This window comes from Pagrus major, chromosome 8, assembly GCF_040436345.1.
Source record: "Pagrus major chromosome 8, Pma_NU_1.0".
Classification (NCBI taxonomy): Eukaryota; Metazoa; Chordata; class Actinopteri; order Spariformes; family Sparidae; genus Pagrus; species Pagrus major.
Genome location: NC_133222.1, coordinates 5287717 through 5431895, shown reverse-complemented (window position 1 = coordinate 5431895; position 144179 = coordinate 5287717). Strand labels below are relative to the sequence as shown.

Here is a 144179-nt window from a genome sequence, read left to right as displayed (position 1 = left end):
AAAAGGGTGAAAAAGAGATCCCTTATCTCAACTTCACCTTGTGGCTCACCAGGATATTTCTACTATCCAATATGTTTCTACTACCCAACAGGATTCTGTTTGTTGTGCTACCCTACCTATCCACTGGCCTCCACTCAGTCTCTACATGCCTGAAAACAGCAGCATTTGATAGATCAGTCCCTCCCTAACAAAGCCACTGTTGACCCTTGACTCATATTCATAACACGAAAAACCATCAAGCTGAATCCCTTCAAAAACACACACATGGCCACGTTCTTTCATGTTTGGTCACTGTGTGGAGGAGCAAGCCTGCACAATAAAACACATCAACCAGATCATTTGCAAGTGCATAACGTCTCTGAAAACCACGATACAGTCAAAATGAAAACACAATCAAAAAAGTATTCAAGTGTGTTGCCAAGCTGTCTCTCCATGACGTGGACAGATGGAAGCTGACTACAAGCTGCTGCTGTAAAATTGCAGTCCTTTGGGGCGACACTTCAGACCCGAACCATCTCAAGGCGTTTATTAAAAACTGAAAGTCTGTGTATCTCTTAAGGACAGCGTTTTGTAAGAGATCTTTTGTAAAGAAACTCTGTATTTAGATAAAGTAATATTTGTCTCTGGTTTTGAAAGAAATTAGAGGCATGTCTACATTATGTAATCTGAGTGTGACCTGTAACATACACATTAATAAACGGAGATTGTACTTTGAATACAAGTTGTAGCAGACACATCATGATTCAGAATACTGTGTCACTCCATGTGGATATTCCTTTACTTAATTATTGTACGAGGTGGTTCACAGTGTAGACAACCACAGACAAAAATCTCCCGGTGAGGCAACGGCAATGATAAAGTGGAACAGATGCCAGCGCCACAGTACAAAAGTTTGACAAAGCACAGAGAGAAGGAGCGAACACACTGCCTGTTAAGACTTCCTTCAAAATCTTCTCTCTCAGTTATGATTGTGTCACATTACATTTAGAAGCACACAAAGCCTCAAACACAATAGTCGGAAGAAGGGTCTTAGTCACGCAGCCTAATTAATCGCATGAAATGTGATTTCCCCTTATAGGCAGCGTGGAGCAGCTTCCTGTGGTCCCCGTCGATGTATGAATGAGTTTGTTAGTGAGAAGAGAGCCAGCTGTGTCCGTCACATGTCAGTTAGGCAGGTGTTCAGTAGAAAGTGAAGCTTACGTATTAATTGTCTCCTCCACATGTTTCAGGAGTAATCTATCAAACAGTCAGCTCGGTTTGACATATTTTTTTGTCTGTGAGGAAACAGAAATGTCCCTATGTTGCTATTCATCTCAAACAAGTCCATGAAAATGTCAGCTGTGATGAATTACAAAGAAGAACAAAGAAGAAATAATGTGACTCTGACCTTTCACCTCACCCCTGGGGTTCATGCTTTAAAACTCACAAATGGAAGCCTCAATGGCGATTTTTTTTTTTTTGTCTTCATACCCTCCCCCCATACTCCATGATGAAGTCAGACCACTTCATTGATATCAATCATGTTTGCTGTCAAGTTTTTTTTCAAAGCTTTAACTCGATCAAAGGAAAGACAGGGAGCTCAGATCAATAGGAGCCTTCCTCAAAACCAAAGGCTTCCTGGCGTTATTGTTGTTGCGTTAAGTACTCGCTAATAATTCCACTTGAACACACACGGACTCACACATTGACACACACCTCCCCCAGCCTCGTTGTGCTGCAGCGTTGTGAGCTTGGCTATAGGAAGACCAAATGGTTAGCTTCCAGGTACACAGATGGACCAGTCCTATCTGCTCGTATTAATTTCAAAGTGATGTGTGAAATACAGAGAATACATGCAAACGGCAGGCAAACAGTACACCACCAGTACACACTACCTCTGCCTTATTTCATCGCTGAGATACAAGCCGAATGAATTAGTCAAAACCCCAGAAATAAAACGCAGGAGAATTTGCATTACCATGTAATCCCATTCCCTAAGAGCGATGAGTGCTGCTAATTGAATTTTGCACCCTTTTCTCTCACTTTCATTATTTTTAGCACTGCTGAGAGAGAGAGAGAGAGAGAGAGAGAGAGAGAGAGAGGAAGCAGACGTCGGACGTCAGCGAGGTCGGATATTATTCTGTCATGATCCTCTCATTAGCGCTTCTCTCACCAAGTCAGAGACAGATGAGAGTGGGCTTGTGCGACCCAGTGATAGATGGAAATGAAAATGTATAGCAAAGAGTCATCAGCTACAACAGAAATGTTTAATTTAAAAGAGTTGGAAATAATGATATTTATAGCATTATTAAAATTCTCCCTGCTCTACATAATTTTATCTTTCATCAACTTTGTTCATGTCATGTTATCATGTCACATGAATGAATCCTCTTTGCCGAGAATTCAAAGATGTTAAGCTCTGTAACTTTGCAGCATCCATTGACTCGGGCACACACACACACACAGACACACACAGACACATTCGTTCAGTTTCTTCTGCGCAGTCTCTAATGGGATCATCTCATGAACTGGTTAATCTTGGCCAAGGGCTTAGTCAGATTAATTGCATTACAGGACCGTAAAGCCATGAAGAATTAATGAAGCTCTTAATAAAACAACACCAGGTGTCAACCGAACTGAAAGATGTTCAAATTCTCCCAAAGTATAACTCCACATTCACCCGTGCACTAAAGGAGTAAGAGAGGTTCCCTGATATTTTCTGCTGTTGTACTGTAAAAACATAACAAAGTGTAACTTTGACAGTGTGGATCCTTAAGTGACTGAAGCGAATAAACAGAAAAGTCTTATGCACAGATGTGTAAATGTGATGCCTAGTACTTACTTCATTTCTGTTGGAGTTGAGGTAAGTGCTATATACATCAAATCTCCAGCCTTTGGTATTTAAGAGCTAATCAGCACAAGAAATCGTTAGTAGGATCCCAACTGCTCCATCCAAAAATGTTGCCAGATGTCAGCAGATAAGGTCCCATGCAGGTACAGCCGGCGGCTGATAAACACCAGAGCTCTGCTGACAGCTAGCAGCTCTCAGCTGTCCACCGGCTCATCCAAAGCATCCAGAGAGGAGCGAGTCAACACAGCCCAGACGGCAGCCCCAGTCACAGCCACAGCAACCTGAATTGCCCCATCCTGATGTCTGCATACCCTCCTCAGCCCCCACCCCCTGACTCCACCACCACCACCACCACCACCCACAATCAGCTACACACCAACACACACACACACACACACACACACACACACACACACACACACACACACACACAGACACACATATCCAACAAATAAATAAATAACAAAAAAAGAAGAAATGGAGGGAGGAGTCAATATCTGGGCTTAAGAGTCAAATCCCTCAGGGACCCTCCATTCCCTGGATACAGTAATCCCCCCAGAGAGCACGCTCCCAGACTCATCCAGCGACATGGGAGATGAGCATGATGATGCCTTCTAATGGCACAATGCAGACAGTAGTGCTTTGTAGGCAGCTCTTTTTGCAGAGAGAGGAATAAACGACAAAAGGAATGACGATTTAATGTCCATAATGTTGCTGTTTGGGGCTTTGAGGTCAACCTGATGGACGACAGATGAGAGGTTAATGTTTGCTCCGACATATTATGTCACAGTGGTGACAAGAGCATACCAACATGAGGTTTACTCTCTACTCTGCTCTGTACTTACACAAGGCCGCTCGGCCAAATCGTTCGCTTTAAAGATTTAATAGATAATATTCTCAGTAAACCAAAAAATGTTCTGTTAAAAAAAAAAAAGATTCTGGTGAATTCAGGTCCGTGCATTCAAGTCACACACAATCCAACATATAAATTTAATTCCCACTATTCAATAAACTCCAAAGCCCTGAACTCCAAAGCCCAAATGACCAACGTGATTCATGTGAGGATGGTGTCACGCTGATTTCCCTCTAGTCTCCCAGCAGCATGGGACTTCACATCGTATTGAGCAGTATCACATTATTCTAATTAGGGAAATGTGTTGGAAAGCTATTTCCTCTTCAAACAAATGACCAACTGCACAACAAAAGCCAGAGGAATCCCATCTCCGTCGGCAAAGGTTGTGTCATGAGAAATCACTCATCCTAAATCCCTTGACATGTCATACTCATTCAAAGGGCCCACTCAGGGAAGAGGGAGCGTTTTTTCGGGATGGGAGCGAGAGAGTAGGACAGAGAAGAAGGGGTTACAGGGGGGGAGTAAAAGGGACACTAGGGGAGAAGGGGGTACTGGGGTCACACCAGCACCTCTCAGCCAAAAGAGGGGCCTTTTGAGGGGAAGGCAGAGGCAGCCATCCCTGCTCTTGGCTGGTACCATGTGAAGCTCTCTGCTTCCTCTCTCTTCCTTCTGAGGGGCTTTGTTTCACACGCAAACAGTGGCAGTGGCCCCAACTCGTCCGGCCAAGCGCTGTATCCAAACTGGCAGGGGCGAGAAAAGAAGGGAGGGGGGTTCAAATGGGAGGGGGTGTAAGGGTATAGCAAGGGGGGGAGGAGGGCAGTGGGCATGTCCAGAATGCCAGTTCTTTCAGGCCACTGATGTCATGCCTGTGCCCACCGTGGGAGAGCAGCGGAGGGACCAAGGCGCCCCTTTCTCTATCCCCCTCCACAGTCTCTTTTTCCAGGATGAATGAATCTTTCAGAAGCTGCAGCCCATTGTGTCCCATAATCGACGGCGATTATCCCGATTTTATGCTGCCTTCCCAGTGCGAGGAGGTTCCCTGAGTGCTGGTATTGAGAACCGCTGCGATGCAGCAAGGACCACGAGGGGTTGTCCTAGCAACACTCTGCTGCTTAGAGGGAAGGGGATGAAGGGGAAAGAGGAAGCTCACAGCCACACACACACACACACACACACACACACACACACACCCAGCATACAAACATTTAGCTGGCACACACACCACATAAAGATGGGCTTGAAAGATTTGAAAACGGATAAACACTTCATATGTTTACTTCCCCAAAGAAATTTTCACTTTTTTAAAACTTAAAAAAACAAAGAAGTAATCAAACTTTTGACAGGATTTTTTTTAAAAAGAGCCACTTTGGTGTCCATGCTGCATAATTAATGAGCTACTGTGACAAGCCATACAATGCCACCATTCAGGAGCTGTAATGATTGGTTGATAAGTTAGTTGTCCACTATTAATTTAGTCACCAACAATTTTGATAATCGATGAATCATTTTGAGTCTTTTATTTTTTTAGAAAAATGTACAAGTTCTCTGATTTTAGCTTCTCAAATGTGCAAACATTCTGATTTCTTTCCTCCTCTGTGACAGTAAACTGAATTTATTTGAGATGTGGACAAAACAAGACAATTTTTGAAACACTTATCGATATTATTCGCTATTTTCTGACATTTTATTGACCAAACAACTCATCAATTACTTGAGAAAATAACTGTCAGATAATTGATAATTGCAGCCCTACACTCTTACATAATAATCAACAAGTTTGCGTTGGTGACTGGTGACTGCATGGTTCTACTAATTCAGGTTGTTGTCCATGCAATAGCACAGAGGAAGATGTAAATGAGAATACAAGTTTCCCACTGGTCTCTGGAGGGGCCCGATGCCCATTCTCATGACTGGAGCATCACAATATACTGCAAGGTAAAGACAACTGGAGCCGGGCCAGGCTCCGGATATATCTGGCCCCTCTGGGCCTCACATCCACTTGCCATGCAGTGGGAAGAAATGGACTCACACATACTGGCTGCCTGGGAGCTGTGAAAAAGCCCCCCCCACTCCTGCCTTCCCTCCCCAAATGAAGCTCTTAGCAAACACTTCAGGTTGTGCTGTGCATAGGAAGTGGGAGATAAATTCCAGCATCTGAAGAAAGGGAAGCTTTGTCACCGTACGCCTCTCAATTATGTATCCCGAGATGGTTGTCGGGATGAATGCATGTAGTGATGGATAGTGACGGAGAGATGTGTGGACTGTCATGCAAGTCTTGATTATTCTGTCAGCGATGTAACCTGCTGTTCTTCAGCAGCTCAACAGCACACAGAAGACCCTCTGAGAGCGCTGCCTGCTGAAACAATGTCTCCTATAAGTAGAGGGACCCCGGAAAAAAAATTTTCCCTTCGGGTGGAAGTGTCCTCAAAACTTAACATAATCCCAAACACCAACAACACCACACCATACATTTCTCAACAACCGCTCAATTTAAAAGTGTGCATGTCCACTTTGTGCACATATTCGTGTATCTCAGCCGGTTCTCAGTATCCAAAGCACAACACACTTAGTCAGACCCTGGTGTTCCTATATCAAGCCAAACTTATACAGCCAAAACCCCTCACTTCTTGATTTGGTTAATTTAAGAGAGTGACCCCAGACTAATGTATGTGTGCAGAGTCACTCAGCTGTCCACTTGAAAGCTGTCTTGAACTGCTTCCAAGTGAACTCTGGAGTGAGAATAGTTTGATCAAAGAGTGGCAGAGAGCCAAAGAAGCTGCACGTCGAATGGGAAGTCAATTCAATTCTGTCACTCACTGATGCTATACTGAATAAAACTGCTAATCAAAGACTGGAGAGCAAATAACAGATTCTGCAATACCAAACAATGTGGCGATTTATGATTTGATTTTAGAAGAATAGATGAGTCAGTTTGTAGTTTTGTCTTGGTGCCAGTGTTGATCAGCAAAGGAAAAATTAGCAGTCGTAAAAGCTGTTAGTATTATTCTATGAGAAACAAAAGCGCTCTCTCTTGTGGCATGTATAAAGGGCCACTTAAAGTTGCTTTTACACAATCAAACCTGAGCTAATGAAAACGTAAATGCTTTAAGCATTTAATGCATGTTGTTGCAGGTGCAAACACTTTATAATCTACTAATAACCTTTTTTTAATAGCTCATCTTTTGAGTGATTATTAAATGCTACCTTGGCTGTGTTCTTAAAAGGTTAACCCTTCCAAATAGATGTGGAGTAGTAGGACAGGCGTTCAGTACCATGGTCAGTGACACAGCCTCAGACCTGCTCAGCTCATGCTGACATGAGCTGTAGCGCTGAATGAACTGCTTTAACCAACACTGTAAGGTTAGCACGCAGCATTCCAGCACTGAAGCTCAAACCTACCACTGTTGTCAAATGATGTAACACTGTTATGCAAGGAATTCACACATACCTACTGTACGCTGACCTCTGCAAGTAAATCTTCCTTATCAGGCAGATTTCTCTGCCAACAATTCTACTGGAGAAAACAAATCTATTTTTTACCACTCATCATGTGCAGCAATCTGCAAATTTGTTTCTGCATTGTATGTAACAGCTGTAACTCCTGTTTCAACACTTTCATCACATTTTCCAGTTTTACCATGTCTTCTATTTTACAAGCAGGGTGCATCAGCATCCTGGCAACGCATGACTGAACCATACTGTACGTGCCTGTCCCTCAGCATCCTCTAAGGTTTCCCTTTGTTTGGCACAACTCTTTGTGCCCATAATGAGGCAGTCATTAGAGGGAGCCTCTGGGAATCCTGAGGCTAGTGTTGTAGTCTGCATAGGTCTCTCAGATGTGACCAATCCCACTGTAATTATGTGCTAACAGCCTATTATGCCGTGGAGTGGCTGTTATAGGGATGAATTGGATGATTCCCATTCATCTGGATAAAATCTGCAGAGAGACTTAGTTTGGTGGCGTCTAATCCGAACACAACCCACAATTATAATTAAAAAAGCGCCCCTCCAACTCCACTTTTATGTCTCCTTTTCTCTTTCTTTGTGATGCATTCAAACTTCCAAACTCTCTAGCATTCATTGTGCATGTCTCAGCTGTTTTTACTCTCACTTTTTCCTCCCTAAGAGTCTTTCCTGTGATGCCATGTTTTCTAAAGCTGCAACCAAAAGGAATTTGTTACTCCCAGTCCACTATCCCTTTCCTAAAGCCGCACAGATGAAAGGTCAGCAGAGAAAAGAAGATCATCCGTAGTCATGTGAGATTTTCCCACTGCACCTCCTCACAACCTCCTCCATCAGATGAGGGGTCACGCACCTAGCTCAGACACAGACATCTCTCATCTCCATCCTCCTATAGCTGCTTCCACGTTCACGCCGGCTGCATATGAAGCGATGCTACCGTCATTAGCAAAGGCGCATCTGTTTAAGAGAGTCGGCTATATAGCAGCACGCAGTGTTTGATGGCTTCAGTCCGATCCCCATAGGAGCTCATTAAATCTGCCAGTGAGGCAGGACCACCCCACCCCCCACTACAACCACCGCTATGGTATACCCGCTACATTGGTGAGAGGGGGGGATGACAGATAAAGAGAGAGAGTAGACAGAGGGAATGGTGGGAGGGGTGAAACAGCAAGAAATGCAATATAAAGATAGATGTGTAACAATGTATGGGGGAAGGGTGGAGGGAAAAAAGGGGGGGAAGGGAGGAGGAAAGAAAGGGAAGGTGTGGCCGATGAAGGTATGGATGGAGACAAAGGGATGGAATGGGAAACAGATGAGACAATAAGTGAAGGTGGAGAGGAAGGGCTGGGCAAAGGTCGGATTAAAGCAATGAATTGAAGTGGAGAATGAGATGGAGCATGCCGCTGCATATACAGTAAATGAAGGGGCCCCTGTGTTATCTGGTTATCGTAGGATACATGAAGAGCTGACATCTGTGTCGGGCAGCTGGCCCTGCGAAATGGGATTAGTGCACAAATCACGTTTCATACATGAGTAGACTCACCTGCCACACTCTCAAAATTTTTAATATACATAGACGATACGTGCGCTTGGACTCACTGTCTAACCCCGACACTCTCACTCACATTTGTGTGAGTACATGTACATGGAAGCACACACACACACACACACACACACACACACACACACACAGAATATTGCACTATTATCTGTGGTCATAAATCTTTACTGGTCCAGTCCCGCGGTATTGGAGGCGGGGTGAGGGGGTTACAGTCTCACTCAGGATTTGCCAATAAGAGGACTAAGGAGGATGGATGTTTCTCTCACTAATTAAACACTGGAGTCTGTAGGGACTGAGCACAGCCTGCAGCGGCGGCCGTGCCTTGCTCTCCTCACACCACCCCGCAGTGTTGACAGAAAGGGCATTCCTACACACACACACACACACAAAACAGCTCATTACATCAGCCAGCTTGGCTGATGCAAACACACCCATACATACACATTTCTAGCATATGAGTCACCAGATCCAAAAGGTTTGTATTCAGTCTAAAATGTTCAAGTGCTTTCCATTTATCTTTTTATATTATATATATATACAGATACATACTTTATATTTTGTTACAGGCTTAATTGAAAATTTGAACAAAGGTTCGATCAATTGGAGAGTCACCATCATATCATTCATCTAAGTGTAATGCCACGAAATGGCTTGGCGACACCCAAAAATGTGAACACTGACGCTATTTTTATCCACTCGAATCATCTGATAATGGATTTTTTTTCCCTCTGATGCAATTTAAATGTGTTATATATGTTTTATTATTTGTATTTATTCTAGGATGCCCATTAACATCAGGCAAAGAGACTACCAATGAAAACTAGCCTGTCAGCTAACTCAGGTGCAAATAAGTATCTTTATTTCCTGAGCATATAATTCTACATATAATAATAAAAAGGCTTTTCCATGGGGTCATTTTAATTATTCATTCATTGAATTTACAGAAAATTTGCTATCATTATCTGGATATGAACTCTGCTATTAGATTTTAGTCATATTGCACAGCCTGAGTGCATGTTAGGGCATGTCTAAAACAAAATGAGTGAAGCACATGTCAATTAAATTAATTTAAAATGCAGTGATGAGCGAATTACCTTAAATTTTAGCCAACTAATTTGATGTGAAAGCCACATTTCAAAGTTTTCAGATGCATCTTCATCTTCATCTTTGGGCAAATGTGCTAACACTATAGTAGCTGTATCCTGTACTTGTATCCTGTACAGTTATATACAGTACTGCTTGGTTTGACTGACTCCTGTGCTTTGGGGATATGTACCATATGGTATATACTGGCTGGATGTGGTGCTATGCTTACAGAAGTTGAAAGACATACTGAACAGTATGCAGACATGACATATGGTGATGCTATATGAAGCTAAAAAGGTGTGATCATTATCTAGTAGGAAAGACATTTTTACCGCTCCCTGTTCGTCTTTCAATACAGACTGAGTTACACACATCACATCAAGGATGACCAGAATACAATGGGGAAGCATATCAGGAGAGCAGGGAAGTGTGACAGAGCTGTCAGTCCCTCGGTCACATTGCGTCTGTGTGTGTTATCTACGGTATGCATCTCTCGTCCTCATTACACTCTCTCTTTCACTGTCTCTACCTCCTTTTCTCTCTATGCTTTTCTTTCTCCTTCTCTTCACACACAACATATCACTGATATCACAACAGAAAGTATCAACTAAAAGAGTTCCTTCAGCTGCGTGTCTGACAGGCAACACGATTTCAGCAGAGGCAGATATCTGGAACCGTGCTCTTGTGTCTAACCAAAGCACAGAGGACACCAACAAACCGCTGGAGTATGAAAACTTATGTGTGAACCTACTGCAAGTGTTCGCTGACTCTTTTAGGAAAGCAAACAGAATTTTATTCAACAAATTTAATGATGCATGGAGGAAGATATCCTAAAACAATTATGCAAAGATACAAACTAAAAGGTCAGAGATCCATCAAATATGTTGGTTTGTCTTTAAACAGCTATTTTCTTTTTACTCTTTCACCCGAGCAAAATGTGAGTCTGTGCTGTACGTAAGCTGTATAAGAATGACTTCAGGGCCTCTGACTCTGCAAGCATGCTTTCCTTTCAGGACCACTTCACTGACACTGTTCTTTCAGAACCACATCTACACACATGAACCAGGAGGGATTTTCTCACATCCCTCAAACACTGTGAAAATAAGAGCTAAACGCTGCCTGTTACTGACACGTGAGAAGCCACAAAGGGACCCCCGCCGCTCCTCCTCACTTCATTGTTTTCCTTTCCACGTCAGTGTTCACCGCATAGTTTGTCAAACTATGTAAATATTTCTTCAGTCACATGCAGCACTGGAATGCCGTTGAGAGCGAACACGCTCGCTGAGGCTTTTTCCACCGCCTAATTATGACAGCCTGCCTATAGTCACACTCAATCACGATCAGAACCTCTGGGCAAAAAACATTTCCAGCACATTTCCACTCTACTCTGTGATCCCAGTCGCAGCCAAATCCCCAGAGAGCGCTCATCTTAGCCTGCTAAGAGGATGGTGAAACCCCCCTTCCGTCGAGATTTAAGGCATACAAGACAAATTCCCCGAAATCCTGGTTCACTGTAATCCTCGTACAATAAGAGGACCTTGGATTCCCGTTGATGTCAGGATCCATCTGGATACAACAGGATTCTGATTTTTTTTTTTTTACACTCAAAGCTTGGAGTTTTTGAATAAAGCTTTGAATGTCTGTCATCGTGTTTTATGTCATTACACACAGCAAAACATTTAAATCCTTGAACAAAACCCTCAGTTTGAATAAAGTGATTCATCTGCTTAAATGATGGGCCAAGCAAATACCGATGCACAATAGGATCTTTCTTTTTGCTAGACCGGCCCATTGTAAGGTGGAGTTCTGGAGTTCTGGAAGTGATTCTAGAGATAGATTGTTCGAGTGTCATTAGGTCATCAAGTACTGACCTTTTGTGTTGATGGTCAGAGCCAGTATCGGTATTTTACAACCTGGCATGATGACAGAGCATTCATGTGGTGTCGGAATAATCGGAAAAACGTATTTCCGACTGGAAAAACTCACATGAACGCCCGCTCAGGTCAGAGCATCAACTCAGACAGTTGCCAAGTTATATGACGCTGAGAGATGACGGACGAAAGTTATCACTGGGTTCATGGTCACATGTGTATTTGTGAAATATATTTTACGGCTTACAAGATTCGTTTCCTTGTCACTCAAATACGGGCAACAGCTGGGACCATCCGAGGAGCACATGAACGCAGCAGTACAACTGTTGAACTATTCGTTACAGCCCAAGAATAAAGTGAAATAAATCTAAATTAATTAAAGGGGCACTACGTACTTTAGGAGAAGAATCAGACCTTTTAATATTTACGATATTAATAATGTTTTTTTTTTTCCATTACTGCAAAAAAAAAAGCTGTTCTCAGAGGAAAATAAGGTCCCCAGAACAATGTTTGAAGCTAGAAATGTGGCAGGGTCCGCCACATATAAACAAAGCAAAACAGTATGAAACCTGTGTTGTCCTTTAAGGTCGGTTTGACCATCAGAGATCAACTATTACATAATAATCAGGTTCATGTATACTTTCTAGATAGATAGATAGATAGATAGATAGATAGATAGATAGATAGATAGATAGATAGATAGATAGATAGATAGATGCAGCCCCTAATTAACCAGTGCATAATGTGGTGAGCCAAAAACCATCCAACAAAACCCTCTCTGTGTTCATCAGCCATTGAGGCAAGCCGCTTTTGGAACACGCCACCCCTACTAGAATAATGGGCCACTTTACAGGCCTCCAAGTTAGTTCACAGAATCTGGAGCTGGGAAACCGCTAGCACAGGGTTCATGGGGAGGAGGGGCCATTTAATTGTTTCCTTCGTTTTTGTTTTTGTAACCCCCTCCCCTCACTCTCCCCCCTCTCTCTCCTCTTTTCGTTCTGAAAAGGGGGCTGACAAACATGCAATGAAGGGGATTGTTGTGTGTTCCGCTGGACAAGTGGGTGAGGTAAACAAAACTAGACTGTAGGGTCCATCGGCTCGGCTCGTCAGCGATGGGATAGGCCGAGCGGTGGGGAGCAGCACACATGCCGAGGGAGGATTGGTTTAGGGGATCTGCGGAGTAGGAGGGGTGAGTTTTTGGGGGGGGGGAGACGAGGAGAGAGGGGTGAGAGAGCAACAGGGTTTTTTTTTTTTTCCGGAAGAAGTGGGAGGTGGACATGGGTGCTGAGGTTACTCCTCCGAGTGTGGGCATTGTATTTGATGCTCAAGTTCTCATGCATGTCCCGTTTTGGCTCCCCAAAATGTCCGAAAGTGATGGAGCTCTCCACGATTAAGCGGACAAGTGGCAGCTCCGCTCCGCGCTCCCACAGCTCGGGCTATTTACATACTCAAGAGGAACATTAATGCCGGCCGATCCCCCAGAGCTGAACAAAGAAGCACACAAACCTGCCTCAGAGGCCCATTACGCACTTAATTGAGGATTTGTGGAATAGTAAAAAGGGGGCAAAGGAAGAGGAAGGTGGCTGAGCCGGGGAGGGGGGGCGGGTGAAGTGGGCAATGACACTAGTTTTACCTAAGTTTGAACTTTTTTTACATTATTTTTACTCACTTCTAATATGTTTTCTGGCTGTTGGCGTGAGGAGCAAACATGAAAATGATATGTCGCTGGGTCTTTGTCACCATATGGAAACTCTAAGCATCATCAAATCCTTTTTTCTCTTCATCCTCTGGCTGTTTATTCCCCATTCGCTGATCCTCCCATTATCCTCATTATAAACTGTCATAAAAGCTTTACTCTAAAAGAAGGATATGGGGACAGAAAAGCAGCTCGAGTAACTCCTCGGATAAAATGAATGTTTCAAAAAGCTCAAAACGATTCATATTCACATATTTTTTTTAAGCTATTTTGTTTCCGTGAGGTCACATGGTCCTTCATTTGAAACTGTCAAACTTGAATATCTCATCTTACAGCTTTATCGTTTCATATGAAGACATTATTCTGCGTGTTGAGGAATGCGCTGTGAATCTGTCAGCCTGCATCTTGTGACAAACTGCTCAGATGAGTCTCTTATTTGTTTTGAACGAATCACTTAATGTGCTTTAATTATGATTCTTTTGTCGCCGCACAATGCTGCCGATTGTTCTCAGTGGCATGGACTTTGGTGCCAAGAGAAGAGAAGAGGAAAAAAAAAAAGAAAAACGAGACCCCCCCTGTCCAACCCCCTCTTCCCCTTTACCAATCACACCCGGAGCAATGCCGTGACTCCCCCTGCTGACCTGAATTCCGATGTAGCAGGTGCCAATGGGATGTGGGTGGTTTGGGGGTTTTTTCAGGGATGAGCACGGTGGTGGTGGCGAAGGGGTGGGTGGGATGAGGCCTTCACTGTACCGTGGTAAACACTGACTCGATTCCTCTCTGGGGCCCCACACCATGTATGTAAATGATGTGACACATTCAATCTTTTGAAATATGGTAAATTGGAGAAAATATGAACAAGATGAAGTGAGTCCGCTTGCCAGAGGAACTTTACTTCATGTGGTGGCCTGACCCTCTTATCTAATCAACTTTGGTGGTCGGCCCTCCACTTGTGGACTTGTGGTCGGTGATGAGTACACGTGTGGGCTACTCTGACCATGACTTCTGACCCGTGTTGTTTAAACCAGATGAATCCAGCCAAAAAAGTTCCCACGTGCTCTTTGTACTGGCAGCAGAGAGGTTTGTGACCTCACATTTTTTGCTTCCTTTTTTCTGACAATACACTAAAAACTAAACTGTCAAATCTGACAAAGCGACCTCACTCCTCAAAAAATCAAGGAAACCAAATGACCTCGAAATAACCAAGTAAAGTAGACTAATAATTTTAAGTTGTTAAAACTTTTAAGCTCATACGACTTTAATTTCATAGTTGGTACCTCTGAGGTTATTAGTTTCCTGACTTTTTTTAAAAAGTAAAGTCAACATTTTAAGTTTACAGTGTACTGAAAAGTTCAATTACATCTAATTACAGTTTTATTTTATTTGGCTCAGGAATTTTATTCGCAATAAATCATGTAAATTAATCTGTTCGCAAAGAACAAATGTAATAAATCACAAAAGAAAACATTTAGTTTATGGCTCATTGTTTTTCTGATGCTCCATTTGAAATATCTTCTGTTGTGTTTGTATGTATTTATGTTTTAATGTGTCCTGTTTGAATGTTATATGTTGTCTTATTAATCCACCCTTTTCCTTACAAAGCAAAGACTAAGTTCTGCCTTTTGCACATAAATTCAGGGTATATTCTGAAACTTTAAGGTCTCTTACTTTCAACCTATTTTGTATTTATTAAAATATTTAAACAATTTTGTCATGTTTTATTCTTATGATTGTTTTTATTAGTATGCTGTGTTGTATGTTGATGTGTCTGCTCTACACCGAGGCAAGTTTCCACCAACATTTGCTGTAATAAAGTAAACTCAATCTAGTCTACATCTGTTTTCACTGTTTTTCTGCCACGTGACAGCTGACAGGTGGTTTTCTTTGGGAAATTGAATTTACACAGCATGATCATTCTCAGACCGAATACTAGTTTTATGAAACCGAAAATTGATTCATCTTTTCTACGTGCAAGGTTAACATTTGAGCAGCTACTTAAAGGCAAATCCCAAAAACCCTCTAACGATAAAAACACTTCACTTTGGGCGATCATGTTCCATCATTTACATGTCAACACAGATTATACGAGCAGTTTAATGATCGCTGCCGTCTCATAGCGAAACTGAAGAAAACGCCTCGACCATAGCCGGGCGGACATCTATCGTTTAGCCGCCCAGCAGCAGACCCGCTGGTGAATGCCTCTGTTTCTGTTCCTGTGCAGTCATACAGAAGTGAAGGGAGCCAGGCTCTTTGTTTGGTCAACCCATGGGAAAGGCCTCACTCTGTTCTGCTCTCTGAGAACCAAAACACTGATTCTATAGGCGAGAATACAAGAGCAGGGAAGAGGGGGACAAAAAAAAGGGAGGAAAGAGCATGAAACCTCACATATCAGGAAGATTCACATCAGGAATTACAGTGAGGAGGAGGATGCCTGAAAAGCAAAGAGGGGGAATCAAGTGCAGGAACAAATGAAATTGGATGATATTAAGGTTAATTAGGAAGGACTGAAATGAAAAGGAAGAAAAAAAGAGGAGTATTGAGGAAGTGAGAAAAAGAAAGACATAGATAGACGAGCATGAGGGTGGTAAAGAGTGAAAAGAGGAGCTTGTTGGCACTTTGGCAGCTCCAGCGTGTTCCCAGGAGGATTACTCAAGCACTAGATGCCACCGACTGCCAGCAAGACCCACAGAGACGCTCCTTGAATGAAGACGCACAACACGAGCACACATACACATCTCAGTGGACGTCTCCCCGCTGTATCCTGCTATCTATTTCACCTGTTTCCTCTTCCTCCCTCCTTTTTTTTCCTTGTCCAGTTCTACTGTCCTTTTCTCTCTTCCTCTACTTTTTTTCCCAGCTTGTTTCCCCGCCTCCCTTTTCTCACTCTCTATTTTTATCACTCTTTCTCTCTGCAGCCTTTTTTTCCAAGCAGCAGTGAGAGGAGAGGCCACAGACAGGTAGCATATGCTCCATCTTCATGCTGCTTCTTGTGCAGGCACTTTTACATCCTCACGCGTGGGGGACGGATATCCAGGAGGAGAAACAACCCCACCTTCCTCTACCCCTGCTCACTCGCTCACTTCCTCACTTCATGCTTCAGCCATTTGTCTCTTTTTCAGCTCAGAGGAAGAGTTCTATGTTTTACTGTCTGTCCTTTCTTCTTTCTGTCACTCCCACATATTAAAGCTCCTCTTCCCACTCTATCTCACACTTCTGGCAGTGTAAAATCTCAGTTTGTCTGGCAGAAGCTGAAGTGTTTCCACATTGTTCTCTGGTTTTATTGTTTTTTTTTCACAGGCGCCCAAACTGCACTGAAGTACATTACGGAGTACAGAAATATGAAGGCAGCAAAGAAAAAATAGGCCAGCGCTATCTGCTGCCTGTTTGCTTTTCCGAGGTGTCAGGCGTTATGTAAAACAAAAAAATATAACAACACGGGCATATTATTACATTCTATCCATTATGTGAACATAGGATTCAATTAATCTTCCAGCTCACTCTGCAGTGTCAATGCAATTTTCTTCTAATCAGTTCAGGGCTGCTTACTGGCGATGGCTCATTTGCCATCTGCTCCACCGTTCCCAGCCATCTATGTGCGTTCAAAACCCATCCAGTGGATTCCTCTCTTATTAATTCTCAAGCACAGCCGACTACTTTAATCAATCCATAAAAACTGTTGAGATTGATTGGGAAAAATGTAATTTCCACAGTGAGCGACAGCCAATGAAGAAGCTATCAGTTAGTCAGGATATTGATTTTTTACTTCCTTTTCCTTTCTGTATTATTTACCCCTGGCCTGCATACCTCCACAGCTACCCTCCCCCCTATGTGTGCGCCTCACAGCAGAACAGCCTGTATTAAACACAAAGGCACACACACACACAAACACACATGTTCATGTAAACATCTCCTCTTGCCCTGAGTACCCTGAGCGATGTCTACCCTAATTAAAGTCCTCACAGATGGTTATCATAACAGATTCTGAGAAAATGTGATTTGGACTCGTTTTTTACTTCCAGTGGGCGATCGGCGACGCTGCAGGGTTTTTGTCTGGTCGTGTGTGTGTGTGTGTGTGTGTGCCTCTGTATGTTGTGCGTGTGCCTGATTATTGGATGCATTTATGCTCAGAGGGGTTGACTGATGATTCCATGTTGGACGTAGGATCATTAACTTTGCTTTACAATCATCCAAAAAAAAAACTGCTATAAATATTTATATCACGCAATTAGCAGTAGTCATATAGAGGAGGTGTTTCCTCACAGGGGCACTGTGTAGTTTTTGAAGAAGAAATTCAAACTCAGAAACACTGTTTGAAGCAAGAAAAGGTGGCGGGGTCCGCCAAGAATAAACAAAAGTAAAACAGTATGAAATTGTGTTGTTCTTTAAGGTCACAGTTTGTTTATTCAGTCATGAAAACAAAGGCAGTTTATTCAATTTGTTTAGGCATAAAAAATCAGTTAATAAAGATCTTTCTGTTCCCGAAAACTACATAGTACACCTTTAAATTTAAATCTAAGAGACGGGTAAGTTATCCTGACAGAATTCTATAAAATGCTGCTTTTATTAATTATTAATCATTTATGAGCTGATAATAACATCAAATTTTTAAAAAAAGGAATGAATATATTTCCCTGAAAAGCATACAGCAAAACAAAAGCATCCTGGAAATCATTTGCTCTCTATTACTTTCTCACAAAGGCAGGTAAAGAGAATTAATGGAGCTCTGCCGGATAAAAAAAAAAGTTGCTGCATAAATCCCTTTACACTAATGATGCACTTCTCTGTAAACAAATGCTAAGTATGTGCATAATGCGCCCAAACAGTCTCCCATCCATTTGGGATGTGAGTTCTCATTTATGTGAATATGTTTCGCAGCATGAACCCCCCTCCCTCCCTCCCTCCCTCCCTCACATGATGACAAACATATACGCCCGTTTATCAAAAGAGAAAAAAAAAGATCCTCCCTCCTACAGATTCCAGCCATGCATTTATATACTAAATGACTCATTCTGCCTTTAAGCATGTGAAGCACGCCTTGAATGTCTGTCATGGTCATTCATGTAAGGCAGAAAAAATGCCACAGTACAGTAGTTTAAAGAGAGTCGCCTCTGGGAAAAGGACAAAACGCATTAGCTGCATGGACACTTTTCTTTTACAGATTCTCCCAGCGATTACACTGAGGGGGCCAAGGTCTCTTCAGCTCCCAGCCCCGCCACACACAATGCAACAATCATGATGCAGCCAGCTCCTCTCCCTCCTGGAACAACTACCTGCCCATTAATAAAAAATTTTAAAAAAAACAACAGCAACAAGAGAAGCCTCCTCACACCTGATTTGAATGCATCAACATGAGAGAAAGCATCCACAGACCCTTGTTTTCAAGTGACAAGCCAGGAGTAATGCTGACAGCGACCAACTGATGGTGCCAGGAGAGCTGGTTACCATGGTGACATTGATGGTGCCATTGGAAAACCGTGTGTCCGTGTGTGTGTGTGTGCGTGCCTCCATGCGTTTTAATATGAAAGAGGGGATGGGCTGCAACGATTGGTTCAAAAGGTGGGTGGTGATAGTAAGGTAATGAGCTTTTTTTTTTTTTTTTTTCCTCTCCTTCCAGGACGGTGTCTTATTGACGTTGGGAATGTCATGAACAACTCTGCTGCAAACACAACATGCTGCCAACATTTTCAAGGAATGGGGAAATAATTACAATGCAGGCGATTTTCTGTCTCAAGTCATAATACATGATTAATTAATGTGTTGGTCAGAGCAAGCCTGGAAACACATTTTACCAATTCCACACTGTCAGCTCAAGTTATAAAGTGTTCTTCATCCTCAAAATCACTGAACGAACCAACAGTCATTGTTGCGCAATTATCATCCAATCGCCTCTCAACAAAATGTAACTCGCTCATAAAGTTGCCCACAAATATGATGGTCTCATTGTGAGATGTGTTGACGCCTTTACTGTTTCTACTAAGTGGCTTCTGTTAAAAAACACTTTTGTTTTCTTTGGAATGATCCTGCGCCCAATCTGGTTGAGGAGGGAGACGTCGCGCGTTTGGCTGAGGCGATGGCAAAAGGGAAAAGGGAGACCCTTCGGTTTGGTTTGAGAGAAGGATTAGGCACGATTTAACGCACGGAGATTTAAAAAGAGAAAGAAAATAAATAAAGAGAGAGAAAGGTTTGTCCCACAGGTTGTACCCACGGCTCTGCCACCAAAGTGTTGCCAGCGGCTGCCGTCTCCACAAACGCGCAGAGACGCACTTTGATAGCTCCCTGTGATGTTAACTGACGGGGCATGAAGGTTCACTTAGATCACTGGGTTTTTTTATTTGATGCATGCGAGTCTTAGGCAGGGAAAGAGCTGTGAGTAGATGCAGCTCTTTTGTTCACCCGTGTAATGTGCGAGCGTATTGTTGACGGTCTGTCTGCGCTCCGGGACTTCTCACCGCAGCTTGTCACTTTTATGTCTTAATCTATGCCCATCTGTGGAATATGAATATTACGCAAAGAGCAGAACTCAATTTGTCAAATAAGGTTTATTTGCACACGTTTTTTCTTGTCTTTCTGTATAAAAAAATGTGCACCAGAAGAAGTCATTTCTCAATTAAAGCAATTAATTCAGTTAATCTGTGAATTGTTGTCACGATTAAAGAACAAATGCAGCTACAAGTCAGGATCAAGACGAGACGCGCGCATCCCCGTCGTCCCCACTACTGCGCGTTTATCGATCCTGTTTGCAAGCCTGAAATGAGAAAATAAAGCAAAACAGCATCTTACCTTTGTTGAAAACCACGATGAAAAAAGTTTTTGGTCTCGTCCCCTTGCAGGGTCTTGTCGCATCCGCTTCAGAGGGTAGTCAGCCACGGCGAGCTGCAGAGCGCACAGCAGTCCAGGACAAGGGGCGCTTCACAGACCGAACGGAGAGATTCTCTGTCAGTAAAATCCGAGGAGCTCCGCAGCTCAACGATCCCACTGAATGAGCTCTGCCTCACCTCACTCCTCGGCGCTTTACTCCCCCACCCGCCTCCGCCCGCTTCCCCCCTCTTTGTCTCCACTGCATGGGAATGCCAACTCCCGTTGGTTGAAGATGCAGCCTATACCGTCCTCATCATCTCTCCCTTCCTCTTCCCTGACCCTCTCTCACACTCCCTCTCTCTCACGCACAGCCTGATTTGCAAACACCGTCAAAGTTGATTTGTTCAGTTTAAAAGATTTGAAGTGCAGAGAGCTGTGCTTCCCACATTTAATGAAAAGCTGCCAAACACATCCTAACTACAGAAAGTGTGCTGATTAAACAGGGCATCAGGATCTCCTGCAGGTTCCCCACTGACCAGTCTTTGATGTTTCTCATGACCTTTATTTAGTTGCACTGGTTAGAAGGTAAAACTCATTAAATCCACTTCTATGGCGAGAATAGCATCCTGTTAGTGTCTCTCTAATCTTCTACGGTATATCAGGTATATGTCTAACCTATATGACTTCAACAGAAAAACATTTTAGTTACACAACATAAAGTGAAGGACACTTTGAGGATCAATGCATTTCATTTTAGCCTTTGTGGATCCCTATAAAACTGAATAAAAGCACAAATTTAATTATAAATCTCAGTCAAAGCCATTGATGGTATGGAAAGTTGGAGAGTTCTCAATTTATTTATACATTTTTTTTCTTTTTTTCAATCAGTTCCCCAAAAAAAACAAATTTTCATGTGATTTTTAAAATTTTTTATTATTGTTTCATTCCAAACACAATTTCTCTTTTTTCCCTGTGTGGAACCAATGAAAAAACTTTTTTTTTCATGAGGAAAAAAAAACTTTCAGTTCCAAACTTTCTTTCACTTGGCTCCACACAGGAAAAAACTAATTTCACTCCTCACTTTTTTTTTTATCATGCAATGATAGTTCTCTGATTTTTCTTTTCACTCAGTTCCACACAGAATTTTTTTTCACATTTTCTTTCCATGAGGAAAAAAGCATTTTTCACAATAAAGTTTTTTTTTCTGTAAGTGAATTTATTTTTTTCACGCAAATTTTTTTTCATTCGGTTCCACACATAAAAAAAAATCCTTGTGAAAATGTTTTTGTAAACTTGGGCCCAAAGAGGAAAAAACTAATTTCACTCAGCTCCATACACAGAATTTTCACGAATGGAACCAATGAAAAATATTTATTTTTTAAAAATCATTTTCCACAAGAAATTTTTTTTCTGTGAAAAACCAAGTGAATTTTGTTTGTCAGGAATTTTTATTTTTTACATCAGGTTTTTCACAGAATGTTTTTTCACTCAGTTCCACACAGAAAAAAAATGTCCTTATGAGTTTTTTTTTTAACCTGGTTCACTAAGCTCCAAACATGGAAGAATATTTACTTTTCATTCGGTTGTTGCATTTTTGATTTTTTTTTTCATGAAAACACTTTTCATGAGGAAAATTTGTTTTCTGTCAGAAGTCAGGTGACATTTTTTTTCACGAGAATTTTTTTTTCATTCAGTTTCTCCCAGAATTTTGTTTTTTCATTCAGTTCCACACAGCAAAAAAATTCCTTGTGAAATCTTTTTTTGGAAACTTGATTCCACAGAGGAAAAACCAAATTTCACTCAGCTCCATACACAGAATTTGCATGCGTGGAATGAAAAATAATTTTTAAAAGAAATAATTTTCCACAAGAATTTTCTTTTTAAATTTCACAAAAATTTCACAAGAAAAATAAAAATTTTCACGAGAAAAAAAGCATTTTTCATGAGGAAAAAAAAGCATTTTTCATGAGAAAAAACTTTTTCACAAGAAAAAAACTTTTTCACAAGAAAAAAACATTTTTCACAAGAAAAAAAACATTTTTCACAAGAAAAAAAACATTTTTCACAAGAAAAAAAACATTTTTCACAAGAAAAAAAACATTTTTCACGAGAATTTTTTTTCATTCAGTTTCTCACAGAATTTTGTTTTATTCAGAGAAAAAAAATCCTTGCGATTTTTTTTGTAAACTTGGTTCCACAGAGGAAAAAACAAATTTCACTCAGCTCCATACATGGACAATTTCTTTTCACTCGGTTCTTGCATTTTCCAAAAATTTCACTTTTCACGAGGAAAAAAAAAACATTTTTTCACGAGGAAAAAAAATCCTTGTGAAACCTTTTTTGGAAACTTGGTTCCACAGAGGAAAAATTTAATTTCTCTCAACTGAAAAATAATTTTAAAAAAGAAAAAGAAAAAGAAAAAACAAATCATGAGAAATTTTTTTTTCAAAAACAAAAAAATGCTATTTTTACTTCGTTCCACACATGGACAAATATTTATTTTCACACGGTTCTTGCATTTTCACTTTTTTTTTAATTTTCAAAAAACTTTCATGAGGAAAAAAAAATTTCACGAGGAAAAAAACGTTTTTCATGAGGAAAAAAAAATTCTGTCAGAAATCAGGTGAATTTTTTTCACAAGAATTTTTTCTTTCATTTGGTTTCTCACAGAATTTTGTTTTTTTCATTCAGTTCCACACAGCAAAAAAAATCCTTGTGAAATCTTTTTTTGGAAACTTGATTCCACAAATTTCACTCAGCTCCATACACAGAATTTGCATGCATGCAACCAATGAAAAATAATCTTAAAAAGAAATAATTTTCCACAAGAATTTTCTTTTTAAATTTCCAAAAAATGTCATGAGGAAAAAAAAAAGAAAAAAAAATTTCACAAGAAAAATAAAAATTTTCAGAGAAAAAAATATTTTTCACGAGAAAAAACATTTTTCACAAGAAAAAAAACATTTTTCACGAGAACTTTTTTTTTCATTCAGTTTTTCACAGAATTTTGTTTTTTCAGAGAAAAAAAATCCTTGCGAATTTTTTTGTAAACTTGGTTCCACAGAGGAAAAAACAAATTTCACTCAGCTCCATATACAGAATTTTCATGCGTGGAACCAATGAAAAATCTTAAAAAAAAAAAAAATCATTTTCAAAAACAAAAAAAATCCTCTTTACTTGGTTCCACACAGGAATAAACAATTTTCATTCAGCTCCATACATGGACAATTTCTTTTCACTCGGATCTTGCATTTTCAAAAAAATTCACTTTTCACGAGGAAAAAAAACATTTTTTCACGAGGAAAAAAAACATTTTTTCACAAGGAAAAAAAATCATTTTTTCACAAGGAAAAAAAATCATTTTTTCACAAGGAAAAAAAGTCCTTGTGAAACCTTTTTTGGAAACTTGGTTCCACAGAGGAAAAATTTAATTTCACTCAACTGAAAAATAATTAAAAAAAAAAAAAATGCTATTTTTAATTCGTTCCACACATGGACAAATATTTATTTTCACACGGTTCTTGCATTTTCACTTTTTTTTTTAATTTTCAAAAAAATTTCATAAGGAAAAAAAAAATTTCATAAGGAAAAAAAAAATTTCACGAGGAAAAAATCGTTTTTCATGAGGAAAAAAAAATTCTGTCAGAAATCAGGTGAATTTTTTTTCACAATAATTTTTTCTTTCATTTGGTTTCTCACAGAATTTTGTTTTTGCACTCAGTTCCACACAGAAAAAAAATCCTTGTGAATTTTTTTGTAAAAAAAAAAAAAAAAAAAATTTCACTCAGCTCCATACACAGAATTTTTTCACGAATGGAACCAATGAAAAATTTATTATTATTATTTATTAAAATTTAATTTATTTTTTTAAAATCATTTTCCACAAGAATTTTTTTTTCTGTGAAAAAACAAGTGAATTTTGTTTTTCACTCAGTTCCACGCAGAAAAAAAATGTCCTTATGATTTTTTTTTTTTTTAACCTGGTTCACTAAGCTCCACACATGGATGAATGTTTACTTTTCATTTGGTTGTTGCATTTTTTATTTTTTCAATTTTCAAAAAATTTCATTTGGAAAAAAAACACTTTTCATGAAGAAAATTTGTTTTCTGTCAGAAATCAGGTTCAGTTCCACACAGCAAAAAAATTCCTTGTGAAATCTTTTTTTGGAAACTTGATTCCACAGAGGAAAAACCAAATTTCACTCAGCTCCATACACAGAATTTGCATGCGTGGAATGAAAAATAATTTTTAAAAGAAATAATTTTCCACAAGAATTTTCTTTTTAAATTTCACAAAAATTTCACAAGAAAAATAAAAATTTTCATGAGAAAAAAAGCATTTTTCACAAGAAAAAAAACATTTTTCACAAGAAAAAAATTTTTCACGAGAATTTTTTTTCATTCAGTTTCTCACAGAATTTTGTTTTATTCGGAGAAAAAAATCCTTGCGAATTTTTGGTTCCACAGAGGAAAAAACAAATTTCACTCAGCTCCATACATGGACAATTTCTTTTCACTCGGTTCTTGCATTTTCAAAAAATTTCACTTTTCACGAGGAAAAAAAATCATTTTTTCACAAGGAAAAAAAATCATTTTTTCACGAGGAAAAAAAAATCCTTGTGAAACCTTTTTTTAAAAAAAGAAAAAAAAAGAAAAAACAAATCATGAGAATTCTTTTTTCAAAAACAAAAAAAAGCTATTTTTACTTCGTTCCACACATGGACAAATATTTATTTTCACACGGTTCTTGCATTTTCACTTTTTTTTTTAATTTTCAAAAAAATTTCATTTCATCTGTCAGAAATCAGGTGACTTTTTTTTTTCACGAGAATTTTTTTTTCATTCAGTTTCTCCCAGAATTTTGTTTTTTCATTCAGTTCCACACAGCAAAAAAAATCCTTGTGAAATCTTTTTTTGGAAACTTGATTCCACAGAGGAAAAAACAAATTTCACTCAGCTCCATACACAGAATTTGCATGCGTGGAATGAAAAATAATTTTTAAAAGAAATAATTTTCCACAAGAATTTTCTTTTTAAATTTCCCAAAAATTTCACAAGAAAAATAAAAATTTTCACGAGAAAAAAAGCATTTTTTTTCATTCAGTTTCTCACAGAATTTTGTTTTATTCAGAGAAAAAAAATTTTTTTTTTTAATTTTCAAAAAATTTCATGAGGAAAAAAAAAATTCATGAGGAAAAAAAATTTCATGAGGAAAAAATCGTTTTTCACAAGGAAAAAAAATTCTGTCAGAAATCTGGAGAATTTTTTTCACAAGAAATTTTTCTTTCATTCGGTTTCTCACAGAATTTTGTTTTTGCACTCAGTTCCACACAGAAAAAAAATCCTTGTGGATTTTTTGGTAAAAAAAAAAAAAAAAAATTTCACTCAGCTCCATACACAGAATTTTCATGTATGGAACCAATTTTTTAAAAACAATTTTGAAAAAAAAAAATTTCCACAAGACTTTTTTTTTTTCTGTGAGAAACCAAATGAATATTTTTTTTAATTAGGAAAAAAAAATATGTTTTTTTCACTCAGTTCCATGCAGAAAAAGAAAGTCCTTATGAAATTTCACTTAGCTCACACATGGACAAATATTTACTTTTCACCTGGTTCTTGCATTATTATTTTTTTCAATTTTCAAAAAATGTCATGAGGAAAAAAACCTTTTTCACAATGAAAATGTTTTTTTTCTGTCAGAAGAAAAATATTTAAATATATTTTAATTTTTTTTTTCACTCAGTTCATTTATTTTTATTTTTTTTGGAATTTTCAAAACATTTCATGAGACACAAAACAAAACACCAAGTGATTTTTTTTCTCGTGAAAAAAAATTCACTCTGTTTCACACATGAAAAAAAAATCTTTAGACCCCATACAGCCCCTATGGCACTACTTCTTTTTATTGATTAATAACTCAGAGTGACATAATGTGGCAGACATGTTGTTTGCGTTTTGTTGCGTGCATGCATGGTGTCAAGGGTGAGGTTGTGCAAAAAGAAGAAGTCAATAAGGAATAATCCAGGCAATAAAAAGGGGAAAACTTTGGAAAAATTACTGCAATATGTCTTTGATTCAAGTGTAGTGAAAAGAAATCATGTTAGGTTATGAATAATGAAGGCTTAGACATTCATTGTTATTAATAAGTAGAAAATCCTCACATTGGAAAAGGTGAAACCTTGTTATTTCAGTTTGAAAAAAATACTGAAACTATTCATTGATGAACAAAACAGTGGCTGATTAATTTTCTGTCGACAGAAATGTTTCTGAGGTGGTGAGAAAAGATTTTTTAAGTTACTAGAGACGCAAAGTTCAAAGTTCAGAAAATATAAAAACTGGAATTTAGATTCATACAAGCTTTTGGATAATTTCACAATGACTTTTCAAAGAGGAGTAAAGAAGGAAAGAGCAAAGGTGGGAGGGATGGCAGGCAATCAGGGCATCATGTTATCTTCAGTAGACATCTCTGCTGTACACACAGGCGTTATCTTTGACATAATGTCAACACCATCATTTCTTCACAATCTGTTGATTAGTTCATCGTTTTTAATGTTTTAACTAAAATTCTGGCTGTGTCTTATAAATCTTTAAGGGGTCAGTATGCTTCACCTTAAGTGCTTGTCAGGTTGTTGAGCAGTATCTGAAATCCCGCCCCTCCCATTACCTTTCACTGGCCCATGTGGGCAGAGCCGACGACACTGACTGGATTTGAACTGTTCTTTTGATTGAGTGCAAGATCATAAAGAGGATACAGTCCAAGGGCATGAGCTCTCGTTCTTATCTTAATGATTATCAGCCCTCGTTATGACAGAAGGCTTTTCACCTCTCCGTTGGGTGTGGCAATTCAGAAAAACCACAAAGACTTTGGCCTTACAAAAAGACGACACTTTATTCTTTCAACCTGATCCATTTTGATCATACACCAGCCTGTCAACCCAGTCACCCGAGCAAATGTTTGTATTGGCATACACTTCTGCAAACCACTATGTATTTCAATTTTATGTCGTGACAACACTGTGGTTAAGGTCTGGTTACATTTAGGCCCCAAAAACCACTTTGTTATGGTGAGTAAAACATGCCTTTGCCAAACGTGTTTGGCTCAAAATACCTTGTTTTTTTGACTCAAAGACAGCTACAAATGTCTTTACTGGTGAGCTGAAATTCTGCAGTGTATATGGTCTCAAACAGTGGCCGCCTTACTTAGGTGCCAAGCAAACAAACATTACCTCCTCCTGATATGAACATCAGCTCATATACACGCAATGAAATTTGATACACATTAATCAAACAATGCCAGCATTTTTTCCTGGTGACTGGACTGGGCCTGTAGCTTCATGTTGTTAACGATCAACAACATCTTACTGACAACAGGTCGGGGCGGACAGATTGATCGTCAAAATGTGGGATTTCGACATGGGAGACGACTTCGCATCCTGTTCCCTACAACGTGGTTGTCAGTCAACCTACCAAAATCTATAAGCTGACCGTGCGCTGAGAGGGAAAAACTTCCCCTGATGTCAATGTAGCAGCATTCAAGATCATTCTTATATCGCTTTACAGACTACTCGTGTGTGTGTAGGTAAACCAAATTGTTATTGCAATTATGTATGAGTCAGTGCCCTTGATGCCTTTAAAACTTATTGGGCAGCAAATGAGAGCACGGGGAGAAATTAGAGCAAAATCCCCAAACTGTTCCAGGAAATGGAGCCAGTGCCAGGCGCTGACTAAGCCGTGTGAGTGGCAGAGCACCTTTTCAGCTCCGTTGACGTTCCACTTCTGCACAGGTTAGTGCAAAGTCCGCATTTTTGAAATCTCAATAACAGACAAATCAAATCAATTCAATTTGATTCATATAGCCCAAAATCACAATCACATTGCCTCAGTGGGCTTTACATTCTGTACAGTGAACAATATCCTCTGTCCTTCGACCCTCGATTCGAGTGAGGAAAAACTTACCATGTTGAGAAAAAACCCTTTAAACAGGGGCAGAAAAAGAGAAAAAAAAAAGATGGAAGAAACCTCAGGCAGAGCCGCAGAGGAGGGATCCCTCTCTACAGACTGGATATGGGTCTCTTTGTGATTATCTTGTCTTTTGAGACAGGAAATTACTTAACCAAGTCAAACTATATGGCAGAATGTAGAAGTCAGGGCTTAAAACATGACCCGTCTTGTACAAATTTTTTTGTGTGCACCTGAAATTATGTACCAAAGAAGCATCAATCATTCTGTTGTCTATTTGTTTTTATTACCTTGCCCAAGGAGGTTATGTTTTCACCTGTGTCAGGTAGTGTCATATAGTTTAGCAACTTCTCAGCAACTGCCTTTTTAACCAAATTTAAAGCATTTGCCAGAAAGCTACAGCAGTGGCACCCAGAGTCTGGAGACACCAACCAGCATGACCGGTTTGGCTCGGGTTCAGTGATGGTTTTTTCGATTTGATTTGGAATCCAGCCGTCAATGGGTTGATGATTTTGATTTCCATTGACCAAATTATACAATGTACATCAGTAGAGATGATTTTCACCTTGAATAATTCATTCATCAAAATCTGACGTGTGACTAATGTGTTCCCCTTATATGTTTTGAGCAGTGTATTCATGAGCTTTACTGCTACAGGTTGTCCAGGAGCATGATAAAACCTGCTCCGATACTGTATAAAGGGTACATTTTGTTTCACAAGGGTGTGGTCCAACGGCTGAGGTTCTGACAGGAGAATGTGGGAAAGTGTCACAAGGATGTTCACAAGGATAAAACTTTTTTAGAGATGCGCTAGGGGAGGTGGGGAGGTTTCCTTTCGGGGAGGATGTTAATGCAAGTATCGACCTGTGTGCTCATCCTTGTATATCTGAAAGACTGGTTTCAGTACTGGTGAATGGTACAGATGTGCACAGCATCAGGCAAACTAAGAGAATGTTTATTGTCCCCACAAACAAAGGACCCACAACATGTACATACTGCATATTTTACACACACACACACACACACACAGACACACACACACACACACACACAGGAGTCAAACAGTCACAGCTGTAATAAATCATATTGCCACTCCTGGCTGTGAGATCCACTCACAGGCCTGCACATGGATGAAAACTCAGCCAGCGCTTTACATCAATACAGCAGAATTGCTTTGTGTGTTGAAACACGAGTGTGTTGTATACTTCTTCAGGGTGTATTAATGGCTTTCTTCCATTTTATACAGGCATATAGGGGAGGTAATGACCGAATAATACCCTACTCTGTTTAGGTTCATACCTTATGTATGTATTACAGGGCTGAAGGGGCTGGAATAGGAACGGGTCTGGGGGTAGCATGATGAGTTGCTGAGAATGTGACGGGTAGAAAATGGGGGTAGGGATCATTTCACAGGGCAGTAAACACAGTACTGCTCAAGGAATATGGCAAGCAATACTCACCAAATCCCACCAAAAGACGAAAAATCGACAATGAAATGATCCTTGAAACAATTACTGCCCATGTAACCAAAAGCCTTACATTCAGTATTTTATTCCTCACCCTATAAATCTCCATTAAAAACACATGCGCTGCACTGGGTGACAAATTACTTTCAGCGACGGTGGGCGCTGTAATGTATTTTGAGTCAATCCCAGATGCATCGTGCTAGTGCTGTAATTGCTCACTGGCGCAACAAATGTATATCACTCCGCAGCTGAAAGTAGTTCCAGATGAATGCACTATTTGATCCCGTATGAGTCGGGGTTCCTAAAAAAACACAGTCCCCAGCTTTACCTTAAACACTTGTGACCAATTTTGAAAGGGTTTTTCTGTCACAACAAGAGAAACAAATATATAGATCCCAGATTTGTTCTGTGTGCTGTGTGGCAGATATAGAAAATGAGTTCCATTTTGTTTACTGCTGCCGTTTTTATGGAGAACTGTGCAGAATTTTGTTTAGTAAGATAAAACAGATATTGACTTTGTACATGTGGATGCACAAAGATTGAGCCGGCTATTTACACATGAAACACTGAGATTATTTAGTTACCTGGACTAAATATGGGAGATGAGAGAAAAAAGCTATTTATCAAAATAAAATGAAGATGTGCACAATTGATTTGAAATGTGCAATTTCATATTTGTGTTGGGGTTTTTTTTTTTCCTGCAAGAAATTGGTGATAAAGTATTTTGTAATGTAATTTATTTTATTTTTGATGATATCTGTAAAACAGGAAGATCACATATGTTCTGTATTGCCATGGTGTCTTGTAGTCCCATGTGGGACGAGCCAGATATTGGCATGACAAAGAAATGAAAAATTAGCAGTCCCACACTATATCAGACCGGAATACTAACAACGGAGCTGCGTGTGAATCTTTAGTGCCAAAACGGTTTAGTTCAAAGGGTTCCTCTCCTCACACTGAGAACAAAGAGGGCCCATCAGCCCAACTGGGAAACTGGACTGATACCTAAACATTTTGTATAAGTCTGGTGTTAAGTATTTTGCCCCTCTGCCTCTCCAGTGTTAACTATGGAGTTCTCATGGTGGCATTTTCTCATCATTATCCAGGTACTTTGCTCAGGGATACATCTCTGTTCCCAGGACAGTCAGGACTTGGTTAAGTGTTGCCCATGTATGGAGGATGCCCTGTGAGCTAAGCAGGGCCTGTGAACAGACAGTCTCCCAGCCACTCTCGTTAGGGGAAGCATGGGATTGTTGTTCAACTTCAGTTAATGGGTGAAGGAAAGACAGAAAGTCTTTGATTTTGTTACAAAGGCACAGTAGCAGTTATGCATTTCAATTGTGACCTTATTAAAATGAAGTGTTGGACGGCTGGATGTTTTCAGAATAATAACGATAGAAGGAAGACGAAGACAAAGAAGAAGATTATTGTAAGGTACTTTTTGAAATAGATCTTACAACGTGCTTTTGAAAATAAAATGTAAAAATATGATGAAGAAGTGAGAGAAAATATGGTGATTGTGATATAAAAACAAATACAAATTTACAGAACCCCATTGTAAAAGTTTTTAAAAAAATAACTCCCAGGCATCTCTGGTAAGAAAATAAGACCCGGGAGGCAAAACTGCACCGAGGATCTCAAGCTCAGGCTCATAACGCTTTAGAAAACCTATTATATATTCTGGGCCACGTCCAAGTCCTGTAGAAATACATTTTTTAAATTGAGTAGAATATTTATGAAAGTGAAATACAGCCAAGACAGATGTTATGCGATTATCTTTTTGGCACATCTTTTCAAAAGTCTGGCAGCTCTGTCTTAGACCAGCTGGTAGGGCAGAAAAGGAAAGAATTTCAGTTAAAGAAACAAAAGTAGCAGACGGTGTGACCTTGCCACTGAAATACGAGAGTCAGATTTATAGATTTTATAGATTTTTATCTGAAGAAAGGGACATCGGGATACATAGCATTGATTTGCTTTAGACTTTATATTAGTTAGGACTATCCCCATATGATTCACCTGTAAATCGATAGTGTTGTCTATAATTTTATCAAGATTTTATAACAGACAACAGATGTCAAACTGTCTGGGTGCTCAAAATCCGAATGTAGTGGTGGTGAATTGAGAGGCAACGTCCTTGCCCTTCCCTTGGACCACCACGGGACCTTATTATGGAAAATATATACACAGTAGTTGACTGCAAGAGACAAATCATTTCTTTAGATCCTGTTTGAAATGGGCCATGAATCTAAGACAGAATCTTTGTCAATTTAAAAGATAATTTTGCAAATCAGAACAGGGAAAATACTGGAATAGACCACACACCCTGCTGTAAGTGACATTAAACCCCACAGCCATCAGACTGTTTAACTCAAACACTACCTGAACAATCACTTTCCACTCAATTGTTTTATTTTGTATTTAACTTTATGTGTATTTGTCTGACTCTTTTTCCTGTACTTGTTGCATCTTGAGCTGTTGAAACAACTGAATCTCCCCATTGTTGGATAAATATAGTCTATCTAATCTAATCTAATCTAAACACTCCCTTTAACCTTGTAGAGCCGGTCCTTCCTGCTAGCTCTCAGATAACGTAACCAACAGGCTCTGCTTAGTCACGGTGGTAACTCTCAACATGATAGGACTCTCTTTCATTAGTTTTTCATTCTTGAAAAAACAAGTTTAACTGTGGTGAGGTGGCGGCCATGTTGATGTTAATGAATGTATTGTTTGAGATGAGAGATGCAGTCCACTGAGTGGTCTCAAAACATTTGTGTAATTCATGTTACATCTCTAGTGGGATCAAACAATTATTTGTCACTCACCATTAACTACCAAACATATTACTTTCCATGGGGGACACCAGAAGGCTGCCATTTTGGCTGTCTGATCCTCAACATTCATCAACCACATTTCCAGCAGAAAGCTGTTATCAGTGAAAAAGATGGTCCACTCCTGCCTAGCACCGAATGACTGACAGCTAGCAACTAGCAGCTACTGATATACATACGTTTCTCTCAAGAGCTGGTGGGAACTAAAACTGACCTATAGAGAGAGCGGATATTAGACTTACATTTATCAGGTGCCAAGTGGCACGACGCCACATGAGTGATGATGTTGCTCCATGCCAGATAGATATGTAAATAGGCAACTGTTTGCTTACATGCTAACCTAACCAGTGTTGTCATTTTGCTACGCTGCCTCCAAATGAATGAAGGATAAATTAATGCAACAATCAGGTTTTACTCATCAAATTTAAGACACACATTTGGAACTTCCTGTATGAGGCTTGCAGACTTGCATCATCTTTTATATCACTTATCTTTAAAAAAAAAAAAAAAAAACTACCTTGGGTCTGTTTTAGTGTATTTTTACAGCTCATTTTATTGTAGGATGTCAAAATTGTATTCCATTTCTGTCCCTTTCATTTCCTGATATTAGCTATTTAATTGCTATGGTTTGTATTATTTCAACATTGATTCATCGTGTCACGCAGCTTGTAACTTAAATTATTATGAAATCACCAAATCAAGAGCCCAGCTCATCTCTTGCTGCTCTGAAACATAATGTATTCTTTATTGCCCCCTGTTGGAAGCCGATACAAGCTGCAGCTGCTCCTTCTATGTAAACTCACGTCTGAATAATGGAGGAAGGTCAGAATGGAAGTAATTGATTTAATTTGAGCACAGAACGAGGAATTGATCTGTGAATAACGTGCTCTGTTTATGGTTGTGAAAACGGTGCTGCTCTGACCTGGATTCATTTGCTTCACAGCACAACCCCACTGTGTGCTTCACAGAGCAAATATAAGGTGTTTCATTACACATCGTCTCAACGTAAAGGATTTAATTAAGTACAATATGTTTAAACGTGCACACATGCTGAAAAAATAATCACACCACTGACGAGCGTTACCACACCCACATTTTCTTTAATTAAAAACGTCATGATTTTTCAAACACAATATGTACATCTCTTTCGTCGTATGAATTGATAGAATAATTCAGTACGTTACAACATATATACATACCAATGAGTACAATTCAAACCATCGTGAAATGGTCTGTAACCTCAGCCTGAGGGACCTGAACACTGAAGTCTTCTGATGAAAGGTTGACGCCCAGCACATCTAATGTGTTAGCACCCCCTTCAGTTAGATCACTGTGTTGTCCAATGTTTACAGTGCTTCTGCATGGAGTAAGAAAATGCCCTTGTGCAATGAGACCAAGAAAGAAAAGATAGGGGAGAAGATTTTAAGATATGAAGACTTTTAAATATTTTAGAAGCATAGGTGAGTCAGACAGTAGGATTTTTTATTTCATATTGCTCTGTATCCAGTCTTTAAAGTTGGCTACATATGTGTAGACGGTGTAGAGATCAGGATTACACTCCCCTTGGTCATAGCCAAAGCTCACCAGTCCCAAGAGTCTCCACAACCCTTTATGCTTCTGGTTGTTGGGTGTTTGGTCCTCAGAGAGGGCAGGGAGGACAAGGATTCCCCCAGTGTCAGACGGACATATGTTCGAGGGTACATAGTCAGGCTTCTGGCTGGCACAGAGCATATTGTCTGTGACGCTGACTGGCACGCCGTTACGAGCATACTGCTGCTCACATGGGACCACGTCCGCAAGGTGAACGAGCCCGACCCTCGCCCTCTCATCGGGACTTAAAGTTGGATCAGGCAGTGGAGACCAGCCTGTCACAAGCCCTTGTCCTGAAGTTACCTCTTCTCCCTGGCTATCTGAGATGCAGAGGGGCGTCACTTTCTCCCCGATCCGTGCTTTGTCCAGCAACTTGACCACAGCGATGTCAGAGTCGAGAACATTGGGGTCATAGTTTGTATGAACAGATATGGAGGCCACCTAAAGGAGAAAGAGATGAATTTACTGTGCAGGTTTGATTAAAAAGGATCATGAGAAGACCATATCTCCAGTAGCTTACCCTCAGGTGTTGTAGACCTTTACTGTCCCTGTGGTCGTCACGGTAGTGCTTCCCCACCACCACCTTGATCTTGGCTGCATCCAGAGGATACACTTTCCCCAGTTCTGTCACACAGTGGGCTGCAACAACCACACTCCTTTGGTTCACCAGAGCCCCGCTGCACACCAACTGCCAGTCAGAAGCCTGATTGAGGTTGCCAGTTCCTGCTCCACTGTCCCTCTTCAGGGACCCTGCCTGGCTGTCTGCCTTGGTCACCTTTGTCTCGGCTCCGTTGGTGGAGCGACGGTAGATGGCTGCCAGCCAAGGCCAGTGAGCCTCCGCTGGCCTCTCTGGGTCAAAGGTGGGGTGCTTCCCACACACTGCCAAAGGGGAGGTGACAGGATGAGAGGACAGAGAGAGAGAGACTGTGTCAACACTTAGGGTTGTCTTTGATTCTCCTTTCCCATCAGACAGCTTTCATTTTAAATGTGCACATAAGCTTGCTGTTTTAAAGATTGTTTACCAAAATGCAAAGCAGTGGCATAGATGGGGGGACATATAAAATAGCCACACAGTCTTGTGAAATGTAAAGGAAATCTTTTTTTTATATTAAATATCAAATATCATATATTTCAATATATTATTTTATTATTTTTATGTAATAAGTGTTAGTTAATAGTTAATAATATCCTTAAAAGTCGCTTTAAGATGCTTATTAACATTAATAAGACTATATAAGTATAATAGTTGCATCATAAACACATTAATTGTTAGATTATAAGACATTTACAAGCACTTTTATATCACTTTACAACAGCCTATAGACTCTTAAGAAGGTTTTAAACAAAATGACGGATAAGATGGATGGATGGATGGAAAGAGACTCTACAATCAACTATCTTTTTGCAGAAAGTTACATAGTGTTGCTTTAACTATTAACTATTATGTTATTGTGAAAGCTAAGCGTTTTTGCTGCTTACTTCAAAAAGACAAATGTCTACGAACAATGATGGACACTATAAAAATGTTTATAAAATGCACCATGGGGGATTCAAACATCTGATTCCTGATGTCATAACCAAGTAATAATTAAACAGACTTAAAAGATAGTCTTTAGAAAAATGTGTTGTTAGACCTCGCTACTTTGTTTTACAATATTGTTAACTGCCTGAAAAATAAATCTACCTTCAGTGTTGTTGACATTGTTATTAATGTGGGCAGACCCCTTTTATTAAACTGAACACAGCTCACTGACCCAGTACTTTTCCAGGTGGGTATTAAGGCAGGCTGTCCGAGAAGTTTTTGTGATAGCTGCAAATAGTGATTAAAGTGGCAGGCAAACTGTGCACAGAGAGGAGAGTCTTTCATATGAATTGTGTTTTCAAGAAAGTGAAGAACTCTTTTAAAGATATTAAGCTTCAAAGTTCATCATCTGTGAGACATCTGTCACAATGTTAAAACTTTTGACATTCTCCAAACTAACTGCTTTTACTTCAAATGTTGTTGCTGCTGGTGATGAAGTTTGCGCAGCTGATTACAGCCTGGAGGAAGCCTTGTTTAATCAAAGACGCCGATCGTTTAAAGTCTCATTGCATCTATCTCATAGCTCAGCCGTAAATGTCAGCCATTAGCTTTTTATCTTAGTAGCTTTGGGGACTTTTACTATGTAGTAATGAGAGACAACGGCTGGCAGGACTGCAAAGGAGATGGGTAAAGAAGCTGACAACGTATTCCTCAATGTCATTAATTAGAGGCATTGATAATATTTTGTCAACATCGCTCCACTGCTGTCTGAGTGATGACATCATAATTTTGTATCACATACCATTGTTGATCTGTGGGTGTATCTCACCGTATAAAAATGTGTGTCAGTGTGTTTGCTCTGTGAGAGAGTTGTCAGACTAAAGACTGGTGATCCTCTGCTGCCCTCACCTGGTGAACAGGACACATGAAGCCCGCTCCATTTCCCGGTCTTCAAGCAAGTGCGACGAGAACTGCCAGAGTGTTGGTAGAACTGAGAGGCGCACTCGTACTCTATATGTGTGTAAAGCTGGTGGAAGCCCTGGGGCAGCTGGGAAAGCACTACAGGGGCTTTAGTGGGGCCGACAGACTGGAGCTGTTGGCCGCGCTGAGAGGAGTAGAACTTGTGCACAGGTGTCTTTCTGATGTGAGAAGCAGAAGCCAGATGTATGCAGACATTACCCCTCAGGTTGAGTGAGCAGAAAAATTTATGTACCACATGACATGCTATGTAACATAATGCATCGGTAAACATACCTGGACGGTGCCTGAGGGGGAAGGACTCTCTGTCTAACCAGCTCTGACACTTTGGGCTCCCGACATGCTGCAAATAAATACACACATATATGAACACACACATAACACATTAACAGCTGCAGTGATTTGAATGACGCTACTGTAGCTGGAACAGTGACTGTAATGTAACAGTTAAAGGAAGAATTCAATGTTTTCGCAAATACACTTATTTGCTTTCTTACCAAGAGTTGCACGAGTTAGATAAACTTCACTCTCATGTCTACATTAAACGTGAGCTGGTTAGCTTAGCTGAGCATAAAGACTGGAAGCAGTGGGCACCGGCTAGGCTAGGCTCTGTTTGAGGGTAAAACAAATCCATTTATCAGCACAGAATTCACAAAAAAAAAAAAAGAAACGTTAGAGGTTCAGGTGGATATTGTTACTTACAGACAGAGACTAGCTGTTTTGCCCCGGTTCACTCTTTATGTTAAGCTACACATAAGCTTATTGGCTGCTGGCTGTAGTTTCATATATGAGTGTGTGAGTCTTCTCATCTAACTCCCAGCAAGAAAGTGAGGTAGTATTACCTTAAGGAGTATTACCTAAAGAGTTTATTAACAGGACTAGAAAAAAAGAACATAATTTGGCTGCTGTATAACTAAAGATTTTTCTCTACCTGTTTAATTCATCAGATGAAGCCGAGCCCGAGGAAAGTTCGACCGCTGACCTCTTGGCAAAGAGCTGAAGAGCGTCCGGACCAAAATCCATCAAGAACTAATTAACATTTACAGCTCCAGACTGATAGATTATTGTACTGAAGGACTCCTCTGCCCACTAGCATTTAACTTTAGCATACTTATTTTATATTTACAAGTTTGATGTGCTGAGAGAAAGAGAGAAACCCATGATCCCTTATTAAATATTTACGCATTTTCTGATAAAACATTGAGTCTGCTGTATTGTGTTTGTACTTAAAAAACCCTTTCGATGGTAAAAATCATTAAAAAAATGCTCCACATGCATACCTTCCACTGACAACCAACTAGCATCAATATCAGCAATAAAAGGTCCAGTGTGTAGAATCATAATGATGTTTTCATTAGTGATTAATCACCTGAAACTAAGAATCGCTGTGTTTTCATTAACTTAGAATGAGCCTTTAATATTATAGAGTGAGTGGATCCTCTCCCATGTTTCTACAGTAGCCCGGAAGGAAAAAAATCAAACACTGGCTCTTGAGAGGGCCTTTCATGTTTGTGGCAGCCGCCGTGGGGCTTTAAATAATAAAAAAGAAAACAACAGTATCAAAACAGACGACGGTACCTCTGACACAGAGGGGCTGCTTGCCACTCCAGGTGCCATCTGGCTGGCAGGTACGTCGGGCATCGCCGCTGACAGCATAGGAGTGGTTACAGAAGAACTCCACTGTTTCAGGCTCCACCCCGGGCATCGGCTGGTGGTAGCCGTGGTAGAGGCGAGGGAGAGGCGGGCAGCTTTTCTCTGCAGGAGGGGAACAGACGGTAAGTGAGGGTGAACACGAAGGAGAAGGGGATAGTATTTGTTTTGATTTTTCTCAATGAGTCTCTTACCATCGAAGCTTTGGTTGACTTCTTTCTCCTTTTCTTTTTCTTTCTCCTCCCTCTCCCTCTCCAACTCCTCCTGTGTTTTCTCAGCAGAATCCTTGTCTGTCTCGTCCTCTGGAATTGTTGGTTTTTCCTTTGGCTTCCCGCTTTCCCCACCTCCCGCACTGTACATGGTGTACTGTGTAATATTGACTCTGGTGGGGATGATTTTCCTCCCAGCCTCTGGAGAATCTATGCTATTATTTTCTTTCTTTGTGTCTTTTGTATCATATATAACTGTGTCGTTCTTTGTCATTTCCTGTTCAAATATCTCCACTGTGTTGTCACCCTCAGTTATGACCGGTCTCAGCTTGGTGTCATTAGGGCCAACTTTATCTGGATCTCGTTTTCCATTCACCTGCTCCTCTTTTCTTTCCTTCTCTTCTTGTCCTTTGTCTTTTATCACAACTATTTCTGGTACATCTGTTATTCCTGTCTCCAAATTTGTGTCTTGGTTGCCTTCTTCTTTTTTCTCAGGTGGCTTTGCTACCTCAGGTTCTTTCTTTTCAACCGTATTCAGGCTGTTGTCTGGGCCTTGAGTATCCACTTTGTCTTTGCTGCCTCCACTGGGCTTCTCTGACCCAGTATTTCTTTCCTCTGGCTCTCCTTCGTTCCTGCCCTCAGACGTAGTTTTCTCTGGAATGGTATCAGTATATTTATCTTCTCTGTCGACTGCTGTTGTATTCTCCTGCCCGGTGTTTATATCTCCCCCTCCAACACTTTCTTTTTCTCCAGCTGTGTTCTCTTGACCTTTCTCTTTAGTTTTGCTGATATCTTTGTCTGTGTGTTTATCTGTTTCTGTCTCTTTTGCCTTGTCTTTGCCCTTTTCTGCCTCAGTGAGAGTATTATTCACTGTGGATAAACAACACAAAGAAAGATCATTACTGAATTGTCAGACAGAAGCTGATTGCAAATTATTTTTGTTCAAAGTTTGGCCCGTCATGCTGAATGGCTCTGGGCACAGACTAGTTTTCTGATCGATTATCTGTACAATAATAAAGTAAAATGAACTTTTTGCACTGACTGTGTGACAATGTGTCTGACCTTGGGTGCAAACAGGAGGAGTCCCACTCCAGGTGTTGTTAGGGAGGCAGGTTCTCTGAGAGTTCCCACTGAGTTCATAGGGCTGGTTGCACAGGTATTGTAAAGCAATGAGGACATCATTGGGTCCATAGACCAAGAAGTGGTCCCCATGTGTTGGCTTGGGTGGCAAACTACATACTCTTTCCACTGGCACTGGAAACAGGAAGAAAAATCAGGCTTTTAGAAGTTGCCGATCTGCCTTTCTCCACAATCTGCACCATCTCTGGGGCAGTCTGTATGGCATGTGGAGACAAGCAAATGACTTTTCCCAGTTCACATCATTATCTTACCACAGTTTGGGGCAGAAGCACTCCATGTGCCGTCACTCAGGCAGATGGCAGAAGAAAAGCCTCGCAGTTCAAAGCCAGGGTCACAACGGAAACTGATGCGTGCCCCCGAGTGATGGAACAAACCCTCTGTGGAACCATGGGTGGGCACTGGAGGCCTGTGGCATCCCACCACTGAGTGGAAATACAGGCACGCACATTTTATTCACGCACACATGTTGTGTTATTTTCCTGTTTCATAACTGACTGCTGGGCCGTCCAAATTTAGACGTAAAGAGGATTTTAGGAAGCATCTCCAGCATTCCTCAAACATCCGTTTATTGCACCTCCCTGCTGTAAAAGACCACACATACAGAGCTTCAGTGAGTTAATTGCCTTCTGCTGTTTGCAGGTCAGACAGGTAGCGAAATAAACAAACCTAAATCTCAGCTCTCAGACTCATTACTCTTGATTTAAAAATGCCCAGAGCTTTAAAAGCATAGCCTGCTACCGTAGAGGCTCATTAATGAATAATTTCACCCATCTTGGTGAAGTGTGAACAGTTCACAGCGAGACTTGAGCACGTGGCTTGTAAATAAGGAAGAAATAGATGCTGTAAAAGAGCTTTAGTGAAACTGTTCAATTTTCCAGTGTTGTAAAAGTGGATTTTATGAAGTGGGGAAGTAGAGAGTGGTAGTGGTGGAATACTGTGTGTAACCTTCTACAGAATAACAGTATCCATGTCATAAAGGGCACAATTATCGTGCAATTCATTTAGCATTCAGATGATCTATCTCTATCTTAAAGGCAAACTGCAAATGTGCACAGGAACGTTGCGGTGCAGGACCACAAGTGAGTTCAGAGAAACTCAAACACACATGTTAACACTAACGTTATCATACCATTACAGCACTCTCTGTGAGATGATCCCTCGGGAGGTTTTTTTTGTGGTGTTGACTTTAACTTAGGTCAGATCCATGAAATTCACTGTCTGTGGTTTTATAGCTCCAAACCAAGGAACCCTCCCTATAATCTGGGCGTTTTTGCCTTACGGCATTTTCAACCTTGAGTCCTCTAGGGGAAGAAGAATGCTGCAGGCCAACGCAAAAGTGGGAAAGTAAACTGTAGTTGACCTCCTTTGAATATGTTTTTTTTAAAACGGAAGCATCCTGAGGTGCTGCGGCTAACCTTTGTTGGTTTTTTTTGCCCTTAAATGATCCATCTGTCATGTCGGATTTTTTGGACAGATGTAACGAGATGAGTCTGGAGTTATTAGGCTGGAATGCTTACGTAATATACACAGCGACACATACTGTAAGTACATCATCATTCCTTTCATTAACGACTTGGAAACTATGTTGAACACAGCACTCCAAAACAGATTAGACTCAAGAATAGATTAAACTGTTCCAGACAGAGAAATGAGAAGGGAAGAGAGAAATAATTTTTCTCGAGTTTATACGATAACGTGTCAAGATTCTCTCCTACAGAATGAGTTTTAGCTCAGGCTTACAACAGATGACAGGTTGATTATTGGAGACCTAAAATATGGCTGATGTCAGGTTAATTCTTAAAATTCTCCGTCTGACTCTTGGGCAGAAATGTAGACTGTATTTCCTCCACAAAATGTCCTGACATTACTATTCCAGCTCTCTTCCATTAAAATTAACAGCTGAGGATTCCTCGTGGGAATACAAATGAATGCACACTGTGTGGAATGAAAACTCATGCCTTTTTTTTACAGGTCTCTCCTCCAATGGAAAAGCTGGCTCCTGTTACAGAAGCGAAATTGTTTCACCATTCGTTTTATAGACTCAAATTTAGCCCTGAAAAAGACACCATAACAAAAGAAGTGAGTGGGGTTCAGGAAGTCTGTTTTTGCAAGATCTTTAGGGAGGTGTATTGGGTATGAAAACACAAGTTGGGGTCCAGACACCTATAAATAAAAGACCTTTCAGGCCAACCACACCCTAATTGGGTCGTGCCACACATGACGAAGAGAGCAAAATGACCTCATTGGATTTCAGTTGGCAATTACTGGGTATCTCCCTGTCATTATACCCTTTAATTTCTTTGCTCAGTCAGTTCCTTCACCTTATTTATCTGTCCACAGCAGTATGATGTCATGCATTAGTTGGTTGGATGCTGCTTAATTTCATGCAAAAATATTTTATAGTTCCCAAAAAGTTGGTTGACCGAAACCATAGATGCACGGACGGGGAAGGCAGCTGGCCTGAACCAAGTCCAAACCACAAACTTCTCTCTTGTGACTGTGAATCATCGCCTGCCTTTGGGCAGCAACAACAGCAAAATAAGAAGGAAGAGTTCAATTCCCGATAAGTTTGTCATAACTAGGTGTGTCTGATTTCAGTTGAAAATGACTCAAATAACTCTGAGCTTTCGTAAGTGTCAATACAGTAATCCGCATGTCTTTCAGATGCTTGAGGGATGGAAAATTCAAGTCATGCATACAGTATGCTGTTAAGACTGATCAGAACCTGCAGGCATTTTTTCTTACTTTCATTTACCCCCCAAAACATAAACACCTTTCCAGCATGTTCTTGCTCAGTTATGTTGCGGACTCACCATTTTCACACCTCTTGCCTGTGTAGCCAGCCAGACAGGCGCAGTGGTATGTATAAGAACTGTCCAGGACACAAGTCCCATCATGCAGGCAGGGAGAGGAGCTGCAAGCTGTAAACATACAAGTGTGTGAAATTAGGTTACAAGAAGAAATGCTGTATTTATTAGCAGTATAATGATTCAATGTGTATGCCAAAAGGAATGGCTTTCCACAGCAGGCTACATCAAGGGATTCATATTCAAAGCTGGCACCATTTAAATGTCAATGTGACTTTCCATCTCTGAATGTGTGTTGGCATTTCTACACAGAGAGCCCCTGTTTACTTTTACTAGATCTGGCTTAGCCGCTGGCAACTTACGTGTGTCTATGTGTGTGTGTCTGCTTGAGGATGGCGACATTTCTGGAAAGTAGGACGTTTTGGTCCGGTCCTCACTTTCTCAACGGGCTGTTAGCAGGCTCAACAGCCTGATGAAGGCTTTTGCCGAAACATGTAGCTGTCGGTCATGCACTGTTAAAGGCTTTTTATTGCACACTGGACTCAGGGTGCTTTGGAAACTTCTCTCCTGTTTGCATTTGTTGAAGCCCTAAAGAGCCTCTTTGTTCATTGAGTGTGACTTTAGAAATGACTTTTTATATACTGTGTATAAAGCAAACAAACTCTAGTTTGGCTCTGGTATTGGACTAGGACTTGGTTTTGAGTTTAAAGATACAGTGTGTAACATTTTTATAGTACAACAATTTTTTTTTACATATTGTGCATTTAAGGTTCAAATTAGGATAAGGATTGGGATTTGGGGTAGGACATTCATTATTTCACCAAATAAAGAAGTAAATACATATAAATAGTAGTAGCAGCAGTGTTTCTGTTGTTGTTAAATGATACTGGTATTTGACCTGCCTGAGCTCTCCTGGAAAATCGCAAAGAATCCATCAAAATTCTTGTAACCATCAGACACGAAGAGTATGTGCAGACTGTTTCCAGAGCTCTGAACTGGGGCGGGTCTGTTGTTCCCACAGAATCGACCGATGACACGTGAGTTGATGCTGTCACCATCTCGGACCTCCACGTAGTCGTAACGACAGGAGGAGTGAAACTCCAGACTCATCATCATAAACCTGTTAGAGAAAAAAATGACAAACTAAATGGTGTTGAAACAGTTTGAAGTATTAAAAAAAAATGTCACAACATCAACTTTCCATCACTGGAAATTATTTGTAATGTTGCAAAGCTCTGACACACTTTATGGGTATGATGGTGTTTGAAGCAAACCGTTTTGTTTTTTTTTTTATGTAAAACTTTCCGTTGTGGTTCGGCTACGTTGGTGTTTTCCTGGACTGTGAGAGCACCTGTGTTCCCTGGCAGTGCCACACCAGCTGGCATCATGGTACCAATGCTTTAAAATCTTCAGCCAGCAAACAAGTCATGAACGGTAATGATTGCTACTGAATACATTAACAGCTGCTGAAGGTGATTTGCCCCACTATTATAATGCTTGCTCTTCTTAATGGTGTGTGAAATGTGTCTCATTTTAACCACCACAGCAGTTAAAGTTTTAGATTGATGTTGCTTTGTTTTTGTGTGTGCATAACAAAGAGTAGTGGGGGTTAAGCTGTGTGCAGCAGGAAAAAGATTAAAGGGAAAAACATCACCTGAGATCAAGGGTAAGACAGGTAAAGGCAAGTAAGACCACGTTATTTCTGTATGCAAATACTTTGCACCAATACAATACGAGTTCAGATGAAAAGTTGAGATGAAGCACAATAATTACTGATGCTTTGTGGCAACAATAAAACTGTCTGCACATTAAGAAACACAAAACAAACTGATACCTATCTTGGGCTTTGTGCCTATTCAGCAGTTTTAAGTGCACATATATATGCCATAACATTTATGTAATGGCAATAATTACTGCTGATAAACAGCATAACTCATCCCAGTCTAAATAAGCATCTCATTATTTCAGATCAGCAGCTGTTAAATGTCTATAAAACTACTTGAATTTATAGGTAATGTGTAAACATTTCCAAAACACGCTCGCTGTGTTTAAATATGGTCAGGGCATCCAGAAGGAGTTGCTTTAGGGCCCGTTTAAAGGTGAATTTAAATGTGTATGATAACTTTCGGGAGAAATTTACATTTGCTTTCAATTCTTGAGCTGTCTGGTTGAGTTGCAGGCAGAGTGTGACATTGAGACGACTGCCAGCTGGATTAGGAAAATCACAAAGGAGTCTCCTTTCCCCTTCCTGCCGATTTCAGATGTAATCTCCTTTGGCCTTACATTGGAACGGACATGAGGGACTGATGAACTTTATACAAGACACTGGCTTTCTCCCAAATCCTCTAATTTTACCCTTTATCACAGACCCCTTGAGTCACGGAGGCTTAGACTAATGAGATGTACAGTAATGCTAAATGTTAGCCTGCAGCAGCTCCCGACAATTAATGCCAGTTGTACGTGTGTTGGCTGTGATGCGAGTGTACTGCGAGTCACCGTAAAGACAGAAAATACAAGGAGGCCCCGGCAGTAATTTCACTCAGACCCAGACATATAACTTTCCATTAGTCTATGGTTGAGCACAGCAGCTCTTTTTCATTAAGGGATTTTGTTGGATTTGTGTCACAAAGGACGTAAAAATATGACATAAATATCCGTCATCTCTATATTGTCATTACAGAATGGAGTCAGTCGAGCAATCTATGCATTTCATAGTTCACGGTAGTTCAGTTTAATGCATAGCATAAAAAATACTTGGAATGATTAAATGTATTTTATGCACACAGTAAACCATTACCGTATGGACTGCATGCCGTCCCTATATCTAACTGTATGGAGCTTTTGTTGCTTCTTAAACCCTGTGCAAATGCTTGCCTGTAAAGTGCTGCATGTGTAATGGAGAAAACGACAGAAATAGAAAGTTATCACAGGACTGAAAAGTAATAACTTCCCCCCCAAAAAAGGGGATGTTGTGGTTTCCAAACTGTGCTGTAGACTTGCCATCCGCCCCTTGACATACATCTTGCAGAAATATCTGAACTGTCTGGAAATTTGACTGAAGCAGGCCAGCCATTAATAAGTATTACAGATGGACCATGAAAATCCCAAAAACGGATGCTTTGAAGGCCAGATGAAGCTGTGGCGATTTTAACATTATTGACACAAGGGTTTGCAATTTTCATCCGTTTCCAACAGGAACATACTGTATTTCAGCCCAGTCTCATCCCTTGAATACTGACATTTTGTCATACACCATGGTATCTCATACAGTAGTCCTAAAAAAGGTAAAGTTGTAGGTCACACGCAGGACGTTCACCCAGGAGACATCACCAACAAAGTAGTCTTCGTGCCTACACCTAACCAAACTGCAACCATTTCTCTGGAAGGAAGGCTTTGCACTATGAGATGCTGAGGAGAGTGACAAAGCAGCGTTGGTTTTTGACGACCTGGGATAAGAACGTGTAGTGTATCTTTGTAAGCTGTGGTCATAATATCTGCATCAGCTATTACGTGGTCACTTGTTGGTGATGCAACCAGGAGACTTCTCCATTGGTTGTATAATTGTAAGTAGCTCCAATGAAAACAGTGAAGTCTGTGATTATTCAGAATAACTTGGGCACTGTCTCTAAAAAGACACTTGGCTGTTGATTCTTTACGTGCGAGTTTTCGCCATGGCGGCATGATTCTGGGATGGAAATGTCCATTTGTCACCAATTTGATTCAGACCAAAAATATCTCAGAAACTACTGGAATCCTATGAAAGTTTGTGGGCCCCAATTTGATTCTTCAAATTCTTTGGAAGCTGCGACTGCTGAAGATGACAACAATCTGACCTGTGGTTTTACCCATCATGCTTCGTGATAGACAAGATTAATAACTATCAGTGAATATTAACACTAACCTTCCTGATGTGACTGGACCCACATTACCTCCAAAATTTGGCTCTGATGACATGAGAAACTGGTGAAGAACTACAGGAGCAGAATGTTTATGGTCTTACCTGAGGTCAATGGTGAAGGGACGGTCCACCTGTATGGTCCACTCACACCGAGCATTGTTGGGGTAACTCTCCAGCACCAAGTGGCCCTGCCGTTTGCGGATCACTCCCCCACACTCTAAATGACACACATGGGAATAATTTCTATTTTGGAAAGAAAGTGGCATGCTATTTAACTTTCAGAGGCTGTTAATTACAGCTTAATTGTTATTTTGAGGGTCGACATTTAGCTGCTTTGGTTACCATTCAAACCAGAAAGCAATTACATTTGAGTGTCCAAAGCCACTGCGTTGTGCTCAAAAACATAAAGGAGTATAAACATAATACGCACATGGGCAACAAAGGCACTCAGCAGCCTTTCCAGGTTCTGCTTTTAATTATATCTATGGGTGATGTACCCCTTGGCAGAAAATTTGCATATAGAGAAAGCTACAGTCTGTGTCCAAATGTTGCATATTAAATTAAATGTTATGGGATTGCCAAACGTTGACGCTGACTTGTCATTCAGCTCTTCATAGAAAACCTCCTAGGCATATGGCAGCCTTCCAAGCTGGCATAGTTTTCCCAGAAGAAGATAAATCAGCAGGGAAGGAAAGAACATATAGTATGGTATTCATTTCACTTAAAAGAAAAACAATCATTTATAGTAAAGCCATGTAGGATCCGCCTACTGGGAGAATAAAGAGACTTACTCATGCAATCTCCACCAGACCAGCCGGGCCGACACTCAGCGCAGTATTTTCCATTAATGAAGAAGTCATCCCTGGGGCCCCATGTCCCGTTGTTACAGCGCTTACAGTTCTCAAATATACTGCAACCTGAATGACAAAGAGTCGGAAACAAAAATAAAATTAGCTAAGTCCTTCAAAAGATCCTTTATTGTTGGTCAGAATTGGGAACCTAAACATCTGGAGCTGTGTCACCCCACTTCACCCTGCTATATTTTCCTTTATCTCAACTCTGCTAAACTCATTCAGCTCATCTTACACTACAACAGAATATAAAAACATATTGCTGCTTCCTGAAATAGAAATGCAGAGAAAACCCCTGAAATGGCTTCCTGGGAGGATGGATTTTCACTTAAGAGACTCTGCTCTGTCCATGGGAGGGCAACATCTGACCTGAGGACAGGTATGTAGTTAACAACAAGTGGGTGATTTACACGTGGGTATTTATGATTGTACACATCAGGGCTTGGAAAATGTTTCACTTTTTAACAGTAAAACGTGATGTACAACAGCTGTTTTTCCCCATAAAGGAAAACATGAGTACATTCAAGCTGTGAGGAAAACATGACATACCTGTATAGGTGGATGGCATGCAGGAAAAAAACAGAGAGAAAGCAAGAGTTTGGCTGTGTGAGCTGCAGCACACGTGACCATATTTTCACGTATATACAAGGCTGTACTGTGTCGGCCTGCAAACAAATTAGATCAGACACAAATTATCTCAGGCTTTCTGTTATACTGCTTGTAATGCTGCAATGCAAACAGATGTGTAGCTGATAGACAGCACTTGGTCTTGCACAAACTACAATGTACATATCAAACAAAGACTCGTTTCAAGGATAGAAAATGTATGGACTGACTAGAATCAACAGATGTATATTTTATAAAGAGAATGCCTGGTACTGCCAACTTTTTCTTTGTTCAAGGTAATGAAATCTGCAACACCTCATCAAATTGCACACAGACTCTACTCGGGCGGTCCGCCCAAGTATATTAACAGCTGCCCAAGTATATTTGGTGACCCATTTTAGCATTTGCTACTTTTTTTTTATTCATCCAAGAGTATGACACAGTCTGCAATCGACTTCTTAGTGGAACAACCTGCCCTGCAGAAAGAGAGACGCTCTCTGGTAAGAGAGTCCCTCCTGTAAACACTGATTGTGATGAGACCTCTCCTATTTAACGTAGGCCTACTTCTGCCGTTGTTTTTGTACAAAGTACTCCTGGTTGTTGCGATGTCGTCCGGTGCACTTTGCTTTTGATCGGTTATATAATTAACAAGCTTCCTCTACGTGCAGCTAAATGTGTAAAGGTGTGTTTTTTGGTCAACTTTATAAAACCTTCTGTTGATGAGGAAAGCTGAATGTAGCTGATAGAGATAAAACAGAAAAGATTGTTCCTGCAAACCACAGATACATTATATTTGAACGTTTCATACAGACCACTGTTTGAGACTGTGTTTCAACATTTCAAGTGCCAAACCACTTTAAACCTTTGTAACGAGATGTGAGGGCATTTTCCAGTTGTGTTAGTGGCAACAGAACCAGGTAATGCAAAACACGATCTTTTCCTAACAACAACCAAGCGATTTTGTGCCTAAACCTAACCAGACCATAAGCACAGCAGGGTCACAACATCAAACTGAATGTAAAGAAACATAAAGTTTCAGCATATCAACATTATTCTGACGATTGGGTTGAAGTTCTACCTGGATGGATGATGCAGGGGTCACACTCATTAATGGCGTTGCGGCAGCAGGGCACTGCGTAGCCCACTGGAGTCCCCTGCAGGGGGCATTTACAGCGGATCACGTCATATTCGCAGCAGCCTCTGCACATAACGTTCCACTCTGGGCCCGGGCAGTGGTTGTACAGATACCTATAATCTGAACAAAACAATATGTCATGGTCAGCAGTTCAGCAAAAATCACCCAAACAAGCAAGCAGGAAATATTATGTAACACTATCTCAGACGTGTACAAAAATAAAGCGGAAGATGAGTCAATCATGACCGGCCTTGTGGGAAAAAAAACAGCAGACATTGGTTATGGTCAGCAGAAGTCAGAGCGGCAGTGGAAGGATTTTGGTGAGTTCAATGTTTATCTGAACTGCTGCTCAGCACCGGCTCTCTGGTTATTTCCACTGCCATATGGTCGCAAGCTTTGCACGTCTCTCAATAGTTTATCTCCTCTGTATATTACATCAGACAACATGCCGCAACGGTAAAGTCATAGCGAAAACACATTACACAAACACATTAATCAGAAAGCAATTCAGAAGCAGAGCATAAACAGACCTATTTAGCAAATAAAGTCAATGTTTAATTGGACTGGAAATGCGTGACTCAAGGACCTTTGAGCCGGGGTTATAATTATGTAACAGTGCCGATTTAAAAGCTGAAACAGACAAGTGGAAATTCTCTAGTGGCAGACATGGACAGAGAACTAACAGAAGCTGCACTTTAAACTTGGCACAATGTCAGTGCAGCATTTTGTACATACCCTCCTTGCAGCCCTGCAATCATAATAAAGTCTCCCACCATTTATTCTTCCTGATACTTTCCCACCTAAAAAACACACAGACACACTTGCATGCTAGTTTTATTTGTAAGGCCATAGCTGCACACTAGGTTTGCTGTTTATATGAATTTTGTGAAACCTAGAATCAAAGACACAGACATACAAATGCTCCAGTACGCCGAAGCATAGATATCAATCTCTTAGTGGTTGTTTGCAGACAGTCAACTAGAGAGGAGAAGCACAGATGTCTTGGAATGCTGCGCGTTGTCCCTGTTGCCCTTCCACATTAATGATATCATAAATTGTATCTCAGTCCAGCTACAATCTGGCCTTCTCCTCAGCTATTTCTCCTAAAAGACGCAGTGAGGTATGGCACACACACTGATATTAATCAAACAGAAAGTAGGTTGTGCAGTGCCACTAGGTCAACGTCAGTGCAGGTTTAAGGACACAGTTTGTCCTTCATAAAGCTGTTGCAGAGCTGTTTTATGATTCCTGTCTGTTCCTGGGGTTATGTATTGTTTAATAACCTCAGCTCAGCTACATTTGTGTATTGGTCTTAAAGCATGTAAAGCAAGCCCGTTACATTGTGTGGTCCGCTGTCTTTGTGGCGATGCGTGGCGTGGCGTGGCGCGGTGCTGCGCCGCGTTCCGTTGCGTGCCGTAGCGTGCCGTGTCGTAGCGTAGCTTGGTATGCGCCGTGCGATAGATCTCGGGACTATGATTTAATGCCACCCAAACGTTTTTGGACCATGGCGCCCACACACGCCAGTCTCTTGCATAACGTCTCTTGCTGTTACACTCGCCGCCAGAAATGGTCTCTTGTGGTAAAAAAACTATGTAAACTTATGACTTCCAGCTTTGTTCTCAAATCAAAGCTGGTGTTCTTGCATTGTCTTCTTTTGTTTGGCTCTGTCTCCCTCCCAAAGAGAAGCTTGTAGTTTTGAATGAGACTGTCATTTTTGTGGACTTCTTTTGACCAAGTGTGATAACCACAAACATCCATGGCATGGGCATCGCCTGCATGGTTAGTGAAATGTCTGTTGAGACAAGAAGAAGACACTGTGCAGAGAGAGGGATTATGGGATTGTACTTTACTGTGAGTCAAATACAAATATGCATTATGGCAATGGCAGAGCGAGTAATAACTTGCTCTACAATGCAGTCTTAAACTGTTATTCTCATTTTAGAAAAATCTATTTGAAATATGTAAACAAGTCAAGCCCATGCTTTTAAAAGAGTACTCTACTGATCGTGCATTGCACATTCAAATTACAGATTTGAATGTGCTAGAGAAAAGTCTGACTGCACCAAATCTCACTCTGCAACACAAAACAAATGCTCTGACTTGTGTTTATTTCTTTAAACCAATTACAATTGTCTTGGTTTGTGCTGGCCAGGATGCAGCAGTGGTGCAAAATGCTGTCAGCGGGTTGATTTGTTTTGCACATGGGGAGGCGATCACTGGCATCAAAATGGCTAAACCCTCGTAACAGAAAAGATGACAATTGTTAGATTGTTCAAGATCGTACTGTTAGCAACCATGTAAGGGTTAAGGTAACTTGCCGTTTTTAGCGTGTAGGTTGCTAGCTCAAAGGTTGTTGTACGAGATAGCTAAAGGCTGATTGATATAGTTGGCCAATGGCAGGATTTACCTTTTACATCTGGTGAGACAGACTATGCTTGTAGTAGTAAATTTAGCCTCAAACACAGATGAGGAGGAACTACAGAGGTCTGGTAAGCTCATCTGTTTTAACTCCAAACCTCCAGTTATTTGTTTTAGTTTCATTTTCAAACTTGTAGTATTGACCTACACCCAAAACCCTACTTCATCCCAAACATCCCCAACTAGAATTGCCCCAACTACAATGGCTCTCAGTAGAGCGCATACCTCCGCCAATGCCAAACAGCCCCCCCCCTTTTGTAGTCGTTCATAGATACCAGCCACCTAAAGATGCCTGATTTTCTTAATCAGGAGACGTGTATTATTCGTTGAGAAATTAATGAAAATGTTAAAAAATGCAGCGTTACAGAAACTGCGAACAAAATTCCCGGATCTGTCCTTTTATCTGGCTCCACACAATAAGCTAATGGTGTCTATTCTTGGTCCATTTTTAGTCCTATCCTCCATCCAAATTTTGTGGAAATCTATTAAGTAGTAGTGGTGTTATCCTGCTGACAAACCAACCAACCAACCAACAAATGAACACAGGTGAAAACACAACCTTCTTGGCAGAGGTGAAAAATACTAGATGATTAAATGAATTACTGAAACTGCTAATGGCTTGATTACAGTAACCTGACTTTGCTCAGTGTTAGTACACCAGGAATCCATCTAAACTGTGTTCTGCTTTTACTCACATACATTAAAATGCAGTTGGAAGCAACCACATTTCAAACATCTATGACAGTTGTTATGACTGCAAGATCCCAAATGTCTTTTTTAAACAAGGAAGGATGGACTAAAGCCATTGGCAACTATTTCAGTAGCCAGTTTTTCTATTTAGTCTATAAACCATGACCATTAGTAGCCTTGGAAAGAACAGTGTTTGTGATTCCTGCCTCATGGGGATTGAGAGGTGCTGACACCATCTCTTCTCCTTATGGGTTAGCTTCCTCACTGAGGTACATAAAGGATGCTGTCCGGAGAGACTGTGAAACCTGATTTATTGGACATAAACATGAAAGGGTCAGAAGACTTTATGAGGTGGCCTGTTAATGTCATTACATGGATCACTGCTGTGTGTCTTGTCCTTAGATAGAGAAATGACATCCTGTGGCCGTAACTGCCCTTAGTATCCTTATAGAGAAGACCCTCATTTACAGTAGAATAGATCTTTATTTTTGAAACCAGGGATGGAAATTCATCCACGTCACCTCCGACAGTGACATAAAATGAGCAAGACTCCCACAGGCTGTTTTCTTAATGCTCCTCTTTGAGGTAAATAAACTCAGGCAGCAATGTTTTCACTGTTTATTCACTGTGAACGGATTCAGTTTGCTGGCCTCCAGCTCTGTTGATAAGACTGTTATGTTTTTCTCCGAAGCATGACTGCAAGGTTTCTCCCCCAGTGCTGGACGCATGCTGGAATGTATCTGTGTTTTTCTGGACAGCTCTTCCCTCCCTTTAATAAGTGTTTACTGATTTACAACACTGAAGTCCATTTTTACATAACTGTGCCTTGGCTTGCACCCCAGCGATTTGAATTGATTCATTTTAGTAATAAAGCTTGCGTTGTTGTAAAAACACATCCGTAAGGCTTCCAGGTCAACACCTGCAGGTAACTACAGACTGGACTGTAACAATTTCATGTGGGGTTTTACAGCAGTTCAGGAAGGTCTGAACAGGTGTGGAAGTGCACATGTACAGGAGTAAACCTGGAAGTGGCCGTTTCTCAAAGCATTAGCACCCACCTGCATGACTTCACCTTCAGTGTTTGAGCTTTCAAGCTATCAAAAAAATATATCATGTCTTTTGAGATTGTCTTTTGAGACTAAACACAGTGCTGTATTTTTGCAACCTTACTCATTGTTGGCACTGTTGACAATGGCATCAACATTCAAATTTAGCTCCATTTATCATTATATGGTGTTACTCAGACCTATAATTTAACCCAAGCTTGTTGCTGTGTGCCCCTGGCTAATGTGAATTTAAACACAGACTGGAAGTGTTGACAGTTGATAGTAACTAGGAAGACACTCATCAGATAACAAAGTTTGCTTCCTCATTGGGCCTCATGGCTGTCTAGCATCCCCTCCATCCAAACTGTCTGATAATTATGTGTTGTGGTATGTGGAATGGTGTCCTCACATTTCCCCCAAACTAGAATCGTGTCTGTTTGTGTGGGAAGGTGCTGGCACCAAGCCACAGAAACACAATTTTACAGCAGATAACATGTTTTTTCCCCTCAGTCCAGCAGCTAAGCATGCAGATTTTTGTGTGGGTTGTTTGACTTTTCTGGTCTTATGTAAGCGTTATCTGCTTTGTTCCATTCCAGATGTTGAGCTCTTAAATGTTCTTCTCAACATGCATGTCAAGAAGCCATAGAAATGAAAATAGCGGTGACACAGGCATCATAACAGACGCCCCGTCGCCTGGTGGCAACCTCCATGTGTTATAAAGCACCCACACCCATTCAGAAGCTCTACAGGCCCAGGTTGTGAGCCGACATGGCTCAACCGCACATCTTTGATGTGGATCCAGAGACTGACATCACTATTACCAAAGGCAGAGGAGTGGTGACGGAAATTCATGCAAGTCCTCTGACCCTCAATGCATTACTGGCCCATAAACCTGTAGGACAGCAACATAACATTTTCATGTTATTGTCCAGGTTTTAAAGCAGACATATTATGCTTATTTTCAGGTCCATAATTCTGTTTTGGGTTACTACTAAAATAGGTTTACATGCTTTAGTGCTCAAAAAAAGCATGTTTTCTCATACAACAGCACTGTATTCCCCCTCTGTCTGAGACGCTTGTTGTTGCTCCTGTCACTTTAAGGCCTTCGTCCCAAATACGCAGTCTACTCTGATTGGTCAGCTCACACACACCTGAGCCAGCACTGCTAATCAGTCGGCTGTCGTGTTTTCAGCATGCAGTTTTAACAACTTCTACTGTGAATATAGGCATAAATTATGCAAATTTGTGACATGGTGATGTATTGTGATGTGAAGAAGTGAAGAAGGCGGGACTACTGACGAGGCGTTCAGAATCAGTGTTTTCTGTGGGAGAGAGGAGCTCCAGTTGGCGTGGTCTTTGGGCTTTTTAATTTCAAGACCTTTTAGATGCACAAGAACCTATTTAACACAAAATTAATAGATCTCATTTTAAAGAAAATTCTCACATTAAAATGTATTTTGTGCAAATATAATGCTCACAGATACACACAACTGCTCCACAAGCCCTGAAAAAACAGCTTTATTGATTAACGGACACACTGCATTCAAATTTGCTGCAGGTGCTGAATTTGACCTCAGGAGTGACTCATTCGCTGCATCAGCGCTGAAACTGTGCCATCATTTTCTGGAAGCAACTTTCTCTGTGCTCAGCTAGGAATAAAATCCAAGGTCAGCTATTGCCTTGTTATTTGTTGTCATTTTGCATCAGCATCAACTTTTACTCCAGTTCACATTAATCGCCAGGAGTCGCCTCCAGAGTCTCAGATAACTTGTGTAATTAAGCTCTAATTTGATACCCCGATGTTATCAGAATTGTAGCTGCACTCACTGCTCTGTTCAGATCAATTATTGTCTAGTTTGTCTTTTTCTTGCTCACTGCTCAGAAACTACATCTTATCAGCGTGTCTTGCTACACACCGCTAAGCTATTTTTATCTGGAAACAAAGCAAAAGAGCACAATGCTGCGAAGGTTTGAGCAGAGCCCAGTGAGAAGTTTAAACAACTCAAACACAGCACAAACACAGGTGGCTAAGTCACCTACCATATGTCAGACATGTAGTCTCTCATGTCTCCCAAGTTACCTTATGGTTCAACATTTTGGAAAATACGTGTATTCACTTTCTTGGCAAGAGTTAGATGAGAAGATTGATACTATCTCATGTCTTTATGGTAAATATGACACTACCATCAGTTTTTGATTAGTTTATCTTAGCTTAGCACAAGTACTGAAAACAGCTAGCCTGGTTCGGACACATAAAAAACTGAAGTAAAAATAGACAGTCACTTCCTTGTCACCTGTAGACAGAGCCAGACTAACTGTTGTCCTCCGTTTCCAGTCTGCTAAACTAAGCTGACTGGCATTTCTTATTTAAAGATACAATATGTAACTTTTCTGCATTAAAATGTCTGAAAACGATCTTTGTTCTAGATTTTATTGAGTTGTGTATCCTTAATGTTTCCAATGTTCAAACCGAGAGAAATCCATAATTTTGGTCAAAGTAATGATGCGTTCAACTTAACAAGAATAATTCTTTAAAACATTAACTCGTCTGTGAAAATTCCCGCATGAGTCACTTAGATAGATTTCCATCAGTAATGGTGGTTGTTTAACGACAAAAACAACAAATTCCATGATCCCGCGCTACTTGCTCTTTTGTTTTGTTTGGACTGAGAGACCTCTTACAGCAGAAATTACATGCTGCGTGTTCAACAGACAGACATGAGAGTGGTATCAAACTTCTTATCTAACACTCAGCAAGAAAGCAAACAGTCCTATTTTCCAAAATGTCAAACTATTGCTCTAAAGTTCAGTTCCCCTGAATTACAAAAAACATATTTCCTTAGTAGTATGTAGCAATGCAGACAGTGTCAGTTTTATTTGACCATGCTGTTTTGCATATTCAACATCAGCAACACCACAACATCACTGAGTCATACTTGTCCCATGCCATAATTGAGTGAGAACTCCCGTCAGAAAGAGTTCACTGTGAAGATGATAATGAATCCACTACCGGACAAATAGCTTCCTCTAGACAAAATGGTGCTTATTTCATGCTGATGTATCATGGAAAAACTGTTTGTTTTTTTTTCAGCAGCTGAGAGTGCACGTGCTGTGCATGTATGTGCGAGTGTATAATTCCTTTCGCCTACTGCCCACAGCAGCTGTCTGGTATTTTGAGGTTGGAGTGATTTTGCTGTCATGGAACAGGGGAACTCCCACAGGAGCTCTGTGGGGACTACATATCTGACTGTGGATGTAGTCCGATCCCAAGTGCTGATCCCTGTGGTCATCCTGGTAGATTGCTTTAAATAAACTTCCCCCTGCTAGAGAACCACAAACCTGATGAAATACCCTGTAGGTCTATTATCCACTTTGGTGACACCAATATGTAGGTCAAATAGGAGTCTGAGATGTGCACATTTGTTTTCAGCATTTAACTCGGAATGAACTCTCTGATATGACACGCTATTTTTCCGAATCAGAGTCCATGTTTTCTTTCTTGTAGCTACGGTCTGTGCCAGGATTTCACTCTCTCCAATGAAAAATCTTTATTCCTTATAGCTCACTACCCAGTAGCCCTAAAAACTTCCCCGTGGACTTTAGTCAAACAAACTATATGGAAAGTGTGTCTGAAGAACAGGACATCTGAGGATTCAGGTGGGTGGAGGATCCTGAACAGGAAGCCTTGCAGGGATCAAAAATGCCTCAGGGACACCAAAACATGCCAAATGGGACATAAACACAGGCGCAGACTCACATGCGTAAACAGACATGAAGTCAGGATTTGCATATAAACACGTCTGCTCTGCTTTAAAAAAAAAAGAAGAAAACTTTTAGGTTGCTCAATAGAAAGCATCTTTCATCAGCTGATTAGACACGATTATGAAACAAGCCAAGCTTAGAAATAGTGACTCAGCTGAAAACAACAGCAGTAGGTAAATCTGCCAGAGGGAACTCTCTTAACACACACAGCTGTGCTGCGCTCTGCCCAGCCCTTTGCCACACTCACCAACATTACAAATTGGAGGTATTATTTTACTGTGTGGTAATCGTTGAGGAGGACTCACACTGAGGGCAGAGGTTTGGTTAGGAGTCTTGGAGACGGTGTATGGTAAATACATTACCACAGTCAAGCGTGATTGACTCGAACGTGAGTCATGTATTCCAGCAGCAGTTCAAGCGGTCACCAAGGGTAAACAGGCAGAGACAATCTCAATCTCAGGGAGAACTCACCCTGAGTCACACTTCTAGCGATTAAAGAGAAGCTCTCGCACAAAAGGGGATGAGTGCCAAGGCTCAACAGCCCTATTAGGACTCCAACCGCCTTAGTTTACCTCCAGGAATGTGAGACCACATCCATCTGTTGCTGCTTCTATGTTTTAGAGCGCAAAAACAATCTCACTTTTATTTCACAAAAAGAACAACAGCAATGAGTAAAGAGGTGTATGAAGATCTCAGAGCCCTTTTTAATGGGACAATAAACCAACCAACACAAGTCAGTGCCTCAGCAAGAGCAGTAAAGACAAAGATTGTACAAACTTGTCAGTGCTGTTTGCTTTGCTGCGTCCGTAAAAGGCTGGATTTTACATCACTGTCTCTCTGTGGGTCTTCTTTTACAAGCCTTGCTGAATGCTGCCGTGCTCTTAAAGGATAGAGGGGAAGAGGGGATGGAGAGAGCGCTGATGCCGGCTTTTTGAGAACAAAGAACATAAACCAAGAGGCTGAGCCAAACATAGAGGCAGAGAGAAGAGTAGTGGAGGTAAAGCCTTTGCCAGTCTCTTACCGTAGGGCCAGGCTGTCCCATGGGGTAAGGAGATAAGGATGAAGAGGGAGATGAAGAGGAGCCAGCCCTCCTTGCCCGAGATAATGGTGTTGGTCCAGGGGATTGTGTTGGTGCCCCCGTGGGTTTGCCCCAGCTGCAGTCCCCGTCCCGCAGACAGCATGCTGCAGTCTGGAACTCTGTTTACTTTCTGAACTCAGCTGACATCACCTTCTCTCGGCCCTTCAGTCCTTCCCTCCCCCTCCCTCCATTTCTCTCTCTCTCTCTTTCTCTCTCCCTCAATTTCGTCCTCTCTCAGTTTCTCTCTCTCTCACTTCTCTTTGGCTTCAGGTTACAGACCAGCCTCGCAAGGAGTTCCACTTGCAGTGGTCTCCCAAAAACTCCCCTCGCTCCGCTCACAGGACGACGTCACTGCTCGTGAATGAACGCTCCAGTGTTTTGTGCTTAACTCATTATGGTGTCACACACACACACACACACACACACAATGAGGGGAAGCTCATAACAACCAGTTTATGTTCGACACTCTGTGCTTGCCACACTGTCAGAACCAATCATGCGGTGATCGATTTAATGTCTGCTTCACTGCTAATGTGTTTGTGTCTACAAAAATCTTGAGGTCAGCGTTATTCAAGTTCATACCTTGCTGAGCTTTAAAGCAGAAAAGCAGTGTGTGTTTAGCAACAGCATTCAGTCAGTCATCATAATGATACCAAAGGAAAATAGTCTGATATCTTACAGCAAAATACACTTAATGGCTTTCCTGCAGAGAGTTAGATGAGAAGATACCACTCTCACATCAGTACACTAAATACAAAGCTACAGACAGGAGACTAGTTCCTTCCAACACCGTAACAACAATAATTTGATGTTTTATGGAGGTTTATGCGCCAAACTATTTCTTGGATGGGAATAGGGATTTTCTTACCTTTGGACAGAGCCATGAGAGCTGTTTCTCCCTGTTCTTGGTCTTTATGCTAAACTTAACTGAACCGGTTCCAGCTCTTGCTACATCTTTAGTGTACAGACATTAAAGTGTTGTCAATCCTCTCACCTAGTTCTAACACTAAAGCACATAAGTGTATTTCCCCAAACTTTCAAATGATTCCCATTACAGATGTACACAAATATACATAAACAGAGTGAAATTACATAATCAAAGTTCTTATAACACTGATATGTGGTTGATGTTATTCTGCAGATTAACTGGCAGGGAAAATGAACTGAAGTAGTTTTCCCCTCGACTTCAACCTGTTTTCCAACTTGAAGAATTTAACAACAGAGAGGGAGCCAGAGAAAAGAAACAGTTGTTGTTTTTGATGATCTCTCTTGGGTGTGTTTTATTTGAGCTGGACACAGCCCTGAAATTAATTCAATTGTTGTTCTTCGCTCACTTGGACTCCAAGCTGCATGTTAGAGCTCACGGCGAATTTTGGATCAAACGACTCAGAGAAGGAGAATCAAATATCCCGAGCAGTTTCCTGAAACAGCAGGATTCAGACCATGGAAGGAACGCATGAGCCGTGTTCCAGTCTGTGTATGTGTTTGGTAGGGAAACTGAAAAAAAGAGTTTATGAAGAAAGTAGTGGAATAAAGACTGGGGGATAAACAGACAGAGAAGGCAGGAAAAAAAGGGAAAATCACGGAAGAAACAGAGGGGGGGAGAGGAAATATTGTCTGCCTCGCTGTGCTTTCTTCCCACCTTTCACCACCTCTCTACTGTTTGTCCAGATGCCTAATGGTTTATTATGTGAAACTCAAGGCTTCAGGTTAATGTGGACATTAGTTTTGTTTCCAGAGAGACCACAGCTGCAGTCTGTCAGAAGAATACAGAGTAGATCGTATATACTTTTTTTTTTTTACCTAAATAGTGGAAGTGTACAACTTTCCATATATTTTTAATCTGTAATAAATTGGGTTATTAAACTTTAAGAAGTAGGCTCATTTTCTCAACCCACAACGGGATACTTGCAGAGCTTTCACACCAAAACTGCAATATGCTGAACTGCAGAGCATCCAATGCAGTTCTGCCATTAACAGGAATTGCATTGGATAAGCAGGACAGCGATAATTTCATTGTAGAGAGGATAATAGGAACGCTAATGCATCTCGGAAGTTCCACTGTTATGTTATTTCACACTGCAGAGAAAAATCAAAGAGAGGTCAAGATACGAGTTTAGAAAATTAAAGGTACCTTATACATGTGTGGATGACACATGTATAAAGGCACACATAAAATTCCTCTAAGGTGTGTCAGTCATGTTTTTTGTTAAGTTTAGCTGCTGGACACAAGATGTCTCCTACTTCACTGTAAAGTCCTCCCCTTCAAGTTTCCACACCACACTTACGTATGTATGCTGACTACTGGGCCAGGATTGGCTTCCAAACTATTTGTGTTGCCTACAGACCGCCTCTTAAAATCAATTTTTTAATGAGCACAGATAAAATTTACACTTTCAGTAATGACTCAGAAAACAGCCTTCCTCTGTCAACTCTGCACTTACATCATTTTACACAGTGAAGCTCAAACATTTACTGTAGCGGGAAAAGGACATTTTTCACAGGAAGGGGACTTTAATAATGTTTTGGTTTACACTGTGTTGTGTTAGCTGGTTTGTAACATCACATGACGATTTTTCTTTTGCCCTCGACCTCGTGCGAACTATCGTTTCTTGCATGTTTTGTCTCAAACTGCAAAACATTGTTTTTCTGAAAAAAATTAAAATGACCAAAATTGGAGATACATGGTTTTTATCAACAAAATAAAGTCTGACAATTGATGCCGCAGAGTAGATTCATCACAAAACTCAGTAGTACAAGGATGTGCAGTTCTACATAGTGTCCTGTTGTTGATAACAAAGTTGTTATTAGTATCCGTTTTGCCCACTTGACTACACTCATCATTTTGGTCACCTCGCCAGAGCCCTGCTGAGACCTTCATTCATCATTACTGCAGAAGAGACATTCTCCTGAACGAGGAACATTTTCTCATGACCCAAAGATCATGCTCATCCTGGGCTGCATTATCAAAGCTTCCCAGTTGGCACCACAGTGACTGCGGTTGGTCAAAGAGAATGGGCCCCCTGCCCACAGCGCACAGTAAAATCTCATTACCAAGTACATGAAGGCAGGAATTACCTGGGAGTCATTACACTTAATGGCATCCATTGTTTACTACACATTTGTTACTGAGTGTTTTTCAGAGGCTATTTTAAAAAAGTAAGTGCAGTCCAACGTGTCTGATCCGTTCATTATTAATGGACTTAACTTGTTAGTGTAGCGTTTGAGGTCTCACGGGTTCAGACAAAATAAAAGGTGTCTCACTATGGAGCCATGTGGTTTTAATATGAAGGAATCTAATCATGGCATCACATTCATCGCATTTCTATGGTTACACAGCAGACACAGAGTAAACAGGAGCAACTTTTTTTTTCCCAACAGTTAACGGTCTCACTTTATCATGGCACGACCTGCCGTCTCCACTGGACGTGGCGGATGGAAACTAGGCCGTCTCCTTCACAGGTAAGATCGATGCCTGCAGCTGCTTTTTAGCAAAGCCCGTGACAACTGTTGCCAGGAGCACAGTGCCATGACGAGGTGCAGTTTAGTAACTTAATCACGCAGGCCAGCGTCAAACTGGTCTGCAAATATGCTCTCATTTATGTGCTGCACACTAAAGGGAACACCCTGCTTAAGAAGACAGCCTGTTTTTATGAACTCCTTCAAGGTTAGCTATTCTCTCTCTGTACAGCCACTGTGTTTATGCATGATTATCTGTCCCTAAAGATGAGCAGGGCCCTGTCTGACCTCACCAGTTTTTCTTCCTTTATTATACACATGCAGTTAAGGAGGAGGAGGAGACAAAAAGAGGTAAGATAGATGGTGAAAAAGATATGATATTCAGTGATACAACGTGAAAGAGAAAATTAGCCTCAATACACTGGAAGAAGAAATATATAGCACACATGTGAGTGTCCTTTAGGATATGTGCCTGGACTTAGTGACCCAGTTTACATGAAGCCCATTCCTCAACATGCTTATAATCCTCATTTTGACATTTTCATATATGCCTATAGGTATGTCATGCTAGATTAAGCTAGATACAGTGCCTCAAGAATTACATTTCACATTATCGCCGCTGCCCAACCACTTCCACATACTTCAAAGCATTTCTCAGTGCCTTAAACACACACTATGTTCAAGTAATCTAGCCAGAAACATCTAACAGAGTTTTGGCTCACATGTAAATTCTCCACTCAAAGTTGTTCCTGCCTGGCTCAGATTTACCTCAATATATAAGTCAGGTCAAACACATTAACAGGTCACTTTGTTACTTTGAAGACCTAAATCTGTCCTCCTGAGTCTCCGCCCAGGAAAGCTATGCAGCTATGGCTTGAAATGACAAAGACTTGGATTTCAAATCCCATTGCACCATGTTAATCCCACAGCAAAAGGTCCATCTGCAAAAGATCGCAGCTGCAGGGAACCACATAAAAGATTATCATAGCACCCACAAGGGCGTCTATAGATAGGATGATAAAGATACAGTGAGCATATCTGAGCGTACGTACATGCATGTGTGACCTGCTGAGCTCCACCCATATGAGATCCAACATGCAGTATGAACTCTTCCATATGTACCTCTAGGAACATGCAGTCGAGTCAGCCTCTTTAATGTAAACCTTCTGACAACCTGTAATCAGGAACCTTTAAGTGAAAAGGAGGGATTTTCTCTACATCAGAACATGACTGATCCGTACATGAAAAATATGTTTTAATAGGAAACAACTTTTTTTAATAGGAAGCAACGTTTTTTAATAGGAAACAACTTTTTTTTAATAGGAACCACCTTCATCCAAATGACAGCATGTGCAAAATATCCGCATACATCAGCTTTCTGTGCAAATCCACGCACAGCCAAACGCAAAAACAGCCAGCACTTGCAAACTTTGGAAAACATTTTTAGAGTTATTCTTTCTAGCTTTAACTGTTAAAATCAAGATCTAACAACTTGAACCCAGAGACCTTGGTTATTTATTTTGAATATTTTCCAATAAAATGAAGCCTCTACCCTTGAAAATAAATCGGAGACTGTCTACACTTCAACAAGGGCAAACCTTTCTTTCAATACTGTGAGTGGGATTTGTCTGAGAATAGTCTCACGCCATCATCCAGACAGCTCTCAAGATCATAAATCTTGTCGAGGCCATCAAAGTTTATAGAGAGACTGCAGGACTCCGGCTCTGGGGTCTAAAACAAGGTCTTATGAGTACAGAAACTCTGAAAATCAAATTGTTGAAGGGGGAAGAACGACTGGAGCTGGTCACAGTAGCACTGGAAGCTCCTTGAGTAATTGCCGATCAAGATCCCTGCTGGAAGACAGAATCACGCTGGGATAACAAAATATATCACTCTTATAATCGAAAGCTCAGAAGGACATGGAGGGAGACGGAGAGGGGAAAGTGCGGTATGCAGGAGGAATGAGGAGACTTTCCATCTGCTCTGGGACTCAGGAGGTCCCTGACATGAGACACAGTGTCCTTCAGACCTGCCACGCTTTTGTTTATGAGACAATTGCATTTCCTTCCCTTGATACGTGTTAATCTCAAAGTGACCCTTGTTGTGTTATTAGTACTGAAGAATAGCCACGCGGACAATGACCTAGACAACTGTCTCACACGAGAGTTTGTTTTGTGCACCATGGCAACTAGGTTTCTGTTTTGGTCATCCGCTTCCTGTCACCATTTGCGGTGGAACGCCAAGGCTGTGCCATTGTGGTGGAAATAATTTGGTCAGAGGGAGAAAAAGTCAGTCCGAGTGAGGTCAGTGTGAAAGACCAGAATTGGAGCCACTTAGTTACTTTAGGGTGGAAAACAGCCACCAAAAGCCCATTAACAGAAACCCAACATTTTACAGCATATCACCTCTGCGCTCTAATTCTCCTTCTCCTCTCCAACTTTGCTGCTTTGAGAGCAGTTTCTCCTTTCTGAACTCTGTTTTGTTATTCGTTTCTCTTGGTTATAGCTCTTGAGGAGTCTCCAGACGGGAGCTCAGTGATCTCAGCGTGTTCTCGGTGACATAAGTGTCGTTTTGTGTGAGGCATGGAACACTTGACAGGAAGAATTCACCGTTTTATAGAACAGAGCCACTTAATGAGGCTGAACGTGGCAAACAAACAGGAGAGAGAAGGTGCTCATAGTGCAGCGTGTTCAGATGTGGGGTGTGGAAGTGGAGCTGCACCCTCTCGATACTTGATCTGTTGTGTATTTATAGTCACATTAATTTTGGATTTAGTTTTATGGGAGGCTTTGTTGCTGCGCAGCCATAATAATAACAGTGGATTCAGGTTGGCATTCTTTTCAACCGTGTCGAGCATTAAGCCTGATCACGAAGTATGCCTCAGTGCAACTAAATGGGATGTGGTGGAAGGATAAAATGTTGCATATGCATTAGTTAATCAAATTGTTACTAAGTTGTTTTAAGTTTCTGAGCTACATCATGTAAATAAAACACCACAAAACTATCCGGGATAAGCTCAACGATAGTTATGAGAAACATAAACATAAATATTGGTGTCATTGTAACATTCACAGGAAAATTACACATGTGTTGACTTTCACTTTGTGCACTGACTTAGTCCATGTGGGAATATTCAGAGAATTACATTACCTGACTCGCAACAAAAGAACTTGTTTTTTTTTAGCTGTTTCAGGAGTTAAAATGATGACACTACCTACCCCCTTACTTCTGTTTGATGATATAAATCCAACTATAACTTAAAATGGTGGAAACGTGGGATATTGCTCTAACAAAGAGATCCTTTCTGTAATGTTGGCAGACGCTCAGAATAAGAATCTGAGCATTTCAAAACTTTTAGTGGACGTATACTTGACAGTTGAAGAGCCATTGCAGCCCGTGTGCAGCTGCCAGTTGAGGCGATCGACTAGACTGACTCCAAATGTTTTTGTACCTGTTGGTCATTTACACACCAAAATATGTAAACGCAGGGCCCAGGTTTAACAATAACAGATTTTCCCTTTAAATTAGAAACTTTAATACACTTTTACACACTGTTTTATGACTATCTCTGACCTGTAATCATTTAATTCTTTTTAATCTAATGCATTTTATTTCTGTTATGTATCATTATGTATAGCGCTTCTGATCAACAGCGTTGTGTTTAAGTGCCTAATAAATTCAGTCAGCATACTAAAAAAAGGATACTGTAATAGATACTAAAAGACAACACCCACCCCAGCCACAGTCTGTCCACCCTGCTGGCAAAAGATACATAAGTATCCGTTGACATACTGCCAGACTGTGGAGCAGATTCTTTCCTGATAAGACTCCTAAATTCATCCTCGGAGGTAAATTCAGTGTCGTTTTACAACCCCGTTGATGTAAAATGACAGATAAATGAACCTTTACCCTTTATTTTTACATTTTAAGTGTATAATATAAATATACAGTAGAATGCAAAAGGACAAATTCACTGTCGATGCCTTTCTTTTTCCTCTTTCTTGCTTCCTGTATTCCTTTGCATCAGTTTGTCCTGCCCTCTTTAGTCAGATTATAGTTCAAGGAAAAAAAGCACAAACAGCAGACTACAATAAACAACGAAAAGCACACTGTTCTTAAAGCCAAATTCTAAAAGAGGGACAATATGCACACAGCAGCCTCTTGTGGTTAAACATGGAAAAGCACAAATGTTTTGGGAAATGGGCAAAGGTCGTGACTGCACATGAAACCACTTAGCAATCAGGTATGTAAAGGCAGTCTCAGTAAATAGGAGGTTTAAGGCATGCAAGACCTCCTGGATTTATTTGTGGTGGAGTCATTCTTTGTGACACACATTTTCTTTTATTATGTACCAGCAGAGACCCTCCAAGCAACCCCTTTAGATATTACATTTTACAGCATGTCACACCACTCTGAAACTGCTAAATTTGGGATTCATTTCCACAGAAGAGACATTATGTGTGAAGACATTTTGCACAGCAGTATGTATGAATTCAGTGTAAATTAAAATCTATACATGTGAAAAAAAAACATACAGTTGTTCCATGTTATGTACAGTTGGTGACCCTGTTCTGAAATAGGCGCATACAGAGTTTCTGGATTTGTAACAGAATTTAAATTATTGAAGGCGAGAGGCGTTGGGTGTATGTGTTTTGTGTGTTTAAGAGACAGATATAGAAAGAACAAGCGAGGAATTAACATAAAATAACACCAGAAAATTAAACTAAACAAGAACAGAGAGAATGGAAGCTCTTTTGAATTGTTAAAAATGTCTGAAAAATTAAAATGCACTCCCACTATCAACATTGTGGCTCTGCTCTTGTAATTTTCGTGGCCATTTCACTACGTCCTCAAGATAAAGTTAATTTCAAAAACCCTTTTGATCCTCTTCACAGATTTCATTGCTCTCGATTTGAACTTTCAAGAGTAAAAGCCACGATGTTGAAAGGCCTGGCCTCAATTTGTAGAATGTCAAAGAGAGGATCACTTATCTCGGATTAATCATCAAGTTACATAAGAAAAAAATTGGTTCAAAAATCAAAACATGTTATTTCAAGATGCTTCAGACATTAATCAGAAAAAGCAGCATGATCTGAAGCAGCTGATAAATCCTTCTGATGGCTGAGGATGTTTGTGTCTGTAATAAATGTATCCTTACAGAACTGTTACATCATGCACTGCTCATACTGATGTCTAACCTCCTACAATGTAGGCAGCTGAATATAGAACACAACTCAGTTTGAAGCATCGACCGAGGTGTAACCGTGGAGAGATTTGCCTTTAGATGTATACCACCCTTCCGCCAGTGAGTCCGATGTTCATGTGAGAGTAAATTGCCACAGAGACTCTAAACATGACCCCTTTCATAAAGGCACGAATGTTCGCAGACTTTATCCTTCAAACTGAATCCCAAAGGTGAAATCTGGTGTAAGCTTAAAAATTCAAAAGTATGCATTTAAGTGAATGGGGGTGTTTATGAGAAGAGGTACAGTATGTTGTTGTTTATCCACTGTTTTTAACCCTTACTCCCTCTAGACTCTAGAGGGAGTCAGAGCCTACAAATCCATGAAATATCTTTCAAGAGAGAGACATGAGATGAATTTAGAGTGCCCTTTGAAGACTTATGTGGAGGGGTTGATATGTCTTTTTTCTACTGCAGGCGAGTCACAAAAACCTATACAAGGTAAAAAAACAAACCAAACCCCCCCCCCCCAAAAAAAAAAAAACAGCACCCTGTACTGCAGCACATCACTTTCTAGGATTTCATATAAGTACAGCCCATCATCCCTGCTTCCATCTGTTATGGAACATATTGATTTGCCATTCGGAGCAACAAAGTGAAATCAAAATGTCCATGGCGCGAATCTCAGCAGGAAAAGGAATATAAGTATTAGGCACCGGACTGGAACGGGCCACCATAACTAATCACTCTGATCTCATTTTATTATTTATATTCCCACAGCTGGGGTAGGGCTGGCTGTTTGATCAATCCTCCACTCCCTTCTTTTAACGGCAACGAGCCACTGCCACTACGTTAAATTATTCAATTGGGCCTGCTTTGTTGTTAATAGCAGTGATCATTCTTGCTTAAACGGCATAATGTATGTGCTGACAGCCAACAGTGATACAAACCTGTCCCAAGGGACACAAATCTATCAGTGGCGAGCGTCTACATGCCACATTAGAGATTCCAGGCACCAGTGAAGCATAGGCAAGTAAAACACACCCAACATCAAGGCCTATATGGAAAAGGCTCTTTCCACAAGGCCATGGCCATAAATGATCAAGCCTCTGCTCTCTAGCAGACTTCCAGTGAAATAAAGCCGATAGCAAATGGCCGGAGTGTTCCGCTCCGTCTCTGGGATTTTAAATGATTTAAAAGCCTATCTCATATACTTGTACTGATTTTAGGCTCAGACAGACGAGCAGGATGTTGATATTTATGCAGCACAGTTCAGAGAAAGGAACAAAGATTAAAAGATAAGAGGAGAGGGATTATTCCTGATTTAGATACGCTGTGCCAAGAACAGGCAAAGTTTTGCAGAACCAACACTTTGAATAAAGTTGCTCTATATCTAAATTAAGATATATAAGATATATCAAGATGCAGATGACTCAAACACTCTATATGACATGCTAATTTGAAAATTTGAGACTGAGCAAGTTAGGTTTTCTGTATTTTTCTTTTACTCGCAGTGGTTGCCTGGAGTTCTTTTCCATATGGCTCGTTTGTTTACCCTTCCCCCACCAGGGTGCTGTCAACACTACCAGCCTCATGAGTAGGAAAAGGTCAAAATGGCAACAGGTCATTCTTGTGTCCTGGAATCTGGCCTGTTCCTTCCGTTACCTCTCCAACAACGTTATTATGACTACTGCTGAGGAGCTGGAAAAAAGGGAGTGCAACTGGGTGGAAGAAACCACGGGGTTAGAATAACGGAAAGTTTTGTTGAATGTGCAAGGTGTTTTTTGTGTTAAAGCAGCTACAAGGAACTTTCTTTTTGTTTTGTTGATTCTGGCGCTTCCTGTGGACAGAAGCCATATGAGCACCACCGCCTCCAGTCATAAAAATCTTGATCTGGCCACCGCTTGCATTTGTTTTAGAAGCGAGTGAATGAAAGACACAACATATTCTTATATCATTTTTCTTTTTTAAACACAGCTTCTATGCTGGATTCATAGCAATGAGGTAAAGTATCTATTTGTGGCTATGTAAGATTAATTACTGTAATTTGACGATGGTGAAACAAAATTAACTTGTTAAGTAACGTTACCATTCATAAACCTTGGTTACATGAAATCTTATAATAATGGATTTGGTTGCTCGTTAATAGCTATTTTGTTGAGCTAAAGTTAGGTTATATTTATAATAATATGCCAACATTAAATGTTAAGTTATAAGCCAGTTAATCTGCTGCCTTCTGGCAATACAGGAGTATCCTCTGCCATACCACTGGACTAGAGCAGCTTCTTTCATCAGGCTGTGAGACTCCTCTGAAGAATCTGAACCAGAACCTGGATCAGTATTGAATTGAGACTATTTCATAACCAGTTAAAAGTTCCTTCTAGTACGTTTAAGATTTAATTTAAGGTATAGAACAAGATGAGAAAGAAGGCATACTTTATAAATCCCTCTCGTGGCGCTTTTTTTTTAATAAACTGTTTTAAATTTAACCAATGTACTATATATGGGTATTTCCTCCTATTATATGGTATTTCAGTATCAAAAGCTCTTTGACAACTGATAATTACAACTGCCTGAGCTGTCAAACTGAGTTCCTTGCTGCTGGCATGTTGCATTTTCAGCTTTTGTCCATCTAACATCCAAGCAAGATTCAAGACTTTGAAGTGTCACAGCCAAATGAAAGCACAGAGAAGAACATTGGTATTACAGTTTCTCATCAACTGGCATGTGATTACAGTATGCCCCGTCTGGAAAATAAGCAATTATACAGCACTGCGCAGGCCTGTTAATGTGAATTTAGACTGCAAATGTAGCAATATGAAATGTGGACCTTTTTTTCTTACCACTGGCTTTTTGATCTACAGAGCAAAATGCCTTCAAGCCAGTTCAGCCCCCTGGTTAACAAGACTGTTCGATAGCTTAGCATGATGCAGAAAGACATCCCGCTGACATGCACATCTGCATAGATCTGTTCAAAGAGTGTAACTGAATTCCCTTTACTCAGCTACTGCCATATGCTGGAAAGACTAAATGTTTTTCATTAGTGGTTGCTTAAACCAGCATGAAACGTAGAGAGGGTGGGGAGGAGCTGAGAAAGAAGATGCATTGCAAACCGCAGCACTCCTCCCTCACACATACAGAAGATTCATTTCAATGTGATATGATGAGAGCAAGCAGTTCACGCTGTTCGGCCATTAAACTTGAAGCTGCTAAATGTTTCGCTGAAACGTTAGGAGGACATTTAACCACCATCTCTAATCTTAACTGACCGTGTGACCCCACACAAGAGCCAGGACACAACCATATCACACGGTGCATTTCATCTGGACAAAAAAAAAAAATGCACACAGAGGGTTTGAATGTCATGACTTTCCTATTAATGATTAGATGTTCTTAAGCTCTGCCTTTAGCCAATTTAAAGGCAAGCCTTGCCACAAAGCACTGAGCACACTTGAGTCAATAAGCCAGTTAGCCGAAAGGAAAGTAAAAAGAATTCAATTCTTGACTTATTTAATAGGGGATTTGGCGTGGCAGGTCAAGGGGTGTAATCCAGGAGATTGGACACTGATTCTTTAATCAAGTGGCTCCACAGTACATCTCCTTCCTCTTCTCCCGATTTTGCTCTTGCAAGAGGGTCTCCCATGTGTAGCACTGAATTTCAATGGCTCACTCCTCTGCTGGTTCAAACCCCTCTCTTTTAAATGCTGCCGCATGGAAACCAGATGGAGATGGGGAGTACAGCACATCAATAAGCCAAGCCTCCTGGTTCCTCCAAGGCTGAGAGCCTAATTCCGCATTCATTAACAACAACTGGTTCATTAGCAAATAGCGACTGACCAGTCTTTGCTAAAAACCTTGAGCCTGCATATCAGGAAATTGGCAAAGGCAGGCTAATGAAACTGCAGTGAATGGTGGAAAAAAAAGGGAAGCAGTGTGGTGGCTGTGTGCCATGTTCAGGTCCCAGCGGTGCAGAGGATCTCTCAATGTAGCAATGGCTTCGGTTTGATTCTGCATAGGCTGCTTGTTTCTGCTTACTGCCTCTGAGACCTCGCTTTCTGTCCAGATAAAGCCAGGAGGGAGACTGCTGCTGCTTTTAAAAACTGCATCCTATAAACACTGTTGTGGAGAATTAAACTGCGTGACCTCTCACATTAAACACTAGTAAAATATGCCTGCAAAAGAAGCCAAGAAAGTACAGTTCAGTTTGTGCAATTTGTGCACTTTTCCAAAGTGTTATTTGAGATAAGAGCTGAGATAAGTGCTGACAAGATCGTGTCTCCGCCATCAGCAGTTAAAAGAAATGTCTTATCTGTCTCTGGAGTATTTATTGTAATGGTACATCCTCGGCTGCAAGTTTACCGCAGCCAGATTCTGGTGCTCTGAACAGAGAGAAGTGCATGCTGGGCTCCTTGAACAGATGGCAATATTCCCATTCCTGGATTCAAGGCAGGTATTGACAGTTCAGTGAGCATACCTTTTCACTACTTGAATGCTAAATCTAATCCGCCTTGTTATTATCTGCTCCACTCACTGTTTTTTTTTTTTAAAGAATGAACCTAAATGAGCACACACATGTCCAAAGAAACACAGAGATATCTTCATCATACAGAAACCAGGAGGCGATGAATTCATCCCCATAGATCTCCCCCACCCTGTCCCTGATTCCCTGAGCATGAGTAATTGTCAGGCCCTGTGAAATAATCGGAGCTTTCAACACTAATGGAAGCCCTGCACATTCATTATTCAGTCCAGGAAACAGAGTGCTGCAAAGTGTCAAGGGACCTATGAGTTATTGCTCAGCATGAACTAACCTTAGACTACAGGGGAAGTGACAGAGGCCTACTGCACTTTTTCCTCCTCTGTCCACTCGTTTCTTTTTGTCTCCTTGGCCTCTCTGTCCATCTGCTCGGAAACCACACGGAGAACCCGAGATTGTATCGCAGCTGTGGCGTGGTCAGACGGCCGGTGATGGGTGTGCTGTGTGGCTGCAGACAGAATGACAGACGGCCCGGGCTCTCTGGTGTCACTGCAGCGCTTGACCACGGACAGCCATCCCTGGTGGAGAAAGGCTTTTCCCTGTGTTACGGCCCTCCTGGGACCGCTGTGGGATTTACGAGGAAAGTGAAGGGAGGAATGCGGCAGGAGGGGGGGGGGGGCTCAGAGGTTGGCTGACCTGCAGATAACACATGGCAAGAAACAGATAGGTTTGATATGAGAACATGCCCGCGCTTGTGCTCCGGGAAAAGGGACACCAGCCTTGCTGCTGCAGACGGAGTCAGTAAATACAGTCACCCAACACTACTAAAAAGCAACACACATCAGACAGAATTTCAGCAATGCACTTAAGCCTTCTTCATTTCCTACGTCTAGACCTTGGAAGTCTTACTGCTACTCAGCTTTAAAGTGAAATTGAAGGGAAGCAGCTAAGGTGATGTATGTTTTTTATAGACAAGCATTACAGAACACATTGAAAGTATCCTCTTTTCACCTGTCTTTACTTGTTTGTTTTTAATAAGCCTATTTTGTATCCCTCACTATCTGCATTTCTGGGAAACAGTGTTCAATTTGCAATGACTAATTTGTTTCTAACATCTCTTAACGGCAGATGGAGAAAAAACACACCTCCACAAGGACCCACTCTTTTGTCAACCATGTTAGAAAAACATGCTCGGCCATGCACCGCTACACAAACCATTTCTTGATATTCTAGGACCTGCTAAATGCTTTTCTACTCGTGATCAACCCGGGGATTTTTCGTTTCCTCTGCACTGCCTCTGCTATCAATCTGCATTGCAGAATCAAACACAGGCAGGGAATTGAACAAATTATTCGGCTGATGGCAAAAAAGACCAAAACATCCAACTTTGCAAATCAGAAGTGAAGGCTACACGAGCAATAAGACCACATCAGAATGATTTCAACAGCCTGTCTACGAGAATTCGTCTCCCGTCTATTCCAGCATGTTGGTAGATATTCAAAGATATAGCAGTGGGGAAGGGTTTTGTGCAGCTTTAGTATGTCGCTCTTCAAGCTATAAAACAGCACGAATATCAGCATGAAGATAACAGTTTCGGAGCTCCAGGCATCTCAAGCATACATTAGTGGACCTCTAGTTTACAGGGTGTAATTGAGTATTCTTGTCTATGGTTGTCTCTTCGACTCAGGCAATTTAGCATGCCAGCATGTTGCAATAAAAATGACCCAATTAATTTGATTAGGAAACTAAGGTTCAAGATACAGAGTGTGAAAACATGAGTCGCATGGTAAAGAGTGTGGGGGGATGCTAATGAGGAATAATTTAATGAGGGAGATGTGTGTAAAGGAGTTTGTGTGCATGCGTGTTACATTTGGTTTAACAAAAGCATTGGGCAAGGATGAAACAAGCAGCTGACTTTATTGTGCCCCGGGTGTTCGTCGGAAAATGATGAAATATTTAGCAGCAGAAATTGAAATAATGTTAGTCTTTAAGAATACAAAGCAGGAGTTTGAACTATTTAATACTGACACAAGGTAACAACATCAAATGTGTCTTGAATGAGCTTATCCCATCTGTTACTGAAGATGACGGCGAGATATGGTTCAAAGCTCGAAATAAAGTCAGTAAGTGTGAGAAGATTTTCAGTCATAGTTTCAGGTATGGGTTAAATTTGAATATAAATGGAGATGTATACATGAAATGAAGGAAAATGCCTTTGTACTCGTAGATCTAACAGACATTAATTTAAAATCAAGGCAACGTCTAAAAATGTTATTTACTAAATGCACTGAAGGTCATGTTGTTTCAAATATTGATTATTTATTTAAAATATTCTTTTATAAAAAACAATTTTATGGTAAAGGAGGAGAAAATTTTTGCGAGGTCTGAAGCTGTTATACAGTGCCGTCTATACGTCGTAGGACTGTCTCACATTTTTGTTGTTTTGACTCTGTTCCAGCACATTTGACAATCCACTGTCATTGTTTGAACACACTCAGTGATATATTATGTAACATTTCCGCTATAAAATGTCAAAAAAATGACTTTATTCTGTTGAGTAGTTTATTTACAGTATCCCCAATATTTCCAGCAATGTTCAAACCCAGAGAAATCAATAGCTTTACTCAAGGTGATGGCAGTGTTTCACTGAATCGCCTGTAGATACAACTTCTGAAGAAATACCAGATAAACCGTCAGAGAGTGAGGAAGGTAGTCAGCGAACGTGACAAAACATAACTTTACCTCGTCTGTGAACATTCATGTTGAGTCACATGAATAGATTTTCATCAGCTGTGGGTGTTGTTTAACCTTGAAGGCAACAGCTCCTGTAGTCCCACGCTACTTAAGGCAACATCTTTTTTTTGTTTTGTTTTGCTTGAGATACGCCTGGCAGCAAAAATACATACTGTGGGTTTAAATATGAGGGCCTTAAAAAACTGGGTCTATGACTAACAAACATCCTTTCTCAATCTTTATCTTCACTTCTGGCTTGTTTCAGGGGCTTTTTGCCTTCAGTGTGGTTATCAGCAGTGAAACACATGATCAGTCTAGCCAGACTAGACTGATCATGTGCTTGGGGCACAAATAGATGCCTTGTCCTCAAGTTAAATTTTGGACATTTGTCCTTAAATTGGGGGTGTGGAGATGGCAATGAGTCACACACTGTTAATCCAACATGGACGGGACAGCATTTTACCCAGACAGACAATTTATTCCCACAGTTGTACTTTGGTTTTAAACATAACGTGTCGGAGTAAAGAGCCAAAACTGTGACAGGGAATGTGCTGATAATACTTGATGCTTTCTGTGATCCACAATGACCTCATGGTGATCATAAATTAGAGATGGAATTTAAAAAAAAAAAAAAAAAAAACGTGGGTGAATGTTTTGCACAAATTTGGGCAAAGTGGGTTCAGGCGAGTTCGCCCCCCTCCAACTCCATCCCTGCCCGCCTCTGCCTCATTGACACGGATTCAGCTTGGTGAACAGGCGCAAAATAATTTGTTTAAAATGGTGACATTATTTCCAGAGTATTTCTGCCCAAGGTATCAATTATCATAATGACTGCCTTTGCTAATACCACACAATCCTCTCACATCTCTCTCTCTCTCTCTCTCTCTCTCTCACACACACACACACACACACACACACACACACACACACACACACACACACACACACACACACACACACACAAAACGCAGCGCGGTGCACTTGCTCCGCTCCTCTCTGAACCCTCCTTCCCACGATCCGCCCACCATCTCGGGACTGGAGTCACGTGTCTCACCGCCTAGTGTCTCTCTGCGAGCCGACACCACCACAAATCAAAACTCACACAGCGCCCGGTGGAGAGAGAGGGAGAGAGAGAGAGGAGAGGATGAGAAACGGAGAGGTGGACACGGACAGAAAGCACCTACGACGCCAGTGGGCTATAATGGAGGACGTTCACTAGCGGATATCGGCCGTGGTGATCCGAAATGCTCCTTCTTGTTTCCCGCAAAGGACGGATATGACAAGGCGTCTGTGCAGGACGGGAGATGAGATTCACACTGTTCCGGAGACCCTCTTCCTCCTGTGATCTCAAACAGTCCGCCTGGGAGCCGTGGGGCGCACAGCTCACAGCCGCTCCAGCTCAACTGTGGATTGAAGACATTTGGCTCTTTCTGTGTCTTATTTAACCTGCTTGAGCTCTGCAGGTCCCCGGAGGGAAGGGTGGTCTCACCATGAGGGCTGTTTCGGCAAACTTATTCGCTCTCCTTTTCCTGTGCGCCCTTGCAAGTGTTTTCTACGTCTGGAGCGCGCTGGAGACCCGTTTGGAGCGACACAAACGGAGGTTCTCAGCACCGGGCGGAGGGTCTTTTCACCAGGGTCTCCCAGCGGACCTCTCTGCCAAAACTTTCCGGGTTTTGCTCGCTGTCCCAGCGGCACAAAGACCCCACTTGGGGGGCAGACTTGAGGCTCGCAACCTCACCGATCAAGCCGTCTCTGCAGGAAGTCGAGATTACCATGTGAATGGGGATAACAAGAGGTCAGCGCAGCGGGAGGGCCCGGTCAAGTTAGGCTCCCCGGTGGAGGATGGGATATATTGGAGTGAAGGGCTGGAGGATCTCCTTCGTGTGGGCTTCACGGAGGAATACGCTCGGGCATGGCGAGAGAGAGCCAGGACAAACCGGATAGTGAGCCTGGAGCCGGGATGCGGCAGGATATCTAATCAGCTCGCTACTTTTGCAGATGGGACCAAAGCGTGCGTGCGTTACGGAATAAACGCGGATCAGGTGCAAGGAGAAACTTTGACGTATTACCTTGCCAGTTTGTTAGGCATCACAAACGTGCCCCCTCTAATATTGTCCCAGGTGAACGGTGACAGTGAGCAATGGGCAGCTGTGAGGACGCGGATAGATGGTTTGCAGTGGAGCGATCGGGCCGTGGTTTCTCTCACCGACTGGGTCTCCAATCTGACCGGGGTGGTCACACCTGCGCCGCTCCGACAGGAGAGCAGCGGGCTGCATCCTGTGCTCAAGGAGCTGTGGAACAAGACGACGCCGGAGCTGCTGGAGCTGATGCAGTGGAGCGACCTGATCATATTCGACTACCTGACTGCAAACTTCGACAGACTCGTCAGCAATCTGTTCAGCCTGCAGTGGGATTCGCGCGTAATGGAGAGGGACACTAACAACCTCCTGAAAACACCCCGCGGTGACCTTGTATTCATAGACAACGAGGCCGGACTCGTGCACGGCTTTCGGGTGTTGAACATGTGGGAGAAATATCACAGCACAGTACTGAACTCTGTGTGCATGTTCAGAAAGAGGACCACGCAGCGCGTGGCGGAGCTGCACAGGCGCAGAGACTCCAGGAAAAGGCTGCTGGAGCTCTACAGGGACAGCGAGCCTTTGTCCCCGGAATTAGGATTTCTCTCAGACGAGCATGCTGGTGTTCTCCAGGACAGGATAGACAGATTATACAGACACATTCTACATTGCAAAGGGAAGTACAGCCAGCTGTGAACATTCAGCACGCACAGGTGACGGATTTGCTGCCTGCACGGTATAATGAGCTCTGCGAACACGGCTGGCACACCTGTGCTAAACTGATGCGCATTACACAAAACTGTCTTGGACATCCAGCTGAACTACCTCTTGTGAATAGAATGTGTTGCCTACTTTATAAATAATTTGACACATGTTTATAAGCTCCCTGATGAGATTTTCACTGTATGCCTCACAGAGAGGAATGATTAAGGCCAGTTTATCCTGTCCTTCACTCCACTGAATCTCACCCGAGTAGGATTAATTGTAAAGAGTAGGCTATGTTCGTGACTGGGGTTAACATAATGAAGCCCTTCATGTGTGTGTCTGGATTCTTGCCTTGTGTCTTGCCTAAGCCTTAACATAATCTGACTCTTGAATACTGTATTTCTGTTGACATCTGGCTCCCTTTTTTATAGAAAATGTTTGCACAGTACATCGTCATAGCTGCACCTGCACTCTTGTAAATGTGTTTGGATTGCATATTCAGCCTTAAAGTCACAGGTGTATCATATCCATTGTACATGTTGTAAGTACATTGTAAATATTGTCTGTCAACCTGTTTCGGGAGTTTGACGCTCCGCTAATTTAACATGCATTGTAACATTCCAAAATCTCTTGTCCTTTTTGATAAATTCACTGTAATTTAATTTAACTGTTGTCAGACTTTGTGTTTTAAATGCAGTTTGTGCTTAATTGCCTGATTAGAGTGCATCAAATATTTACCTAGTCTGTGTAGTGCGCTGGGATTTTTCAAGCCTCTGTGCTCGCCATTTACAGTGCTCTCATTGTGCTGTCGAAAAATCTTGCACTGGCACAATGTTCCCCAGGAGCCATACTGTCAGCCACAGGCACGCTACAACAGGAATCTCTAATCCCCGTTATAATCTCCCCCAGAATGATGAACTGAAGGAGACAACTGACATCATCTGACATCCTTTGAAAGAGGGGCTTTACTGTTCCCTAACTATATCAAAACTTCCTCCTTTCTCAGAGGACAGATTACAGGATGTTCATCACTCTAGCAATATAAACGGTGAACCTACAGCCATGGCAGGACGGCTTATTGGTTCAAGCTGTTCAGCTGAAAAGTAAGAAAACTCCTTTTGTGGGTTCATGTGCTGCTGAGAAGCCAAGCCTACAATTAATGAGCGCTTTGCTCTCAGAGGAGAGCCTCGTTTACAGAGTTTTCAAATGTTGACTTTGTACCTGTGAAAGGTTTCCAAGAGAAAAAGGACATGCATGGTCAGCCGTGCTATTTTTCCTTCCACTGTATCCCACATCAGTCTTTAATTTGACTCTTTTGGAAGCATCTTCTCCTTGTTAGTTCCACTATGGGCCCCAGCTCTGTGTCTGATTTCTGGTTCTAGACTTACGAGCACATCAGAGAGAAAGTACGATCGATCTTTTGAAGGCTTAATTCTTTCCAGCCTCTCATTATCTGCACCTCATCTGGTTTCTTTTACAAGTTTTTTTTTTTTTTTTTTATAATATACATGGCCAACTCCAGGGCAAACCACCGCTGTTTGACTGTGCATCTCCATAGAGTGGGATGAGTGTCTCTTGTTCAAATTAGGGCCTGATTTGTACTCGCATTTCGTTTCATGGCTTACCACACGTGTGTCAGTATCAGTGATTTATGCTTCACCCTGTCAGGTCACTACATAGCAGCGGAGAAGCAGCAGAGGGTTAAGCAGGTGTAACTGAAGGCTTTTTCCAGACTAGCTGCCTGCTGCAGCTCTAATAGGAACTTGGGGATCAATATGTGCACTGACTGTTGCATAGGGGAAAGGAGGCCATGTTAATGTGCCGGGTGTGGGGTTAGTATGTGAACATGTGTGTTCCTGGGAGGGGGGGTGGGGTTGCAGCTGGGCATCGTGCTCTAAGCATGTCTATTAATGCCGCAAAGAGATTTACGACGGCCTGCGGACACCAAGGATTAAATACAATGCTGAACCGAGGTCTGTGGGCTCACAAACCTTCCTCCTTTCCTGCCTCAAACAATTTCCCACCCTCTGTGTTTCACCCAATTCCCGCCTCTTTCTGCAGCTCATCTGTCTTCACTGTTAACATCACTGTCTACTTCATTTGTTAGCTAAATGGAAAATGAAAGTTTCATTTCCCTAATTAGTTTTTTTGCATTTCTTCGCAAAAGAAACCAATTTTTAGCGAGGGACCATGCCAGCTGTAATCACACCAACGGTGGATATCAAAGAGGGTGTTGAATCACTCTTTAACTGTTCACATATGTTCCTCCCTCATGCTTTCCGCCTGGCTTATTTCAGATCACCACACAAACTTCTTCAAGTCCTGCCATGATTTTTCACCCAGAGGCAACAAAATCCTCATGCACATAAATTTGCGACATGGTCTAATGGATGACACTCGCCGGAGCTCGTGGCACCAGTGCAGTGTGTTATTATTCAGCATGGCAGTTAGTTATGCCCTCCTACGTGCCAGCATTGTGTGGTTCCATCCAGATGTGCTTGTTTTCTGTATGAGTAGGATGAACCACAGACTCAGACAGTCATGCAGCCGGGGGCCCACAGCAGGCCCGAGCAAAGACCCCAGGTACTCGAGCTGATCTTCTTCTTCTTTGTTCACATTGCGAACATTCCAGAGGAGCTGAGGGAGGATCATCTCCATGGACACACAAGTGCGCGCAGACACTTCTCAGGCAGGGGAGTGGAAGGAGTCCCAGCTGTGTACATAAACCGTTGGCTGAGATTTGATTTCTGTTTTAAAAACAGAAATAATCTCTGGATTTATCGGAAGGTCATATTAAAAGGAAGCTATTAATATTAAAGCAACATTGTGAAGGAACAGTTCAGAACAAGAACAGACATTTTTCAGAAATGCTTATTACTGTAACTTTGGGAGATTTAGATGAGAAGATCAATACCACTCTCATGCCTGTCCAATCAATACAACGCTACAGCCAGCAGCTGGTTAGCTAAAAACAGCTATTCTACCAGCACCTCTGAAACTCACTGATTCCCACTTTCTATCTTGTATCCTAATTGTTTAATGGAAACATAAACCGACATGTTCCCTCGTTACAATGCAATGTTCTGCTGGGAAACTTTGGATCCTAACATTCATGTGAACCCACCCATCCAAACACTGTTGCACCCCCTCATGGCAACAGCACTCACCGACGGCACCCTGCCACACCACAAAAACTGCCCAGAAATGCCCCGAAGAACATGACATAGTGCTTCGAAAATCCCCAGATGTCGATCAGATCACGCATCTGTGGGACTTGCCTGAACAAGTCACATCCAAAAAAACTAATCGGCATGATTTAAAGTATAAAAGGCAGATTGCTTTGGATACAAAACTGGAAGTAACACCAGGTGACTAATTGACTTAGGCTGTCCCTTTGCCTGTGGGCCTGCCATGTGTGAGTGGATGGACATTAGTGGCATTCTTTCAAGGCTACGCAGTCCAGGGAACTTCCTGTGCATGACTGAATGATTTCATTATGAAACACAGCACATACTATGGGGAGAGTCACTTAGTCACAGCTGAGTGGATACGGGCCATGAAGGGTGAACTGGGGGGCCTAGGCTACGACTGGAGGGGCTTTGGCAGTGTACGGGCTGGACGGCCAGGTTGTGGTGTGCCTGGAGAGCTGGCACAAAGCCTGGCTTTGTCCAAACCAGGGGTGAAAGCATAGGGTCAGGGCATTCTTCCTCAAGACAATGAAGAAGGTAATGAGTGACAGAGACAAGCGGGAAAAGAGCTGCACATGCCTCTTTTACTAAGTGTAGCGATTTCCCCTGTTTTCATCCCAGCACGTGTATGTCGAAATTCATTAAAGTCAAATCTGATGTTATTACTGGCAAGTTTTCCTGGATGTTACGATCCACAGGTGTGAATTTTGGATTGTAGTCACATTTCATCACACGCTGCAAGTTAAACAAGTGTATGCCCCTAGACATCATCACCACGAGGGACACTCAGCTTTGTTCTCTGCCATATGGTTGTACTTTTAAAGTCAGCTGTGATAGAAACAAAAAGTGTTTGAAAAATCAGAGTGAATCAGAGAGACGAGGGTGTGTGCAAGAACATGTACAGTAATACTCCATGCCAGATTTCTGCTTTGCCATTACCTTAAACTGCTAGGGCCAACGACTTCTGCCAATCATGTCTTCCACCGTTACACTTGTATCATTGAGTGGGGAAATGGTTTGCGTAAGAGTTTTGTCAGAGTAAATCATACAAGGGAGCAGAGTAGACTCGACTGGACATCTGTCCAGCTGTTTTCCACTCTCTCGGGGCTGCCAGGCTTACAGATTATTAAAAAAAATGATATCCCTCCTGTACTTTTAGATTACAAAAGTCTGTTACTTTCATCCCACTTGTTTGTTTTTATACTTTGTCATGACTACCAGCGAGCCCTATCTTTGATGTCTTTTATGCTGACAGAAAATATATGACAACACAGATATATGATGTTGTTACATTCCTCGTCGTTTTATGTTATTATTAGGTTTGCAGCAATAATATAGTCTGGAGTATGTGCACAAATAGACCTAGATATCTGCATATAATCCATTAAACTGTTTTTGAAAGAAGAACTGTTTAACCTCAATTTGGATTCTCTCTATTTTCCTGTAATACGATTTACTTCATGCCAGTCATAGCATACATAAAATAAATCCTGATTAATTTCGACGCTTAATTCCATCCTATTTGTTATGCTGCGTCCCTCAAGCTATGTCTCCAAAATGTCAGACTATATTCAGCAGAATGTCATAAGCCTCTTCTGATTTTTCTATAAAGCATTTGCATTTCATATCATTGCGAGAACAGGTCTACTTTCATGTTTCAGAATGTGAAAGAAACCTGTCTTTTACAGGTTAACACAGCTACATGCTGTGATGCTGTGACTGAAGTGAGTGCGTAATGACAGCTCTCCATACACCAACAGTACTTTTAGATGAAAGGCTTCACTGCTGCTAGTAAGTAAAAGAAGCAAATGAAAATCTAGTAAAAGAGCTCAATTGTCCTTTATTCCGCCATTGTAGCATGTCTTAAAACTCTGTTTTGTTTTGCATCAAAGATTACGCAGGCATGACATTAACTCCCTTGTAAGGACCTTGTTGTGTTCAGATGTTTTGCCTTGCTTTCCCCTCCTTACTTGAACTGAAATGCCGCTCAGCATTTGATTGGCATGCTTGATGGATTTTGATATTCCTCTGGGAGATGCCTGTTGATGCCTCAGTGCAGCCAGGGGACCTGTTTCAAGTACATGCCGTTTCGCTCATTTGCATCTGGATTCATCTCTATGTAAATGTGAATTAGTATGCTTATGGAAATGTGTTCTGTCTTTTGCTGGAAAGAATAACTGATCGCAATCATGGGGAGATAATCTATCATTTTGTCGTTGAATGCTTTCTCATGGCCACCTGCACCTAGCGGAGATTGTGGCCATAATTAAGATATTTTTATGCAAATGTAGTGAGTGGAGGTTATAAATCAGCCCCAATGCCAGAAAGAGTTAATTGGTCCCAATAAGCCAGTTGGACATATGGTTATGCCTGCCTAGCAAGACTGAAGGGATGGCTTTTCTAATTCTGAAAACAACTCAGAATTTAATAACTCACACATTTCATTATTTATATTTTAATAAAAAAGCATTTATTAAAGCTAACTCCAACTAAACAGCATTCAGATATCTGTCCATTCTCATACTTGTGCTCTGTGTTTTCAGTGTGCTGTGACTGTGTCATAAGGGCTTTGTCCTCTCCATGCCTGAAGTACAAAGCGAATCGATACACAGAAGGGCGAGAGGACAACGTGCGACACTTGATGACAAAATACCTACAACCTGCTGAAACAGCACATTCCTTCCTGCTGGCTGACCACTTGTTTTCTGAATGTTAGCGCTGCCTGGAGGCTAACCTCCTACTGACTACTGTGACCCGCATGTGGTCACAGTCGTCGTTTTGAATTATAGCACCCATTGGCTGCACCAGTCCTCAGTAATTTGGTCATTTCTATGTAAATTGCACTTTGTGCCACCATTGAGGCCTGTTGTACCACACAAATGCTCCGGCTTGCCTCGCTCCATAATGGTACACTGTTACGGTGAAATGATTAAAGTTAACTGTGAGAAAATGTCATGACAGTCAATCAGTTAAGTAGACAGGTCGGCGGGAGTATAGATAGAAAAGGAGGGCACTCAGGCATGCAGCGATGAAGATGGGCATAAGAGGCAGGCAGTCGATTTGGGTTGCGTCCAGGTGCTGGCCTCTCTCTTTAGCGGGGGGAAGAGGAAAGAGCTCACTGGAGACAAACATTACGGGGTTTATGGCTGACTCTGCAGTATTGGTGTCATTTGAACAAGATTGGACATGCCTTAGTGAAGGTGAGATAGGACTGCCTAGTATAGGAGCCAGCAGAAAAGGGCAATGTATAAAAAAAAACATGACACAATTCCATAAATATCAGTTAATGAAGCTTATGTGATTTCATGGCAATTCTACTTCAGGATTTAAAAACTTAGTTACAAATCTTGGCAGCAATGCAATCCAGGCAATCTCAGCTCTCGCAGGCATTATTATCCCCTCTGTCCTTGACAACAATATCATCTGATGTTACTGCTACCTTGAATTACCCTGAGGTAATTAATTTCCTTATGTATAGTATTTGGACTGTTCTCAAAGGAATCTCCCATTTTTGAAGTTTTCATTCAAAGCAAAAAGAGCAGTCTTGTCAGCAGTGTTTTGGTTCCGTTGCCGTTTTTGAAAACAGCGGCAGAGTTATTCAGTCCTACACTACACTACGTTCTGCTATAAATATATTTTCTACATTCTGGCTCTGTTGTCTCAGCCATGTTTGTTGCTTGTGTCATTATCAGAAGTACCCTGATATACTGTATCTGCCTCAAAACCCGATGGGATTGATGATTTACGGATTTGTGGTTGGGTTATTTTTGTTGTTAAAAAGTTTTAAAAAGAGGGTCAAAGGCATATGGTTAGCACTGAGTTGAAATACTGCTTGGTAGCGTAGAAACCTTAGTTAAAGATACGTTTTTTTAACACTAGTAGCACTATGGACCAATGTATTTACATGCGAGTCCCCATTTTGTTTTTGACTTCCATGTGCATGCACTAGCACACAAGGAAAGCATTACAAATTCCTGGCACCAGTTTCACACTATTCCACTGATTGACAGTGTCTGGCGGCAATGTGCAAAAAAGGGTACCAATGCGCAACAACAAAGGCAGAGAGAAAAAGACTGCAAGCTGGCAAATACGGACGTAAGCAAAGCAAGATTTAAAATATTCAAACAGTTGGATTTGCAAATGTTTTACGGGGAAGGAAACGCACTCAACACGTCTGTTGCGCTTCACAGATTCACACAAAGAGTTATGGTGAGAGGCAATGAATGTACACACAACTCTGATTACAAGGAAACTCCACAACACACCTTAAAATTATTCAATTCTAGCCATCGGGCAATGAAAATTACTTGAGAGAAGAACCTTAACATGTTACATTTGTGTTGTTTATGTCTATACCACTTAAAGATGAGCCAGAGAAGGAATCAAATGCCTGTGTGCTACAGGCACAAATTGAAAAAAACGGAAGAACTTTTTTGGTATCCAGTTCTCTTTATACGTCTATGATCAATGGGAAGACTGCAGCAAATCTGCTATAAACTGGAAAGAAACAGTGGACAATGGGGATAACAAAAACTGCAGACATGTTGTTTTCCTCATCTTTTACAATGACATTTTAATTATATGTTATTATGTAGGTTTTAAAGATATTCCCCATCTCAAAGACATTCCTTTTATGTCACACCTGTAACCTGACTCACCTCAAATAACAACTCTGAGACATCCAGGCCTCCCACGCCAGCAGCCACAGCAATTATCCTCTGACACGACTGCAGGGTGAGGCTTAGTGTCTCGCACTTCACGGCACCCTCGCATTACCCCAACCAAAGGGGAAACAATACAGGGTGTAGTGGTTCACTTCCTTCCACATTGAGTGGCAATTCAAGCCGCAAACCTTTGTGTTTTTCACCTTAAACGTTTCATAGCACGCATCCTTTGGCTACAAAACTGAAATGCTGAATGTGGGTGGTTTCAATATCCTCTCAATAAAAACAGAGCACTTGACAGACAGGGCGGGGGTTACAGGAAATTCAGAAGGCCATATCATTTTGTGAATCAGCAAGCTGAATCCAACAAAACAAAACAGCTTTGTTATACTGATGTGTCGGCTGTCCTTGTCTTGGATTTATAAGGTCTCCCCGCTTCTCTCTTTTTCTCTGTCAGCCTTTTCGCCTAATTCACATTAACTTCTCATCCTATTTCTTCACATCTACTTGGCTTGTGCAAATATTGCCATTGCGAGATCCTGCAAGCATTGATTGATTGCGGGTGGGGCTAATCATCCGGGCTAGTCGCAAAGACATCTTCCACAAAATCAATGCCACTGAAAGAGAAAGTAAATCTTTGTAGGGTCCCACAATCTTTCGTAATATAGCAATGTCTACCACAAGGGGAAAATCTACTATATCCTCTCATTTTGTGTCCTTTCATTTTTTCCTACTTCTTCGATTTTTTTTTTGAACCACCTCATTTATTCCATATCATTTATCCTTTAAAAATGAAAAGAGGGGTTTTTATTGGACACTTGGGGTTAGAAATATATCATTGAGTTCTGCTAATACGACTCAATATTAATGGCAAAATTGATGGCCTCCCATCAGGAAATGGAAAGGTACGGTGATTGACTGTGAGATGGACTAAGACTGAAAACAGACATCTCCTGCAAGGGCAAAGAGAGTGCAACTGAGTGATTTATACATTTATGTGTTGCAGTTTATGTTCCTCCTGCCATGCCAGTCATGTGTGGAGGTAACCGGGAGCTATAAACATGTCGTCTTTCTGGCTTTATTCCAGACACTTAAACACACACGACATACAGTACTAGAACAGTTGATCAATTGACTTAATTCATTGTCAGCAATTTTTATAATGGATTAATCATGTAAGTCTTGTTTTATATTTTAGATTGTATATTGAATATCTTTGGGACTGTTGGTCAGACAAAACAAGTAATTCCAAGATGTCATCTTGGGCTCTGGGAAATTGGCCTATCACTAAACCCCTCCCCCAACAACATCTATCCAATCATAGCTTAGCAACCACAACTAGGCACAGCAGAACTGTCAAGCCTTGGATTTCTCCACGTGTCAAAACTGGGTGTGCACGAGGCTATCATAACAGCTATGCAAGCACAACTGAAATTAATGGATTAACCAGTGTGTTTATCTGCTCCAGCGTGTGCTGCAAATGCTAGCATGTCTGGTTTAGTAGCTTGCCTCCCCCATTGTTAACTTAGCATAACTGCAAAGTTCAAGCACATCATTTACTTTGTCAGGCTACAGGTTGCATTTAAAACAGCCCCATTCTAGACTTGAACATCTGCTGTTTAGTGTTTGCCGTGTGTTCAGGGTAACATTAGCAGATCTGTCCTGCTCTTTATTAGTCAGACTCACTGGATGCAGACTGTAGTATTAGCCTGAAATCGATCGCCTGTATCAAGTGGCATTCTCCTCCCCTTCCACTATCTGCGTGTTAGTGTTTTCAAAATCCCTGTCACTACAGACAACTACAACAACAACCACCAAGCTGTTATCTTTTCTTGTGCAAGGATTAAGGCAGGATCCAGACATGATTTTAAAGGAGCACCATCGCTGCATTCTGGCCTTTGTGCCATCCAAGACAATCGTGATTGATTGAAGAAATACATACAAGCCAGAGCATTTTTCCTCCCACAACAGAATGACAATGGGTGCAGCTACACCCCTCCCCAGCAGTGACACAGCGATGAGGAGATAAGTTTTGGCTCTGTAACACTAGGTCGTTATGCATTCCAACAACCCCATCCAACATCAACCGAGATAGAGTTCCACTGTTACGTAATAAACATTGAACATGAATGCATGAAGTTTACAAAATACAAGCGATTATGTAAGCTAAGCAGCCAAACAGGGTTATGTCAGACAGAAATTACAGTCTCAACTCACAATGTTCTTTATCATACTCATAATACTAGGTCCAAACAGTCCTACAGCGCAATATAAGCAATGCTGTTTTCTTATTTCTTGGTCTTCTGCATGATTCATCAGCTGGTGAGGAAGGTATGCTTTATTGTCCTTTAGCACTATAACATGTTTATAGCCATCAAGTGCATATTTAAGACTCTTTTACAGGAATCTAATTCTTAAACAAGTCAGCTCTAAAATTAACTTAATTAGCTGTTTAATAATATAATAATATTGTAGTATGCCACAGCTGAATTGTAAATCTGCAATTGTCATCACTGTAAACTTGCTGTATAAGAATGGAAAGCTGGAAATTGTGATGGGCATTGTTCGTTGTTTTCTCACATTTTATAGACTAAACAATAGATTGATTGCTCACAAATTAATGGAAAGAATTAATCAGTGATGAAAACAACAGTTACAGCGACATTAAACACAAATATGTGCTCAGCATATAGCAGGAGACAAGGACACGCACCTGGTGCACACACTCAAACAATCCTCTGCTCTCATTGACAGACAAACAAATGGAGGGCAGTGTAGTGACTCTGCCAGGACAGGGACGGGCCGTTGGGTGACTTTGAGCGTGCAGGCTAAAAGAATGTGCGCATGCTGTGCAGTAAAGACAGAGTCAGGCCAGGCCGCGACCCCAGCCATGTTCTGTTTTTATAACCCTCAGCCTTTTCAAAAACAGCCCTCTCTCTGCCATCCCCGAATTCTCTGCCATTTCTTCCCATCTGAAGTTGCCGCTGGACTGTATCACATGCTCGCGTTCCCATCTGCTAAAGACAATACGTGTGTGCGGGTGCCTGCATGCCGTCAGCAGGCTTGTATTGCATGCTTATTCTGTAATTCAAAGGCAAATTATCCACACCTAGGATAGTTGACCACCAGAACTAATCCATCAGCTTTGTTGGCTGTCAACATGTTACTCTCCATAGGTTTAAGGACCTGAAACCCACCCTCCTTCCCCCTTCCTGTCCCCCCTCTACCCCTCCCAGGTGTTCCCATAACTCACCGGGCCTCAAATCCCACTCGGGCATTCCTGAACTTCAGAGGCACATCGGCAGATGAGAGCCCGGATTTATGGCTTGCTGACGGACAGTGGAGGGGGGGAGCGGAGCGGCGGGTGGGAAGGTGATAGGGTCCGCTTCAAAGAGGAGGAAGAGTTTGTTGTTGTTCTCTCATACGCTCACTGGTGCGCACATATGCACAACTCTCTCTCCCCCTCCGTGCCTCTGACAGCTGGAGAGCTCACTCACTGGTTTACACACAGTCTCTCACACACATATTTTAGCTTTGATTTATTTTTTTTGAAACCCATATGACCGGATATATGTGGCGGTTCGCAACTTTGAAGTCGGCCTCACTTATTCTCACACATCGACAGACACACAGAGCTATTAAAGATGTGATTTAGCCATTTATTTTCCATAATATCAAAGGTGACCCTTCAAAGATTGCCTCCAAGCTTTTTTTCTTCATTGCACCTGCATAAAATATTCCTCTTATTGTTAAATACCACCTCCCTCTGAGCTATTAGAATTTGTTTTTGTGACTTTGCATATGAAATCATAGGTCACGAACGAAAGAGCGAGAGTGCGGACGTGTGCATCGATCTATATTTGTATATGTGTGAGTGTGTTTTTTCCTATCCAGCTAGTGTTATAATGCAGGGACCAACGGTGTGTAAGGTTGATGGATGTGTGGAGTGGTGTCGTTTCTCTGAGCCGGATGTGTAATGAGCCCTGCTTTGCTTCTGTAACATTTGGGCTGATTGATTACAAACAAAGGTCATTTAACAAGCAGGGGTGCTGCCTCTTAACAATGCTACATAGCGTCATTGATGAGATTACACATATAGTGCAAGAAAAGACACCCTGCTTTTGTCCTCGCCGCGTTGCTTGTTAGATTAAAGCTGTGCCGCTATCAAGCTTTTCCCCCGCCCACATGAGAGTAACCACCGCAGACTAGAGTAAAGCCGCGTGATGAATCACATAAAATCTTTATGCTGCGGTGCAAGAAATGCACACTTTTATAGAAAAGAGCACATGGCGCTGTATTTGTTGCTGCGGTTTAAAATGTTTTTAAATTGTCTCTCTTTCATGTACTTTTCTCATCCCCTCCGCCCTTCCTTTTCTCCTTTAACACTGACTAAGACTTTCCTCTTTGAGTTGCCCAACATTGCTCATTGTTAAGGTGGAAAGCTGATGTAACTTGTGGCTGTTATTCCCCCGTAACCAGGGCAATCCAAAAGGCTCCGGTCCTCCCGCTGCTCAATCAGACCACTGTTTGTTCACTCTCCCTTTTTCTCATGGTGTGTTCTGCCAATGAAAACCAGCCAGGCATTAATGAAAAGCAAAATCTGCATCTTTTCTCACATGCGAGTGTCAGGGGAACTTAAAAAACTGAACTCTCAGTGCTTCTACAGTCATGCGATATCCGTTTGTTTATATTTATAGAAAGAAATTCCTGTTCCCATTCAGTCTCTGTGTATGCCCACACATTGCAGGGAGCCTTTCTAACCTGCCTCATTTCAGTCATTGCAGGAGAGCTGCAAGAGCCTGATGCTAGATGTGCGTGTGTGTGTGTGTGTGTTGTGAGTGTTGTGCTGGCCCTGAAGTGACACAGCGAGGGTATAAATAGAGCAGGCCCACAGATCACTGTGCCAGACAGAATGTGGCATCTGCTGTGCTGGGAGTGCAAAGTGTTTGAGAGCCTCTAAACTCCTCTCCATTCCTCTTCCCTCCCCTCTCAGTCTCTCATCTTTCTTCCCCCTCTATAGTCACGTCTGTCGATTCCCTTCCTCACTCTCTCTCTCTCTCACCCTTTTTTTTTACCTTTGTCATCTTTCTATTTCCTCCTCCTACTATTCCCTTTTCTCCCTCCTTCAGTCCCACCCTCCCTTATTTTTCTCCCCCCTCCTCACTGCCACACATCTGCTGCCATGTGTTGAGTGTTGTGGAGCAGTCCCATTTTCAATTTAGGCTATAAGATCCTATTTCTAAACACACAGAGGAACCGGGGAGGGGATTGGGGGGTGAGGGGTATAAATAAAAATGAAGTAGGAAAAGGGAAAAGGATAGTTGGCCCTTGCGGTGGTTACCATGCGAACCCTGATTTTATACTTTCCATGGTTTACAAATTCCTCCACTGCGATGCTACACATGTTCCATGTAAAAAACAATTTAATCTCCTGGGATAACGTGGTGTACTTGCGAGGCAATCTTGAGTGGGACAGGCAACTCCGTAAGCATAGGAGATAAAAGCAAAGTCGTTGTGCTTCTCTGTAGGTTATTTCCCACCCGGAGCAGATTATCAATCCTACTGATTTAACGATTAATTTCCCTGCTCTCAGTAAAGCCATTACAAAGTGATGGTAACCCCTTTGCCCTTTTCATCTCACATGATGTAACACACTGTAGAATATTATCCAGAAATGCACATCAAATAGCACAACTCATTCACACTGTACCCCCACACTCCCCTTATACATTAACGCGGCACACTAAAGTTCAATAGAAACTGATTTCCTTCTAGCATCACTGTACTGCCTCCATTCATCTACCACTTTTTTTTATTTATTTCCCAGAAGCATACCACTTAATCTCATAATCTGCTTTTGCTGTGACTAGTGTTGTATTCTCTCAAAGACAGGGGACAAATAGACCGCACAGGCAAACGTGCACGTACACACGCACAGACGCAGTGTCAGCCAAATTAATAAGCAGCTTATCCGTCATTAGATTTCCATTTTTAAAATGATTCATCCATTCTTTCTGCTCCCCTCCCCTTTTCCTTTTCATCCCCTATCCTTCTCCTCAGCATGCCTCAACGCTCTGTGACAGGTAGTCTTCCACTTTTGTCTGCTGACTCAGCGCTATGTCCACCCTCTGGCAGTCTAGTAATTGTTTTAAGAGTTGATATTGGACACTGACAGTTGCAGTGACAGAGGGAGTTAGAGGGAGGGGCTGCCATCAGGAAGATGGGGAACTGTCCAACCGTCAGTCAGAGAATAGCGCCAGGTCATCTTGTCATCCCTTTGTTTGCTCGCAGGCAGTGTTCTCGCCTGTGAAGACGAAATTCAATCTTCCATCCTTTCATTAGCTGTTTTTCTTTGCCCTCCACATTACCCCACCCTTTCCGCCCAAACTATTCTCAGCTTCTATCATGCTCTTCTTCTTTTCTCTCTCTGTCTTCTTCTTTCTCACCACTCCATCATCAACATCAGCTACACATGCACACAAAAGATTCTCCTCCATTTTGTTGGCCTCGGGCGTAGTTGTTTGAGTGAATATTGTGTGAAACTCTTTCTCTTTTAAATCTGTAATTACCTCAGGGATTGTGCCAAATGTAGTCTCATTCCCACCCACCCCTATCCAATCTGTCAGAGAGAGGAATAAGGTTTATGTTGCCATCATTTAACTGACAGGTGCGGTGCTACCTCGACATGAATGTTAGACTGAGATCAGTGCACATAAATGACTTAGAGGGTCAGCTTCGACATGATGAGAGGTTTGTGATGTGAATGGCTTTGCTTTAAAGACCAGTTGTCAGGTTTCTGTGGGAGATGTGTTTCTTATTTCTTTTCCAAATGAGAAGTGTGTGGAAACCCTTAAATCATCATCAGCACAGTCAAAATTGTGTGAAACCCTGATTGGTTTGGAAACCAAATACAGTATTTCTTGCCTGGTTGGATCAGGCCAATTTTTAACTATTCGAACATTCCTCTGTCTTTTTCTCGCATGCTTTTCCTATCTCCCTAAACACGCTCACCTTTGAGCCATCTCTCTTTCAGCGTTTTGTAGACCCGAGTTCCAGAAAATCAAGCGTGAGCCCCAGAGGACGCCATCCCAGGGTTTTGGTTGAAGGCTTTTGGCATGGCTATTCATCCTGAGAATTTTCTAGGGCTACATCAGTGCCAGGATGCCATACGTCAAGGGCACAGAGGAGCATTGTGACCCGGCGCCCACGTTTAGGGGCCTGCTGAGAGCGACCGCAGAGGAAAACAGTGAATGTCATTGTTATATAGCGGCAATAGAGCCCTCGGATATGATGTCATGGCAGACAGTGGTCCAGCTGTGGCCAAGCAAGCATGACTGTTGAAAGGGGCCATTTATCTCAATCATTGTGTGATCACTTAATTGAGATATTTTATTTACACTACATCTTCCTCAGTTACAAAGTTTTGGATGCTGTGACCCAGTAAACATTTAAGCGGTGTGCTGCCTACTCTGCAGTATGAATCAGTGGCGAGCACACACTTGTTTGCTGCTGACGAAGCACAGATGTAGCAGGAGAATGAGCAAGTCATGAGTAAAGCCAAGACATAACAACCTAAGACAAGACACCCATTGTGTTTGGCTTAGTTTTTTCTTCCTCTGAGACAAGAGAGTATCAATCTACATCCAACAAATCTTAACCGGATTAGGGCAGGGCTACTTTATGAAACAGAAGATCTTCTGTTAACTCAAGAAATACAAATGGAGACAATTTACACTATTTATTGAGAACATTTTCTATGTGACAAGATAATTCTATTGTTCGGTGAATATTTAGTTACTAACTAGACAAAGATTAGAGATGACAGCACAGGGTTTTAATTTCATCCAGGAGGATTGAGCTATGTGCAGTTTTGCACTAATAAAGTAAAGTTTCCTGAGGTAGAAACATTTTTTTTTCCCCTCGTCCGTGCAATATGATATTTGCTTTGGTTTTTCCAAATGTTTTCCATAGTCTGCCTGCTCATATTGTAAGAACCGGGGCTCTGTATTATTTTTGTAACAGCTGGTGAAGGCCAGAAACATGAATTCACCTTCAAAAGAGACCTGACAGCAGCAGTTAATTTGTGCGAACACATATTCATATTTGGACTGCTTCAGAGTATATTCACTTTTACATGCAGCTCTGTTCTCAAAGTCCATTACCAAAATCTCTCTTTTGGGCAAAATTCCAACAGTTAGTTCAAGGATGGCCACTTCCTAAGATAAAAGCTCGACACAGATCACCTGTCCAAGCTTGCAGATTGAGTCTATTTTCTCATCTTGGGCCTACAGATGTCTCCCACTGAGGACTGCAACACGGCGTGGTCCAATCCTGACATCTGTTCTCAAAGGCACATTCCCACAATTCATTCTGTCATAAAATACAGCTACTCCAACTAAAGAATATAAAACACATGGATGTATGTAGCTCTCTAGCAAGCACTGTAGTTGTTAGACCACTGATGACATGATCTCTGCTTTCATGCTTTCACATTAAATGAAAGGACCTTTCAGACACAACACGACAGTTATTCCCAGTGGGTTGCACAATGTCACGATGGCTTTTCGCTGCATCCTGCAAAGCAGCACACAATGAACAGCGCACCGCTCAGCATTCTTGCTTCAGCATTGCGTGAGCCAGTGTAAATCGAGTTGTATCTAAAAGGCTCATAAGGGTTCAGTGCCTGCAAATAGTTGCAACAGTCACAATATAATCTGTCAAAATGGATTAAAACATAGTCAAAAAGGACATTTAACCTGTCTGTGTAAGGGAAAAGATAAATGTGTAGCACCAGAGGTGTGCCAACGCACCTAGAAACAAGATCTAATGTTGGTATTGCTGGCTGGAATTGATCTTAGCATTTACTTTATGTCAACTAATTGAAATGCAAACAAGTAGCATGATCTAAGCTTTTCATTTGAACATTCTGACACATTGAAAAGGCAATCATTGTTTCTCTCCATGAATCTATTATTTTGGTGATTGCTATAAAGCAGACACTTTTCTTTAATTTGTCTCATGTCTTATGCAGCATTGATTTATTTGTTTATTCATAGCAGTGCTTCTGAACATGATGCAATTTTTAAAAAAACTGGAAATAATAAGGTGCTGGTGTTTTCTCCTTGTCTGGCTCTTTCCACCTCCCAACTGTTGCTAAAGTAAAGCTACAGCATATGTTCAAAACAAATTTTAAAAAGTAATCCATCCATACTGCCGGAAATACTCTCCCATGTGTACCCATGAATGAAAAGGACTATTGATGTATGATACATTTCAATTTGCTTCAGGAAAACAAGCCTTAGCTTAATTGCTTCCACACACTGAACTGTGCAGCGAGAATTCAAAGTCATCATATTAGCTGTGCTGGATGTTTGGTTCTGAACAAATGTTGTTACCGCCGTCCCCTGACACCTTATTTCTGCAGCTCGGAGCAAAAGTGGGCTGTGAACCCTGCAGGAAAACAACCGGTTGCGCATGACTGCCCTACGACTAGTAGTGTAAGACAGTTTCCGTGGTTACAGAGTGTGTGTAAGAGGCCGATAAGAGCAGGGGTTGGATCAAGCAGGGCTAGGCATATAAGCCAAGGCAGTGATGGTGGATTCGCTGGTTTATCTGCCTTGTGTGTTTGTTGATACTTCATGTCTGTGTCCATCTGATACCGTGCTCTAGTGTCTAAGGAAAGCCTTATAGCTAAGAGTTTTGCTTCACTGAGACTTGAAAAATACTCAAGTGCATAGGAGCGAAGCTGGTCTAGAAATAGACTCTGCATGTTCATGCAAACACATTCACACAGCCTTACTAACACTCGACTTTGCATGCCAAACTTCAGTTCATTTCCTGTAAATCAGTTTGGAAGTTATACACCTTTTTCCCCTCTTTTAGCCAAATGGCATGAACACAAACACAAACATTCACTCACACACTTGACCTCCATGCCAAATAGGGTGAAAACTGTGGCTGCCAAAAAGGTGGGGACATTTTTGTGGACCAAGCAACCACCAAACACAGCGACCTATAGAGCTGCTGGTCGAAGCTAAAAAACAAAGTTACGTGTAGCCTACTTAGATTTTACAGATGCAATTAAAATGATTTCATCCCTAATAAACACAAATTCACATGGTTCAGATATCCCACTGACTTTCTCTGACTACTAATTCTGTCCATTTGTTTCTAGTAATCTAGTTCAAGGCAGAATCTGGGTTTACGAGAACAGACGTGAGGCAGTACTCTCCAGGGATTATTGATTAAGTGACTTATTGATTGAAGGCTGCAGCCCAAAAGCTGGATATTGATTCTGTGTGTCTAGGGAATAGAGGCGAGGGCCATAAAGAGATTTTGTAATTTATAATAGCCTTACAGAGGTTAATAGAAAGTTGTATATAATGTGGTACCATCATCTGTGACAGGCTTTAGTGCTCATTATGTCAGAATTCACCACCTTAACAGTCAATCCAAAATCACAACAGCAGCCCCTTGGAAAAGCAAGGACCAGCAAATTATCCTCAATTCAGAAAGAAAAATAAATGGCTTAAGGTTTGTCTTTCAAAAATGCTACGATTAGACACACTTCAATTTGTCAAATTAAACTCACGACTTACCCGACCAAAGTTGTAGAAGTGGCAGTGTTTTCATTCGGGAGCAAAATATGTCTTTCTCCTTGTCTAGGAAAGACAAGAAGGCAGCAGAGAGAAAGATTAGTCTAGATATGCCTTTGGCAGTAGACAGTAATGAGTTGGTGCTTTGTGTGATACATATAATAATGAATTATGGATGCATTCGTAAAAGAGCATTGATTGATTCCAACCAATGTGAAATAAAGCCTTCACAGTATCAGTTTAAAAATGGATGAACTTAGTTCTGTGACATGTGTTACAGATTTAGGGTGGTTGGAGGGTAGTAGAAATAAGGAACTTTTGAATTTGCCTTAGGTGCTCAGAAAAATAAACTGTGTATGTATGTACTCTTTTACATTTTACAGATTGTTTGACGCTTTTTTATCATGTCAATATAAGCACATTTGGCAGCAATTGATGATTATATGCTGCATGATAAAAAAAAATAGCGACTGGGATGCATGCTGGGATAGATTCCAGCCCGATGACCCAAACTAGGAATTAGCAAGAGGCAGAAAAAATTCAAAAATTCAAATTTGTATCGATGTGAACTCATAACTGTTTCCTGGACACAAGGCATTAAAGCAGTTAATTACAGTGTTGTTTACTACTTAGTGGATTACATACCATATTTCATACAGTATTAGATAATTAGATACATCATCAGTGAGGTAAATATGAGAAATACCTAGATTACATAGATTGCAACAGCGAGACAAACTACTTTGCGATTCATGAAATTGAATTTTTTACACTGATACAATAACTGATGGACGACACCAATACGATAACTGATAACTTTACATATTTGTATTTAAAAAAGAAGTACCTAACCTGTAGTTTACGCACACCTGAGTGTAAGAAAGGCTCAGGTGTAGTGAGTAAAGATGGATGATTTAATATCCCATAGCTTTAATGAGATGTGTTGTGTTAAAACTTGTATACTTTTTCCTGTCTTGCAAATTTCAGTCGTGTAGAAACCGTAGAAAAAATGTAAAAAACATCCACACCAGCGACATATTATCAACTCTATACATAAGCCATAATTCCATTATTGACTGATAGTTGATAATATAAATTTCCATTAATTGGGTCGACAATGTATCAGCACTATATACTGTATTACATCACGTACCCCTATCCAAAATGATCATAAAGTTGAGTTACGTTTAACCAATAGTCTATTAACTGACAACTAAGTGTGTCTAACATAAATATTGTATGTAATAATAATAACAATGGTGACAATAATACCAGTAAGGTAACACAGCAGACTGACACACATTTGCAAACTGAATGTGCTTAAGGTACACTTGACAATGTCTTGAACAACAGAATTTTTAGAAAATACTGCCCTGTATCACTGTCCTTCATATGTGCTTACATTGTGCAAACTGTGCTTTCTTCCCTCACCTGTATCTCACCGCTCAGCGCCTCTAATCAGTTTTGACAGCTGTCCTTCCTCTGCCTTGCCCTATAAACACCCACAAACACACACACACATACAAAACAAACATTACTAAGGAAGTGTATTACCAGGGGCCTATCTCTCAAAGCAGTATCACTAATTAATTGGCAGGTTATCTGTAAAAACCCAACAGATCTTGCCTTAGGTCTACGCTCCAGCTGAGATTTGAAGGTTCAAGTAAAGTTTAGTAAACATGTTTCATGAGACAGGTTTCAGGAATCCACAGACAGCAAAACAAAATATTGATTCTGCACAGCTATGACAGGCGGAAAGAGTTGTGGAAAAGTCAAGATCATCCGGAGAATCATCCAGAGGGCAAATAAGGAGCTGGGAGATGGACAGAATCAAATATCAACAGATAAAGGGGGGGAGAGAGAGAGGAGATCCTAACTTACTCTGAAAAGAGCTGCTTTGACAGACTGGTGCTGAAGGACATTTCATCTTGAGACCAACAACTGACCCCATGCCGATAAAACAATGTTAAAACCAAGGCATTAGGTAAGTGCTTTCTGTCTGCTCGGCCTGGCTGCCAAAGCTTCCCCCTTCACTCTTGGCTGCCATCTGTGAGAGCTTGATGTTTCTCTGTGTTGCCAACTTCCCTGCACAGGCCTTTCTGAGCTGTGGAAACACAATTTAGGTAAACAAATTTAGTTCCTATTATGTGTCAAACTTTGTTTCACTACAATCCCGGGGAAGAGAAAGAACTAATCACAGTTCCTATTAGTAGCCTCGTATTGTATTTATACCGGGCGCTTATTCTAATGAACTGCAAATCAATGAGCCTTTTAATTGTCTTCAGTTTTATGCCGTGTGCAAGATGATGCTGTCTTTTAACGTCCAGCAGAGCTGAATGCAGTGAAATATTTCAAAAGAAGTCAGGTGACCACTTAACTTTGTGTCGTGTGGTTCGATAGAATAAGATAACTCATGGTTTGATGTGATCCTGCTGTTATGGATGTGGCAATGCAATTAGTGCTCTATATTCCAACTATAACTCCCATCAAAATCTTACATCTGTTATGATTAAATGCCCTCTGAGGAACACAGTTATAGTTTTAATCGTTACATCAATATGGCTTAAGCGAGTCTCATGCCAAGGCAAATTTGATTTTGCCAGCGTATGTTTTCATCGAGTCATCCTTTCTGTTTGTTGTCTAATAATAAATCTTCTGTGGTGACACTATAACAGCAATCCTCTCCGAGAGCTCAAATCTTTGGCAAAAACAGCATGATCATCCATATCGAATGAAGGCTGGAGGCTTACTTGGAATGTGGTTTATGGTTATTTATGGTGTGCCATTCAAATCAGAGTAACAGTCAACAATGCTTTGCCAAATACTGCTTGTGTGAAGCCCAGCTCAATAGCCTCTTTAGATCTCTCTACAGAGAACAGCTTGTTTTTTCCTCATCTCTGTCTCCCTCTCCAGACTTCTAATCCTGCTCCATTGTCTCTCAGTGCCGGTTTATGGAGGGTTAGGACGTGAACAGAAGGGGAAAGCAGACATCATAATTAGAAACTCCCCATTAACACAGGGAGTTCAAATTCACAATTTGTTTATACTTCCAGCTGAACCCTTTCCTGTATTCAGATAATAAACACGTCTTTGTTTGGCCCTGTAGCTGTCACTCACTTAGCAGTAATTTATTATAAATGTATTCATGACTGATAACATGCACGTCCTTTAACAGCACTTAATAACTCACTGGGAAAATAGGATTTGCTTTTTTATTATACAAACATTGCTTTTGTTCACTTTGTCTAATTCACCAAGGAAACCATGAGAGTTTAATCTCATCTCATCCTCTGGCTGCAGATATAGAACAAATCACAATGTTTATTTACAGTAACATCTGCGTAGAAAACGACTGCATCGCACATTAGCTTACATACAATTTTATAGTCTTTATTAATGAAGCTATTTCAAAGTGTATCCATCTAAGTCATCTAAAAAGGCCTGTTCAATGCTGTCATAGCTTCTTAATAAGAAAAACTTTCACTAACGTTAGCGTGGACACCTAATTTAGTTATTTGGCTACAGACAAGTAAAATTACAGCTTAAGTTAGACCAAACTAGCAGTTAGTCTGAGATGCACTGCTGAGGAGATGCTGGTAAAGCAACACAGTACATGAAATAAGCACAGTAGAAACATCAGAAAGTTCAGACCACAATGTTTTACTATACATCTTTAAATCTTACAGTTGCAGCTGAAATAGTGACACAAATAAACAACTTTGCTGATCTCCACAGTGCAAATCAATGGCCAGTGTTCTACTGGGAAGTAACTGTCACAGTGATTCAGTCCATAAACATTATTGTTGTCACAGCTTTTGCATTGATGATTAGGTTTTAATCCCAGAAATAATCAGTTTTTAAACAGAAGACATTCTCTTAAAGTCCAATGTGGAAAATGTTTGTGTCACAACACAGGTATTAAAACTCTTGTGTCTGGATTATGAAGTGTTTTTCAAAGAAATTTTGTTTTGTTCTTCACAGGCTGAGATCAAGTCTGGTCAATTTGTTACAAAAGATACAATATATTGATGTTCTTCAAATAAAACCACAAAAAAAGCACTGTATGTCTTGTGGTTGCCTACCAGTACACAAAATCAAGACAATAAAGTAATAATTTTTATATATACAAGCGCAGTTTCTTGTGCATAATGTACACAAGAAAAGACAACCGGAATGGCTGTTGTTTGTGGTTAAAGGGGCAATATGTATTTTTGGTGAGGAAATTCACATTAAGAATTTGAATTAGGTAATAACACAAACTCAGAAAAATGTTTCTTTTCCATAACTGAATACACAAGCTGTTCTCAGAGGAAAATAATTTCCCCAGAGCACTGTTTGAAGCTAGAAAGGTGGCAGGGTGCCAAATACAAACAAAGGAAAATAATATGAAATTGTGTTGTCCTTTTAGCACAGTTTGTTCATTCAGTCATGAAAACAGACTTTGTATATTGAGTGTTTTTAGGCACAAAAAAATCCGTCAATGAAGATCTTTCTCTTGTGATTAAAATTTCTTCCTCAAATTTATGTAGTGCACCTTGAAGTGTCAAGGAAAGGCAGATAAGCAAAAACAAACAAAAGAAAAAAGAATAAAGAAGCTTAAAAATCGACTTCAATGCACACACAGTGGAAGATTATTGATAGGATTCAAATATTGCAAATTTCTGCAGGGTTATCAAACAACCTGACAAGGTTCTGAAGTGAGTGGCTCAGCCATGATTCCAGTGTGGCTAATCATCAAAGCTAATGTGACATTTAGGCACAGACTATCCCTGTAACTGCTCAGGTTTGTGAATTTTTTTATTTCAGTTCAATTTTAGCATTCTGAACACAGTGACACGAAGAAAACTGCACCTGAACAGCTTTTGTAAGGTGTCATTTGTTCTGAAATGTAATGTTAGCTTACCTCAGCTCTCACAGGGAACAGACTCCAATGTGGCTAATTATCAAAGCAAATGTGACATTTAGGCACAGACTATCCCTGTATCTGCTCAGGTTTGTGTATGTTTTTTATTTCAGTTAAATTTTTGCATTCTGAACACATGGTGAAATGAAGAAAACTGCACTTGAACAGATTTTATTGGGTGTCATTTGTTGTGAAATGTAATGTTAGCTTAACTTAGCTCTCACAGGAAACTGACTCCAATGTAGCTAATTATCGAAGCTAATGTGACATTTAGGCACAGACTTTATCGCTGTATTTGCTCAGGTGTGTATGTTTTTTATTTCAGTCAAATTTTTGCATTCTGAACACATGGTGACACGAAGAAAACTGCACTTGAACAGCTTTTATTGGGTGTCATTTGTTCTGAAATGTCCTGTTGGCTTACCTCAGCTCTTACAGGGAACAGACTCCAATGTGGCTAATTATCAAAGCAAATGTGACATTTAGGCACAGACTATCCCTGTAACCGCTCAGGTTTGTGTATTTTTTATTTCAGTCAAATTTTTGCATTCTGAACACATAGTGACACGAAGAAAACTGCACCTGAACAGCTTTTATTGGGTGTCATTTATTGTGAAATGTAATGTTAGCTTACCTTAGCTCTCACAGGAAACTGACTCCAATGTGGCTAATTATCGAAGCTAATGTGACATTTAGGCACAGACTTTATCGCTGTATTTGCTCAGGTGTGTATGTTTTTTATTTCAGTCAAATTTTTGCATTCTGAACACATAGTGACACGAAGAAAACTGCACCTGAACAGCTTTTATTGGGTGTCATTTATTGTGAAATGTAATGTTAGCTTACCTTAGCTCTCACAGGAAACTGTCTCCAATGTGGCTAATTATCAAAGCTAATGTGACATTTAGGCACAGACTATCCCTGTAACTGCTCAGGTTTGTGTATTTTTTATTTCAGTCAAATTTTAGCATTCTGAACACATAGTGACACGAAGAAAACTGCACCTGAACAGCTTTTATTGGGTGTCATTTGTTCTGAAATGTCCTGTTAGCTTACCTCAGCTCTCACAGGGAACAGACTCCAATGTGGCTAATTATCAAAGCAAATGCGGTATTTAGACACAGACTATCCCTGTATCTGCTCAGGTTTGTGTATGTTTTTTATTTCAGTTAAATTTTTGCATTCTGAACACATGGTGAAATGAAGAAAACTGCACTTGAACAGATTTTGTAAGGTGTCATTTGTTGTGAAATGTAATGTTAGCTTAACTTAGCTCTCACAGGAAACTGACTCCAATGTAGCTAATTATCGAAGCTAATGTGACATTTAGGCACAGACTATCCCTGTAACTGCTCAGGTTTGTGTATTTTTTATTTCAGTCAAATTTTAGCATTCTGAACACATAGTGACACGAAGAAAACTGCACCTGAACAGCTTTTATTGGGTGTCATTTATTGTGAAATGTAATGTTAGCTTACCTTAGCTCTCACAGGAAACTGACTCCAATGTGGCTAATTATCGAAGCTAATGTGACATTTAGGCACAGACTTTATCGCTGTATTTGCTCAGGTGTGTATGTTTTTTATTTCAGTCAAATTTTTGCATTCTGAACACATAGTGACACGAAGAAAACTGCACCTGAACAGCTTTTATTGGGTGTCATTTATTGTGAAATGTAATGTTAGCTTACCTTAGCTCTCACAGGAAACTGTCTCCAATGTGGTTAATTATCAAAGCTAATGTGGCTAATTATCGAAGCTAATGTGGTATTTAGACACAGACTAGTGCTATATCTGCTCGGGTTTGTATATTTTTTATTTCAGTAAAATTTTAGCATTCTTAACACATGGTCACAGGAGGAAAACTGCACTTGAACAGCTTTTATTGGGTGTCATTTGTCCTGAAATGTCATGTTAGCTTACCTTAGCTCTCACAGGAAGCCATTTTGCTAACGTTAACTGACAGAACCTTCACCCTGATTGGCTGAATCAGTTAAGGCGCCTACATCTGCGCACCTGGGGGGGGGGGTAATTAACACTTAATTACCCTTCATTATTAGCCACATACCTGAAACTCATGCTATTACTACTTATTTACATTAACATTACAACTGTGAGAACTCTACCCGCCTCTAGTGTTGGAGTTTCACTCTTCGTTGCTCTTGACAGGCGGCAGGTTTTCTCTCTCCCACCTCTGCGTGTCTCTGCCGCTCACACACACACACACACACACGGGAGACTACAAGCAGGAAGTAGAAGAAAAAACAGACAGCGGCGGATAAAAACAAGGAAGTAAACGCCGTCGGAACCGAGCTGGAGCTCCCTTCTACTGCTGTAAAGTGAAAGCAGATCAGACGCACAGCTCAGTAAATAGCAATTCAAGGCACGACGGCAGTGCTAAGGAAGTTAGCCGCCAAGCTAACTCCTCCACAAGACTCCACATTAGCTCAAAAACAAGCACTAGACAGGAAACAAAAAAACAGAAGGGGGGAGGAAGACACAGACGAGTAAGTACACTGCAGTGAGCTGCAAACTGGTAAGCCCCACAGGATGAGGGAAGAAAAGCTTGTGTGAATGTGTGAGTCAGACAGAGAAATAGCAGAGAGGTGTAAGGGGAGAAGAAGAAGAAGAGGAGGAAGAGGAGGAGGGGGGAGGCTTTCTGTGCGTTACAGCACTTTTTCTACCGGTTGTTGTTTGTGTCAGCAGTGGAAGAGAGCACACAAACACAGCTCAGGAGGGCAGTGCTCCGGGGAGAAAGGGAAAAGTCAAGAGAAAAATAAAATGGTTGCTTTTTGTGTGTGTGTGTGTGCTCTGTGTGTGCAGCTCTCTTCACTCCTGCAGAGTGGTACTGAAAAAAAAAGGAGGTCTTGAGAGGGTTTTTAGGTACACAAAGGAACAAAAAGGTCAGGGCCTGATGCCGTACAGAGGGAGGTGAGGAGAAGGTGAGCTGTGTGTGTTGTGGTCATGCAGCGGCTCACACGCAGCACTTTCTGCTTGTGAGTCGGTAAACAAAGCGAGGGTGTTCGCACGCAGACAGTTCAGTGACTGCGGATGGGGTCTTCCTGTTTGGTGCCCTTGAGTAGTTTGTGTGATACTGCTGCTTTGGATGTTGTTTCCTGTGGACTTTGGCTCCCTCCATACATCATCTGTTGTTGGGAATATTATATCAGAGGGGGATTAGTCCTGGGGATCTTGGACTTTCCCCCTGTGCAAATATGAGAGCTGTTCACAGAAGGTCACAGCTATTAATAACCTGTCCTAAACTCTGTGTCTCCTATAAGACTTACTCCTCTTATCCCCAGAATTACCATCAGCCACCATGGACCACCAAGGGGAACCCCAGGAAGGAGCCGTGGGGCTGAAACACGAGGAGCTGCCGCAGATGGATGGGTCATGTGATGCGTGCGAGCCTGACGAGGCCCAACCAGCCACACAAGTGTGCCACTCCTGCAGCTTCGCCTTCTGCCCCGTCCACGCTGACAGACATGCCAGCAGCACACATCACCCGCTAATGCCTTATAACCACGAGGAGACACAAGCTAATGGACTTGGCACCGACAGAGACTCTAGAGTTGGAGATGGAGGTGAGGATGAGGCCGGTGCACAGAGGGCAGCTGGAGTGGGCGCTAATCAGGGGATGGAACAGCTCGGGGTGGCTAATGCAGATGTGAGTGGTGATGCTGAAGGAGCGGAGAACGGTCTGCAGCTGGAGGCCGAGCCGGCTGACGGAGCAGAGGGTGCAGAAGCAGGGCAGGAGGCCATGGCTGCTGGAGAGGCCGGGAAGAGGGACACTGTCACTGTAGAGAGGCTGCGCTGCAAGGAGCACGGACAGGAAGGCTCCCTCTACTGCAAACCAGACGAGAAGATAATATGTGTGGTGTGCGCCGTGCAGGGTGAGCACCGTGAGCATGAGATCATCACCCTGCACGAGGCCTACGTGTGGCAGAAGGTGAGTCACACGCTCAGAGCATGACAGGTTTATATCTGTACTACTGTACTGGATCATAATGGCGTGCTCCACATCTGCAGCTTCATAATGTATAACATAATGTATTCAGACCGTGGCCTCTCTGGTTTGCATTTCTAATTCAGTATTAAGTAATATGCCAATAGCTGGAGGCCCTGTAGTCTTTAAGTCAACTCACGAGGGCCCTGTCTAATGTTTAAATGTAACAATGTCTCATGATCACCCACATGCCATCTTTTATAAATTGATTCACTTTTACAGTTCCATAAATAATTTCCGTGAAGACTGTGAAACGGGAATTAAACGTTTTAAATAACCCTAACGTCCATTTGGGTTGGCACCAATTACGGCTTGACCCTTCCTCCATTTCCCAGATGGCCTTTTGCTTCAGGTGGGTTTAATAGGCCCAGTCGTTCAGTGCGGCATCACAGTCTGCCCAGTAAGCTGTGTTAATGCTGTGCTGGATTTTTGAGAAAAGCTACAGACTACGGACATACTACCATCACTACGGGCCCAGTACTGCAATATAAAGTGTTCGTGATGATTATGTTACCATTTAGAGTCGGATGTTATCAGCACACTGAACACATCCAGACCGTGTTATTGCACAGAGGACCAATTAACAAGTTGTGATAGCATCAAAAACCAGGACTTAGCTTTGGATTAATATTTTTGAAAAAGTCAAGGGTTTTGTTTGTGAACGCTAGAATAAAAAACGACACAGAAAAGCAAGCACAGCGAGAGCCTCAATTTGAAAATTGTCACACAGCCGGTGCGTTTAGCTACAGTAGTAATGACCCTCATGTTGTGCTGGCAGTAATACACAGAGTTAAGTCCTCTGCCCCATGGCTGTACATCAGAAAAAACGAACTAGAGCAGCACACTTCACTGCCTTCCTCTTACATCATGGCCACGTATGGATTGATGAGAGACAAAGGGGGTCACACACACACGCACTGCCTAAAGCCACATTATTTACTCTAAACTTACTCGGAGCTTTTATCCTGCTTTTTGTGTCAGTGTATTCATGTGAAAGAACGCTTTATCTACCGCAGTGGTGATATGATTTCCTGTCACAGTGCATTGCACTGAGTATGGACACTGTCAAACTATAAGCGTATCCTGTGATGGACATGGTGAGTCGTCAAGGATGTACCGTGCCTTATTCTTGCGGGCTAACATCTTCTAAAAGCATCAATCCAAACATATTGTCATATTATCAGTGATGAGAAGCTTTTGTCAACGTGCCCAGTAACAGCTTAGTAATAAAAAAATAACTAGCTAACTTGGTGTTTCTATCTATTCTATATTGTAGAGCAGGCAGGGGTATGACCTGCTGGGCTGCACACAACAGATGGCTGAAAAGATCAAGACAAAGTGGACCAACCCTGAGGTGAGTGAAAACTCCTGCATGCAGATCACTGAGCCGAGTGCTAATACTAATTAAACGGTAATGGCCATTTTTAGAAAACTTCTCCCCAAAGATTTGCTCTCAACTGTTCTCATTTAGTAATGAGCTCCAACTAACTCTTATCCAGTGAAATGAGAATTTCTCTGCAGCTATAAAAACTGGATTTGACCTCGCAAGCTGATTTTCCTTCAAAGATGTCTGTCAGTGCAGTTTAAAGATGTCAAAATTCACTTCTAGCAATAGAAGCAAACATATTCTGCAAACAGCACATAACATAAATATAAATATAGATGGTTGATGGTGATGGTCATAGGGACAGTACACATGTATAACATAATCAATGCACTTTATTTTGTTGTATCTTAATATAATGATCCATCGTTATAGAATAAACACAAGTTGCTTCAAGGTTTGTTCCTCCAAGGAACATGCTAGTCTACTTTCAGTACTATCTCCTCCATAATTAGGGCCAAGCAGTCTCAGACAGCCTGTCAAATTAACCCTGCAGACCCCGCAGGCCCAATTTTATATTTCACATGCAGTCCTATATTTCAGTTGCCCCAGTCCATGATTAATAACTACCTAGTCCAGTAAGGATTGCTCACAATCTGATTTTCGTCCTTAGCATAATTTAAAAAACTAAGAGTATTTTTTTCTAATAGCATGGTTTCAAGCCATCGGGAGCCACAACAGAACACAGAAAAGAAACCATTACTCATTTCTAATTCAGTGGGTACAGCAGTCAGCACTGCAGCAGTATAGACACTGCAGCGGTGGAGTCACAGCAGTCTAGAATGAGATAAAGAGGGATTAGAGAGAGATTATGTCATAAAGACATTGGGTTGTAAACATGAGAGCCATTTATTTCAATCCATATATTTATCATGCCGCCCCTGTTCAGAGATTACAGATCTGGGCTATTTGGTTTCTGCAGATATAATTCAGCTTGAAGCGTGTGATGCCATCATTGTGTACTGAGTCATGTCACTTTCAGTCTTCAGATGATGTCACTGTTTTGACTCAGCAGTCTTATCCGACGTCAGAGGTCAGATCTTCAAAGTGACTGTGAATTATGCATTCATGTGTGTAAAACAGAGAGAAATGCTGAATACAGAATGAGCTTCTAGCTGTTTTAAATCCCTCTTTGAACTTTATTTCACCTCATCGAAAAAACTCTTGTGTTTAATTTAGGAGTGAATGTAGTGTAATATATAGATAACCAGCAGGACTTCCTTAAAAAAACAAAACTGATGTGTAGTGCATGAGTGTACCCTCATAATGATGATTCAACACCAGGATTCAATAAGTTAGTATTTATTCTTTTGTATTTATTGTATTAACTGTTGTATTTGACCTTCTCGCAGTGTACAGACATTTCTCTTTTTCTGCTCCCTCATCGTATTTTCACATACCCGTCTATATATACGCGGCCACAGACTGAAATAATAATCACAAACTTATTTCAACCTTTATGTCCAACCTTCACGGAGTTGCCATCTGAGAAGCGGGTTGCATTTCGCACACCATCACCTCTCTCTGGATATAAACCAAAACAAAAGCTGCAAACTGAATTTTCATGACAAGTCAACCTTGAAAACAGTGGCTGTAGTTCCATTACAGATGCCATAGTGGGGGCATGTTCTGCCACAGACAGTTAGGCGTTGTGCAGTGAGAGATGTAACACTGAGCGGCGGGATCCAGGATGTAGGTCTCAGCTATGGTCTCACCATTAATGGCGGCTGCACCTGCTCCCTCAATTACCCCTGCACTGCCTGTTCTGCCTTATTTTCTGCTCAAAGTAGTGTCTGAACCCATTGGAGAGCAGTGGCACACAGGAGCTTCTCTCAGTACCTGCAGAGGTGTGACCCAAGCACAGTAGCACAATGTAGAAGGTTAATTTGACTGGCCTGCGAGAGGTAACACTTTTTGCTGGCAGCCGGCACCCCGCCCGAGTTCATGTCTATTATCATACTGAAATATCAATGCTGCCCCAAGGACTTCCTGGACATTTAGTATTGCGCTGTTCCGTTGTAGAGGTGTAGCGTGCCCTGCGAAAAGCACTTACCTGCTCGCTCACAGGGCACTGGGTTAGAGACCATTATGTGGATTTGTCGGTGTCTCCTCTCTGCACTCTCAAATGTCAGCATGTCTTAATATGCATGACAGGCAACCATCATAGTGGCTGCTCCTGGTGAGGAAAGTTGTGTGTGTATGTGTGCGTGGGTGTGTGAGACACAGAGGCTAAAAGAGAAGGTGATAGACAGAAGTTGGTGGAGGAGGTGAAATTGCATGGTGAAGGACTTTAGAGCGAAAGAGGCGCCTGTGAGGAGGTGAAAGGTGAATGCAAAGATTTAACCCTCAGCTGGTGTTAAATCTAGCCTGCTTAATTATGTGCTGTGCCGCAGGTAGGGGGAATTTAATCTCTCAAAGCTCATATCTCCTCTCACCACAGGGGAATGGAACATAATGCAAAAAAACAGAGATGAGTCTGCATACATATTAATGGATGACCAGAGGCAAAACGTTACGAGGGGCCTAGATGACTGTCTGTCAGTCAGCCAGTCAGCTTGTCGTCAAAGAGCTGGAAAATGATAGGGAAAGCATGATGTGGCGGCGGGCCAGGACAGCAGGTAGTCGGGGTATTTACCTCACTCTCATGTTTTATTTACTCACTTTCTGCCGTGCAGGGTGTCTTTCTCGGGCACCCAGAGAGAGAGAGAGAGAAGTCCGATATCTGGAAGCAACATAAGCCCAGTCACAAATGCGTATATGTGTGTGTAGCAGCTACATCCATTTTCCCTGCCTCATAAAATCTACAAGAGCAGCAGACACATTAAAGCTGTCTTAGGGAGCCGAGGCTGAGGAACAGACGGCAGAGGCATGAAAAGACTTGGCTGCTGCTGTTAGGTTTATTCATCTTACTTTTTTCTTGTCCTTCTCTACCTCATCCTTTACTTCCCCCCCTACTCCTCCTCTCACTACCTCTTCCCCCTCTGCCATTGCTCTTTAAAGCTGTCATTCCCTTTCTATCGCTACTCACGGCATTTTAATTGAATTACTCGGTATCATTCCCCAGAAAGTTGCTTGGCTGACATTGCTTCTCTCAAAACCAATAAAAAGGTTCTGGATATTGAAACTCTGCTGTTATAAAACCAAAGGCCCTCTGTCTCATTTTTCCTCTCCCTCTTTTTAACTTCCCTTGCCTCCCCACTTTATATTACTTTATATGACTTTTTGAAGAGGAGCTGGTGTTTTTCAAATTAACTTTCTATGTATTGCTGTGTTGTTTTAGAGGCTAAATTGGAGAATCTAATTTCTGGAAGAGATAAAAGAGCCCGAGAGAGAAAGAGAGAGAGAGCGTAGTGTTCACTTGGAACCGGGCCACTATTGCCAAGGGCAAGGACAGTTCAAATCCATTTACTCCTAATGTTCTATTAATGCTTTTTAGGCCTGTTTAAAAGAGCATCACACAAAACAGACCTCAGAACCAGCAGCAGACCCGGCTCTGATTCAGTAGTGAGAACATTTAAAGAAAGTTAACCATTTGAACTCGAGTGCATCACCAAAGCATCAAAGTTAGATAAAAAAGTTTTCATCTCTACATGCTGAAAAAATATGTCCTGTATCTGCTTTTTTTATCACTTGGCTAAAGCTGCGGGATGCCTAATTTTGGGGAAATATTCAAGGCGGCACTGTTTTATCAACCAGTCAATTCTTGATGTCCCGAGCATCATACTGTCGTGTAATTCTCAGACACCAAAAAATAACCTTTTTAGTGTCTGTTGAAACTTTGGGACTTAACTGGAAATTAAATTGCTTTTGCAATGAAAGACCCCCTGAGCGGTTGAAGAGGTCCAAATTAAACGCTGAGGCTACTCTGATATTTGTTGTGAGCTTTTTTCAGTTTGCTTTTGTTTTCCATTTTAGTGTGTCCTGATGTCTCACCAAAGTAACGCGACGCGCAGCTTTTCGTTGTTGTTTTTTAACACTGATATATTTTCATTCCCAGGGGCTTTGCTTCTGTTTCCGCAGTCTTTTTTTGCAACAGCACTAATGAGTAGCACAACCTTTTCTGTAGCCAGTCACACAAGCACACTAGTGTGTGAAGTTAATTCTATTTGAGTGTCTTGCTATATTGTAATCACATGAAGTGTTAGAGGAATGTCTGAGAGGTTTTCTAATTATAGAGAGACACAGATCCCAGCTTTCTGCTCTGAAGACACATTTTCAGTCACAGTGAGATTTTGGCATGTGGAATTTCAACTTTAAGTCTTATCTCACTTATATTGTCCATGAAGTTATGAAGGAAAAGTTCAAGCTGGTCAAGTCTGAACTGACCTTTTTAGTCCTTCCTTTGCATTACCATCATTTCTGAATTTCTCAGATAACAAAGATTTGTAATAATGCAAAGCAAGTTTAAAACCATGACTTAAAAGAATTTAGCTTCCCTTATCTGCTTCCCTACTGTCCTACCTTTTGCTCGACAAAGAAATTAGCTTTTTTAATCTGCTTGCCAGATGTCCTGCCTCTGCCTGTGCTCTCTGTCTCATCCGCTGTCCTTACTCTCACCCTGCCCTTGTAAGCAGTGTGCTGCCGTCTCTCCCGAGGCCTCATTTCATGGCCTCAGCTCGCAGTAATGCAAATGAAGATTAGCGTGCATGAATGCTCCTTCCTTGCAAGCTCTGTCACCGAGTGAAAGGTCCAAGGGCAGAGGGCTCCTGCTTCACAAACACAAAGAGCACTGATCCCAGACTCCCATCTGCCGCCAAGGCCACAGGGACTCGGCGAGAGAGCGGTCGGCTCTGTGGAGGTCCTGGACATTGTGAGATGCGGTGATGGAATGTGTCAGTTCGATGACAGATAAGATACTAAAAGCGATAAGATTTATGGATCAATTCTGTCAGCTCTATTCATGTTGTAGCTTTGTTCTTGGATGGCATTGTTCTTCATGATTTATGCTGACTGCTTGCTACCATTCTCTGAAACTTGTTGTGACCACAAAAGAGCAAAATATACACAAGTGTGTGTAATATTCTGTCATTTGAACTGAAATTAAACCAGACAAATTCATGATCCGTTGTCAAAGATGTTGCAACACATATTTGAAGTTAGCCTATTATACTTATGATGACCAGCGATCACTGTGGTCAGTAACAGCATCATGGTGAATCCTAAAACATAATGTAACAGCGGCACAAGTAGTGAAGAGATATGAAGTCAGCTAACCGACTCAGTATTATCAGTTACACTGCAATACACATATATGTAACGTTTGTTGAAAACATGCTGTGTAATATTAGCTGACATTAGCCCCCACGAGCTCCAGGTCATGTATTCAACCTTCATCCTCAATACGAAGATTGTTTCGTTTCCTTTTCAAATAAATGGCTGAAATTTAATTCTTTATTTTATTATTCATGATAATAGTTGAATGCTAAAGCTATGCCTGACATGGAATTAACTAATGAAGCAATCACTGCCAGTACTGCTAGCTGTTTAATAAATTCATAGATGTTAATGAAAACTTTGACAGACAGATGTATTCCATTTGGATAACTGATAATAAATGAAAATGCCTAACAGATGTCCAAATTGAAAGGATTACTCAGATTTGCACAGGAATTGGACTTGAGTATTAAATATGTTGATCCATCACGGTGTCCATGACACCTAAATCAGAGCCAACTTGGAGGACGATGCCTGAGACGTCACAGCATGAGCAACAGCTTGAGCATTAAATTTTTTGTCCCGGTACAAAATGAAGTAGTAAATGCCTTGTCATTTCTTAATGTGCGTTTTAAGTGCTCACTGCTCACGTTTTAAATGATGAGGCTTCGAGTAGATTTAATCAGCCGATATTGTAATTTAGTAGGATTTATGATATTTGAGCACTTCCCACTATTGCTTTGTGCATTAATGGTTAAGAGCTTTCAGAGGCATAAAAAGATAGATTTGGAAAATAAAGCCTCAGTCTCTCCACATTCACAGATGTTTTTCTGGACAAGGAATGGAACATGTTGCCAGTCCAAGGCAGTTGCAGTTTATTGTTCCTAATTCATCAGACATGCTTTCAGGCCATTGATTTTGGTGGGGCTTAAAGAAAAAACGACTCTTTGCTTTCCAATTAGATGTTAACTAAGTCTCCCTGTCTGATTCAGAATGAACAATGTGCTGATTTTTTCTCTGCTCATACAAAGAAAATAAATTAAAACTGTTACTTTTTTGCGCTTGGTTTAATGGGCAATTTGGAGAATCTGATTGCTTGTGCAAGAATGGCAAATGCACGATAAAACTTTGGGTCCCTGGGGGTCGTGGCTCTGCCAACCTCAGTAAAGACTGATGATTCCTTGCTCCGCTGGAGAGAGGGAGGCTGAGGGGAAACAAGATAAAATATATGGCAAGGAAGAGGGGGAAGTTCTCCTCAAGGGCAGATGAAAAACTGAGCAGCTATGTTCACTGATTGAAGCGATTTATAACATATTCAGGACCACAGATCGTGACAAGGGACTTTGGGGTGTTTTACCTCATGACAAGATCAGCGTTGCAGGTGGAGCCATCTCAGTGGGACGGATTGCAGGGAGGCATCTTGTTTATTGAGGTGTTTTAACGTAATGAGTCATAGCTAAGGAGAGCCTCATCGGGGGAACTGGGAAAAGTATTAAAAAAGGTTTCTCAGCGAGGAAGCTCAGTTGGCCTGAAAGCCAAACAGATGGCTTGCTGTGGTAGAAGGAGCCTCTGAGGTCTCTATCTACAGATGGGATGCATGAAGTTTGCCTCTAGAGGAGCTGATTCATGCTATCAATTAGCTACTGCATGACTGAGACCAGTGGGCTTATTAAAGTAATATTCACATGTCAACGTAAAAGACAGAAATATCTGTCTGCTCTCTTATATTGGTCATTCAGTATGTTTCTCAGTTTTGCCTCTGGACATTGAGACGGTTTGATGTCTGTCTCTATCAGTGCTTCTCTGTTTTATGACTTCATCTCAATGATTAATGCCTACAGTGACGTACTTCATGCAGGTTCATTTAAAATGGCAGCCCAGTATCTCTTTCCATCTAGGTATCTAGCAGACTTCCTTAACGTCATTCCTTCACTCAAGCTCTCTCCCTCTCTGTGTCCTGTACCTCAACATATCCTAGATGTCCACAGAGGAGCTAGAGGAATATGTGAACATCCAGTTCGATGAGCTCCGCAGATTGGTGCGTCTGGAGGAGAAGAGGACCCTTCACCTGGTAGACCTGAAAGAGGCGTTCCTGACAGCATCAGCTGCAGAGAAAATTGCCGAGATCAGTGTCGAGACTGAGCGCCTACAGGAAGAGATGGCCAACATCACAAACCAGCTGTGCCTGTTGGAACAGGCAGAGGCAGGAGGTCCTGCAATGGTTGCAGAGGCGCTTGTAGCAGCGCCCGGACCAAACCGCAGACTGCAGGTGAGAAGAACCTTCCTTCCTCGTTATCCTTAAAGGACTATTGCATAACAGACGTGTTACCCGTATGCCATCTTGGTCCCCTCTCCCAGTTTTGGTGAGGATGACTGAGCATTGGCAAAGTTAATGGAAGTCAGTTCATCTGTTTATTTTGATTATGGAGCTTTACAATATGCTATGTTTATAAAGTAGCAAGCAGTCACACAGTAGGAAAAAAATAAATAATTTGAATTAAAAATGTTGATACATCACGTAGCCCTCTGAATTACATCAAATTGAATGCTGAGGTACCAATAGATTTCCACCCCTATTGTGCTGGTAGAAAGCCTGTTTATAATGTCACAGATGTCTAGTGTGACTCACATTCAGCATGCTATAATTTATTTAGTGTGATGTTTTCAGCTTTCTGACAATTGGTTTAAAGTTGGTTTAAAACTTGGCACAAAAAACTTAATTTGACATATCAGCCTTAGTTTGTTAATAACATTTTTATTGAGACTTGAAAGCAAACACCACAATGAATGAAAAGCCAATGCATTAGATCTGGAGGCCACATCACATCTCAAGGCCTGCTCAAAGCACTTTGAAACAACCCCAGCAAACAGGGTCAATGATTAATTAATCTGAACTTTAAACACAGAGGTCCAGTGCCAGCGTCGTTACTAAGGGCAGCCTTGTAAAGTATGAGTGCCTACTGTCTTGTCAATAAACAATTACAAACAATTTTCCAGCCAGCACAAAGCTCTTATGTTGCAGATTGCATGTAGCCACCTTTACAATGCATTCTTCACATAGTCATTAGTGATATTTTATGGGATAGTCAGCAATGGCACCTCAGCCTGTCTTCATCTGCTTCTGATGTGGCCTAACTGAAAAATCCTTGCAGCCATAGAGGCTTGATCTCAGACCTTAAACATAAAAGATTATCCTTCTAATGACTGTGGCACCTGCTGCATAGTCATTATGATCAAATGAATGTGGTAAACAGGTGCCACCGTACACAGCTTTGTTCCAAATGAGCGGTGAGGCTGGCTGTTTTTATCCACTGCATACTTTGTGTTCTTGTAGAGAAATATAGTTTTGCTTACAGTCAGCTGTGTCAGTATGATACAGGTAATAAGGTGCAAATAAATCCTGAGCTGTTGGCTGATGAGGCATAAGTGTAACTATGTTTGTCCTCTGGATACACTATTTGTCATTAACACAGCAGCTGTTTCCTCTTCTCTTACATGCCAGCCCCTTAGTCAAAATAATGTGTTTGCACCTGAGCATGTGTGCAGTTATACTGTATAATTTATACGCATAATGTGCATAAACACTACCAGAAGTGCAACACATGTCACTTGAGATTCTGCAGGGCTTCACTTCCTCATCCCTCATTTGAACATTGAAGAGCAGGCTGTTACTGCTTATAGGTCCCAAATTACAATATCCCATTGGTCCATTTGTCACTCTCCATACTTTAGTCAACATAGTCAGGAAAAGAGCCTTGAGTGTTCCCTGGCGGTGCTGTGTAGGACCTGGGAGACTGCTGTAATGGTGGAAGCTGATGTGCAGATTGCTTTTCCTAGCTGAGAAATTAATCCATGGTGGGCCAAGTTCATTAAGGCCCTAATTGAATGCCAATGGTTACCCTGTTTATTCTCATGTGTTAGTTACTGCTGGAGTGAGTAATGGGCTGTGTTATTTGTAAATATATGGTCACAGGAGAGGTGTGTGTATGTGTGTGTAGGTGTAGAGAGGGGGCTTATGCAGCACTTTACAGTACTTAGCCAGCAATGATGCATCTTATTGTGTTTATGTGGATACACACAATAAGTTGCACCTAAAACCGGCAACGTCTGCAGCAGTTTTTGTCTTTGGTTTGACATTAGAGATGCGTAGAGCCTCATGGATCCGAAGAATAACTGATTCAAACATCAACTCTCCAACTTGCTCACTCACTCTTCCACTGTTCTTCCGTCTGCCTCGTAAAGGCAGTGTCACCAGATGGCACATCGAACTACAATCATTCACTTGCCTCTTTTCTGCATTTCTGCTTAAAGTGTTAGCTTGGAAGACATGAGCATGGAGTGAAAGATTAGGCTTTAAAAAAAATCTTATTAAACCTTAATTTAGAGGCACACAATGCAGAATTTGTCAGTTGCTGCTTGTAAAAACACTATTATTATTCCCCAGCTCAATGAGGGAGACAGAGAGAGACGGTGGTCGAGCGAGCTATAGAGCGAATGAAGAGAGGGAGCAGCGTTAGCGGGAACAAAGCAGTGAATCAGAAAAATAAAACATTTTCTGACTGTGTCACGGTGGTTACATTCGAAAGCCAAAAAAAATCCTGTGAGAAGTTGCCTGATTGCTGGATTTTATGTGTATTCAGCTGAAGTGTATACTTCAACCTGCTGAGTATGGCCACTGGCCAGCCCTGCATCTGAGAGTGCAGTTCAACCACACCTCCAGCCATGCTCAAGGAGACACAGACCCGTAGCTCTCAATCACAGAGAGGGGGTTAAGGTTAAGGAAAGTAGCATTTTGACCTTTAAAACAACAATGACCAAAATTTTAATTTTTGGATATGAATACCTAAGAAATACTACTGGGAAGCTACCGAATGGTATAAAAACCTCAAAAACACAAAAAAAATTATGTAACTGCCCAAGAGCACTCCGTGTCTATGGGGTTTTGTTTTTTTTTATTAATCTACCAACTCTGACAACTTCACTGCAACATATACAGTAAGTCCTGCACCTCTATGTAAACAGCCATTACAGTTATTGTTTCATATGTCAAATATGACAAATTTCAAATTGCAAGAGCTTACAGCGATCATTAGTCAAACGTGTACAGTGTGTGAAATTAATTTGTTAAATGAATCTGTTGTTTCAGCAGTACAGCCCACTAGCAGCTACAACTGCAGTATTGTACAACGCTTTTTCCAGTGAAAACACATATTTAAATGACCTGACCCTTTTTGCTCTTTTGGTTTTTGTTTATTCCTCCACATGTTAAGCACAATCTAATCCCTTGTGCCAGACAGCTACAGTTAAGGCCTCCAGCACTTTTCCAAAGTAGTACCTCGATTCCAACTTTTACAACAAAAGAAAGACTTGCAGCTTCAGAGCCAAGTCAGAAAAAGGGATTTGCTGCTTTGAAAGAATATCACATACTGCAGCCATGTAGCTGCAGGCATGTGGAACTGAGCAGCTATGATGTAAAATATTACTCACCTGCGTAAAAACTCATCTTTTCAACTGCTCCCTATAGAATCGAGCGCGTAATTGAGGTGAGTCTTCTGGCTTAGGGTCAAACAAACAAGTTACCTCTGGTTCTCTTAATAATCTCACATCTTTCTTTCAATTCAGACACAGGAACACATGCAGTAAATACACATGCAGTGTATGCAAGACAGTGTGGGGATGATACAAGCACTGTGAAAATTGACCAATCAGTGGGAGCCAGGGGGAGAATATATTAATAGACTTTGACTTTTTTTGAGTCCATTTATTATCAGAATTCGCAGTCTCCACATTTTCATTAAAAAGTGCCAGTAGGTACTCATTTGTACAACCGCGCAGCGTGTTTACTGGAGCACCCCCTGATGACTATACAGTAATTAAAATACCATTGATATATCAAAAAGAGAGTACAGGGATGCTGTACGGAAGAGACATGGGTATAGACAGATAATGTGCTGTATATACAATGTACATCTGTCATTAAAAGGATCCAGTCCTGGCAATCATTGGGTCCCAGCATTCATGTGACAACATTCATGTGTGTCATGTGTGGCAATGCATCCTGCCCCACCACAAAAACTGCTCAGGAATGGCTCGAGGAATGTAACAAAATGCTCAAGGCTTTGACGTGGCAAACAAATTCCCCAGATCCCAATCCAATCTAACATCTGTGGGATGTGTCAGAACAAGTCGGATCCATGGAGGCCCCACCTAGCAGACCACAGGACTCAAAGGATCTGCCTCTAACGCCCTGGTGCAAGACAACACAGGATCTGTGTCCGTGTTGTGACGGGTAAGAGTCAAGTCCAATCCACGATGGGGCCCTTATGGATCAAACTTGTTACGGCACATCCCATGGATGATTGGGATCTGGGAAATTTGGAGGCCAGGTTGCCACCTTGAGCTCTTATCCACGTTCCCCCTGTTCTTGATCTTCAACTGTGTTTTCGTGGTTGGTGGTGTGTGTCAAGTGGCATCCACATAAATGCCAGGACCCAAGGTTTCCCAGCAAAACACATTGTAACGAGAGGATCAATGTTAATTGCTTCACCTGCTCGTCCTTTTAATGGCTGATTGGTGTAATTGTAAATACATTAATGTAAATAAATATACATGCTATATAAGTAAATAAACACCCCTGCTTATAAAGAGATGTATTAGATCCACACATGTTCCTGTGAGGCGGTATTGGTGCGCATATACATGTGTACATGCCAGCCCACTTGTGTCCGCACCGCCCACTTTATTGTGGAACTGCTTTGGGCCACTTTCACACATGTATGACCGAAAGGATTCTATAAGGTTGCTTTAGTCTGTGATCCTGTTTATAAAAGCAGAGGCTCAAAGCTCTTTAAGCCTTAAGGGACTCCTAGCATGAAAACAAAGCCAAGATGCCTCATTAGCCAGGCATTGAGAGTCTGCGCCAGTGACCCATCACTGACTGAGTCGTGACCCAGGTCACAATGAACTGCTCAGAGGCTGATTTGAAACAAAGCAGCCTTTTGCCTACCTTTAAATATGCTGAGGGTCAGTATTAAGACTCTTCTTTTCAATGCAGAGTAGTTTTGTGCATTTTTAGTGTATAATACATGTTGGAAAATTTAAAAAACTATAAAAAAAAGTGATCATGTCTCAATAATGAATCATGTGCTTGTGCTAATTAGAAACCCCTATTGTTTTAAAAGGTGCTACTATCACTAGACTTGACTAGATTAATGGAATACTTGTTATTTTCTACAGTTTTAATATGTATGACTGAATTGATGAAATGTCCGATTACATGTATCTTTCAGTTTAGAGGTAGGCATTCCTTACAGATCATTGCTGTAGGCTAAAAACAGATGAAGGTGAGCTTATTACGGATACTAATTTCCCCTAATTTGATTATATCGTTTTTTTAGATGTGTTTGTTCATTTCACAGGGGCATTGCACCATGTCTTAGCTGTATCAGAGTTAGCTATACGCTAATTTACATCTGTATTCCCTGGGCAGGAGACAGAGACAACATCTTTGTTAAGAAAATTAACGCTAGACAATACATAATCACTACAAACAACATCAACAACCCCAACAACATCAATAAGATTTCAAAACAAGAGGTAGCTTTCCTTTGCAGGCTGTGCCCCAATAGATCATTTGTCGTGGGAGTTAACAGCACACTTTGAAATATAATTCAAACAATTCAAGAACACATAATTCCATGAAGTTGATACAGTTTTTAAATTATGAATATAGCAAGTATTTCTTAGAGGGACCATTTTTTTGTGTGTGGACATATTGATGGACTGCCCGAGGCATTTTTCTCTTTATTGTTGCAGCGTAACTGTGGTAATTACAGTTGGAACAAAGCTCAATAGCCATCAGCATCTATCTACTAGTGTATTTCTTTCAATTTTGTGGGCAATGGCACTTAAAAACTGTTTAATTGGACAAATGAGAACAAAGCACACAATTGGGACTATAACAACTGTCTGTTTTCATTGTTGTATAGTAATGCAGTCAGAGCAAAAAAAGAAAAACAACACACAATACTATCACAACAGTTGGATAGAATCATCAAAAAAAAGACTGCCCTGATATTATCAATGACAAAAGTGCAAATGTGAAGGTATTATGATAACGTTAATGTTGATATTATCTCCTCAGGGGAATCACTGATGTTAGAGATCAAAGAAAATATAGTGCAAGTGTTACATAAAGCAACATTATGTACTTAAATACCTTAAAATAACAGCTTCAAAATCATTTTGATGGTACAGGTTCTTGTAGTAGGGTGAATGGTCACTCCGCCCCCCTATCTCTTGTTTCTTGTTTCTATTTAACTTCAGTGAGAGGGTAGGACCACTTTACGTTTACTTCAAGATACAAGTTTTCAAGACGTAACATTGTGATGATGTAATGAGTTTTGGTTGTAGTCAGCACTTACATTACGTCTGACAAATTGTTACACACCTGGGATTTATAATTTCCGACAGTGTTGTTGCCAAGAGTAGTTTGAAACGCTTGATTAATGATATCCCACGTGCTGTCAACTTATTGGCTCACCAGCGAAGGGTAGACTAACATGCATCAACTCATTTTTGCCCAGCAACATAATAAGTCTTTAATAGTAATATGGTTTTAAAAGCATAACACACCAGTGGATTTGCAGTCATAATTTAGAGCAGACTAGGAAATCTTTGTATGTCTCCAGACCTGTCACTGTTAGTTATCAGCTAATGGAGGGTCTTTTAATCAGCCAAGCAGTGGAGAAACGGAAAGACTTTTGCAAATGTGTGCTTTTTGTAGAGGCAGCCTTTCAGCGACTAGTCAAGAGCTTCTTAAGTGAATGTCAGTTCTGCACTCTGATTTCACAAATTGACTTTTCAGTCGATTGAAGTGTTTGACAAGGTAAACCAAGAGAGGAATCTCACTTAGTTCCAATATTTGAAAATACTTATTTGTCCAGATTTTAGGCTAATTAAATTTAGAGCCAAGTCTTAGTCAGTGAGGCAGACAGCTCCGCGGTCTCTCGTCATCAGCTCTTCTCTAATCTGCTGCGCTGCCGAGGAGGCGCAGGCTTTCAAGACGCTGGTTAGTTACACATTGTTAAAATCCCTCTCTGGCAAAGCCATGTTAGCGCTGGGAGGCATGGTCCAGCGCAACAGTTCAGTCAGTGCTGGGCAGAATATTAAAGAGTTTGTGCTCACAGTCCTCTTGACTGAAAATAAACCAGTTGAGATCAGCAGATGTATAACAAGTAGTTTTGTTTTACATGACAGTTATTCAAGTGTGGTGCATGGAACTGTGTGTTTGGCATGTTAAATATTAAGAATACCGACGTTGATTCATAGCAATAATTTAAGTGTTACGGGCACGCCTTGTAAAGTAATGCATTTACATCCTCTGGAGATTGAAATGCTCTGAAATATGATTAAATTTTTCATCAGGCTCATGAATAAACTTTTAGCTCCCAATGTTTACGTAAGCGCCACATACCAGCAGTCAACAAATCACATCCATTGTTTTGACATTGAAAAATCTTTTTAAACCCCGATCAAAGTTAAACGGAAAAAGCCGGCATGTGAATAATGTTTGAGGCTCGCTGGGCGCTTTGTTCCCAGACTGCTCCTTTAAAAAGCTCATGATTAAACATGGGCACAACTGCTGGATGAAAGTGAAAATTAATTGGTCAGATTTAGAGCCACACCAGCTGCGGACCAAGCGGATGTAAATTATGTTGTTTACCTTTTTTTATTTGTTCAACACCTGTGCAAAGATTTTAAGTGTGTTTTATTCTCTCTCTCTCTCTCTCTTTCTTCCTCTCTCTCGCTCTCTCTATTTCTCATTTTTTCAGCACGACATTGAGGCCAGGCCAAGGTAAGACTGCCAGTGTGATTCATGTTCACCTTTACACAACTGCATAGCTTAGCGGGCACTAGGGGCACTTCAAAAACCTCCTCACTCAGGTCCTCGTGCCATCGAGCACCATGGGACTGACAAGTATTCATCATGCATAATAACACACACCAAACAAGCCTGTTTCCCCCGTCAAACTTTCACCTTTAAGTGACTCACTCAAACAACTCATTCACTACAGACACACAGTTACCTGTATGCAAGTAAAACCTCCAGTGCCTTTCCCATCACATGCGAGTCACGTCTGCGCCCCAGCAAGGCAATTAGTAGCTCTCATCTGTGTCTGCCCGCTGGAATCAAAAGAGGTGACAATCTGCCTGGTCATATAAGAGAGCCTTGGACAGTGGCTGACAGGCTTTAGCAATGCGTATGCGCCTGTGTGCCTATATGCATGCATGTTGTGTCATTACCAGGTCAAGTCTCGCCCTCTGCTACATCATAGTAGCCACATTTTTTTCTACCCTGAATCTGATTATGTGTGTCTGAGGTTATGTGAGGGGGGAGGGGGAGGAACTCACACCGGACAGATGCAGCCATATCATTTTTCAGCTGCTTTTACAGTTTGTTTGTGCCTTTTCTATTTGGCCTAGGCTACATATTTCACCTTTTATCTCTGTCTGTGTCATACAATCTGGAATAGATAGTGCTCTCCCGGTTTCCACACTTATTGATCTGTTGACACAAAAACCTCTCAGCCTCTTTCAGCCGGAGCAGGAGCACTCCTAGCACCACCTGCTGTCTCTGCCCAGCCTCCTGGCTGTCTCGCTGGGCTTTCATCTCGGAGTACTCCTCCTCTCTACAGACACAAAGACACACATACAGTAAACACACACACTCAGGCTCAAGACACCTTCTGCAAATGCAAGCACATCCATCCTCAGAGACAATAGCCTTATTTTCAGACTTTATTTAAAATGAAGGCTGAAAATAGGCTGAAAAAAGTACACTTTTGATGGACAGCATGCTTTTTTTCTGCAAACAGAAATTACATTTTTTTATTTCACTTTGTACTATTTGATATTGCGGTGCCTGCCTGCTTGTTGGAAATGCACTGCATTCCTCTCTGGAGTGTGATGTGCCTTGCTTTTAATAAGCAAAGAAAGTCATGACCATGGCTGGCGCCTGGTGCCAACATGTAATATGTTATTGATTGGCCAGCCAGTATTATGACCCCTAAACTCTGGAGCAGATGGCAGCAAGCATGGACCCAAGGGTGAGATGGAGCTAATAGTTTGTCCTTAGTCAAGGTTAACCTCAACATCTCTCTCTACACACACACACATTCCCTGATATAATTACTCCCAGAGTTCCCCATATTGCCCTAAAATGCAGTCGGTGCAAAATTGACTGTGGCTAGTGGAAAACTACATGTATTGTGGACAGAAATTCTAGGGGAGAGATGTTTTAGAGAGGTTAGTAAGTGAATTCAGGGACAGCTTCATGTGCGAGTGTATTCAAGTGGTTTGAGATTGGACGTCTTAAGGTTTGAAGGTGAAACAAACAAAGATGAAAGCAGGTGAAAAAAGGGACAACATGAAATTGGCAGAGGGTGAAAGAAGAAGAAGAGAGATTTTGCAGGATCAGGCGAGGAGTGCATGTTTAGGGTTATGTGCAATGCGATCCAGACAGCAAATTGATTATGGAGCAGAAACACTAATCCGCTGTCTGAGCCCCATATCTCTGCTGTAGACAGAGCATCCCCACAGGACCACAATCCTGCACCCACATGCATCTTTCCTGGACTTCCTCATCAATACGATCCCTCGCCTCTCCCCAAGCCTCTTAACATAGGTACTCCATGCCTGCCAAGATTTGTCCTCCTCTGAATATAAATCTTGCTTTACTCCCCTCAGCCCAATCTTCTCACTGGTGCCTCTCATGTGATGCAAATTTTGCTTGCGTTCCCTCGCTTTAACCCCCCTCACCGTACTCAGAGCCCACGTCCTTGATGACTTACACCTTTTAATATGTGTGTGTGCATGTGTTCATCTTGTGTGCATATGTTTATGTGTATTTGAGTGTATGAATCATAACATTTATCATCTGAATCTAATCTAGCTGTTGCAATCTCTTGTTAATCATGTTTGTGTGCGTCTGCATGCACGTAATAATGTGCCCAAAGGTATGAACATGCAGGTTACGCTAGTAGCTTATTATGACATTTAGTGTGTCTGTTATGTAAATTTAATTTGTAGAGAAAAGCAATTAAATTAATGAATAGATTCTATTTCTCTCTCATATTCTACGCATAACCTACTTTTTGTCTGGAAGTCCTGACACACTATTTATTCACTTTCACATTTTGCAGTCTGAGCCCTATGTAATCACATAGGGGCTGGGGAACATCGGGAGTCCATGCTACCGATCAATAGTGGAGACAAAAGTGTCTCTGGCTGTCTTCATACACACACACACTCCCACAAAGGAAGGATGGGGAGAACGGGCTTATTGCTGCAGTAACGCTTTAATTCCAGGAAGCCACTTTTATGTGGTCTCCTGAGATGTGTGCTTAAGAAAGAAATAGATACAAAGACAGCGAGACAGTCAATGAGAGAAAAAGAAGGAGTTATACACCAAGGATTTCTGCTCGTTAGATTTAAATTTGCTGTTCTGTTGGGACGTTGGAACATTTATTTTTAGTAGACGTGTAGAAATATTTCTCTGTCTCCTGACTTCTACTAAACTCTGAGTTTGCAGCTCAGGAGTTTAGGATGTTTAGCCGACTTGAAGGAGTCATTAGGGCACTCCTCAAACAGATATCACAATGTCTTTCATCGTTATCTGTATGATTTTGATAGGCGTAACAATCGATTATTGGTCAAAGTTGACTATTGTCCTCTGATTCATCAAGTCAGCCAACACAGATCGCCTTAGATTGTCTATTAAGCAGTATATTCGAGCAAACACATGTCAAAATATTAGCCTCGTGGACAAATTGGCTAAATTCGGGGCATAGCTTTCTTTGCGTTTTCACTGTGAGTACTGGGGAAATTGTTTGTATAAATGCAGTCAATACTGGTATAGCTTAAGATCCACCAAATAAAGCTGCTATTCTAAGTATTTATTTTTAGTAGAAATGTCATCTTTAAGTGGGGTCTTGTTGGAGATGCATCCGGCAGCTTTCTTTGCCTCCCACAGCGAGGCCTCCCTTGTGTTTTCGTATCCTGTCATTCTGAGCACATTAAGAATAGCAATGGATTTTCACAGATATGTAACTCTTCTACAGTATTAAAATCTTCCTGGATGGAACTTTCTCCATCTGTGTCCTTAGCACTCCATCTCATTTATTAAATACACATATAAATAATATAAAAGTGTGAGTCAGTCACGATGAAAATCTGTCTTTAAGCTGTGTTATCTGAGGTTTTTTTTTTTTATTTGCAGATAGAATTATATAAGCAGAGGAGGAAAGAAACAAGAACTGCTCTTCTGCAAACCCTCAGGGCTTACTGTTTAAAAACATGTCACCCCAAAGGTATACAAGGGAGTATGGAAGAATGGTTTAAAACAGCAATATGCATATATAACAAATGAAGGAATTAAAATAGGTGAAAAATAGCTGTGATGCCAGGATGGTGGAAGCAGATGGCAGCAACTGAAGATCTGATGACCAAACAAAACACAAACACCATAAAATTCAATAACTTCATCTGATAATGTTGTTTGATCGGTAAATCTGTAAGAAAAACATCTGAATTCAGGGAAGTTGAAGCTTTGCAACATGTGGAAAAGCTTGATGGAGAGGTTCTCAGCATGTAAATCACACAGTGTAATCACACTAAGATGGTAAAGCTCGCAGGGGAGCGCAGCACTTCTAATTACAATGCGAGGTCCCCCCATTCATTGCTCCAATCACTCACGTCTCCACTGTATCTCAGGAGCTCCTGTCCCCTGCTTCGCTCACTTTATCATGCATGCATGGATCACAACACACACACACGCAGCTAGAAAGTGGGCAGATTGTGTCTCCTCATATGCTCCCTTCTTCGTTTTACTCAGATTTTGTGTGTGACCTACATTAATTTACACCAATACATTAATAATGTGCTGTACACTTGCTTCACTGTGTGTTTTGGTTTTAAAGACCCTCTCTGACTGACTAGTTATATAATCTAAGTTTCTTTATAAAGTATTAAACTTTAAGCCATCCAACTGTACAATACTGTTACACTGTAAATGCACAGACAAATGTATTAACATAAAGTGTATGCATTAACATTAAGTGATAGTGTATAGTGTTAATGGAGTAAATCTAGGAATAAGTAAAGATGCTATCGATGATTTTTTGACTTCATTCACAATTGCTAAATTATCCATTTGGATGAACTGTGTCAATTTCAACTCTGCCACCATTTACTTTCAGCAGCTTCCTGCTAAAACAAACTGTCTGCTACATCACACATCACCACCTAATTGATGGCAACTTTATTGCGTCCATCATCCACAAATTCTGCTCCACAATCATAACAGCGAAAAAATGGAGACCAACAGTCAATTATAAAAAAAATAGCAAAATATTATTCTTTTTCTGTTTTTCATTTCCAGTGCTTAACTTATTTATCCAAACCATGCAACACATCTGTTTTCAAATGAGTTGTATACATCCTGACCTGCAGTATTTAGAGCTTTCTCAAACCCCTGCTTGTAATCTTCCACAACCATACCTCGCCATGAGCAATGGGGCAAATCGCTCACTGTCTCAGTGAGTGAAGGCTGTAGTCCGCCCTCAATCACGGCGTACGTTCACATGAACACACAAACCAAGAGAAAAAGTGGGCGCTGACAGGAAGGCGAAGCAGTCACTTTGGGACGCAGCTTATCTGTCTGTCTGAGCTGCTTGCCCTTCGCTGGGTCAAAGTGATGGGTTGGGTGAAGCAGGGAGGTGTCAGGGGAGCGTGGCCAGAGGACACAGGACACAGCTCAGAGATGAGGACATGGAGGGAGGGAGCTGCGTTTCCTCTAATGAAAAATTTATAACGTCTCCTACAAAAGGAGCCACTACAGGCACTCTGCGTGTGTGTGTGTGTTTTAACATTCCCCTCATTTAATAATTTAATATGTTTTCGGCAAGATGCATCTTTATCTGTTTTCCTGTGCGTGTGTGTGTGCAAGAACCAACTTGTTGTGACTATACTAAACCTCTCACCTCCTCCTTTTCCTTCCTTCTCCTTCTTACTATTCTCCTTCTTTTCCCCCTCCTCTTCCTCTTCCTCCCTCTTCCTCTCCTTCTTCCTCTTCTCCTTCCTTTTCTTCCTTCCTCTTCCTCTCCCTCTTCCTCCTTCCTCCTTCCTCTCCCTCCTACTTCTTCTTCTTCTTCTTTTCCTCCACCTTTTTCTTCTTCTTTTCCTTCTTCTTGTCCACCTTCTCCTCCTCCTTCTCATGCTTCTTCTCCTACTTCTCTTTCTTCTTCTCTTTTCTCTCTCTCCTGGTCATCACCATTCCACAGGGATGTATCGGAGGTCCCAAATGAATGCAAAGCACACACAAACCAAACTGACAAATACAAAGACATGCATTTAGATGACAACAGACTATATGCATGAATAATTCATGCCGCATGGGCAATGTTCCTCCAGTTTTTTAACTATTATTCAGTTGTGTTTGTGTTTGTGTGTGTCTGTGTATGTGAATGTGCGTTTCTGTTTGTGGGCACGTGTGTTTTATGGATACCATCTGCATTAGCATGACTCACATCAAACACTTTTTGGAAACACATGCAGAGGAGTGTGTGCAGAGGTGTTTAAGGGAGAAAATAAGTAGATAACTCTGTGTGTGTGTGTGTGTGTGTGTGTGTGTGTGTGTGTGTGTGTGTGTGTGTGTGTGTGTGTGTGTGTGTGTGTGTGTGCGTGGGTACGCATTCATGTGTGTTTCTTTGTCGTTTGTGATGACTAATGGCAGTTATTTGTTTCTCCCGAAACTTTTCCTGAATACAAATGAGGTAGTTTACCTAGGGAAGAAAAAAGAAACGCCTCAGATTTGGAGTTGCTTTGCCACGACGCATCTATTTCACTTTCAGATTCCAGATTCCATCAAAAGCTTCCAGGGCAATGTAATGGTTCAAAGAGCAAGCAAGGAGATGGGTGCTGTCTAATTGAATATCCTGTTGAAGCGGCGAGCGTGTGTACCTCCTGTCAAAATGCAAAAGAGAGCAGACACTCAGGAAGGTATCTTTTGTGAAACAGACATGACAGGTATGAATGTATTTTTCCAACACAAACTGCTTCTCTTGATATCGGTCTTGACTGCAGTGGGGATTGCCACCTAATAAGTTTGATGTACTGCAGGACTTTGAATCTCACCAGAGCTGGCGCCGCTACTGGATTTATTAGTTGTTCATTTCCTACAGTATAGGCCTGTGAAGGGGGGGACACAGTGTATAGAGCTTTGACCAGAGCTTTAAGTGTGCTTCTCGTATTGATCTGCTGGGTAGATAGCTCCGAGTGCTCTGGCGAGTGCTGCGTCTGCTGTCTGAGATCCCAGAGAGCAAAGAGTCGGCGGTAAGTGCCTGCGATGCAGCCGAGGGTATAGTGTGGCAGAATCGGGTTACTGCTGTGTTTGTGTTGACGCTCGGAGCCCGTAGTGCCTATGAATAATGGGTAATCTATGTGTGTAAAATACATCTCTCTCCCACATACTTTTCCCCGCCTTTCTGTCGCTGATTTTGTTGTAGGTGTGCAAAGGGGGGGTTTCCACTCATACTTTTTATTGTATTCTGTGAGTGTGCTGTGAGTGCTTTTCTCCAGAGATCAGTGTCAGCGCAGGGACTTTACACCTTGAGAAAAGGAATGATTGTCAGCTTTACTCTGCTGACAGTGAAAAGCTGGTAAGAGAGAATGATTTAACAATTTAACAAGGAGTGCCACGGTGCGCTTGAAATATTCATATTTGTTGAACTTTGCCTCAATGTATGAAAAGGCTAGATTTAAAAAAGTATTGGGTTGAGAACCTTTTCAATTCATATTTCACATATCAGGCTTATTCAGAAGGGCCTTTGTGCAAGTCAAAGTAGAAGACATCTGTACGTCAACATCAGGTTAAGCTGCCGAGTGAAGACATGCAAGGAACAAAACGGTGCAATGAAAGAAGGTGAACAGGAAATGGAATAGTGTTTGCAGTGCTGGATTTTGGGAATGAAATTGAGCACTGGTATGGTGAAACCCGGCTGAGACGAGATGAGCATAAGGCATGTAGCCTGTAGAGATGTATTTCAACTCCACCAAGCAAGATCTGGGGTGAGTGCTGAAGAGGAAATGGGGATAAAAAGGTGAAAACTGCACAACCACAGTAAGCTTTCTGGGCAGATTGTTAAGGCAGAGTGGAAAGGCGTGAAAAATGAAAGAGAGCGTGGCAAATAATATTTCAGAAGGCTCCAGTGCACAAGACAGCAACAATAGGTTAGTCTGTGACAGTAAACTTCACATAGCTCCCTGGTATAAGCATTTTATCTCCTCCAGTGGTCCATATTTTGTGGTATCTGCTTCAACAAATGCCCTTCCTGATAACCTTGTGCTATGTAATATGTAGCCCAGTGTTGAACATCATACTGACTCACTTAGACTGGGAAACCATCGTCTTTTTTTTTTTTTTCTTTCTCTCCGCTTCTTGCATTCCTCTACCGTCTCCGTGACTGTAAATCGAGGCGGAACGTGTCGTGTTTATGTCACATCGTAAAATGTGTTGATGTGTTATTATCTACTTCATTATTTATGAGTACAGAGCGGCGTTTCTATGTGCCGCGCTGCTTTTCTGCCAGCCCTTCTTGTTAATTCCTTTTCTCTGCACCTGCTCATTAAATTACTTACCCAGACTTCTCGAGCTGTCCCATCTAATAATCACATTGTCACATAGAAGCCTCTGCAGATTGTGTGTTCTGTTAAGACGAAGGCTTATTAGCATCAGAAATAAAATAAAAAAAATTAATCCAAATGTGTTAATTACAGCACCCTTCCTCCCTCGGATAACAGATACCTGGTGTAAGTGCGTGTGTGTTTTATGTGTGTGGCTGTCTGTGTGTGTTTATGCACACATGCAATTATTTCAAAAGAAGGAAGTGATGAGAGAAAAAGAAGTGAGACGAAAGTGACTGAGGAAGTGCAGTGAGGAAGAAAGTTGGCAGACAGCGGGAGCTGGATGGGCTCGTGTTTTGATTTTGTTCTGCTTTATCTCCATCACATGTCAGAGCACATCTGGCAGACGCAACGCTGCTGCAGCGGTGATGAAATGGCTTGTAAGTCACATGCCATGTTTATGTTTTTTTGTTTTAGCTGTCAGACTGCAGTGCATGTAAAGACATTTTAAATGCTTGATTTTTGATCAGAAATGAAAATCAAAAGTAACAATCTACAGCCCCGCGAGCAAGTCTGTGAGGCTGTAGAGGCGGTGGTGCTTTGAGTTAATTTACTCAAGTTTCAAGGTTGCGAGGTTCATTTATTTATCATTTAAATAAAAAACAGTATTTTATAAGGTGGAGTGTAGAGGGTAAATTGAGGAGTTTAACAGCCTGAGGATGAAGCTGTTCTGCTCTCGGGTGGTACGGCAGCGAATACTTACGTAACTTTTGCCGGATGTCAGCAGCATAAACAGACTGCGGCTGGGGTGGGTGTCGTCTTTTGTTAATACTAATAATAATAATAATAATAATAATAATAATAATAATTCTACATTAGACTTATATAGCGCTTGTCTGGATACTCAAAGTACTAGAAAAATGATAAGTCAGACCTGATAGGTCCAGAGAAATAGTCATGACCTATCCTAATTGTCCTAATTAACTAATTAGGACAATTCATAATAGGCAAATTGGTTTCATGAATGTCAAAACCAAATTTCATTGCAATCCATTCAAGCTGGAGGAAAGGTCGGCGGATCATCAAAGTCATCATTCATGGAGAATTTCTGTGCATGACACTGACATATTGTAGTATGTGAGGCAACGTACGGGTGTTTTTGAGTTTTGTTTGTATTTGAGAATAACATTATTCAGCTAGGGTAAGGCTGATATGACATCCTGTACAGGAAGTGGACTAGGTAATTAGAGCTTCCCTCTTCTGCTGTCTTGCATCTTGTCAGGGAATTATACACATTTACAAACAGGAAAAATAGGTTCTCTGCTTTCTCTCTCGCTCTCTTGCTCTTTCTCCCTTTCTCACGTACAAGCACACACACAAGCACACACAAACACACGCACACACGCACACTTCCTTTCACTGTTCTATCCACAAGGCAAATTGTCATACTGCATCTGTAGAGACTTTGCCTTCCACCCTATCATGCATGCAATGCTCACGCACATGCGGGTAAAAAAAAGCACTCAGAAGATGTCGCACCGTGTATAAACATTCATTATTCATTTGAAAAGCACACATAAACACCACACACACACACACACACTCATACACACACACAAACGCGCACGGCTAGCGCGGGTAATTAGTGGAAAGATGGAAAGAACGAGGCAACTGTCTCCCTGCTGCACAGACAGAAAGATGCCTTCCTCACTCTGTCTCACCTACCGTGTTCCCTTTTAACCACACACGCACACACACACACACACACACACACACATTAACATCACAGTGCGTTAGCCTTCGGGTGGAATTACAGGTCTGATTTCAGCTTGGTTGAGATGCAGGAGGACGATAGTGGCAGGCTGAACCAGGGGGCAATGAATCAGTGCCTTATCAAACCTCTGGCCCTAGGTATGAACTGTCAACACTGAAACAGCACTCGCACACATACAAACACACACACACACCATTGGCAAACATCTCTCCTTCCACAGTTGGACACAGCAACGTCGTCACAGCACGCGTGTGACGCCTCAGTGGGTCAGTTGTCAAGGCGTTCTCCCCCCCCTCCCGGTCCACAGTGTGTCCCTATGCTCACTTATTCTGCCAGCGAGGGGAAGGAGGAGTGAGCAGAGGGTCGGCATGTTTAATTCAGCAGTTTTACGACAAGCCTCGTCATCATGTAGATTTATAGCATTGGCTAAAGCGGAATGAGGAGATGGTTGGGATTTAACTACCTCAGGATTGTAATGGGAGATTTAGCGTGCACTTTGAAAAATCACCTTAATCCAACGTTGTTCTGTGGAGGGAGAGATGTGAACGAAAAATTAATGGCTTTTTCTGACGGAGGTCCCGTCAGCATGTCTGCGTTTTCCTTTTGAGCCCAGACACTTTCTCACTGGCTGTTTTAATCATTTAAAATCATTGCTTTTGATTTATGTGAGTTTTGTCCAGACTCAGAGGGACATTAGCTTGTTTTAAAAATAAATGATATCTTGTATTCACATGTGACTACGGATAAAGAGCCAATTTACAAGATGGTGCATGTCAATGTTAAGTTTAAAAAAAAAAGAAAAAAAACTATAAAATTGCTTCCAGTTTCGTGATGATGAAATATCGGATAGGGGCATATCACCTTCAGGAGATGGGAGGGAGGCATTAATGACTGATGTTTTACAGAATGCATTAGTACACATAAAAGTTTATTAGTCAGGAAGCACTGGGGAGCTGTGAGGACCCATGACTGTATTTCACTCTGTTGCAATGCTCCACGAAACTATACAACTATATAACTTCTGCAGGAACCAAAGTTTCACACTAATAAAAGCCCAAAGAAGTCTTAGTTTGTGCAGCGCCATCTGTACATTTGCATTATAATACAAAATTTGCATTCATAACTTTTCTGGGTGGGTTTAACTGTTCATCTTTTTGTTTGTTGCAAGGGGAAGATCCTTCACTCACACTTTATGCGGGGGAAAAAAAGGCGAGGAGGGATGAACAGATGAGCCATATGAGACTTTTATCAGGCGAGATGAGAGCTGTGACAGTCTGGAGCCCAGGTTTTCTGGGCTGTCTGTCTGGGTGTCCTTCACACTGAAGGCTTGGATGACGGGACTTGGACGCTTGGGAGGGGGCGTTCTCATGTGACAGAAGGCTTTGCCTAATAGCCGGTCTGTTCTCCAACTCTGTCTGTTTTTCTCCATCTCATTTTTTCCTCCTCCTCTTCTTCGCTGGCCATATGTGCCTCTGACATCTCTCCATCTCTATGATAGAGGAGTGCAGACAGAGGAGGAGTCGGCATCGTCTCTCCAAGTGTGACGTAAACAGGCTCTTAATTTTTAAAATCTCTCCAGAGCAATCCAGATTCCTGAGACAGCTCGTCCGGGCACCTGGGCGGCTCACTGATTAAGGTGGCGCCGGCGTTCTGCTGTCAGAGAAGAGGGTTGTTTGAAAGAGGCAGCAGGGGGCAGCTCTGCCAGCCTGCCAAGTGTGTGGGTGCTGCTGTGACCAGTCAGTCTTCATAATGGCTGTCTGGCCCTGAGAAAGAGCCAGATCTGTGGTCACATGACTGACTGTGCAGATCACGCTAGGAAGGACTCCCTTCAGTTACCCTGGATCAATGGTGCCTGTGGAGACTGCAAAGGGCAAAGGGGGACAGAGGGGATGGGGTGTGGGTAAATGAGGGGAGAGATGGAAGAAAAAAAGGATAACGCTGTTGAGAAGTGAACACAGGACGGAACGAATAACCAAGAAATATAGTTACAGCCAAATTGAAGTCACAAAGACGAGAATTGGGAAGGAGGAAATGTAAAGAGTCTTAAGTAAAATGGAGAGCGGGGACAGCAGGTGCTCACTATTCATTACCTATAAGCTGATGCTGTGTGCTTTCTGAAGGACAGATAAAAAGTTTATCTCTCCAATGTGTTTTTCTCTCCCTTTCTCGCTGAGATTCAAACTTCAAAGGAGTTTTAGATACTCTGGAAATTTCAATTTAAGCCAAAGACATAGTCTGCATTTCAAGTTTGCATGTCAAAAAAAACCAAAAACGCAGGAAAAGGAAGATTTGCTCTACCTCGCAGGTATCAGATATCCCCAGACCTGAGACCTGCATAATGAAGCAAGACCAATATGTGGGTTCACCAGGCCTAATATTAATGCTTTAAGATAACTGGTGTGATAAAGCAGGTTATCCGCTTTAATCAGAGAAGATTGTCTGATCCAGCTACAGGCATTCACACATTTACGTGTAAATTACATTTCTAAACACGTGCAACAGGAACAAATGAAGACTAGAATGTATTTGCACTGGGAAATGGGCAAGATGAGATAAGACTATAAGTACAGCACATAGCTATAATCACACAACAGGCAATGGAGATATTTTAGTGTGCTTGAGAAAGAAATGCATCATTGAAAGTTGCACTTTTATGTTTCATGGACATAATAACCTCAGACGACACCATCATCTTTGTTAGGCTCTTCTGCTCTTCACACACAGAAAATGTGTTGCATGTAAGAGACATCTTTGCTATTATTAGATTCTTTCCACGCGAGGGGCAAAACGTAAAGGCTGAGAATGGCGCCTGAGGAGAGGCCATGTTGTTACCAGTGAAAAGGTTTGTGGCAGAGTGCAGAAGAGGAAGAAGAATCTTTATTCATCACATACAATCACATACGGCAGTATATTACATCGTCTTTGTCCTCAAACTTGTGCTGGTAATAACTTCATGCTGTTGGCCACAATCACAGTACATATTCTATGAAACACAGTATGTCACAAGGCAACTGATAGTGGAAAACGTGTATTTACTCAGTGTAATTAAATTCTGTCTGACAGTGTTGTACAGACAACTCAATAAAAGTGGAATTAAGTGCTAAGTCTCTGTTCATGTCACTTTACTGTGGACTTTATGTCAGCATCCTGTAAGAATAGTGACTATTTTACTAGACTTTAACCTGCAGCTGGGGTGTGTAACATAAGTTACAACCCTAACCCTGCTTTAACATCACTTATTGGCATGTGGTTCAGTGTTTAATTATGCTTTGCTGATTTTTTTTTTAATGTTTTTTTTTTTCAATTTAGCTTCTACCAGTGTTGAGTCCAAGCTTAGGATTGCGCCAAAATGGCCACGGGAAACGTTGTTTACGTGATCATGTTCAAATTCGTCTCAAATAAAAACCATAATAGTTTTAGCATTCACTCTTTTTGCAACAGGTAGCTGAGACTTTTCTCCTCCGCCTAATCACGTTGTATATGTGTGATGACATCATCACGTCAGGTGACATATGTTGGCGCTGTGGCACCAGTGAGTCGGGGGAGGGGAGCAGAGAGGCAGGTTGAGAAAAATAGTAGTTTTTGAGCTGTGAGCATTTGAAGATTCTCCTAGAAATAATATCTCAGTAAGCTAAAATTACCAATAAGGCACTGTATGTCTGATGTAGATTAAAAGAATATATCAAAATGCCTTTGTACTCTGCTCATAAAAAGACATCAAAAAGTTAAATTAGTTCAAAAAGTTCTGAAATGTTAAGAAATCATTTTTTAATGTTTCTACATTAAAAATCTCTCGCATCAATAAGCTTCATGTTTTTATTTAGTAAACTTTGATGAATCTTTTTAATTAATGACATAATTTCAATACTTTTATCATTTATTAGTGTTTATTGACCTGCAAAACCTTTTATCTTAGTTTGTTCAGATTTCAGGGATATGAGGCATTTGGAAGATGCTTCAAGAAATGATACCACAAGAATCAAAAATACCAACGTAGGCACTGGCAGAATGTTTCTCCTGCAGAGTTCAAGGCGTTAACACAGCAGCACATTTACTTTGCAATACCAGGGTAGGCAGTGATATTAGCTAGAGAGCTTTTATCATAAGGTGTCTTTATGGATCTGAGTTTTACTCTGTTGAATAGCTGCATATTCATAAGCGTGTCAAATGAATAAAAGCAGGAAATGACAGAGTCTAACCTCCTGAAGACCTCTTGTTAGCAGACTCACCAACATGTCTGTCCTCTCTCCCCTCGCTCAGTGTTATGCAGTGGAGAATCATTAAGGTGATTCCATTATCTCCTCCTTGCTCTCCTCTAAGGGATCTTCTTAACGTCATTCATTGCCATTTAATTTGTGACCAACAGTATAATGGCTCAGGAAAATTGGACAGCACAGTCCTGCGCCTACACGGCGAGGGGGTGTGAGTCATTCTGGATAATTGTTGATTGTCGGATTGCATCTCAGTGAAGAGTGGCTTTTTTAAAGGAAGTGTCATGGTGTGTTTCCCCCAACAATATGGTCCACATGCAGTCATAAACCGAAAGCAAGTCTTCGTGTTCAGGTCAGTTTTAATTGCCATTCTCACTAATTAGCAGCTCTATTTTTGTGGGCTCCATAGATGGGATTGCTGCAGTTCTCCTCCATTAATTCCTCAATTGCCCCTGTGGCCACAAGAATTGTAAAATCACTAAATGAGCCAATGTAAGATTGAGTCCGTACAGTAGTTTTATGCTCTTATCTGAACGACTCCGCATTAATTCCTGTGTATGATTAACGGCAGGTACCTGTGTCAAAGTGAGCGAGAAATGGGTTCACGGAGGGATAACGCCATTCCTCCAACTCCTCACACCTGGTGCAGCACAGACAAACCTGTGTGATTACTCTGATTGGCTGAGCATTTTGTCTCCGCTTCGCTGACCTTTTTCCGCCTCGCTGCTCGCGTTCGGCATGCAGACGAAGGCACCCTCAGCATGATACATGCATCATGTGGCAGGTTGACTGCACGCAATCCCTAGGCCGGAGTGGTACACACCGCACTTTGTGATGCACATTTCAAAATAATGGCATGCATGAACATGAGTTTGAATGGGGTCTACTTGAGGCAATACATCTGGTGGATGATGAGATGGATTTATCCTCGCCTCTGCTATTTTGCCCTGATGAATAAGCTGCAGCGCACACAAAGGGTCATATTAAGCAGCCCCTAGCTCTCTGTGCTCTGTACCATGATGCATCGCCTGTTGTTGTGCCTTGTCTCTTCACTTCCTCCGTGGGCTGATTAAGTGTTTGGAGCAGCATGGAAACACCACAGGGTGTTGCATTGTTTTGTGCGTTGGGGGGGGGGGGGACACAATCCGAATGAACAGTATGAATAGACCAGTGACTCTGAAAGAAGCAGACTGTCACTGTTTGAACCAATTATTCAGTCAGTTCAGAACGTGCATCATATGACGGTGAGCTCTCTATTGTGGTCGGACATTTTGTTTCACTCTCTTCCAATGAAAGAGATACAGTCAATAATTCACTTCCTGTCAACGTGGGTATCTTTTGTGCATATCTGTTTTGTCCCAAAGTGAAATGTAATTACAAAAAGACGTACTTTATAATTGATGAGATAAAAGATAACACTTTTCTCTGCTTGATCAGGCTGTCATTGTACTGTAAATATGAGATTATAACAGTTTGCTGCGGTCAGTCTGTATATCATGAGAACAGACAATTATGTTCCCTGGAAAGGAATCATCCCAGCTCAATAAATCACTATGTAAACAGAGCCAATACTGCTGAGACTGTGGCTCAACAGGGGTAGCTGCACAGACGCAGGCTATAAAGATATTTTACAGATTTATCACTAAACTGCCCAGGGGAGTTTTGACACCCATGTAGATTATTCTCCCTTCTCATGGAGAACGAACAGTGCTGTGAATGTTTTCTTTTCTCTCAAGGCAAATAACTATCATCATGAATCCCTTTGTGTCTTTTTTTCTGCATTAGAGAACATCAGACCTGGCTAGTGTTTTGTTTTTTTCCTTGTTTTTGCTTGATTTTTAAGCAATTTAAACTTGAGAAAGTCGTAGTTTGTTAATTGCCTCCAGTGATATCACTCAGGCTCAGTGGCACTGTGGGTAATTTAGGCGCCAGGTTGTGAAAAGCAGTCCAAAATCGATACAGCAGATCCAGAGGTATTACCGTTTTTTTACACTTTAATGTGTAAAATTGGTGGATTTAACCTTTAAGGAGGAAAAGTTTGTAAACAACCTTTTAAATGATGGTTTGAGGTGCTGTGCATAAAGCTCAGATTTATCAGGTTCTACATGTAAACATAGATTTGAGCAAACCAAATCAATGATTGTACGGCAAACAAAAACTAAACACAGTATCGGTTGTGCAAGTTTTTTTTTGGCAGTGTCCTCAGTAAAGCCGCCTCCAGCACATCGCCTGTTTGTGTGTCGCTACACTTACTGTCACATAATCCGATTGAAAGACATATTTATAGCATATCCGTGTGATCCTGCGCATCAGTTAATCAAACGGGTGTCACATATAGATCCTGGGTGTCAGCGCTTTAAAAGCAAAAACGGTAAAAGAGTCGTAAAATCCAAGCTGTGAGCTGTTCTTTCTGCCTTCCACCTCCAACACCTGCAGAGCTGGTAGCACCTGGGCCCACATGGCAGCCTCTCACCTTAGAATCTTAATAGAGTCCTCACTCCTCAGTAGCTTCTGTCACACGCACTGAGGTTTTTTCTTTTTGCCGTGACAGCACAAACACTCTGTTACCAGAGGAGGATGGTGCATTGTACAGAAGATGTTTTAACACATAAATAAAACTAAAAAAGGAAAATCATTGTAGACTTCAACAGAACATTTGCATCATAAGTCATCGCTAACAATTTACATAATAAACAAGCATTTCAATAGAAGTGACTTCAGACGTTTTACTGACCTCTCTAACCTGATCTCTTCAGGTGTGTTATTCTGAAGCTTCAGATGACTGCTCACCTTTGGTCTCCAGTCTGCTTTGTAAAAAATCATCTAAAGATCACAGCCAGTGCAACTCGTATGTAGTCAAAAGGTCGCTGATGTATCACGGAGCAGATCGAGTCAGGCTTTGAAAGTAGATTTTTAAAATAGCCTGTTCTAAAAATATCGAGTACAAGAAGCGACAGAAGATTCAGGGGAAAGTGTTTAAGATCTTTTAAGCAGTGAAAACCTGAGCAATGAGCCGGAGTGAGGCAAGAAGTTATCAGTAGTATAAACAAGACCAGATGACAGCATGTTTTACACTTTAGCCGAGGAAAATGTTCAATCTTTGTAATTGTACAAAGTTGAAAGAAACAATGTTCCAGTGTTTCTGTCTAGAAAATATCATGTGTTACGTATGCACTGTATGTCTGTGTATACTTTGTGTCCATGCATATAACAATGCAAACGGGGTAGCATACAAAAAGGGGAGAAAAAATTTAGCACAAACCTCTATATGGGATATATTCGCAAAGGAAATTGGTTTGTAATTTGATGTGGGCTTTTTCTTTAAAACAGTTTAAACAGGAGCAGCAGCTGGTGACAGCCTCACACCGTCTCCTTTGTTGCCTCAGGTGAAGTAGCTACAACTAATTTTAGAAATGGCAAGTTTCTTAAACTCAGAGCCGCATATCAAAAAAAGGGGCTGCTGACGATTGTGTTCCTGGCAGTGCTCTTTGTATTAAAGCATGACACAAAAAGCACCTTATCTGATGACGGCCTGTGGAATTTGTAGCGATGGAACTTTAATAGAAACTCCTGGAAAAAGGTATTTGTCTTGGTTCCCACACTGACACATCACCTCGCTCTTTCTCGTGTCAGAGCCTCGGCAACAAGCTTCGATCGAGGTGTTGTCACTTCCAACGTGCCAACAATTCTCTCTCCTCCCTTTGTTCTCTGATCTTCACCTCTCTGAAGCTCTAATAGATTGTCTTTTTCCTTTCCTTAATTCCTCCTCCACCTTTTCCTGCGTCACTCCTTTGCCCTCCTTAGTTTTCTCTCTTCACATGTCTCCTCATTAGGATACATCTATATCTGAAATTCTCGCTGGCAGGATCATCGCGGTGCAAAGTGTTTGGAAGATCACAGGAGTACTCTTAATGAAAGGTGCGCGCGAGGGCTATTTCTAAATTACACACCCTTAGACGGGACTGTCAGATGAAAGGAAATAACATAAATCCACGGAGAGAAGAGGGGGAGTTGGCAGACAAGATGGCCAAAGAGGGAGAAGGATGTAAACCTTCCCAGGACAATGACCAATTAGAAGCAGCAGAGCATTAGCGCAGAGAAGGTAAATGACTCCTAATAGCCAACAGAGTGTCTTATCCATTCCTTTTTTTATTACAGTGCCATCTACAAACATTCACTCTCCTTCCCTCACATCACTATCCCCCTTTACGCTCCTTTATTTGATCTATTTTTTCCATATCGCGGTCCTTTCTTGTCGCAAAGCTGTTTGTAGTGTTAAATCATCCCACAGAAGTGACAAGATGTACTTCATTAAGTAGTGGCAGAGTGCACTGCTTCGCTGAAGAGTGAGGGTAAGAGTCTGTCCTCATGGGCTCTATCAATAACCATTAAGGATCCTCTCTCATTAGACCAAACCCCATAGGCCTGCAGGACTTGAGAAATGGGTCCTGCGGTCTTATGTGATGGAGTACGCTAAGATGGCATCACCGCTGTTTGGAAACGCAAATTGCAACAGTTATTTTCCTCCTTAGGATGATTGCCACCAGCGCTATATATACACAGCTTTATTCTCGTTCAACCTCTTTGCTTAATCAAGAAGAACCTTGCTCCCCTATCAGCAACCTCCACTTTGCTCCACAGCCCCTCCCTCTTCCCCTCACTCCATCTTTTTACACCCGCACACACCTCGCTCAAAACCCATTCAGCATATCCAAGCTACCGCAGTATGATTATTCATACGGCAATGAGGCTGGATCAAGCTGGCAAGGCTGCCACGGCGTGATGGGAGTGTTTCCGGATGATGACTTAGGAGTCCTGCAGCCTCTCTGCCAAGAGCAGGGAATTCAAACTTAATCAGGGCAAAGACCCCTCCCTCCCTCTATCTCCCAGAGAGCTCCACGGGGTTGAGGCCAAAACAGGAATGGAATGAGAGAGACAAAAGTCAAAGTCGAGGTTGCTTCATGCCTGTTCTCCTTCCTCGGTTTTCCTCGCTGGGAGCCAGAGGTTTTCTTCCATGAGCGATGGGTTCATTCGAGGGCTATCAAGGAAACTTTTTCGGTTTCACTCAGAGAGGAGACATTAGTAAGATTAGCTTTGTTCTAGTCTATCAGTGCCATCGAAAACTCCTATCTCTCTCTCTCACACACACACACACACACACAATGTCCCTAATTTCCACACACCCAGGCATCCATCCATCACCCCAGGAGCCACAGCTGGGATGTATCACTGCTGAAGCCCAGACACTGAGCCCTGCAGCAGGCCCTCCTAGCTCCTGCACCCCTGTCCGCAGGCCGTGGTCACATCAAGGGGAGGAGGCAATGATCGGTGCTGATCAATAATACATCGACTGCATTAAAGCTTATGAATAAGTCATAGGCGGAAAGAACCCGGTCGTAAGGACACACACACACTCCCGCAGCCAAAGTGATCTTTTACTAGCCAAGGAGGATGAACAGACAGAAAAAGAGAACAAAGCAAAGGGCTTTAACTTCGTAGGGAATTTATCACCCACCCACTGACATTTTGTTGCATGTCGAAGCTCCAATCTGTCTCTTCTCTCTACTACCCTTCCCATTCACTGCCATTCTGAAGTAATGGCCTTTTTCCTGCGGGCGGAATAAATAAGTTATTACATCCATGTGTCCTAAGGCTTAGCAAGGACCGTTTGAATATAAATAGTTCATTTACCTCCGTAGTGGAGGCCTCATAAAGATATATTTGTAATTACTTTCTTTCCTCTTTTTTCCCCCTCCTTTTCTCTTTTTTCATACGAAGAGCAGGGTGACTGTTTTGGTTGACTGGAGATGCGAGATGAAATTGCCTTACACAAATAAGCCTGCCAACGTTTTTACCCCAAACACCATCTGAGACAGGAGGGAGCTGTGTCAGAGCGCTGTGCCTGGCTCAGTGCAGAAATCTTGTGTGCTTTGCTCACAATAAAGAGGGAAAAGCCTGTGATACTGCAGACAGTTTGAATACTGAGTAGAATTGGTGTGGTGGGAAAGGAAAGCACAAGTGGTAACTTTTTCAGGAATTTGACTTGGAAGACCTCATTTGAATAATTTAAGTCTTGGGTGTGTACTTAAGCGATAAGATATAACTAACCCTGTATGTGTCCAACATCATCATTTCCTTTGGCATTCAGTATGTTGGCACTTCATGCCAAGCCAGATGCCAAGTCCATATTCATATTGTTCCTGCTTTGTTAAAACCGAAAGGTGCTGTTCATGACTTGACCACTAATCATTTTGGAGTTAACTCATTTCATTTTGAAAGGTCATCAGATCGTTTTAATGCCGTTGCTTATACTTGTACGCACGTGTGCTGTACGTGCACAGTGCACTTTCCTCCTTGATGAGATGCCCTGTTGTGAGTTCGTGTTGTAACGACGTGCACCTGGAGGAGGTGCAGGAAGAAGGAGGAAGCAGCTCTTTGTTACTGCCAACAGAAGTATGTCAGACAAGAATACTCCGGGAGCAGCACTCGGGAAGATTTCGCTGCCTATTAACCGATGGATAGATTTTTGCTCAAAGATTGTGCAGCATGCAGTATGGGCAGGAATAACGGAGGCGGCGGAGGTAGAAGACTGTTTGAAGCGAGTGAGGGAGCGGAGCAGAACGGAGACGGATGGGAATGTGTCCTTGTCAGAGGAGATAGAGACCACAGAAATATGACTAGAATACTACGTACAAAGTCAATACATGTATATAGAACTTGTTAATTAATTAGAGCTTGTTTAAAGATTAACTTTGTACAAAGGACTCTATACAGAAAATTCTTTATCATGGATAAGCTTTCCCCCCGCTTTATGCTGTTAAACATAAATAAAGCAAAATGAGTTAATTTGCGCATCCTTTTTGACACATACACGATTGAAAACAGCACAAAGATAATGTATTTAATGTTTTACCTCATCAACTTATTAGATTTTTTGTAAATATATGCTTAGATTGAGATTCAGACAGGTTTCACCCATGATTTATTTTGAATAATAAACAATGTGCCAGCTGTTCCATATTGTAGCTTGACAGGCAGCCCTTTGACTCATCTGATGCCAATTATTTGTTAACAAGGTTTTAAATACTGGATTTACTCATACTTGAATTGTAGACCTTTGTGATTTTTATATTCCAAACAACTACTAATACAGATGATGGTGGCTGGCTCTTTCTTTCCATCACTTGCCCTTGACACTGTACCTTTAAGTAAAACTGAAAAACATCATAACTGACTGTCTCATCTTCTTGCCACTGCTACAGTTTATTCTATGTCATTGTTGTGTAAATGCTCGCTGTGCTTGTCTGGAAAAATGATTAATTCCCTTCGTTAACAGTGTTGTAGCATTCATGTGAGAGATGTTGTTGCTCGCCATACAAATTACCTGTTGCTCTATTGGTCACTGTCAATGCAAATGTAATAACCGGAGGACAATGCACCTGCGCTGTGAATTCATACTGATGCAGCTGCCTAATGAATAGGTTATTCTACCATATACAGCTACAATGACTGGTCTGACCTTGGATCTGAAATGTCAGTTGTATCGTTCTAAATAAAAAAAAAAGATGCACAGTCAGTCAAGCTGCCACAGAGGTTAAAGTGACTTCTTCTCTTCTTTGCTGATTCCTGCTCTGATAGATGTCAGTAAATTCACAGATATAAATGTTAAGTAAATGTCCAAGGTCATGGGAAGTGATTTTTTTGAAAACAAACATTTGAGCAGTGAAATTAGATGGCACAGCTCTAAAGTGCATTGAATCTCATTGAATTAAACAGCAACTCCATCCAGTAAATGGGTGTCGAGAGAAATGTGCTGACATATAGTCTTTTGAAAATGGATGTTGGTCCTGTACTGTAGATGTACGGAGGGGGAAATCATAATAAGAGGGATGCAGGGTGGAATGTGACAAGTTTTCAGGAGAGAGTTGCTTCGCAGGGAGGAGCAGTGCTCTATCACCCTCACGACATTGTCCAATTAGAGCGTATGATTAGTGTAGACTGTCTCCAGTGAAATTGAATCTATCAGCCAGGCTCCGATTGCTACAGGTCCCTGCAATTTAGCTATCACTTTGTCTCTGTCACTGCAGAGCTGCTAATATGAAACCGACAGAATGGATGATTTCTACTTAAGGTGTAGCTTGATTGAAGCTGATTACATTTCACAAAGGTTTATTATATTTCCATAATATGGGCACATGTTGGAGGGTGCGTGTGTGTGTGTGTGGGGGCTGTTTGTGTGTCTGCATGCAGGTGTTTGAGTTGGAAGATTTAACAGTCGTCTAATTTGTCTCTTTTCTTTCTCTCCAGGCTACCAGAGCCGAGGGCAAACCCCTTGGACCCCCGGGACTTTGACGATTCCGGTCCATCAATGGACCACGCCCCCTGATACCAGCAGAGCAGACTCTGGCAACACCCACCTGTCCTTCAATGTCTGCTTCAGCCAGTCATCAGCCCTGTCAAACTGTCAGGCTGGCCCTCTCTCTGTCAGCCGCCTCCCTTTTACCCTGCTCCCCTTCTCCTCCCCTCCCCTCCCCTCCCCTCTCAGTGCCTGCTGGCAGTGAACTGACCTTGAAGAAGGCTGCCGCTGTGACAAATATGGATGGCCACGTCTTTTCTGCTCCCAAACTTTTTTAATTCCTCACCGGCTACTAACTTTCTTTAATTGAAGCAAGCAAGTTATGTGCAATCAATTACCATCAGGCTCAATTTCCACAGCCAGTCAGATCCTTGGCTTACTGGTGAGCCTGGCTGACTTCTGGCTAGGCAGCCAGGCGGAGCATCTGCTAAGCCCAACAGATGTCAGGAATGGGAAATTCGGCAGCGTAGCATCACATCATTTATTCGAGATATATTTTTGGTTCTGTCGTTTTGACAAACATTCTCAGACTTAGAAAGGAGAACATTTGTCAGATGCCACAATGCCTTACATCAGTCGGTAGAATATGCTGTATTATAGTTGTTCTGGGAGCTCTGTTTCGATTGTAAAAAAAAAAAAAAGGAATTTTTCTCGAGCTTTTGTTTTATAATATTGCCTCTTATACTTCCTGTCATCTCGTTGCCTTCATCCCTCCTTCCCTTCTCACCGATTCCCTCTGCTTGAAGATGTACGCACACTTCCTCGAGTGTTTGTCAGATCTATTATCAGAAGCGGGGGACATTTTGACACCTATTGATTGGTGAATGCTGCTGAGTCTTTGTTGGGTGAAAATCGAACTGTAATTTGACTGTGCAAAATAGCACTCACGCAGTATCAGCTCTCTATGTACTGTAATACAAAGGTTCATTACTCCTGGCCAATCTGCAGCGTATGACGGATTACAGTCCACACAAATGTATGCACTTCCTACCTTGACCCACTCAGCCATAGCTTTCATTCATGATGTACCCCCCACAAGTCTGTCTGTATCAGCAGTTTGCTTTAATATGATTGATTCTGTTGCCTTAAGTCAAAATTGAAAGCCTGTGCTTCACTTGTAATGTGTTTGACAACAGCACGCCTTCACTACTGTGGCGCTGCACTAAGATGCACTGAGAGTTGTGTACCCACCCCAGGGAAATGTTGGTGTGTCAACAGCCTATTGAAATAACTCCAACTGCTCATTCTTTATTCGACAGACAGGATCTGACTGTCTGATGTTTCCTCGTGTTTTTATTTGTCTATTTTTGTCTTAAATCTATAAATAAAAAGCCTCTTTCTTAGATTGAATGTCAAAGATGGCATTCGTATATTCACTTTAAGAACGCTCTCTGCATTATTTGTCTCTTGCAAAAACACTACGAACACCTTAAAACATCAGTCAACCAAGACACCAGTGCTGGAATGTAATTGAATACATTTACTCAAGTACTGTACTTAAAGGGTAACTTGCACATTGATTAATATTACATATTAAAGTGTGTTTACAGTTCAGTGTGTATTACTGCTGCATGTGTGGGGAAAAAGTAGCATAAAGCCTCTCATGGCTAAAGAGGAAGCTGCATGTAATCTGATATATTGCCTCCAGTGATGTCACTTAGTGTGTCTGTGCATTGTGGGTAATGTAGGCAGCAGGTTTTGAAGAAGTAGAATGTGTAGGATAAAAAAGGTGATGTCTCTGTTCCTGCTGTATCGATTGTGATTTGTTAACCTTCTATGACTCCAACAGTGTTATCTTTTCAAAGCCTACATTACCCACAATGCAACAGCCTGTCAGTC

General features: G+C 41.4%; 4 protein-coding genes across 7 annotated transcripts in view; 2 read left to right on the top strand and 2 right to left on the bottom strand.

Moving 5' to 3' along the window:
• LOC141001181 (excitatory amino acid transporter 2-like) overlaps positions 1–2859 on the bottom strand; it is a 12558-nt gene extending 9699 nt beyond the window's left edge. Inside the window, exon 1 of the mRNA XM_073472171.1 lies at positions 2822–2859. Within this exon, the coding sequence (XP_073328272.1) occupies positions 2822–2859 (38 nt within the window). The remainder of the gene's footprint in view (positions 1–2821) is intronic.
• A 30631-nt stretch (positions 2860–33490) lies between these two features.
• On the bottom strand, positions 33491–71276 carry pamr1b (peptidase domain containing associated with muscle regeneration 1b). Of its 2 annotated transcripts, none has more exons than XM_073471900.1 (14): positions 71243–71276; positions 48740–48916; positions 46996–47121; positions 46307–46421; positions 43209–43426; positions 42313–42420; positions 39751–39921; positions 39422–39613; positions 38345–39229; positions 38079–38255; positions 36777–36843; positions 36432–36661; positions 34521–34879; positions 33491–34441 (listed from the first exon to the last, which is right to left on the bottom strand). In XM_073471900.1, exons 2-14 carry the CDS (start codon positions 48867–48869, stop codon positions 33893–33895), a joined length of 3327 nt encoding a protein of 1108 aa, XP_073328001.1. In that variant the 5' UTR covers positions 48870–48916; positions 71243–71276; the 3' UTR covers positions 33491–33892. The 2 variants fall into 2 exon arrangements, with proteins under 2 accessions (XP_073328001.1, XP_073328000.1); XM_073471899.1 differs by lacking the exon at positions 71243–71276 and adding an exon at positions 57734–57920.
• A 3541-nt stretch (positions 71277–74817) lies between these two features.
• fjx1 (four-jointed box kinase 1) lies at positions 74818–77091 on the top strand. The gene has a single exon (XM_073472433.1). The coding sequence runs from the start codon at positions 75132–75134 to the stop codon at positions 76413–76415; it is 1284 nt and encodes a 427-aa protein (XP_073328534.1). The 5' UTR covers positions 74818–75131; the 3' UTR covers positions 76416–77091.
• Positions 77092–101981: 24890 nt separating this feature from the next.
• Positions 101982–143725, top strand: trim44 (tripartite motif containing 44). 3 transcript variants are annotated; one of them, XM_073472404.1, is made up of 6 exons: positions 101982–102280; positions 103076–103722; positions 105056–105133; positions 112296–112586; positions 120151–120173; positions 142292–143725. In XM_073472404.1, exons 2-6 carry the CDS (start codon positions 103093–103095, stop codon positions 142368–142370), a joined length of 1101 nt encoding a protein of 366 aa, XP_073328505.1. In that variant the 5' UTR covers positions 101982–102280; positions 103076–103092; the 3' UTR covers positions 142371–143725. The 3 variants fall into 3 exon arrangements, with proteins under 3 accessions (XP_073328505.1, XP_073328506.1, XP_073328508.1); XM_073472405.1 differs by having other exon boundaries at positions 103055–103722; XM_073472407.1 differs by having other exon boundaries at positions 101982–102309.
• The last annotated feature ends 454 nt before the right edge of the window (positions 143726–144179 follow it).

What these genes read in the sequence shown, in the direction of transcription:
- trim44 (XM_073472404.1), top strand. Translation starts at nt 103,093, where the DNA reads ATGGACCACCAAGGGGAACCCCAGGAAGGAGCCGTGGGGCTGAAACAC. An exon ending in AGGCCTACGTGTGGCAGAAG is followed by an intron (nt 103,723 to 105,055) that starts GTGAGTCACACG and finishes TCTATATTGTAG; the next exon opens with AGCAGGCAGGGGTATGACCT. An exon ending in CAAAGTGGACCAACCCTGAG is followed by an intron (nt 105,134 to 112,295) that starts GTGAGTGAAAAC and finishes AACATATCCTAG; the next exon opens with ATGTCCACAGAGGAGCTAGA.
- pamr1b (XM_073471899.1), bottom strand. Translation starts at nt 57,893, where the DNA reads ATGCTGTCTGCGGGACGGGGACTGCAGCTGGGGCAAACCCACGGGGGC. An exon ending in GTCTGGTGGAGATTGCATGA is followed by an intron (nt 46,422 to 46,995) that starts GTAAGTCTCTTT and finishes TGTGTCATTTAG; the next exon opens with AGTGTGGGGGAGTGATCCGC. An exon ending in AAGGTCTACAACACCTGAGG is followed by an intron (nt 34,442 to 34,520) that starts GTAAGCTACTGG and finishes TTTCTCCTTTAG; the next exon opens with GTGGCCTCCATATCTGTTCA.
- fjx1 (XM_073472433.1), top strand. Translation starts at nt 75,132, where the DNA reads ATGAGGGCTGTTTCGGCAAACTTATTCGCTCTCCTTTTCCTGTGCGCC.